Source organism: Rattus norvegicus, chromosome 18 (genome assembly GCF_036323735.1).
Source record: "Rattus norvegicus strain BN/NHsdMcwi chromosome 18, GRCr8, whole genome shotgun sequence".
NCBI lineage: Eukaryota > Metazoa > Chordata > Mammalia > Rodentia > Muridae > Rattus > Rattus norvegicus.
This window is the reverse complement of record NC_086036.1, coordinates 22,301,537-22,445,715: the sequence shown is the minus strand read 5'-3', so window position 1 is coordinate 22,445,715 and position 144,179 is coordinate 22,301,537. Positions and strand designations below refer to the sequence as shown.

General features: G+C 40.3%; 3 long non-coding RNA genes and 1 pseudogene across 4 annotated transcripts; 3 read left to right on the top strand and 1 right to left on the bottom strand.

Annotated features, from left to right (window-relative positions):
- Positions 1-60,462: 60,462 nt before the first annotated feature.
- On the top strand, positions 60,463-112,054 carry LOC120098153 (uncharacterized). 2 transcript variants are annotated; one of them, XR_010059793.1, is made up of 6 exons: positions 60,463-60,717; positions 82,791-83,027; positions 85,349-93,832; positions 95,040-96,733; positions 99,799-99,968; positions 111,804-112,054. It is a non-coding gene; the product is annotated as an uncharacterized LOC120098153 (long non-coding RNA). The 2 variants fall into 2 exon arrangements; XR_010059794.1 differs by lacking the exon at positions 111,804-112,054 and having other exon boundaries at positions 99,799-103,003.
- Positions 70,421-71,155, top strand: LOC134482979 (uncharacterized). The gene is made up of 2 exons (XR_010059760.1): positions 70,421-70,844; positions 70,987-71,155. It is a non-coding gene; the product is annotated as an uncharacterized LOC134482979 (long non-coding RNA).
- A 3,035-nt stretch (positions 112,055-115,089) lies between the features above and the next one.
- On the top strand, positions 115,090-121,071 carry LOC134483004 (uncharacterized). Its single transcript, XR_010059792.1, has 3 exons — positions 115,090-116,976; positions 119,061-119,147; positions 119,690-121,071. It is a non-coding gene; the product is annotated as an uncharacterized LOC134483004 (long non-coding RNA).
- Positions 116,636-116,749, bottom strand: LOC120098402 (small nucleolar RNA SNORA17; annotated as a pseudogene).
- Positions 121,072-144,179: the final 23,108 nt, after the last annotated feature.

Here is a 144,179-nt window from a genome sequence, read left to right as displayed (position 1 = left end):
CAGACTGGTAAAACCATTCTGGAAATCAGTCTGGAGGTTCCTCAGAAAATTGGACATTGAACTGCCTGAGGATCCAGCTATACCTCTCTTGGGCATATACCCAAAAGATGCCTCAACATATAAAAAAGACACGTGCTCCACTATGTTCATCGCAGCCTTATTTATAATAGCCAGAAACTGGAAAGAACCCAGATGCCCTTCAACAGAGGAATGGATACAGAAAATGTGGTACATCTACACAATGGAATATTACTCAGCTATCAAAAACAACGAGTTTATGAAATTCGTAGGCAAATGGTTGGAACTGGAAAATATCATCCTGAGTGAGCTAACCCAATCACAGAAAGACATACATGGTATGCACTCATTGATAAGTGGCTATTAGTCCAAATGCTTGAATTACCCTAGATCCCTAGAACAAACGAAACTCAAGACGGATGATCAAAATGTGAATGCTTCACTCCTTCTTTAAATGAGGAAAAAGAATACCCTTGGCAGGGAAGGGAGAGGCAAAGATTAAAACAGAGACTGAAGGAACACCCATTCAGAGCCTGCCCCACATGTGGCCCATACATATACTGCCACCCAATTAGACAATATGGATGAAGCAAAGAAGTGCAGACCGACAGGAGCCGGATGTAGATCGCTCCTGAGAGACACAGCCAGAATACAGCAAATACAGAGGCGAATGCCAGCAGCAAATCACTGAACTGAGAATAGGTCCCCTGTTGAAGGAATCAGAGAAAGAACTGGAAGAGCTTGAAGGGGTTCGAGACCCCATATGTACAACAATGCCAAGCAACCAGAGCTTTCAGGGACTAAGCCACTACCTAAATACTATACATGGACTGACCCTGGACTCTGACCTCATAGGTAGCAATGAATATCCTAGTAAGAGCACCAGTGGAAGGGGAAGCCCTGGGTCCTGCTAAGACTGAACCCCCAGTGAACTAGACTGTGGGGGGGAGGGCGGCAATGGCGGGAGGGTTGGGAGGGGAACACCCATAAAGAAGGGGAGGAGGGAGGGGGATGTTTGCCCAGAAACCGGGAAAGGGAATAACACTCGAAATGTATATAAGAAATACTCAAGTTAATAAAAAAATAAAATAAAAAAAAGACATAGTCTCTCTTGCAGATGATGGTAATTACCAAGAGATCCACAATTGGATATTGTGCAGAGTGAGAGGCTTTGGAACAGTCAGGCCTAAATTGGAAACCTTCATCAAATCCCTCCCCTCAGGATTCAGGAAGCCATGTGGAAGAAGAGGCAACAAGACTTTAAGAGCCAGAGGGAGAAGATGACTCCAAAGAAATATTTTTCAGACACAACAAGACTGATACACATATATCCTCACAGATAGTGTGATACCAAGAACAAGAACTGTACATATTCAAACTGGAAAATAATTTCGGCATGGAGAAGAGGAAGTGGAAACAAAGTCCAACTCCTAATCAGTCTAGAAGCTGTTTGTACAAGATAGGGAAGAGAAAGTCAGTTTTCTTCAATGAACTGTCACTGTGTATACCAAACATATTCCAAGACAATCCCAGGAGTACTTGGCTATCACAAAACACTCTCTCTCTCTCTCTCTCTCTTTCTCTCTCTCTCTCTCATACACACACACACACACACACACACATACACATACACACACACACTCACACTCTTGCTTCCTCTCTTCCTTCTCTTCCTTCTCTCCCTCCCTCCTTTTTTGCCTCTTCTTCCTGTTCCCCCTGTGGATGTGTATACTTCTATGTGTGTGTTTGTATGTGCATGTGTGTAGATTGGTTTGGGTATTTTTGCATATTGATTTTTGTTTAGTTTGCCTATTTTTCTCCCCATCTTCTGTTTGTTTGTTGTTGTTTTCCTGTTGAGAGAGAAAGAGAAAAAGAACATGATGTGGGTAGGTAGCGAGATAGAAATGATCTGGGAGGAATTAGAGGACAGCAAAGAATATCAACATGTGTATTTAAAAAGCCTTCCCATGTTAAGATGCATGCCCTCAACATAAAAGTCTTCTGAAAAAAATTTCTTTTTCTTTTACATCTATGTTTCAAAGAGAAAGAAAAATTTGCAAAGAGGGAAAGTTTGGTGATCAGGATGAATGAATGAATGAATGCATGAATGAGGCCGGGAGCAGAGCCTAGGCTCTGGATCCATAGCCACAAAGTCCACACCACAGTTGTAGCTTGACTCCCAGGTATTCTGACACATCCAGGAGCACAGGTGAGACCCCAAACTCTGCTCCCATAACTGGTGTACCAGGAATCCTGTGATCCCTGGATGTAGATTCCTCCCTCAGCCAGAGACCTATGCACCTTCCAGTTTCCACCTCTCCAAGAGCAGAGGCTCTGGATCCACACCCACACAGCAGAAGCTTACCTCCCTGGGTACTCTGACACACAGGATCACAGGATCAGGCTCACAAGAAGGACAGGCTCCAGTCAGAGACAGAGAGATCAGATAACACCAAAGATAACCAGATGGCCAGAGGAAAGCTCAAGAACATAAGCAACAGAAGTCAATTTGTCTTGACAGCATTAGAACCCAGTTCTCCCACCACAGCAAGTCCTGGATACCACAATACACCTATAAAGCAAGATTCAGATATAAATTCTCATTTCATGAAGATGATGGAGGATTTAAAGAAATACAGAAGAATGAAAGTAAATAAGCATATGCCCTTAAAGAGAAAACACAAAAATCCTTTACAGAAATAGAGGAGAACACAATCAAACAGGTGAAGGAATTAAATAAAACTGTCAAGGATCTAAAATTGGAAATAGAAACTCAATAAAGGAAACACAAAGGGAGATGGCCCTGGAGATAGAAAACCTAAGAAAATGTACAGGAGTCACAGATGCAAGCATCACCACCAAAATACAAGAAATGGAAGAAGTACTCAGAGGTAGAAGACACCACAGAAGACATCGACACAATAGTCAAGGAAATACAAAAAGGGAAAAGGTCCTATCTCACAACATTCAAGAAATCCAGCACACAATAAAAAGACCAAACCTGAGAATAATAGGTATAGAAGAGAGTGAAGATTCCCAAATTAAAGGGCCAGTAAATATCTTCAACAAAATTATAGAAGAAATCTTCCTTAGCCTAAAGAAAGAAATGCCCATAAACATACAAGAAGGTTACAGAACACTGAACAGATGGGACCAGAAATTAAATTCCTCTTGTCACATAATAATTAAAACATGAAATGCAAAGGACAAAGAAAGAGTATTGAAAACAGTAAGGGAAAAAGTCAAGTAACCTATAGAGGCAGATAAAAACACCAAATTCCAGAACAAAGACTCTAAAACCCTGGGCAGATGTCATATAAACCCTAAGTGAACAAAACTATCAGTCTAGGCTTCTATACCCAGCAAAACACACAATTACCATAGATGGAGAAACCAAGATATTCCAAGATAAAACCACATTTAATAATATCTTTCCACTAATCCAGCCCTACAGAGAGTATAAAGGAAAACGTCCAACACAAACTGGGAAACTACACACAAAAAAAAAACAAGAAATTAATTTTTCACAACAAACACAAAAGAAAAACACGCAAACATAATTCTACTTCTAACAACAAAAGTAACAGCAACCAACAATCATTGATCTCAAATATCTCTCAACAACAATGGACTCAATTCCCCAATAAAAAGACATAGGGTAACAGACTGGATATATAAAGAGAATCCAGCATTTTACAGCTTACAGAAAAAACATCTCATTGACAAAGACAGATATTACCACAAAGTAAAAGGCTGGGAAATATTTTCCAAGAAACAAGCCGGAGTAGCCATTCTAATATTCAACATAATAGATTTTCAATCAACAGTTATCAAAAAAGAAAAAGACAGGGAAGGACACTACATACAAAGAAAAAAATCAACCAAGATGAACTTTCAATTCTGAAGATCTATGCCCTAAATTCAAGTGCACCCACACTTGTAAAAGAAATGTAACAAAAGCTCAAGCACACATTGAACCTCACACAATAATAGTAGGAGACTTCAACATCCCACTCCCATCAATAGACAGATAACGGAAACAGAAACTAAACAGAGACATAGAGAAACTAACAGAAGTTATGAATCAAAAGGATTGAACAAATATCTATAGAACATTTCATCCTAAAACAAAAGATTATACCTTCTTCTCAGCACCTCATGGTACCTTCTCCAAAACTGACCACATAATCTGTCACAAACGGCCCTCAACAGATAAAAGAAGATTGAAATAATTCCATGCATCCTATCAGATCACCATGAACTAAGGCTGGTCTTCAATAACAACAAATACAACAAAAGCTCACATATACATGGAAGGTGAACAACATTCTGTACAATGATCACTGTGTCAAGGAAGAAATAAAGAAAAAAATTAAAGATCTTTTAGAATTTAATGAAAATGAAGGCACAAAATACCCAAAACAATGGGACACAATGAAAGCAGTGCTGGGAGGAAAGCTCGTAGCTCTGAGTGCCTCTGAAAAGAAACTGGAGAGAATGTACACTAGCAGCTTGACAGCACACCTAAAAGCTCTAGAACAAAAGAAGCAAATGCACCCAAGAGGAGTAGATGGTAAGAAATAATCAAACTCAAGGCTGAAATAAACAAAGTAGAAACAAAGACAACTATACAAAGAATCAACAAAACTAGGAGCTTGTTCTTTGAGAAAATCAGCAAGATAGATAAACCCTTAACCAGAAAACCAGAGGGCACAGAGTGTATCCAAATTAACAAAACCAGGAACAAAAAGGGAAATATAACAACAGAATCTGAGGAAATTCAAAAAAATCATTAAATCCTACTAAAAAGGCTATATCCAACACAACTGGAAAACTTGGATGAAATGAATTATTTTCTAGACAGGTATCAGGAACCAAAGTTAAATCATGATCAAATAAACCATCTAAACAGCATCATAAGCCTCGAGGAAATAGAAGCAGTCCTTTGAAACCTGCCAACCAAAAAAAGTCCAGAACCAGATAGGTTTAGTGCAGAATTCAATCAGACTTTCAAAGAAGATCCAATTCCAATATTTCTCAAATTATTCCACAAAATAGAAACAGAAGGAACACTACCAAATTCCTTCTATGAAGCTACAATTACGCTTATACCTAAACCACACAAAGACCCAACAAAGAAAGTAAAACTTCAGACGAATTTCCCTTATGAATATGCAGAAAATACTCAAATCCATCATTTTAATCCACTATATAAACAAACTCAAAAGAAAAAAAACACATGATCATCTCATTAGATGCTGAGAAAGCATTTGACAAAATTCAACACTCCTTCATGTTAAAAATCATGAAAAGATGAAAAATTCAAGGCCCATTCCTAAACATGGTAAAAGTAATATACAGCAAACCAGTAGCCAACATCAAACTAAATGGAGAGAAACTTTTAGCAAGCCCACTAAGATCAGGGACTAGACAAGGCTGCCACTCTCTTCCTACTCATTCAATATATACCTGAAGTCATAACCAGACCAATCAGACAAAAAAGGACGTCAAAAGGAAACAAATTTGAAAGGAAGAAGTCAAAATATCACTATTTGCAGATGATGTGATAGTATAATTAAGTGACCCCAAAAGTTCCACCAGAGAACTATTAAGCCTGATAAACAACTTCATCAAAGTAACAGGATAAAAAATTAACTCAAACAAATCACTAGCCTTTACCTACTCAAAGGATAAACAGGGGAGAAAGCAATTAGGGAAATGACAGCCTTCACAATAGTCACAAATGATATAAAATATCTCAATATGACTCAAACCAAGCAAGTGAAAGATCTGTATGACAAGAACTTCAAGTCTCAGAAGAAGGAAATTGAAGAAGATCTCAGAAGATGGAAAGATCTCCTATGCTCATGGATTGACAGAATTAATATTGCAAAAATGGCCATCTTGCCAAAAGCAATCTATAGATTCAATGCAATCCCCATCAAAATTCCAACTCAATTCTTCATAGAGTTAGAACAATTTGCAAATTCATTTGGAATAGTAAAAAAACCTAAGATAGCGAAAACTATACTCAACAATAAAAGAACTTCTGGGGGAATCACCATCCCTGACCTCAAGCAGTATTACAGAACAATAATGATAAACAGAGTATGGTACTGGTACCCAGACAAGCAGGTAGATCAGTGAAATAGAATTGAAGACCCAAAAATGAACCCCCACACCTATGGTCACTTGATTTTTGACAAAGGAGCTAAAACCATCCAGTGGGGAAAAGATAGCATTTTCAACAAATGGTGCTGGTACAAAAGGAGGTCAACATGTAGCAGAATGCAAAGTGACCCATTCCTATTGCTCTGTGCAAAGCTCAAGCCCAAGTGGATAAAAGATCTCCACATCAAAGATACACTCAAACGAATGGAAGAAAAAGTGGGGAAGAGCCTTGAACTGAGCACATGGGCACTGGGGAAAATGTCCTGAACAGAACTCAAATGGCTTATGCTCTAAGATCCAGAATTGACAAATGGGACCTCATAAAATTACAAAGCTTCTGTGAGGTAAAGGACATTGTCATTAGGACAAAACGGCAACCAACAGATTGGGAAAGATCTTTACCAATCCTACAACAGATAGAGGACTAATATCCAATATACAAAAAGAACTCAAGAAGTTAGACTCCAGAGAATCAAATAACCGTATTAAAAATGGGGTACAGAGCTAAACAAAATATTCTCAACTGAGGAATATCAAATGACTGAAGAAATGTTCAACATCCTTAGTCATCAGGGAACTACAAATCAAAACAACCCTGAGATTTCACCTCACACCAGTGAGAATGGCTAAGATAAAAAACTCAGGTAAAAATAAATGCTGGTGATGATGTGGAGAAAGAGGAACACTCCTCCATTGTTGGTGGGGTTGCAAACTGGTACAACCACTCTGGAAATCAGTCTAGAGGTTCCTCAGAAATTGAATATAGGACTTCCTGAGGACCCAGCTATACCACTCCTGGGTATATACCCAAAAGATGCTCCAACATATAACAAGGACACATGCTCCACTATGTTCATAGAAGCCTTATTTACAAAAGCCAGAAGCTGGAAAGAACCAAGATGTCCTTCAACAGAGTAATGGAAACAAAAAATGTGGTACATTTACACAATGCAGTATTATTCATGAAACAATGACTTCATGAAATTCATAGACAAATGGATAGAACTAAAAAATATCATCCTGAGGGAGGTATCCCAATCACAAAAAATTACACATGGTATGTACTCACTGTTAAGTGAATATTAGCCCAAAAGCTCAGATTTTCCAAGATACAATCCACAGACCACATGAAGTTTAAGAGGAAGGATGACCAAAGTGTGGATGCTTCAGTCCTTCTTAAAAGGGGGAACAAAAATATCCATAGGAGGAGATATGGAGACAAGGTTTGAAGCAGAGACTGAAGGAAAAGCCAGAGTCTGCTCCAAGTGGGTATCCAGCCCACATACATACAACCACCAAACCCAGACAATACTGCTGATGCCAAGAAGTGCATGCTGACAGGGGCCTGACATAGCTGGCTCCTGAGAGGCTCTGACAGAGCACGACAAATACAAAAGCAAATGTTAGCAGCCAGCCATTGAACTGAGAACAGGGTCACCACTGGAGTAGTTAGAGAAAGGATTGAAGGAGCTGAAGGGGCTTGCAACCTCATAAGAACAACAAACCAACCAACCAGATCTTTCAGGAACTAAACCATCACCCAAACAGTACACATGGAGAGACCCATGGCTCCAGCTGCATATGTAGCAGAGGATGGCCTTGTTGGGCACCAATGGCAGGGAAGGCCCTTGGTCCTGTAAAGGCTTCATGCCCAATGTTAGGACAGGGAGGTGAGAGTGGGTGGGTGGGTCAGGGAGCATCCCCATAGAAGCAGGGTAAGGGGGATGGCATAGGATTTTCAGAGGGGAAACTGGGAAAGGGGATAATATTTGTGATATAAATAAATATAATATGCAACTAAAAAAACACTTCGTAAAACTTACACCTGTAAATGGACGGAACTAGAAAATATAATCCTGAATGAGTTAACACTGTTACCTACCCTTCACAAAATTTTAACACAGAATTGCTCCTGTTTAAAGGAAATGCGGGACAAGGAGTGGAGCACAGACTGAGGGAGAGGCTGTCAAGGAACTGTCCCACCTGAGGGTCCATCCCACATGCAGCCACCAAACCCAGACACTTTCTGATGCTGAGAAGTGCTCACTGACAGGAATCTAATGTAGATGTCTCCTGAGAAGTTCTGTCAGAGTCTTATGGATGCAGATGTGGATGCTTGCTGGCAAATATCGAACTGAGCCCAGGAACCCAATGTAGGAGTTGGGGGAAGGACTGAAGGAACTGAAGATGTTTGCAACACCCTGGGAGGAACAACCATATCAACCAACCAGATCCCCCAGAGCTCGCAGGGACTAAACCACCAAACCAATGAATACATATGGAGGGACCCATGGCTCCAGAGTATATGTGGCAGAGGATGGCCTTGTCTGGAATCAGTGGGAGAGGACACCTTGGGTCCTGTGAAGGCTTGACGCTCCAGCCTAGTGGAATGATAGGGGGTGGGGCAGGAGTGGATGGATGGGTCGAGGAGCACCCTCATGCAGGCAGGGGAAGGGGAGTGGAATGGGGAGTTTTCAGGGGGTGGGGAGACTTGAAGATGGGATAACATTTGAAATGTAAATAAACAAAATAAACAAAATAAGTAAATAAGCAAATAACTGTAGAAAATAACAATACAAATGTGATGAACATTCTACAAATCCTATCTTTGGTCCTCTGTGGTGCAAAAGCCCTTAGGAATAGAGGAACCTCTTACTTCAAAATGCTGCTGCTTTAACAAAGAAGCTTGACATGTTTCTAACTGTGCCTTTTCTGTTCTTTGTTCTTGATGCTCAACGTAGGTGTGCAGTTGAATAGATTTGCTGTTCAAGACAAGAACTAAGAATATTGCCGTCCAAAGATACCCACGGATGCCCCACCTCAGGAACTCTGAGCCTATCCTAGATTAGCAGGACACATTGAGACTTGTGTGGCATCATCTCTTTTCCTCCAAAGAAAACAATCCTTTAAGGATATATAGTGCACTCACTCAAGGTGTGAATACAGGACAGAAGACATGGAAGTAAAAGAAATACCCAGCTACGATCAAGAGTTTAATGTAATCACAGAAACTAATCTAAACTAATTAGAAAAAATTGGGGAAGCACCAAGTCATAGATGCTAAGGCCTGTGGAGAATTGCATTGTCGTCAGAATTGAGTCTGCACCCAGCAGGCCACAGGTCACCTCACCTCAGGCAAGGCACTGAGCATCTCATCTTAGCATGTTCACATGTGTGGTCTTTTACAGTGGCAAGAGTTGCATTCAAGATTAAAAGGATCGTGTGGTTGTTAAGTAGGGATGACACACCATTCCTTCTTACCCCCTGGAAATAGTTATAATTAGCATGCAAAATGATTGATATAGCAGAGTGTTGAGTTACAGATACTTGTGAAGAATCTGAAGATGCCGTAAGAAGCTTGGGATGGTTACCATTTAAACAGAGCAATTCCTCTAGGTCTCAGGAAGAGAAGTGAGTGACTTGAGCTATTATTCCCAACTCATTCGCAGAAAGTCTGTGTGAACTTACTTCCACACTGCCCTGTCAGCTAAGTTATCACACGATTTGGGGCCTGATATTTGAGTTTACCTGCATCCAAATTACAGTCATTACTTAATAAAACAGACCTATTCTGCAATCCCATTATTTAAAATGCCACCAAAATGTCACTACTAATCTTTCTAGCTCTGAATCTAAGAAATAGGAAACCAACAAAGAAAAACAAGGAAGGGAGGGAAGAAGGATGGACTGATTTATGCTAAGTCAGGAGAAAACATTGAAGGGCCTTGCGTGTGGGGTGCGATCTTTCTTGTACAAGGAATCATCTCATAGGACTATTCTGAGATACCCAAAAAGGTATCAAAATAGGGGAAAAAAGAAGAAAGTCATCGAGGGGGTGGGATTTATAAAGATAGCTTGGCTGTATTTATTTCTCTAATTTTCTTTGAAAAATACTTAGTTCAGAAAATTACTTGCACATGGGAGCCTGCTCTTAAATCCACTTTCATCCCATGATGACAGTTTATTCTACTTTAAGAAAGAAAGCATGGATGCACAGTATAAATACTGAGAGCGCACGCTGTCCCCTGCTGTCATCCAGGAGTTAATTTGTTCACAGCTCACCCCTCTGCAGCATCTGATTGCCTCAATTACCAACTCGCAGTGACCCCTGATCAGAGATGTTCTTCATTAACTTCTGTCTGAAGTAACTTGCTAGCAAGCCCCTCCCTCTCATCAATCATGTTGAGCTAGCTCTCTTTTCAAAGGCATTCCTGCAGTGGAAACTCATTCAAGTGTCAAAGCAGGCTTTTAATTGCAAAGTTAATTTTCATTCTGGTTGACTGGAAACATCCAAGCATTAAATTTGATTCCCCTGTGTTACAAAATGTAAAAGTCGATAATGTTCTATAAATTATAGAGAAACACCCACATGAGAGATAAGATACAGTACATTAGAGTACCCTCTAGTCAGTCAGAGCAGATTCTAGAAAGAAATCAAAGTATATGTCAGGGCCGACCATCACAGGATCCCTGAATTATCCTTAAGTGGGTGGCATAAGTTCTAGAAGCTTCTCTGTTTCCCAAGATAAGAAGGAAAATCTCATGGATTTTTATTAGATTGAAAGAGTACAGTCGACAAACTATGTAGTGTATAGAAAGGAAAGCCCATGCCAGTGCCACATCCTTGGTGTGAACAATCCCAGGAGGCTTTTATCTTTGTGCAAAAAGAAAAAAAAAAAAAAAACAATAAACCACCTTTCCTAGGAAAGGTGGGCAGGTAGGCATGCAGGGTAAAATGGGTCTAGGGAAATAACTGAAGAACAGAAGACAGACAGACAGATATATGATAGATAGCTACAGACAGACAGACAAATAGATGTTCCTCCATAGAAGCAAATCCCTCATTCAGAAACAAGAAGAAAGCTATACCAATCCCATCTTATCCTACTATATTGTTCAGTCTACTTTCATAACCCCACCTCTCACCCAGGCCTACAGTAATAGGAAGATCAATACAATATACGATGTCAGGAAAAGTCACTGTTTCAGAACTTTACTTATTAAAGCCTCAGACTATGCAACCATTTTCCCTCTTTTTTGCCCCTTCTAGTTTCCTAAGTGTCTCACGCCTCAGATTATGAAGATACGTGTGGTATCTTCAGCTCCAATACCCAGACTACCCTATGCCTCCCTTTTCTCCCGGGCAAATATGTGTGTTATAAGCTTCCATTCAGCTTTATGACTAGAAATCATTACTGACATTTGTCTACACCTGCACACTGAAGTTGGACCAAATGTCCCTCCTTCAGGTACCTTCCTTGTGGCAATGTTAGTTTCATGAAATCTCTATTTTTGAAGCCACTGGCTCCAGGAGGAACAGGCTGGGATCAAGGACTGACACCAGTCTGTAGCATGTGGAAATGTAATAAGCCAAACCAGGATGTGTTATGTTTTCCTGAGTTGCGCAAAGTTGCCTGGTGGGGTAATAAATGCCTTGTGTGGGAGGATAGAGTTTTGTATTATCAGAGTAGACTTCAAGACCGCATTTTCTGTGGGCCATGTTGTTGATGACATTAAACAAGGGGAGCCTGAGAAAAGCAGATGATTGTCTTCCCTAGAATTAAAATCTGTACAGATAAAATAAGGGTATATACACTATGTACCACTGAAGCTATAAAGCAAGCAGGAAGTATTAGTTAAAAACACAGATAAACATCTTACTAAGAAAGATGGATTTCTAAACATATCAGTTCTGAGAGTCAGCTGAGAAAGGAGTTTAGGACCTATGGGAACAATCAGGAAAATGAAAGCCTGGGGCAAGGAGTCCACAGAGATGATATATACCCAGGATGTATGGAAGAACACTTCCGGTCAGGCATAGTTATCCTACCGTTTGAGTAAGGCAAAGGGAAATGAGTGTGATCCAAGAAGGAAAAAAACAGATGCACAGACACACTTACAAACATTTCTTCAAAGAACAAACAGATTGAAGAACATAACTTAACCCACGTATAAGAAGAAACTATATTACATCAACCAGCGTGTTGGCTCAGAATAAATATCACTAGATTTCATATGGATTTTTAGATCGGAAACTTGATGTTGCAATTGCTGCTTAATAAGCGTAAAACAGCCACTGCTTCTGAAGACCAGGTGTGAGTTTCGACTTCTTTCACTGAGAGAAACGACCACTAAGTCTGGCTATTCTCAATTCAGTGACGACACTCGTGTGTTCTGATCACTCCAAACTTTAAAAAAAAGAAAACATGGCCACTCAATATTTTCAACAGCAACCTCCTTGGGTAAGTGTTAGTCTCCAATGTGTACATATGGTACTGGGCAGTAATCTGTTCAGATCATACAATAGGATTGGAACTGAATTCTTTGTCCTTTAGATCAGTCTTTCTCATGAGATGTGGACTGTCTTTCAGGTGAGTATCTTGAGACAAACAGGAGTAAAGAGAATGTCCCAGAAATACCCAAGAAGAACCATGAAACCTATACTCTGCTCGTTGCTAGAACTGTAATTTGCTATAACTCCCCAGTGACAAAGAACTGTGGCCATCTGATGGGTGGCCCTTAAAACTAACAAAGTTTTAAATACAAACAGATGAGATACTGTTTTATTTTTTTTCCATCCAGAGCAGAGAGGCCAGTTGTGGGTGCAAATAAGCCGCCTGTGTTTGATTCTTTCAGAATAGAAAGTTCCTTTTCCCTTCCTTGCTTAAAATTCTTAAGGTCCCTTTCCCACTTCCCAATTAACTGCTAACCAACATTATTTCGACATGATTTATTTGCCTTTCTTTAGTGACAACTGTCTGGGCTGACAGCTGAGCAATCTGTTCCTGGTGCTGGTTCTGTGACTCTGGGCAGATGACATCATTCTCTGTCTCTGAATCCTTAGCAAGAAGCAGGGAGGTACTAGAGAGGTGCCTGGGGTGACCACCAGCAAAGTACTTGGATGCCATACAGCATCTGAACAATGCAGCCATGTTGAGCATGCAACATGATAGCCCATGTGTGTCATGTGAATCTGTGTGTGTACATGTGTGCCTGCCTATGTGTTTGTGTGTGTATGGGTACATGTGTGGAACAAGCCAGTAGGCATGGACCTCCATGAATGTTGATAGCTGCTATGGGTGGAAGGCTTGTTGTATAATAATGTACATATTTCTACATTCCTCCTTCAAGGAATGTCCTATTGGTTAACATTAATGTCTCCGTGATAATCAGACACAGTACAGGTTCAGGAGGTGAAGGTGTGGCTAATGTCTCAGCAAAATGGTAAATGTTGGGGCATTCAGGATAGTCCTTAAAGGGTGGAAAAGAACTCAAAAAAGCATGAGATCAAAAATATATGATTTCTCAACTGTGCAAAGTGTAAGGATTCAATACGAACTGTATGAGGGGCTTCACAAATCTAATGGAACAAAAGAAGTTGTGCTATGAGTCAACTTGTCAGGAAAATGCTAACGAAGGAGATGAAGAAATTTAGGGAGAGGTGATTGCAGAAAATCCCACCCAGCTAAGTTTTTCCGTCTATTCCTTCAAGGGCAGTCAGGGTCGACCTGGGACCAGAGCAAGGTTAGGCCCAGGCATGGTAGAGATGGTAATTTCAGGGTAGGGTCGCACCCAGCTAACTTATTGTCTGTACTTCCCAGAGGCAGGCAGGTCTCTGAATTCTTTTGCAGTGTTAAAAAAAACGATCTTGTGAGAGGAGAGGGAGTGACTGGGAGTTGGGCAGTGAGTGGGATGTAAAGTGAATAAGTAAAATGATTTAATTAAATTTAAAAAATGTGCTTGCTGTCTCCTAAGAATCAAGGGGCTGGGTCACAGGATGCTGATTCATAGGATAATCAAAAGGGAACCTGGAGTAAATGACTGGATTGATCTGCAAAATAAAAGACAGGGCTTATGATCTACAAGATAGGAGCTATCCTAACCCCTGTTAGTCCACATCTTTTAAGGTGCAAAAACTGGTTGCCTAGCCAAGCATTCTTTTGCCCCAACTACTTACTCTTGGTGTTAATGATGCGAAATCTTGAAAGAAACATCAAGTAAGAGAAAAGGTCATGTTTGGAAGCACTTATGACTTGAGCTATCCCCTGCTGGGGCTGCTAGAGAGGCGCTTCAGCTCCTCAAGGAAACTTTGATACTAGGAGTAAAATGGATTTTTGCCTCCCTTCATCCCTCCCTCTCTTTCTTCTACTGTCCTTCCTTACCTCCCTCCCTTCTGTCCTGTCTTCTTTTTATAAAAATTAATTTTTTATAAACTAAAAAAATTGATTAATTTAAAAATAATTTATTTATAAAATTAATTTGACAATTGTTAGCCTTACTCATCCTCATAACCTTCTTTATCTACTTTTCATTCCTATATAAAATAAAAGTACTCTCCCCTCCCCAAGTTTGCATGCCACTTTGAGGTCTTTTGTTTCTCTTTTGCTTTGTGATGTACTGAGTTTAATGAGGGCTTCTAGGCCAACTGACCTTAATTCACTCCTTCCTTCCTTCCTTCCTTCCTTCCTTCCTTCCTTCCTTCCTCCCTTCCTCCCTTCCTCCCTTCTTCTCTTCCTTCTTTCCCTTTTCCTCTTCTCTCTTCCCTCTGTTTTTCTTTCTTTCTCTCTCTCTCTTTCTCCTCCACTCTTCCCTTTCAGCACATTTCCTTGTAGGACATTGCTCTACATCCACTCCTCATTTTCTCACTCTGTAAGAGTCAGAGGAGCAAGTGATGATGCGACCTTTATTATAACTTCATCATGAAGACTGACAGGAGCCCTCCTGTGTATCAAATCCCAGGTCCCTTAGTCTACTCCAATTTTAGACTAGACCTCATACTACCACCCTGCATGCTGCGTGACACCTTTCCTCTCCAGAGAAAACATGACTTTGTTTGAATAACATTCATACTTTGTGTTGACTATAGCTGATTATTCTGTTAGGCAAGCTGAGCTTAAACACTGGGGATATGCTTCTGTTGTGTCACATTTACAGATTCCATTTGAGCAAAGCTGACGTTTCTAAAGTTTGGGGAAAAAACTCGCTAGACTCTTTCTAAGAAACCAATTATGATAAAGAATAAATGTTCCTGTTATAAACAGTTCACACTTCAGGTACACATAAATTTCTTTCTCCCCTTATAAATGGGTATAAACAAGGCATGTGTTTCTCTAAACAGTTCCCATATGTGCTGATGGTTTGGGGAAAAACTGTGAATTCAGAGATCATAGAGAGTTTTAACAGGCTTTTGTGGTTCTTCCTACTCCCCCACTTATACACAAGTACTTATAGGGCTCTGTAAGCAAAAAGGTCAAGCCATGGGCAGAGCTGTCGCATTTTGAGTAGAACAGTTTCATACATGTTGATTTGAGGAAGAAACAAAATACACTAAATTCTTTTTGTAATGTTCATAGTCACTAACCATTTTTTTCCACATTAGCAGAACCTGCTCCAATATTGACAAAATGTGAATAAAAGTTCTCAAGAAATCCCATTCTGGATGAACCTGGAATCTTCAGAGGGGTACAGTGGCAACAACCATCTTAGCACCCTGTGTGGGACAGCTGTACTATGCCAATTTAGACTTTAAAACAGATGAAGTACAACACCTGCTCTTGAAGTTGGACAGAAGGTGTCAGCTCAGCCTTAACAATGAGTATGTGGTTTCCCTGAAGACCTCGTCACCAAACCAACCTTTGCTTTATTTTTCTACAGAGGGAGAAGACTGCATTATATTATTTTAAGGAGTCATTTGAATGTTAAGATATATGACCTCTTGGGTTATATCAGCTTCTAAAATGTATTCTGTTGGTAATCAGTGTAAAATGTTTAAATCTAAAATAAACACGAATGTTCATGTTTCTACTACTATAAGGCGTTTGGATTACAGGGAACTGTCAATAATTGATGGGTGTCTAACTTCTCATTCAAGGAGTTGGAAACTTTGTTGGGGAAGGATGCTGTGCTATCATTTCGCTCTAACTTTCCCCCATCATGTATGGTAGACAAGGACATGAAAGTAAAAGCATATTCCCACATAAGCGGGCTGTGTGTTTTATACAGAAGATAATCACTGCAGAATGTATGGGCAAAAAACACAGGAACAGAGAAGAGTAGGCGTGTGTTCCTTTGAGGCAACTTTCCATCAGATTTGAGTGTGAATGGGTCGAGAAGAACACAAAACAAAATTCATGAGTTGGTGAGAAGAGAAAAACAGATAATGGATAAAAAAGAAAGGGTTGATAGTGGCATAGAGGAATGATGGGGTACACAGAGTTTACACTGGACTTTAGCATCAATATGGCACAGCACCCTTGGGGCAGGGACAAAGGTTAGGTTTAGGTGGATGCCAGTACTAAGGTGAAGGAGACTAAATTTCATAAGGGTTTGCCTTTGAGGGGGTTCTGTTGAATGTTTTCTAGGAAAATGGTTTTGTTGTTGTTGTTGTCTTGTTAGAAAGGACGACAAAAGGAGCTGTTCACTATGCACTATGCATTATGGGGTTTTATACTGCACAGAACGCCACTACCAAGAACTAATGGCATCAGCTAGCACCATGCTGTGGCATTCCATTTGACAAAATGATATGTTGTTATTAAGCAGTGAGGAATATTGACTTCTCTGTGTGTTTCCTGCTTGCTCAATTTCTCTGGTTGCAGCAACAATGTATATGTTAAACACAGAAAAGACACAGGTTTACCTCTGGTCCTCAATAACAAGGAACTTGCTTTCTGTCTTGGGAATAATCAAATCCCCTTACATTCTTCTTGATTCTAGACTTTCAAAAGAGAGTTTTATTGGGGTTATTTTTTCTTGCTGTTCCTCCCCATAGAAAAATTTAATACATGGGACAGTTCCTCAGATAAATTACCAGACATGCTCTGGAAGTCCTACAACACAGAGGCATGCTAGACTTAGTAACGACCACATATTTTCCTTGAAAGTTGCACCACTAACCCATCCTTCAGTTTCTCCCTCTCTAAAAGAAGAATGCTATACTATGTTATTGTAAAGCTTTACCTCCTCCTTAATTTATTATTCTTGCAGTTGAAAACATAGTTTAGTAATTAAGAGCACTCACTTGGTGTACTTGCAGAGGACCCTGGTTCAGTTATCAGAATCCACATGGCCAGGCCATCCAATGCCTTCTCCTAACATCTATGCACAGCAGGCATTCAGGAGGCGCACATATACACATGCAGTTCGACACCCCTTGGCATATAATGAAGATAAATATTTTAAAATGATAGTATTCTTATTACTTTAAATGATACCTTTGAATTCAATACATGTTTTCTTCACGTCCACTGTATATCAGGCACTGCTCTCACATTGCAGAAAAAGACAAATGAAAAACAAAGGTCCTGTTCCTTGGAAAGTTGTCTTTTTATTGTTAGAGACTGACAGAAGGTAAAACAAATACCTATATACCATGCTGAATGCTGCAAGAGCTGCAGTGGGAAATTAAGCAGCTTGAACAGAAGGAAGTCCATGACTGTGGAGACAGGCGTGAGTGGAAAGGAACAGGCTCACTGATTTTGATTAGTCAGGAAGCCCCCAGTGATAAGTTTACTTTGTAGTAGATATTAGGATGAACTGTGGAAGTAGACCATCCAGACATCTAGGAGAAGACCAGCTAGAAAAAAGAAGAGCAAGTGAAAGAGCTGAAGCAGAAGTTTGCTTGAAATAGAATTGAAGTTCGTCCCCATGTGGCCTTCTGCCTTAGTCAGCATAGATGTCAGCAGAATCCCAACGGACTTAAAACATTTCAGAAAATAACTCTCCCAAAAATCACAGAAGGTCCTCAGGAAGGTCTCAGAGTCTGAGAGCAGAAAGAATAGGCAATATGTCTTAGGAGTATATATTAGGCATAGTTATCCCGGGAATAAGCCATAACTTTTTCGTGCTTTTGGAAAACAGTATTCTGATGTATTTTGCATATTTTCCTTAAAATGAAGATGAAACTTGGGCAATTACATTCGGAAGGAAGCAAAGAGCAAACTCTGCCATGTGAAGGTGCAAATAGCTCTTGCCTAAATGAACGCTTGTAATTACAGCTACAAAATCACCTTGTAGACGCTTAATAGTTTAATAAGATTTTTAATGAGGCTCTTTGAAAATGAGAAACCCTGCTGTATAAAATGGTCCTATAAAATGTTAGGCAGCTGTGCAGTGCTGTGTGGCGCTGTGCTGTGCCCTCAAACAGATCACAAAGCCCTTCCACACCTTGTAACATGAAGTAGAGATTTAGCTGATGGTAGGATTTTGGTTACACTTGCCTGCAAATATTCTTAGGGAGACTTCAAATTCCTTCTCAAAATTCCCATAAATGGGGTTGATGACTCCCAGGAGAAGAAACTCAAAATAATATCTTTCTAATTACATTGCTAATTCTCCCATATGAATTCCTTTATTTATTACACTAATTAATTTACTTGACCTTCTTTTTAGAGTCTGTGAGCATTGCCAGTAGGAATGGGATACAGAGAACACTTCATCTCTTTTCTGGGGACACATTCTCTCTACTCTGATTTAAAATCACCTATATCAAGGGAAGCAGGAAGTTGAGGGGGATGTGCAAACCAGAGGCTGGAAGGGTTTAGAAAGAAGATCAATAGTTGCCGCCATAAGTCAGAAAGACTCCTTGGAAGTGGCTGTATATTCTATAATCCCTGAAGTAGGTTCTAAAGTGGAAATCTCTGGTTTCTTTAGTGACTCATTTGTGTCATGTGATATTTTTCTGGAAACTGTCTTATGAATGATGATTTTACTGAAGCAGACTTATAGGAGGAAGTTTTGTTGGTGTTTTCCTGAAAGCAGCCTGGGAAAAGGGCAGGTGACGTTTTGCTAGAGCAGATGCTTGAGAGAACACGTGATGTATGGAAAGGGTATAAATATAATCCATCAGACAATGAATGATGCTGGGTGGTATTCGTTTTCCTCACCACTCTCTGCTGGTCATTGTTGGGCTTTGCTGACACCGGTCTTCACTGATGATAATATTGGTTTGACTTGCCATTATTCGCTGGTCATCATTTTCCTTGATTTCATAAAAAGAAATGCACCAAAAAACTCATGGAGGTGTTCTGGTAACTTCTGGTCACTTCTACAGATGCAGGGCAATTGGCAGAGCCTCTCAGCTTCTTCTATATTGGCCTGCCATTACTGATTCCTGTGAATTAAGCTGCTGATATCATGATAATACTGATTGGATTTGCTCCAAAGAATTATTTCTAAACAGATCCACATCCACCTTTGTTCTATTAACCGTTTTTCTTTCTGGTGTGGTAGGTGGTGGGCTAGAAAGGGGGTTAAAACATTTAAGAACCTTTATTCAAAGAAGGTTTTGAAAAATCAAAGCTTACAAAGTCCAGTCATGAAAACTGGGCATTAACTTCATGATAGTGAAGGAAAGTTGGAAGGATGTGGTAGGGAGGGAAAACATGGATAGACTCCCTAAAACGAGTCACTTTGTTTTTCATGGGGGAAAATGACAGAGATAAAAAGCCTTTTCAGCAACAAACATTTGGGCGAGAAGATAAGAAAAATGGGAAGACATAGGAGCTCTCCTATAGATGTCATACAGGTGAGGGCTGGTGCAGGATAGAACGAGGCCTGTCATTGGACGAGAAGGAAGGATGGGCAGGAGAAAAGTGTGAGGGATAGAGGAGGAGACTGGAATGGAGGAGACTGGAAGAGAAGCCGCAAAGAGAACACGGAGGCTGACGTTAAGATTCTACTCTATGTATTTGCATGTTGGTATGGATATTCTTAAAGAATGGATGTGTATAGGGCTTTGTATGTTTAGGTAGGCGATATATATCTTATCACTTGGATCAGAGGTTATTGTGTTGTGTGTTCTTTCATGTAACAATTTATGTTTAAGAGAGTGTGTGGCAGCTAGAGACACTAAGCTGCCATGGAATTGGGATGTGTGTCTCTCCCAAGATATCTACGAGATATCTTGGGGCACTGTGGTGCCGAACCTAGTGGGGGTAAAAGACAGCCCTTTTTTATAATGTTACAGTAACACTCTCCCAAGCCCCTACTCCTTACCCACATCTCCAGATTTCCATATGTATATACTGTTGCTGTTGGATGTAACAATCTGTAAATGTCTATCTATACATTTGACCTAGATGTTAACTCTAAAGTTATTTCATTGATTTTTAGTCTGGGTGATGTAACCATTGATGACAGTGGAGTGTTGAAACCACCCATTGATATACTATCAGGAACTGTCTATCTGTCCTTTGTTCATTAGTGTCTGATGAAACTGGGCAGTCCAATAGTTGATGCATATACATTTATAATTGTTGTATCCTGATGAGTTGCTTGCTTTAATCATAGATAGTGGCCTCTTTATTTGTTACTAACTTTATTCTGTGGTGTGCTCTATCACAGTAACTATACAATCTTGTTCTTAGTTTTGTTTCTCATGGTCATTTGAATTTCACCTTTTTACACCCATTCTATGCGTGAGTTTTTTTCTGGAGGTAACAGAGCTGGATCTGTAGAAGTCTACAAACTGAGTCTCTGGACTATAGAAAATCAGCACTTAATGTTATATGATTGCAATATAAATGCCATGAAGTGTTACGGAAATGACTCTACCTTAGCCATCCCATTCCTGTAAAATGTAAATGGCTTATCTATCATTTTGTGCAAAATATTCTAGAAACAAAAACTGATTCTTGATTTTGGTTTTAATCATCAAGCTAGGTCATAATATGGGTCTCCATATTGATGAACAACATAAAAGAACCTTCATCATCTCTCTTCAATAAAAAATAAAGGCAGTGTTTCTTGAGTCCCTTCATCAGTGAATGATCTAGAAAAAGGTCATTGTATGTCATATCAAAGGCCAGAACTAGAACATCCCTTCCATTTTAAGCATAAAGTATTGATGATATATACAATGTAAAAATGTGCCTCACTGTCTCCTGTGTCATATTCTCCTCTGTGAGGAGGCAGGATATCAATCCACTGAAGTGTGAAATAATTTCAGAGCAAGGAAGAAAGCAGTATACAAGATTATTGCCCCATGGTGGTAACATTTTTTAAAAAAACTTTTATTTTTTAAGATTATGATATAATTACATTATCTCTCCCTTTCCACCCCTTCTTTGAAACCCTCTCATCTACCTCTTCTTGCTCTCTTTAAATTTTATGGACTCTTCTGTATTGTTATTTTACACACAAACACACACACACACACACACACACACACACACACACACACACACACACTCCTAAATGCATAAATATAACCTACATAGTCTGTATACTGTTACTTTTATGTATGTTTTCAAGGCTTATCAGTTGCTAACCAATTGAGTTACTTTTCTCTGGAAAAGAATACCTCTCCCACTCTCTGGATTCCTTAATTGCATGTCAATTTTTTTTATACAAAGGCTGAGGCCTTCTAGGTTTCTCCTGTCTACTTTAACAACCCCCAATGCAAGGTCTTAAGGAATGTGAAAGAGAGGGTAAAAGACTGTAAGAGCCAGAGGGTCAAGAGTTTGCTGTGACATAGTTCTCCTAGTCGTATCAGAAGCTACACTTATAAAGTCTCGCCAACATTGACTGTCTAAACACGAATTGAGCAAAGTCACCAGCAATAGATACTCTAAAGTATTAACATTTTATGTAACAAGTGAAACAGTTCATTAGCATCAGTATTTTTAGTTTATTCTTCTGCTTCTCAAAGAATGAGATGACACTATTGGTTCTAAAGTACAAACATTCTGCAACACTCCACATGTAAAATATAGTTCATTCATAGGACACACAGGAACATTGAGTAAATCCAGACAAACACTGAAGTACCATTGCATATATACAAGTATGTGAGATATTCATATCCTCTACGCATAATAAATAAATGGATAGGGAATATTTAATCCATAAATATTTGTAAATTATGTTTTAGTATGTCTGTGGACAGTTTTAAAATAGAAATTTAGTAGTATCTATGAAAATGATACAATATTTCACCTAAATTTAGCTCCTGAAAAATCTCTTGTACTGAGATGATTGTATATACACATAAAAGTGCATCTTTGTAAAATGTGCTGTATTACTACAACATACTATAGTTTGCCACAAGAAATTCTGTGGAAAAGCTCAATGGGTAAATCATATTTTGTCCATATATAGAATACTATAGAGGCTCTTGATTTTTGATCAACTGAAACCATTTTGATTTGTGCTTTATTGTTCCCATACTTTCTTGTGTTTCTTATTTTGCTTCTCTTCTGAGAAATCTGTTAGATTGACTAACTTCTTAATTTGGCTATTGTAGTTTTTTGGTTGAATGTTCTCATGTGTTTCCTTTCTTTACGTTCTATTTTTATTATGATTTTTTATTGTTTCCTGGTCTTCCAGTAATCTGGTTGTGTCCATGTCTTTTTTGCATTTTCTGATGAAGTATGTTTCTCTGGTGTTGCCTTTCTCAAAGATATTTCTAACATTTCTATTGTCTCAGGGTTGTCGTCTATTTATTGATTAGCTTCCTGCACTCAAATTATGTTTGATTCATAGTGTAAATGTTTTACTATTGCAGATTTTAAATACCATGTGAAAGAGTTCTAGAGCTTTTAAATTCCACTTTATATATATCTTAGTGTGACAGATACTTTATCAGGGAGAGGAGAGAGGTATAGGTCAATACTGCCAGGCCAGTATATGTGACCCTCTTTACTACTCATCCTCTGTTCATCATTCCTGCTGGGTAGAAGATTTTTTTCCATTTCAGTATGAACCTTTACTGACATCTTAGAAAAGTTAAAAGTATTCATTATTATTCCCCATGATGTTTCTCCATGATGAAAACAAGGCCAAAGGCAGAAGTAGAGGTGGCCACATTACTTCTGGATATAGTGACAGATTGGGCTTTCTTCTAACCCTTCTTAAATACTATTCTTCCACTGTCTTCCTGAAGCTGGGCTAAAGTGATCAGGTCTTTATTGGCCTGTCTCAGTGAGTACTCATTGGTGTTTCTCCTTTGTCAGAATCTCAAGAACTCTATCTAAAACATACTCCCTTACTGTTCTGTGTATTCCAAATTTCTGATAAGTCTCACTTGCCTTTATTTTCCCTTGATATATAATTGTTCAAGGTTTTGAGTTTTTGTTTAGAAATAATAGTAACATATTCTGCGTATCCTGTTCTTTCAAGTGTGGAAGGCCTTTTATGATTGACTTTTAAATTAATGAAAATATAGTTTATCTTCACAAAGATCATATTTTGATCTTCATCCCTTCCTCCTCTTCTCCAAATCTATTCCTTCAGCTTCATCCTCAGCTCTGTAGCAGACCACCTACGGTGACAACCCCTTTCTGTATGCCACCATCTGGAATGGCACAGATCTGCCACCAAACTTCCTTCCTCCCAATCTCATTATTCTAGCCCCCAATTCCAGCAGGCAGGCCCTGGGACCCTCAGACCATGTCTGACAGGGAAACGGGTAGATAAGATTCAAATACTCACTCTCCCTCCTACCCTCCACAACCAATACTCAGATCTGACCCCTAATTCTGTAGCAGATCACATGCTACTGCTCCCCCCTCATATCTGTCCCCATCTCCAGCCGATCTTGAAGATCTTCTCTAATCCTAATCTAATCTCTAATTCTTCCTTATTTATCCTGTTATGCCAGCCCCCAACCCTAGCAGGATTGCCTAGAAACCTGTCAGCCAAGTCTGCCAGAGAAGAGAGTAGACCAGCGAAGTACGTAGATAAACTTTAGATCTTCACTCTCCCTCCAACCTCCGTATCCTATTTCCTAGTCACATCCCCAGGTACTTAGAATCTCCTCTCTTTCTGCCTCCCAATCCCAGTGGAATGACTATCCATCCTCCCTCAAGTGGATCCCCAACTCCCCCAACACCCATCCCCATTTCTAAGTGTCACTTCCAAATACACAGAAACACATTTTACCCAGAACCCCCAATAACCACACCTAGAAGGATCACAGAACTCCCTACTAAGCAGCACATAGCCATAGCATACTCTTAAAAATCAGAGAGGAAAAAGAAACTAAGGGGAAAAAATCCAGCCACTCAATGAGGACAAGCCTATATATCAATATATCCCAAACCCAGAAGCCTAGACACAAGACTTAAAAACAACCAATAACAACTAGGATAGCATGTCTTCTCTAGAGGCTAGCAACCCTACCACAGGAAGTCCTGGGTATTGTAACATTCCTGAAGCACAAGAGAAACACTTTAAAACAGCCTTTGTAATGAGATAGAGGCCCTTAAAGAAGTCCACAAAAATACAAGAAGTAGTAGGAAATGAATAAAACATTTCAATAACTGAAAGTAGAAATATAATCAATAAAGAATCCCCAAATGAGAGAAATCTGGAAATTAAAATTTAGGCACTCAAACAGGAACCTCAGAGGCAACCTGCCCAACAGAATTTAAGAGACAGGAGGTAGGAGAGAGGGTAGGGAGACTGGAATGAAAGAATCAAGAGGGGAGAAGAGGGGGGATGGGAAATGAGATACAGGAAGAGACAGTTAAAATTAAGGGCCATTTGAGGGGGTTTAAGAAAATATAATATAGTAGAAGCTTCATAAATATATACATATGTAGAGATGATATAAATGAAATTGTCAAATATTGGACAAGACATAACACCAACTGGTCATCTCTTGTCACAAAATGAACGTCCAGTGCTGGAAATGTGCTATTTCTGACTGAGTTGTTGACCAAAGAGCTTCCATGAGAACCCACAAACAACACAGGCTGATGTCAAGACTATAACTGGTTCTCCATATAAAAATAACAAAGCTTCATTGCTGAAGATGACACCTAAACAACTCATTGAACATGGAGAAATAGAGCTGATGCCTACATAGAGCTTTTACTCCAACTTGCCAACATCTATGAAACAGAAAGGTCCTGGGCATCGTTATGAAAGGTAAAGGTAAACATCAACTCCGCCCTAACCCTGTGATCTACAATGGTGTCCCGCTGCAAGATATGTTAGTGAAATAGAGACACAAAGTGAAGGGGAATAGTCAACCAATATTTGACTTGATTTAGGCCCTTCTCCACAAGTTGGAACCCACATACCCGACACTGCTTGATTGACCAAGAACCTGAGACTAGATACCACAGTGACCTCAGGTCTAAAGAAGACAAAAGTACATAGCGATAAATTGATTCCTACTGACATTCTGCTACACTCATGGATGAGTTCCTTGCTCAGACATCATCAGAGAAGCTTCCCCCCTGCAGCAGATGGACACAAGTACAGAGACACACAGACAGATATGCAGAGAATGAGAGACTTTGTAACACTTAGATCTAGATAATATCACTATCAAATCCTGACCCTCAAGGCTCAGATAACACTGAAAAGAGGCGAGAAAAAGAGTATAAGATCCAGAGAGGAAATCAAGGCCCTCCAAACCAACACAATCAATGCAGCTATGAACTTAGAGACTAAGGCAACATGCACAGTGCCTGCACAAGCCTGCACCAGAAGGAGTCCCAGAGCTGAAAGTGGACATATGTCCCATCCTTAACCCAGAAACTATCTCCAACTGATAACAATTTACAAACAAAAATATTTGTTTTTCCAAGGGAGTCTCACCGGGGAAACAAACTACTCTGAAGGGTTGGCTGCCTAACCAACAGTAGAAGATCGACAGGAAATGAACTCAAAGGTATCCTTGGAGATTCCTTGTCTCATAATGTCACGTCAGGGCGTTTGTTTTATATTTACTTTTTTATCTTATTTTTTATTTTATTTTATTTATGCATTTCTCTCTCTTTAGCCTAAAGGTCCTTTGTGTATATATAATGGCTTCCAGTTTAATATTTTTATGGGCTTTCTGTGTGTGTGAATGAGTGGGTCTCTGCATTTACTTCTGCTTCTTGTGCTTTTTCTTGGGATCTTTTCCTTCTGTCTGTTTTTCCCTAGTGTAACTTGTGTGGTTAGGTTTAACTTATTCCATTAGTATGCCTTAGAAACCTGTTTGCTTTCTACTGAGAGACAAAAAGGGGATAGAGCTGGATGGGAGGGAGGGTGGGGAAGAAATGGGAGGAGTGGAAGGAGAAGAACCTGTAATCAGTATGTACTTAGAGAAGAAAAATCTATTATCAATAAAAGGCAAAAAGACTTTAGTTCTAAATCCTAGACAGTGAAGGTTATATTGTACACTAACACTGATAAGCTATGGCTGAGGAGGCAGATACCATGTGCAGGGTCATCCTTTTATCTGAACATTCGTCATTAATATAGAAAAGACCAGGGAAATGAGAGTGATATAAAATTGAAAATTTCATCATTTGATGAATGGTTGCAACCTATATCTGTTAAACTGTTAACCCTGTGGTAGAATTGCTTTGTTCTTTCTAAATCTGAATGTCTTACAGCTGATTGAGTTCTAAGTCCCATGAAAGGGGCTTGATGATTCTATGACTTTATAGAGAGCTGGGAGCTGAAAATATTTACATAGCTTCTCCTTTGGTTCCTCCACAATGCCATGATTGTTTGAAGATTGCCAGAGACTCTGCAAATGAAGATGAAAATATCAACACCGGTCAAGACACTTACCCAAACCCACCCAGAGTTAGAATTTAGAACTCTCGCTAAAAGTCACAGTCTCTGTGACCATGCTGTGCTGTCTTCCCGCTTCTGAGAAATCAAAAATTGCGGAATTCAGAATCTGTTAAAAACACTCTGCTATAGCAGAAAGAGCCTTTCTTGAGAGCTATGGCCTGACAGCTTACAGTGAAGAGATCCTTCAGTACTTTGTTCACAAGAAAGTTTGACGAACCACACACTTCTGTTCTTTGCATCTCAGCATTTAAGCATTTGAAATGTAGGCTTTCATTTTTCCTTGTCTGTCTTCATTTTATAATTTGAGAACTGAGTTTCTCCAAATGTGGGTGACAAGCACTAGAGAGCTTTTCACTACCAAGAAGTTGGAGCAAATGGTTGAAATTTTATACTGTCTTCCCATTCGAGATCTACAGATATCACATAAAAGCATCTCTATTCTCCTTGTTTGTGCTCCTTATTAATAATAATAATGATAATAATGATGACATTATTTAAGGCAGAGTAACCTTGGATGGTTCAGATGTGTGTGCATGCACATGTGCAGATATACATGGGTTTGTGTGTACTTATATGTGTACATGTATATCTGCAGTGTACATGTGAATATGGTTCAGAGAGGTAAATTTGGTGTCATACAAAATTGAATTTGAATTCTCTTCATCTTTTAATTTTTAGGGTCTGACTCTTCTCTCCATTTGTTGAAATGAAGAATATTCTGCAGCTTCTCTCACAGGCCTGTTGCGTCATGGGAAAGGTGGTGTTTTTATATCTAGAACAATATCTAACACAAAATACTATGTTATGATAACATCAACATATTTCCCTTTCGCATTTCTGGAAGCACTGAGGTAAGAAAGCATCCTGTAGACATGCCCTATAATCACAAAATCTGACTGAACAGCACTTGGTTATTACAACAGTAAGCAGAGCAAGTAGTTCCAGAAAAAGATATATTGGGCACCCTATGAAGTTGTCATCTGAGAGAAGTTGTTCAAATTCTCTAGAACACAGGAGAAAATGGTTTATATATGAAACATCCCATTCAGAGCCACTGGCCACAGGTATTGAGCATATGAAATATTGTAAATCAGCTAAAAAACTGGATTCTAATTTAGTTTTGCTTTTCCTAAATTAAAGTTGTGTAGTCAGCTGTAGAGTGGCCTCATTGATTCACTTTTCTTTGGGAAAGGAGGTTTAAAAGGGGGAGGAGTCTCATAGCCCAGGCTAGCCTTAAATTCACTGAGTAGCTCAAGCTCATATCTCCTAGCATAGCCTCTTGAGTTCTGGGATTGCAATTGTATACCTCCACCTGAATTCTAGTTGACTTTGTAAAGACTCTTGGAAAATTAAAACCTTGCTGAATTTAGTGTCCTCTTGAAGCCTTTCTAGGAGTTTTAGAGCTTTTCCAAAAGGGACCACATCTTTGGATGCTACATCTAGATCCTATTTTTTTTCCAACGTCTCATGGTACTCACATTCCAGAAAGATTCATAACTTTCTGTCCCTCTTTCCTCCCTTGCAGAACGTTATTTAGGTTGGTGACACCACATTGAATGGGAGATGGGTTGAGTTACTTGACCAGCTCGCCTGAGAGCTATGCAAACTTACATCCTTCAATGCAGCCACAGGACACATGCCAGCTGGTGTTTGTAGCTTCTACAAGCATCATCTCAAAGGCCACAGAGCAGTGACATTCTATGTCACTGTATGAGGAAGAAAGTACTTATGGTAAAGTAATAAGAGAATGAACATAAAGGAAGGTGTGGGGGAGACCTGTTAAGAAAACAAGATGGGGGGTTGGGGATTTAGCTCAGTGGTAGAGCGCTTGCCTAGGAAGCGCAAGGCCCTGGGTTCGGTCCCCAGCTCCGAAAAAAAAGAACCAAAAAAAAAAAAAAAAAAAAAAAAAGAAAACAAGATGGGGGCAAAACTATTTCTTATGTAAGGCACCTTGAACCTTTCAAAGGCATGAACCACAGCATTCCAATATCTTGTTTTTTTGTTTATTTGTTTGTTTTCCTTTTTTATTGGATATTTTCTTTACTTACATTTCAAATGTTATCCCCTTTCCTGGTTTTCCCTCTGGAGTCTCCCATCCCTTTCCCCCTCCCCCTGCCTCTATGAGAGTGTTCCCCCACTCAGCCACCCATTCCCTCCCATCTCCCCACCTTGGCTTTCCCCTACATGGGGGTCACAGGACCAAGGGCTTCTCCTCTCATTGATGCCCTCTGCTACGTATGTGGCTGGAGCCATGGGTCCCTTCAGGTGTACTCTTTGGTTGGTGGTTTAGACTCTCGGACTTCTCGGGGGGGGGGTATGGATGGTTAATATTGTTGTTCTTCTCATGGAGTTGAAAACCCCTTCAGATCCTTCAGACCTTTCTCAACTTCTCCATTAGGAACCCTGTTCTCAGTTCAATGGTTGACTACAAGTACCTGCCTCTGTATTTGTCAGGCTCGGGCAGAGACTCTCAGGAGACAGCTATATCGAGCTCCTGTCAGCGTGAATTTCTTGGCATCCATAATAATTTCTGGGTTTGGTGACAGTATGTGGGATGGATTCCCCAATGGGGCTATTTCTGGATGACCTTTCCCTCAGTCTCTGTTCCACACTTTATCTCCCACTTCTAAGAAGATCTGAAGCATCCACATTTTGGTCATCCTTCTTAAGCTTCATGTGGTATTTGGATTGGATCTTGGGTATTCCAAGCTTTTGGACTAATATCCACTCATCAATGAGTGCATACCATGTGTGTTCTTTTGTGATTGAGTTACCTCCCTCAAGGACATTTTCTAGTTCCATACATTTGCCTAAGAATTTCATGATTAATAGCTGAGTAGTACTCCATTGTGTAAATGTATCACATTTTCTATATCCATTCCTCTGTTGAAGGACATCCTGGATATTATAAATAAGCCTACTATGAACATAGTGAAGCTTGTGTCCTTGTTATATGTTGGAGCATCTTTTGGGTATATGCCCAGAGGTGGTAGAGCTGGATCATCAGGTAGTACTAGGCCCAATTCTCTGAGGAACCTCCAGCCTGATTTCTAAAGTGCTTGTACCAGCTTGCAATCCCACAGACATTGGAGGAGTGTTCCTCTTTCTCCACATCATCACCAGCATCTATTGTTACCTGAGTTTTTGATCTTAGTCATTCTGACTGGTGTGAGGTGGAATCTCAGGGTTGTTTTGATTTGCATTTCCCTGACGACTAAGAATGTTGAACATTTCTTTAGGTGCTTCTCAGTCATTCAAAATTTCTCAGTTGGGAATTCTTTATTTAGTTCTGTATCCCATTTTTAATAGGGTTATTTGATTCTCTGGAGTCTAACTTCCTGAGTTCTTTGTGTATACTAGATATTAGTCCTTTACTAGATGTAGGTTTGGTAAAGATATTTTCCCAATCTGTTGGTTGCCGTTTTGTCCTATTGACAGTGTCCTTTGCCTTACAGAAGCTTTGCAATTTTATGAAGTCCCATTTGTCAATTCTTGATCTTAGAGCATAAGCCATTGGTGTTCTGTTCAGGAAATTTTCCTGTGTGACTATGTGTTCATGGCTTTTCCCCACTTTCTTTTCTATTAGTTTCAGTGTATCTGGTTTTATGTGGAGGTCCTTGATCCACTTGGACTTGAGTTTTTTATAGGGCAATAAGAATGGAACAATTTGCATTCTTCTACATATTGACCTCCAATTGAACCAGCACCATTTGTTGAAAATGCTGTGTTTGTTTGTTTGTTTGTTTGTTTTTTCCTACTGGATGGTTTTGGCTCCTTTGTCAAACATCAAGTGACCATAGGTGTGTGGGTTCATTTCTGGGTCTTTAATTCTATTCCACTGCTCTATCTGCCTGTCTCTGTACCAATACCATATAGTTTTTATCACTGTTGCTCTGTAATACAGCTTGAGGTTGGGGATCATGATTTCCCCAGCAGTTTTTTTATTGTTGAGAATAGTTTTTGCTATCCTTGGTTTTTTTGTTTTCCAAATGAATTTGCTAATTGCTCTTTAAAATGCTGAAGAATTGAGTTGGAATTTTGATGGGCATTGCATTGAGTCTATAGATTGCTTTTGGCAAAATGGCCATTTTTACTACACTAATCCTGCCAATCCATGAGCATGGGAGATCTTTCCATCTTCTGAGATCTTCTTCAATTTCTTTCTCCAGAGATTTGAAGTCTTGTTATACAAATCGTTTACTTGCTTGGCTAGAATCACACCAAGGTAGTTTATATTGTTTGTGACTATTGTGAAGGCTGTTGTTTCCCTAATTTCCTTCTCAACCTATTATCCTTTGAGTAGAGGAAAGCTACTGATTTGTTTGAGTTAATTTTATATCCAGCCATTTTACTGAATTTGTTTATCAGGTTTAGGAGTTCTCTGGTGAGATTTTTGAGGTCACTTAAGTATACTATCATATCATCTGCAAATAGTGATACTTTGACTTCTTCCCTTCCAATTTGTATCCCTTTGACCTCTTGTTGTTGTCTAATTGCTCTGGCCAGAACTTCAAGTACTATAATTGAATAGCTAGGGAAAGAGTGGGCGACCTTGTCTAGTCCCTGATTTTAGTGGGATTGCTTCCAGTTCCAGGATCCAGGCATATAGGATCCCTGCCTAGCTAGATGAGGGGTCCAGTCTGAACTTGTTCCCTGAGCAGACCTTGGGTACTAGTCCCCCACACATTCCCATAACACCCAGAGGAAGCCAGTCATCCAAGTGCTGTAACATGCCTAGGATTCAATGTCTTGTTTAACTCTTTAGTTTGTGTCCTGCTTTAAGGTTTGAAATGTGAGACACAAAGATATTTCTGACAGATTTTGTGAACTCTAGACTCTGCCTGCCCTTCACTCAATTCCAGTCATGAATGCATTGTGAGGGCTTGGAGAAGAGGATAGATATGAGGGAACATGTGTAGCCAAACTTTTGGCTACTTTCTGGCTTCTTCCACTTTTATTCCCTGCTTTTACTTCCTCTCTTTCAATCCCTTAACACTTAATAGAAAAGAAAGGAGAGGAGAAAGACAGACAGAGAGAGGCATGGGAGGATTGATTCCCAAATAAAGTCAGGGGTTGAAAAGAACGTGATGATAGAGTTAAATTACTTCCCGTTGATTAGGAGTATTGAGTTCCTTGGGGCCAGTTTGATTTTTGCAGTCAGGATATCTGATTTCTACAATAAACCACAAACAACAGCATCCAACCACCAACCAGGTAACTAGCAGCTTTACCCTTTGGGGTTCTATCATTTATATATTCTCTGAAAAGTACCCAAAACTCCAAACATCACACACTCACAGAAACCATCTGCAGCTGGCAAAATCACACCCTGCTAGAGCACAAGGCAAATCACAGTCAGCTGCTCTAGACAATGTAAAGCAGCCCTACATCCCAAACAGGGATTAAAATGAGACCATATTCTCATAATATTTCTGTGGTATTATTTTATGAAAGCAAAATTCTCAATATAAACATGGACTGAAGTCAAGCTGGCTATCCTCGTCACTGGTCATAGTCCTTGATGAGTGTCTTCTGGCATGATATGAGCAATCTGGCTAATTCTTTGTATTGTGCCTGCTGTTTACTGTAGAACAGTTAATGGAACAGATAAAATTGGAAAAAATGGTGGAAACATGCAGTATTAAGTTCACAAAAGAGAGAGGTAACGTTAATGTAGAGATTCTGTCACTTCTCAAGGTCTCTGTGCTTTCTGGTGATAGTTCAGGGAGCTGATTATAGAATTTAGTGCAGGATCTCTCCATCATGCCCTAGACAGGCAAGATCAGTCAGTCAGAAAATAACCCCCAGCCACTGATGCCAGGGAAGGCCCATACCATAGTCTCCTACCCTGCCAGGGGAGGATATGGTTAGGATACTGTTGTCACTGATGTATGTAATTGATGTCACCAATCATATTTAGCAGTCAAGATTACTGACTTGTAGTGGATGCTGGAAAACATGGTGCTTCAGCAACAGCTCAAAAAAAAAAAAAAAAAAAAAAAAAAAAAAAAAAAAAACAGAAACTTTACAACAGTAACCTCTGTGTCTGTCCTAACAAAGGGAAAGTAACACTTATACATGATGTACAACACATACTGAAATACAGATAGCAATCCAGAAAGAAGGGTGGCTGTCATGTTAGTCTGTCATTAAGAGAGTAGAACATATCTTTAAGATAGGCTTGTAAATGGTTTTCCTATGAGAAAAAAAATAAAAACAAAACAAAAAAAATCAAACCTAGATCTGTTAGGGGCACTGAATTAAGTAACCAGCATGCTACTGGGGATTGCCAGTCCACACACGCAAAAAAATAGCCATTAGGAAATCTCCAGGGAGTGGCCAGCTTACTTCCTAAAACATTTGCTACACATGAATCTAACCTCACAAGATTGCAGAAAACAACAGGAGGGCACTGAGACCCAGTGATAGTCTAAATAAGATGTGAAAATATAAATTTTCTCCTTGTGTAAAAAGCCCTTTTAGATCCATGGCCCCATTACATGAACACTGCTATCCTCGGCATTCTGACATCTCTGTCAGTTGGATGAATACACAATGGTTAGCTTTTAAACCCTGTTTAACATCATGGGAAAGTGAGAAGAGATAAAGGAGGTTTAAGGCAGGAGCTAGGAAAGCCAACTGTCACAAAGAAGTAGACAATGGTGGATAGGGATGTTGATAGAAATATTAAAAATTTGTTTTAGCATTTCCTACATGGAAAAATCAAGAACATTTAATATCATATTGACCCAATTATTGCATTTCTTGCCTGCCATTTAGATTTTGTGCCTGCCTTCCATTTTTTCTAACAAAAGTAGATAAAAATATGAAATTGATAGGAACTGTCTATAGTGGAAGATTTCTCTAGAAGGATTCTCAATATCTGTGACTTCCCAGTGACTTCAGATATTCCCACATATTTTTACTGATAGGAGCAAAGCATTTGTTTTTAGATGAGTCACTCTAATAAACTTCTTATTCCTATCCTCAAAAACCCACATACCATAATTTTAAAGAAGAGGTGTGGGTTTTGAAACAAACACAGGCACTTCAGATTTGTATCCTGCATTCTGTTATTAAGGTCCTGAAAGTGGGATTAACTTTCATAGAATCACAAAGCCTAACTTTCTGCTTAACATGATTCCCCCTAGGTCTAATTAATTCACCATTGCTGAAGGTAATTGTTCTTTTGAGTATGTATGAAAGTTCTTCTTGTTTTGTAACTGCTAAAAAAAATGTTCAGAGAACATATAATAATTCAACAAATACATTACATCCTTATCCTCTTTGAATTTTAATCTAGAGAGATTTAAATGAAGATGGAGAAGATCTTTGATCAAAGTAATCTAAAATTGAGATCTAGAGTTCCATCAATGGGGTAGTTTAGGACTTACTGGATTCAGTTAGGAAATGGTGGAATCTTAGAGGTGGTAGGAAACTATCAGTGGTTACCTAGTTGGTGGGAAAATATCAGTGAGGCAGGTTTGTTCTGGGGGTGGGGGGCAAAGAAAAAACTTTTTCCTTCTTTGCTTCAGATTAGATGAGGATTTTGAGATCTAATATTACCTAATGAAAGCCATTAGTTTTTGCCCCAAGCCAGAGTTCCAGGCTGGGGTGGGGGTTCACTGTGGATTCTCCTGAAGAAGTATGCAACCGCTAAGGATTGAAAAGGATAGTAATAATTCGTTTGAGTTAATTTTGTATCCAACCACTTTGCTGAAATTGTTTTTCAGCTGTAAGACTTCTTGAGTAGAATTTTTGGGGGTGGCTTATGTATTCTGTCATATCATCCACAAATAGTGATACCTACTTCGTCCTTTCCAGTTTGTATCCTCTTGATCTCCTTTGGTTGTCTAATTGCTCTATCTAGAGCACTATAAATAGGGTACTATAAATATAGAGTATTATAAATAGGGAGCAAGTGGGCTGCCTTGTCTTGTCACTGATTTTACTGTGATTGCTTCAAGTTTCTCTCCATTTAATTTGATGTTGGCTGTTGGCTTACTGTATATTACCTTTAGTATGTTTTGGTATGTGCCATGAATCCCTAATCTCTCCAAGACTTTTGACATGAAGTGGTGTAGCCTTTGATTATACAAATAATATAAAATATCTTTGTGTAACTCTAACGAATCAAGTGAAAGATCTGTATCAGAAGAACTTCAAGTCCCTGAAGAATGAAATCGAAGAAGACTTCAAAACATGGAAAGATCTCTCATGCTCATGGATTAGTAGGATTAACATAGCAAAAATTGCCATCTTACCAAAAGTAATCTACAGATTCAATGCAATTCCCATCAAAATTCTGACACAATTCTTCACGGACGTGGAAAGAGCAATTCTCAACATGTGGAAAAGCAAAAAATCAAGGAGAGCCAAAACAACTCTCAACAATAAAAGAACTTCTGGGGGAATCACCATCCCTGACCTCAAGTTGTACTACTAAGCAATAGTGATAAAATAAACAAACAAACAAAAAAAATCCTGTTTGGTATTGGATACAGATGGGTTGATCAATAGAACAGAATTGAAGGCCCAGAAATAAACCCACATTCCTATGGACACTTGATCTTTGACAAAGAAGTCAAAACCACACATTGGGGAAAAAGAATGCATCTTCTTTTTTTTTTTTTTTTGGTTCTTTTTTTTTTTTTTTTTTTTTCGGAGCTGGGGACCGAACCCAGGGCCTTGCGCTTCCTAGGTAAGCGCTCTACCACTGAGCTAAATCCCCAGCCCCAACAATGCATCTTCTACAAATGGTGCTGGTCCAACTGGCAGCCTACCTGTAGAAGAATACAAATTGATCCATACCTATCATCTTGTATAAAACTCAAGTCCAATAGATCAAGGACCTCAACATAAAACCAGATACATTGAATTTAATAGGAGAGAAAGTAGGAACAAGTTTCTAACACATCAGCCCAGGGAGAAATTTTCTGAACAGAACACCAATGACTCAGTCTCTAAGACCAATGGTTAACAAATGAGGCTTCATGAAACTGCAGAGCTTCTGTAAGGCCAAGGACACAATCAATAGGACAAAATAGCAACCTACAGATTGGGAAAAGGTCTTCACTAACCCTACATCCTATAGAGGACTAATAACCAAAATATAAAAAGAACACAAAAACCTAGACTCAAAACAAACAAACAGGCTGCCGCCACAGAGAGCCCGTGGGCAGCACCCCGCGAGCGAACTTGAGCCTCGGGACCACAGGTAAGACCAACCTTTCTGCTGCAAGAAAGCTGCCTGGTGAAATCGGGACACAGAGGCAGAATTTCTCTAGGACCGGGCACGTCCTGTGTTTACTGGAAGTCCCACAACCGCGGATCCCGGCCCGCAGCAGCTCTCTGCTCCCAGACCCTGTGGGAAAGAGACCTCACCACCTGGTCAGGTGGGCACTCCTAAGGCTGCAGAGCGGAAGAGACCACCAACACTGCCCACCCCTGCCCAAATCCCTGGCCCAAGAGGAAACTGTATAAGGCCTCTGGGCTCCCGTGGGGGAGGGCCCAGGAGCGGCAGGACACCTGCCTGAGACACCGCCGGAACCTGAAGGAAACAGACCGGATAAACAGTTCTCTGCCCCCAAATCCCGTGGGAGGGAGAGCTAAACCCTCAGAGAGGCAGACACGCCTAGGAAACCAGAAGAGACTGCACTCTGCATACACATCTCGGACGCCAGAGGAAAACACCAAAGGCCATCTGGAACCCTGGTGCACTGAAGCTCCCGGAAGGGGCGGCGCAGGTATTCCTGGTTGCTGCTGCCACAGAGAGCCCGTGAGCAGCACCCCGCGAGCGAACTTGAGCCTTGGGACCACACGTAAGACCAACCTTTCTGCTGCAAGAAAGCTGCCTGGTGAACTTAAGACACAGGCCCACAGGAACAGCTGAAGACCTGTATAGAGGAAAACTACACGCCCGAAAGCAGAACACTCTGTCCCCATAACTGACTGAAAGAGAGGAAAACAGGTCTACAGCACTCCTGACACACAGGCTTATAGGACAGTCTAGCCACTGTCAGAAATAGCAGAACAAAGTAACACTAGAGATAATCTGATGGCGAGAGGCAAGCGCAGGAACCCAAGCAACAGAAACCAAGACTACATGGCATCATCGGAGCCCAATTCTCCCACCAAAACAAACATGGAATATCCAAACACACCAGAAAACCAAGATCTAGTTTCAAAATCATATTTGATCATGATGCTGGAGGACTTCAAAAAAGACATGAAGAACTCCCTTAGGGAAACACAGGAAAACATTAATAAACAAGTAGAAGCCTACAGAGAGGAATCGCAAAAATCCCTGAAAGAATCGCAAAAATCCCTGAAAGAATTCCAGGAAAACACAATCAAACAGTTGAAGGAACTAAAAATGGAAATAGAAGCAATCAAGAAAAAACACATGGAAACAACCCTGGATATAGAAAACCAAAAGAAGAGACAAGGAGCTGTAGATACAAGCCTCACCAACAGAATACAAGAGATAGAAGAGAGAATCTCAGGAGCAGAAGATTCCATAGAAATCATTGACTCAACTGTCAAAGATAATGTAAAGCGGAAAAAGCTACTGGTCCAAAACATACAGGAAATCCAGGACTCAATGAGAAGATCAAACCTAAGGATAATAGGTATAGAAGAGAGTGAAGACTCCCAGCTCAAAGGACCAGTAAATATCTTCAACAAAATCATAGAAGAAAACTTCCCTAACCTAAAAAAAGAGATACCCATAGGCATACAAGAAGCCTACAGAACTCCAAATAGATTGGACCAGAAAAGAAACACCTCCCGTCACATAATAGTCAAAACACCAAACGCACAAAATAAAGAAAGAATATTAACAGCAGTAAGGGAAAAAGGTCAAGTAACATATAAGGGCAGACCTATCAGAATCACACCAGACTTCTCGCCAGAAACTATGAAGGCCAGAAGATCCTGGACTGATGTCATACAGACCCTAAGAGAACACAAATGCCAGACCAGGTTACTGTATCCTGCAAAACTCTCAATTAACATAGATGGAGAAACCAAGATATTCCATGACAAAACCAAATTTACACAATAACTTTCTACAAATCCAGCACTACAAAGGATAATAAGTGGTAAAGCCCAACATAAGGAGGCAAGCTATACCCTAGAAGAAGCAAGAAACTAATCGTCTTGGCAACAAAACAAAGAGAATGAAAGCACACAAACATAACCTCACATCCAAATATGAATATAATGGAAAGCAATAATCACTATTCCTTAATATCTCTCAACATCAATGGCCTCAACTCCCCAATAAAAAGACATAGATTAACAAACTGGATACGCAACGAGGACCCGGCATTCTGCTGCCTACAGGAAACACACCTCAGAGACAAACACAGACATTACCTCAGAGTGAAAGGCTGGAAAACAATTTTCCAAGCAAATGGTCAGAAGAAGCAAGCTGGAGTAGCCATTCTAATATCAAATAAAATCAATTTTCAACTAAAAGTCATCAAAAAAGATAAGGAAGGACACTGCATATTCATCAAAGGAAAAATTCACCAAGATGAACTCTCAATCCTAAATATCTATGCCCCAAATACAAGGGCACCTACATATGTAAAAGAAACCTTACTAAAGCTCAAAACACACATTGCACCTCACACAATAATAGTGGGAGATTTCAACACCCCACTCTCATCAATGGACAGATCATGGAAACAGAAATTAAACAGAGATGTAGACAGACTAAGAGAAGTCATGAGCCAAATGGACTTAACGGATATTTATAGAACATTCTATCCTAAAGCAAAAGGATATACCTTCTTCTCAGCTCCTCATGGTACTTTCTCCAAAATTGACCATATAATTGTTCAAAAAACGGGCCTCAACAGGTACAGAAAGATAGAAATAATCCCATGCATGCTATCAGACCACCACGGCCTAAAACTGCTCTTCAATAACAATCAAGGAAGAATGCCCACATATACTTGGAAATTGAACAATGCTCTACTCAATGATAACCTGGTCAAGGAAGAAATAAAGAAAGAAATTAAAAACTTTTTAGAATTTAATGAAAATGAAGGTACAACATACCCAAACTTATGGGACACAATGAAAGATGTGCTAAGAGGAAAACTCATAGCGCTGAGTGCCTGCAGAAAGAAACAGGAAAGAGCATATGTCAGCAGCTTGACAGCACACCTAAAAGCTCTAGAACAAAAAGAAGCAAATTCACCCAGGAGGAGTAGAAGGGAGGAAATAATCAAACTCAGAGCTGAAATCAACCAAGTAGAAACAAAAAGGACCATAGAAAGAATCAACAGAACCAAAAGTTGGTTCTTTGAGAAAATCAACAAGATACATAAACCCTTAGCCAGACTAACAAGAGGACACAGAGAGGGCATCCAAATTAACAAAATCAGAAATGAAAAGGGAGACATAACAACAGATTCAGAGGAAATTCAAAAAATCATCAGATCTTACTATAAAAACCTATATTCAACAAAACTTGAAAATCTTCAGGAAATGGACAATTTCCTAGACAGATACCAGGTACCGAAGTTAAATCAGGAACAGATAAACCAGTTAAACAACCCCATAACTCCTAAGGAAATAGAAGCAGTCATTAAAGATCTCCCAACCAAAAAGAGCCCAGGTCCAGACGGGTTTAGTGCAGAATTCTATCAAACCTTCATAGAAGACCTCATACGAATATTATCCAAACTATTCCACAAAATTGAAACAGATGGATCACTACCAAATACCTTCTACGAAGCCACAATTACTCTTATACCTAAACCACTCAAAGACACAACAAAGAAAGAGAACTTCAGACCAATTTCCCTTATGAATATCGACGCAAAAATACTCAAAAAAATTCTGGCAAACCGAATCCAAGAGCACATCAAAACAATCATCCACCATGACCAGGTAGGCTTCATCCCAGGCATGCAGGGATGGTTTAATATACGGAAAACCATCAACGTGATCCATTATATAAACAAACTGAAAGAACAAAACCACATGATCATTTCATTAGATGCTGAGAAAGCATTTGACAAAATTCAACACCCCTTCATGATAAAAGTCCTGGAAAGAATAGGAATTCAAGGCCCATACCTGAACATAGTAAAAGCCATATACAGCAAACCAGTTGCTAACATTAAACTAAATGGAGAGAAACTTGAAGCAATCCCACTAAAATCAGGGACTAGACAAGGCTGCCCACTCTCTCCCTACTTATTCAATATAGTTCTTGAAGTTCTAGCCAGAGCAATCAGACAACAAAAGGAGGTCAAGGGGATACAGATCAGAAAAGAAGAAGTCAAAATATCACTGTTTGCAGATGATATGATAGTATATTTAAGTGATCCCAAAAGTTCCACCAGAGAACTACTAAAGCTGATAAACAACTTCAGCAAAGTGGCTGGGTATAAAATTAACTCAAATAAATCAGTTGCCTTCCTCTATACAAAAAAGAAACAAGCCGAGAAAGAAATTAGGGAAACGACACCCTTCATAATAGACCCAAATAATATAAAGTACCTCGGTGTGACTTTAACCAAGCAAGTAAAAGATCTGTACAATAAGAACTTCAAGACACTGAAGAAGGAAATTGAAGAAGACCTCAGAAGATGGAAAGATCTCCCATGCTCATGGATTGGCAGGATTAATATAGTAAAAATGGCCATTTTACCAAAAGCGATCTACAGATTCAATGCAATCCCCATCAAAATACCAATCCAATTCTTCAAAGAGTTAGACAGAACAATTTGCAAATTCATCTGGAATAACAAAAAACCCAGGATAGCTAAAGCTATCCTCAACAATAAAAGGACTTCAGGGGGAATCACTATCCCTGAACTCAAGCAGTATTACAGAGCAATAGTGATAAAAACTGCATGGTATTGGTACAGAGACAGACAGATAGACCAATGGAATAGAATTGAAGATCCAGAAATGAACCCACATACCTATGGTCACTTGATTTTTGAGAAAGGAGCCAAAACCATCCAATGGAAAAAAGATAGGATTTTCAGCAAATGGTGCTGGTTCAACTGGAGGTCAACATGTAGAAGAATGCAGATCGATCCATGCTTATCACCCTGTACAAAGCTTAAGTCCAAGTGGATCAAGGACCTCCACATCAAACCATACACACTCAAACTAATAGAAGAAAAAACTAGGGAAGCATCTGGAACACATGGGCACTGGAAAAAATTTCCTGAACAAAACACCAATGGCTTATGCTCTAAGATCAAGAATCGACAAATGGGATCTCATAAAACTGCAAAGCTTCTGTAAGGCAAAGGACACTGTGGTTAGGACAAAACGGCAACCAACAGATTGGGAAAAGATCTTTACCAATCCTACAACAGATAGAGGGCTTATATCCAAAATATACAAAGAACTCAAGAAGTTAGACCGCAGGGAAACAAATAACCCTATTAAAAAATGGGGCTCAGAGCTAAACAAAGAATTCACAGCTGAGGAATGCCGAATGGCTGAGAAACACCTAAAGAAATGTTCAACATCTTTAGTCATAAGGGAAATGCAAATCAAAACAACCCTGAGATTTCACCTCACACCAGTGAGAATGGCTAAGATCAAAAACTCAGGTGACAGCAGATGCTGGCGAGGATGTGGAGAAAGAGGAACACTCCTCCATTGTTGGTGGGGTTGCAAACTGGTACAACCATTCTGGAAATCAGTCTGGAGGATCCTCAGAAAATTGGACATTGAACTGCCTGAGGATCCAGCTATACCTCTCTTGGGCATATACCCAAAAGATGCCCCAACATATAAAAAAGACACGTGCTCCACTATGTTCATTGCAGCCTTATTTATAATAGCCAGAAGCTGGAAAGAACCCAGATGCCCTTCAACAGAGGAATGGATACAGAAAATGTGGTACATCTACACAATGGAATATTACTCAGCTATCAAAAACAACGACTTTATGAAATTCGTAGGCAAATGGCTGGAACTGGAAAATATCATCCTGAGTGAGCTAACCCAAACACAGAAAGACATACATGGTATGCACTCACTGATAAGTGGCTATTAGCCCAAATGCTTGAATTACCCTAAATGCCTAGAACAAATGAAACTCAAGACAGATGATCAAAATGTGAATGGTTCACTCCTTCTTTAAAAGGGGAACAAGAATACCCTTGGCAGGGAAGAGAGAGGCAAAGATTAAAACAGAGACTGAAGGAACACCCATTCAGAGTCTGCCCCACATGTGGCCCATGCATATACAGCCATCCAATTATACAAGATGGATGAAGCAAAGAAGTGCAGACCGACAGGAGCCGGATGTAGATCGCTCCTGAGAGACACAGCCAGAATACAGCAAATACAGAGGCGAATACCAGCAGCAAACCACTGAACTGAGAATAGGATCCCCGTTGAAGGAATCAGAGAAAGAACTGGAAGAGCTTGAAGGGGCTCGAGACCCCATATGTACAACAATGCCAAGCAACCAGAGCTTCCAGGGACTAAGCCACTACCTAAAGACTATACATGGACTGACCCTGGACTCTGACCTCATAGGTAGCAATGAATATCCTAGTAAGAGCACCAGTGGAAGGGGAAGCCCTGGGTCCTGCTAAGACTGAACCCCCAGTGAACTAGACTGTTGGGGGGAGGGGGACAATGGGGGGAGGGTGGGGAGGGGAACACCGATAAGAAAGGGGAGGGGGGAGGGGGATATTTGCCCGGAAACTGGGAAAGGGAATAACACTCGAAATGTATATAAGAAATACTCAAGTTAATAATAAAAAAAAATACTCAAGTTAATAAAAACAAACAAACAAACAAACAAACATATAAGTCAATTTAAAAATAATGTACACAGCTAAACAGAGAATATTCAAGAGGAATATCAAATGACTGAGAAGAACTTAAAAGAAATGTTCATCATTCTTAGTCATCAGGGAAACGCAAATTAAAACCATCCTGAGATTCTACCTTATGCCAGTCAGAATGGCTACATATAGTACATGCTAGAGAGGATATGGAGAAAGAGGAACACACATACACACACACACACACACACACACACACACACACACACACACACACACACACACATTGCTGATGGAATTGAAAACTGGTACAACCATTCCAGAACTCAAGCTGGAGGTTCCTCAGAAAATTGGAAATAGTTTTACCTGAAGACCCAGCTATCTCACTCCTGGGCATATACCCAAAAGATGGCCCAATATGTAACAAGGACCCATGCTTCACTATGTTCATAACAGTCTTATTTATAATAGCCAGAAGCTGGAAAAAATCCAGATGTCCCTCAACTGAAGAATAGATACAGAAAATGTGGTTCATTTACACAGAGGAATAAAATTCAGCTAGGCTGAGGACATCATGAATTTTGCAGACAAATGGATGGAACTAGAAAATACCATTCTGAGAGAAGTAACACAGACCCAAAAGGACATATATCGTTTGTACTCACTGATAAGTGGGCTTTAGCCAAAAAAGTACAGAATACTCAAGATACAACTCATAGACCATATGAAGTTTAACAAGAATGAAGGCCCAAATGCAGATGCTTCAATCCTACTTAGAAGGGGGAACAAAACAATCATGTGAGGTGGGGAGAGGGAAGGAACTGGGTGAGAGAGGGGAGGAAGTGGGAAAAAGGGGGGTCGGGATCAGATATTAGGGGGTGAAACAGAAGACCAGAGGGCCAGGAGAATAATTGGAAACATGAAACTGCAGGGATTGGGGGTCGGGGGATGACTAGAAAGTCCCAGAGTCCTGGGATGTAAGAATCTTAGCTGAAATTCCCAACAGTGGGGAAATGGAACCTGAGATCACCTCCAGTAGATAGACAGAGACCCCAGTAGAGGGATAGGCCCACCTATTCATCTTCAAGATTTTTGACCCAGAATTGTTCCAGTTTAAGGGAAATGCAGGGACAAAAATGGAACAGAGACTGAAGGAAAGACCATCCAGTGACTGGTCCAACTTGGGATATTTCCATGACACCAAACCATGACACTATTACTGCTGTCATGTTGTGCTTGCAGACAGAAACCTAGCATGGCTGTCCTCTGAGAGGCTCTACCAGCAGCTGACTAAGACAGATGCAGATATTTACAGCCAACCACTGAACCGAGGTCTGGGACTTCTGTGGAAGAGTTAGGGGAAGGATTGAAGGAGTTGAAAGGGATGGCAACCCCATTAAGAAGAACAACAGTATCAACAAAAGCAGACCCCTTAAAACTCCCAGAGAGTATGCCACCAACCAAAGAACATACATGGGCTGGTATGTGGTCTTGAATATAGATAGCAGAGGACTGCCTTATCTGGCCTCAGTGGAAGAGAATGCATCTAATTTGATAGAGACTTGATGCCCAGGTGCCCAGGGAAGGGGGATGCTGGGGGAAAGGGGTGGTCTGAGGTGGAGGGATGAGGGAACACTCAGAGGCAAGGGAAGGGGGAATAGAGTGAAGAACTCTGGGAGAGGGACTGGGAAGGGGGTAACATTTGAAATGTAAAGAAATACAATAATTTAATAAAAATAAATGAAAGAGAAAGAAAAGAATAGTACTATGCTCCAGATTCTGGCCCCGCATGTTTCTTTTAAACTGTTTATAAAACATTAAGTGTTCTCTGCAGTCATTTGTCAAGCTATGGGCAAAGCTTGTCACCACACCAAGCAAAACACACAAAGGAAGTGTGGCCATCTGCAGACAGTAGGCTGCCCAGCAACCCAGCAGCACAGAAGAATGGAACAGTGACCACTGCCTATACTAGGTGATTACAATCTCAGAAGATCAATGTCATCAAACCAACCTTGCAACCAAGAGGTCAGTACTGTGAAGTGGAAAATTGGACATGGTGACTCTCATCTATAATACCAATGCTTGAGGGCTTGAGAAAAGAGAATTATGAGTTAAAGGGCAGCCCTTGCTACAAACAGAGTTCAAACATGGATACAGGAGCCTTGTCTCAAAAAAACAAAACAAAAGAGACCAACAGAAGGAAATACTGCTTTAACTTTCACAGGCTCACTAGATCTATAAAGTATCATAACCAGACAGTAACAAGCAGGACAATGAAGTTTGAAACATCTAACTTAGATGGCACTTGTCCACCTTAGGGCTGAAACTGTCTAGGAAACAGTCAATTCCCTTGACTATCCAGCCCCTCTTGGCACATCTCCAGGATGTTATCAAATCCAGTAATGAAAAACCAACAGTAAGACCAGGGGCATGGAGCCCACTTTATCTCCAGACTGAGGTATAAAGTATCAATACTTATGTTTCTGTAACAAGATGATGTGTAGGTTATACAACTAATACTTGCCTATATTTAAGTTAGCCTGATTTTAAAGGATACAAGAAAATAAGTTTAGTCAGTGCTTACTATTAAAGAATTCGTCTATGGAAAAAGTAAGACTAAATAAGACATGGTTTTTGTTTTTTGTTTTTAAAAAAGGTTTACTTGCTTTTTGTTTTTTGTTTTTTGTTTTTATTTACTTACTTTTTGTTTACAGTAAATACTTTGTGAATCCAGAGGTTACGGGATCATTTAAATTGGGGTGATAGAGGTCAGGGGAAAATAAGTATCAATGTTATTTCTCTTGTGCAGAGCTTGGATGACATTCTTAACATGTGATGCTATGATTCAGTAGCTCTGATATTTTTTGCCACTAATTCAACACTGCTTATTTTTCTGACCAGTGGTAATTGGGGAGTCTACTGTAGGGAGCCATATTGGATTTGGGCCTGGCCGTTTTGTGACTGTATAGCTCAAAATGGCTACATGACTCTTGGCCACACATACTCCTCTAAGAGCCTCTCCCATGAATTTACGCCACAGGAAGATAACATTCACAGGATGCTTCAGCCTAAGCAAAAATCAGTTATCTCCTCAGTCAACACCCGGTGTCTCTACCGCCTGACCTCTTTGCCTCCTGCTATCACTGCCTATACCCTCGCCCCTCCATCCTTCGTGTTTCACAAAGGACACTCCCCCTACCTGAAAGGCCTTAAAAGTTGTAACGTTCATCCCAATAAACAAGACCTTGACAATAGAATCTTGCTTGATCTCCTTCTTCTCTTCACCCCCATTTGGCCCACAGGTAGAAAGCTGGACCCTGAATAACTGGGTCCCCGCTGGCAGGGACAGTCTACAGAATGGGAACATGAGGAGAGAACAGGTGAACATCACAAGGTTTACATTATGGGGGTAACAGTGTTATTGGGGCAATTTGTTACCCATTTATTCTCAATAAAATTTGGAAACAAGTATATGCAAACAGTGACCTAGTTTGCTCATTTAAATGAATTCACTAATTTAAAATGAATTGTGACCAGTTCTTAGAAGTGGCTTATATTATCCCAGTATGTTGGATATTAATTCTGCACAAAGCTGACTATATATTTAGTTTAGAATAAAAGTAATAAAAGCAAACACATGAACTACAGAATATGTCAGAATAAAAGAAAATGGGAAGAGATTCAATTACGCATACTTTGTAAATGTTAACTGTTTCTAAAATCCATTCGTACAGTTTAATGTTTAAAAAGAAGGAAAAGAAACAGTTTAATGATGTCACTTGTCAAGGAACTGATAAAATGAGATAGAGTAGAGAAAAAATAAATAAAATTTCCATTCCTTTTAGCCCACCAAAGCAAAACAAAATGCTTAATTGGGTGTCATAACGGAATGTTTCACTGTTTTACTGCCCAGTAAATAAAAGCTGTTTTCAAGTCAGATAATTAGGTGTCAAAGAATGCTGTATCTGTTTGCATACCAGGGAGAAAAACACCAACAAAGACTTTCTCTCCCCAAAGATCCTTCTATGCACAGGGAAATGACCTCTAGAAAGTTCTGTGAACCGTGCCACAGAAATAAGGGCAGCAATGTGTTCATGAATTCCTTTGTAAGAGTCATTATTTTTCCTCTGTATGCCAGGAAAAGTCACAGCAGGCAGCAACTCAGAAGAAAAAAGCTTGGTCATTTCCTATCAACCCTCAAGTGTGAATTTCTGTATGTGACGTTCATCAGAGCCAATGTTTCACTGCAACCCACCCATCCCGGGAATGATGCAAGGGATGCTTGCTAATCTGACTTATCCCCTGCTGTCACTCAGAGGAGAAGAGCATCTGTCAGCAGTAGGTGCTACAACTGAAGAAGCTAGCAGTATCAGTACTAGTATATGAAAACCTGTCATTCTGAAATCTCCATTTTATTTGCATAGTTGAGCTTACAAGGCACAGCTTAACATGAAGGGCTGTGGTTCGGATATTTGTTTCTCTCCTTGCTTTATAGTAAAGAGAGGTAAACATACATGAACATATACATACATCTCTGTTTACCTCACTTTACTATAAGTGAAGAATAAAACCCATTTTAAGTGTTGGATGCAATCACTAGGTGGTAGACTCAGAACAAACAAGGATGTTTTACTATGTGCACTGGGGTCATGACCTCTGAGGGTGGTATCCAGGAAGAAAATATTGCCTTCTAATCTGTGGAGAGCGGGTGTAGCGGCAATCCCAAGATGGCGCCCGGGACTAGCACCTGAAAGTAAGCCACGCCTCATCGTGAGAGCTGTGCAGGCGCACCATGACGATAGATCAGGCCATGTGACGTGGACCTATGGACGGAAGTTACACAGACTGGACGGTTGAGGTGGAGTTGAGGGAGGCTGTAAGGGAGTGCGCTTGGGGGTTGGAGAGATTGTTGCTGCTTGCATGCTAAAAGGTTCCTGAATAAACTGCTTTGAGAAGAACGTCGTGGTGTCGCCCCTTTCCTGCTGGTCAGGGTTGGAAGCGACACTAATCTACTCTGCGGACACCCCTGGAAGAGAAGACCTCCTGAATGGTAGCCATGAAGCTAGCCCTTTCCCCAGGATTCAGCCTACTGTGAAGCCGTAGAGACCAGTCACTCACACCCATGGTTGATCTGCTCCATTTTAGAAAGAGCCTGAGGAGGAATAGTAAGGACAACATGAACTTCTATCTGGGAAGAAAGAATATGCTATGATAAAAACCAGTGTCACTGACACAGCTCAGGATCTGCCTGTCTTCATGAGGGCCAAGGTTTTCCCTTCAGGATACATTTGCCTTGTGATTTCAGCATACATGTTGGTACAGTTTCTTATTGTGTCCTCCAAACAATCCAATGGCATCCTCCCCAGTGACCAGGAGGCCACACGGTCCAAGTCTAAGCCCCTTGAAGATTCATGGGGAGAAGACCAGTCAGAACTGGAGTTTACTTGCTAACCCCTAATCCAAAATTTGACTGTATCTAGAAACCGTTCCTTCTCAGGGAGGGGGTGGGGAACACTGAAGAGACTAGCATTCGCTATCTGTCCCAGCTTCAGGTTAAATCTCTTTCAAAGACTATTTTATCCACTAAAAAGGGAGAAAAGTTTATAAAGTGTTAATTAGGGCTTTAAATGTCATAATTTTAGATAGTTGATTAATAGCCAGTGGCCAGTTTGTTAGTGTAGTAGCTGCAGGCGGCTCCATCTGGGATGTACAATTAGCCAGCCAGTCATTAAATCCTGGTGATGACTAATTATCCCCGGATTAAAAGCTTAAATATAAATAAAATGGGATGGAAACTCTTTAAAGTAATGGGTTAATGTGCTCGGTCTTGCTATGACGTACTGTACATATCATTCTTATGAAGTGTTTCTCCAGAGGAACTGTCCGTGTTGCAGAAGGGCTACAGGTCTATACACAGCAGATCTGTGATCTGCCTCATGCTAGCTATCGTTTTATTTTATTGTTTGAATTCCCCTTAGCTAAGGCTCTTTAAGCCACATGTTTTTGCATCTTTGGGAGGTCATTCTTGTTTGCACTGTTGCTTTGCTGGTAGTGTTTAGGGTTTGGTTATTTATTTATTTATTTTTCTTTTCTGTACATTTTGCCCTTTAAAGCTGCCTTCCTTTCTTGGCTAGCTCCAGCATGGCACATACCCAGACATCTTTGTTCATTATCAATATCATTACTGTCAAGTGGTATTGACTCTGCATAAGCTTTGTCTGTGGCAGTCTCCACGGAGCAAGACATTACTTTAGGAGTGATTTTTATTATTTCAGACTGATTTTAGGTCCCGTCACATAAACGTGAATTTATATGTCCCCTTTGATCTGCAAAGTATAAGTGAGGTGAAAGGACTTAGGATTATATTAACCTCATTTTTTTAAACAAAAAGCCAAGGCAAGGAGAGGTCATATGAACTGCCTGAGGGCACCCAGCACATTCCTATTCAAGTCAGCGTCGAGAATCCATGTGTAGGATGAAGCCACCGGCTCCCCTGCCGTGCTGTCAGAAACACTTAAACTTGGATGACTCCTGATTCCTTCGTGGCAGTGGCCGTGAGAGTAGAAAGTAGGTTTTCAACTTGACAACCTCTGAAGTTTCCAGATTTGGACCTCTTAAATCAGAGGTCTTCATAGTGATAACTCACAAGACTGTTTAATTAAAATCTATAATAGATCTCGGCCGTGCAGAAGCAATGCTTTAAGGTGACCTGACACATCTCTGAGAAGCAGAAGCATGACTTTCTGTGCTGGGTGCAGGGGCTAGGCTAGGGTCAGACAACTGTATTTCTGTTAACAGATATCAATCTATGGAGGTGGACATAGAATAAATTTATGTAATAGCTATGGTGGAAATGACTAAAATTGTACCTCACTTTAAATTCTGGAGGGCTTCTAGAAGTTGAGACATCAAAAATTGTTTCTTAACACCCAGTGGCAGTCCCTTTTCACAACAGGGTTTTGGTGACAATCTTCACAACCTTTTTCACCTCCTTTCTTTCTCCATGGGAGAATTCTCCCCAGAGAAAACTAAAGCTAAGAGCCCTTTAGCTGCCTTAAAAGGGAAATTGGATCATTCAAATGAATTCCCTGTTTCCTTCAAAGATTCTGCATACTCCCTAGAGTCTACTCCTTCTTTGTGACAAGTGTATGTGCTTACAAACATACACAGTCTTTTTTCTTATTTCTTTTTTTTTTTTTACTGGATTGTGGACAGTGGATCCTTTACCTAATATTTAGACAGGTTAACGAAGTAAGTGCTAAATGAGGAAGCTAATCATTTTCAGTTTCCAAGCAATTGAGACACTTTCTTGCCACATCTGAGAAATAAACTTAGGTTCTTTGAATTAGCCAATCTAGGGCATGTCACTACAGCCGATTACAAATGATTAAGCATTTGTAAATTTCAAAGCTAATATTCTCTTGTTTTTTTCAATGTCCCTACAAACAGCCTCTGAGTATGTGTGAATGTTGTAGGGTAAGTCCAGCCAGCTGGTCCCTATTATGTCTTTTCCTAACGTGACAAAATCCCCTTACACCTTTCTGCTTCTATTCTGTACTCTGATCCTCAATAGAGCCACTTGACCATGAGTCCTGATTCCTTGTGTTCTTTTCACCTGCTTGGCTGAACCACTCACTGGGCATCCAGAATGTCAGCCACAGTGGCTGCCTTCTGAGACCTAAACATAACAATGGCTGTTGCTTTTGCCTGAATCTCTCACCTGCCTCTACCTCTGACTGCTCAAAATTGATATCTGGGGACAGAGAGCAGAGAGTGACACAGATGTGTTCTTCTCTTTGCTGATGTGGAGGGAACCCAGCAAAGAGGGTTAATAATACTGATTGAACCTTCAAAACAGGAAAATACACCCTTTACATTGTAACTTTGTTTAACTAAGAGGCTTGTTAAGTGACTGGCTATCAGGTCATTCTGATTGTCTGTAACCTAAACATATATTTTTTGAAGTTTCTACCTTAGAACAAAACTAAAATATAATTAGATTGAATCTGAATTTTAAAAATTGAAAGCTATTTTTGTTATTATCAACCTCATTGTTTTGATTCTTTGTTATGATTTTAGACTCCCGGTTATAAATAGTCTTGCCTAGTGAGATGGGAAGGCTCTGACGTCATGTCATGGAATGTAGGTAGTGAAAAACAAAAATAAATGACAAACAGAGAATGTAGTTTAGACACCAGAGAGATGATGGAGGCAGCATACTAAAGCCTTTCAGTTTTTACCAAAAATTGAATTAAAGAAACAGCCATAGAAACTGAAATTTCAATAGCCACCAGTCAAATAAAAAGATATGAACTGTGCTCATAAGACAAAGAAAACCATAAGGAGCTGTCATGAGCACACAGTCAACGAACAAACACCCAGAGTAGATGTTGTAAAGAAAAAGCTGTGTTCGCCTGAGCACTCTCATTTATTTCTGGTGGGAAGGAAAGTATAATTCTAATTCCAAGATTCCAAAGTCGATCCACCAAAACACTTACAGACATGTAAGCAAGGCATTACCATATACACCATGGTAAGAGCAATGACCTGAGATCCAGGTAAACATTTCCAACTTGATGACTAATCAAAGACACTGTGGTGCAGCCACAGTACAGACTACAGTGCTGCTATAGAAAGGACTGACAACTACGTATGCATATTATTATGGAGGGATAGTGACATCCAAGAAATAGATTAATATGAAAATGTGCCTGTACAACCATATACTATACAACATATCTATAATCTATATGTATATCTGTAATATACAAACATACATATCTATAATGCCTAGTTTTGACACCATTTCAATTTCATATTTTATTGGTTACTTATAAAAGGGGAAGAGTCCTTGGTTGAACATACTGAGAAAGAAATCAACTTTTTAGATATACCTTGGTAATTTTTATTTTATGATTGAAATATACAAATTTTCCCTCTTAATACAAAAATTATGTTTAAAAACTAATCCTTAAATCACAAATGAATGAAGCAGAGTGTCTATCTAGTGGTGTAGCGGTATAGGGCTAAATATTCAACCCAACCTATCCTGTAGCATCTTCACCTTGTACCCACCTAGGGATCCATCTGATAGGTGAAACTACCATAAAATCCGAAGTTAAACTATTTATAGGAATCTTATTCTTACCCTGAGATTATTAGTATAATATAGGATGACGCTAGGAATGCTATGGAAAAGGTAACAGGGCAGGTGGGCAATTGGAAAAAAGTATTTATAAACCTCAGTACTCTCAGATTTGAAATGCCACACTTTGAAATTGTAAAAACTATTGTAAAGACATTGTGAAAATACCACCATATACACCCCTCTCCCCCCAAAGCTAAAATAAACAATTTACATTCTTCTAGTGCATGTTTTGGTTTCTAGAATGTCACACTAAATAGACCTAATAATCTTAGAAAAGATGTCAATTTTAATTCTGAAGCAAGAAGCGTTTTGTCACTAAAATTCAAGTAACAACTAAGATCAAAAGGGTATTGCAAAAAGCAACCAGCTAATAAACCCATCACTGTCACTGTACCTAAGAGGACACAAAGAATAACCAATTCCAAATGGATAAAAAGTAGTATTCCAAGCAAGAAGGACCAAGGAGGAAGCAGGTGTGGTTATGTCAATATCCAACAAAAGAGATTTCAAAATCAATCAGAGGAGATAGGGAAGGACAATACACACATGCTAATGGAAAAAATCTAAGCCCTGTTCTGTTTTGTGAAGGCCCAAAGATACCTACAAAACTTTGTACATTAAACACAAGTTACCTAAAAAAAAAAATCTACCCAAAAGTGGCTGTTGTATAGAGGTGAGAAATGCTTGACTCCCCACCTATATCATGTAGAAAAGTCAAATATACTCCTTCAGAGTCATTCTGAGAGCTGTGTTACATAATGGCATTTATATAAGGTGCTCACATGGTAACATGTAGTCAACATTCAGTCAGTAGCAATTAATAAAAGATGAACAGATGTTTCTGGAAATATGCAATGAAAAAGTTTTACACACAAATGCACACGCACACACGCACACACACGCACACACACGCACACACACACAACTGTGCACACACACTCAGTTGAGTGCCTACATATATTGAGAGGGAGAAAGAGTGGGCTGTGTACTACATCAACCAAGCAAAATTTAACTCGTCTGCCTGGCAGAGATCTGGATAGAACTTGACTATCTTCTGTAACTTACAATTTGGCATTTATAAGCCTTCACTTTTACTATACTTGACAAAAGTTAAAAATGCAACAAGGCTTATTTAAATGCCATGACTAATTAAGTAGTTCAATTTTCTGATATAAAATAGTAAACAAGGCATATGCCAAGTATGGGAATGAATGAATATATACACCTGGGAAGATACCTTTATTATGTTACTTACTTTCTTATGAATTACTAGGTGTGCTGACCTGTGTTTCATACATGCTAGTTCTTGTGCTGCATTGCTAGAAGTACTATAAGAAATGTAAGTTAGGGATAGAGAGATAGCTCAGCAGTTAAGCACATTGGCTGCTCTTCTAGAGGTTCTGAGTTCAATTCCCAGCAACCATCATGGTGGCTTACAACCATCTGTAATGAGATCTGGTGCCTTCTTGTATGTCTGAAGACAAGTACAGTGCACTCATATAAATAAAAATTAAAAAAAAAATAAATGTAAGTTAAATGACCTCTACAAAGTAAGACCCCAGGGGCTTTACTGTTACTTATGAGAGCTCAGACTTACATAAGGCCTCATTCTGCAGCCCCTGATAATTAGTGCCCAGGATGTACCCCATCATGATCCATCCCTATAGTTTTTGGTCACTGTCTTTTGATTGATTTATAAATGGAATAACTGCAGAGTATAAAGTATACCCACATTTGTTCCTTATAAAGATGGTCATATATCTCCAATATCAGAAATTCCAGTCCTGTTGCATCTCAAAGAAAGAGACCTCATCAGTAATCTAGACAAGAGGGTGGTTCCTCTAAAGTTTCAAGGCATGTGTTTGGCAAAATGAGGATAGGATCCAGGCCTCCCATCTATGTTGTATACTGCCTTTTCTACTAGCTAAAGCTCCCCTCAATCAGTAGTATCACAACACAGCCCTGGTTCACCAAGTAACAGTCAGGGTAAGGACAGCATGCTTTATCTCCTAGAACCCTCCTCACCACTCCAGGACTGTGCCCAATCCACAGTGTTAGTGAGGGACTAAGGAAGGACTACAGAGGTAAGTTGGAGTTTTGTGAGATAAGTTGGTGTTTTGTGACCCCTTATTTATATACAAAACCACATACATTGGGAAGAAAACAAACCTAGATGGGAAATGTTGGCTTTGAAAAGTTGGCTGTGATTTTACAAAATAATCAATATTGTCACTACAGGCTATGACTTGACTATGTAAAGAACAAGAGTTTCTGTCCAGAATGCATTGTGACCTTTCAATGGACCTTCCCTGTTTTCATATTGTATCATATATGATAGCTTACTATGTCAACCTAAATGAAGCAGAAACTATACTTTTCTTTTTTACCTCCTGGAAACTTCTATACAATTCTTGATATCAAATAAGGAGCAGATTGGTACTCAAGTCTCTGATCCAGATCTGGGCCAAGTACAGACAGGTACCTATAGATTAGTCAGAGCTACTTTCTGATCCTAGTCAAATCTTTCAACTGTGACTCTGAAAGACTTACAGTAGAGTAAGAAGTAAGCAGGCTATATATGCTGATGCCCAATCAAAATGACAGAGAATACTCAGACAAGGACCAATCCTGTCGATGCCCGCACTGACACAGCACCGAGAATTGGGCGAAAGCCTGCGGGATTAAAGAAACACACACACAGGTTATTCGTGTTAAGCGAGAAAAAGAAGGGAAAGAGTCCTGTAGTTTATTCACCAAAATATATACCCCAAGTTGACCAGGTAGAAAAATTCTGGGAAGCACAGTGGGAAACCCCGGCTTGAGACTTCGGTAGCAAAAGACCAACTACGTGCCCTGAATTTTCTAGGGAGAAATCCCGGAAGACCAGCCTAAATCTCAAAAACTAAAGACTGGGAGGACAAGAGACAGGAACGAACTGCCCCTCACCCGGGTGTGTCAGTCCTGGGCCAGACTGCTCCTTAGTTAGGAGCAAAAGGCTTCCACATGCATCAGCAGGGCTCAGCAGGAGTCAAAGCCTGCAAGAGACCCAGAAGGGTCTGACCAGGGGGGTGAAACATTGCAGGGGACCCAGGAGGCTCTGACATAATCCCTTCCACCTTCCCATCTCTCCAGAATTTCTCTTTTAGCCCCAAAGATGCTCACTCTGTAAATTCTACAAAGAATTTGTCCTTAGCAACACCTTGCCATGAGCCAAGAAGTGACCTAAGTGGCTAATGATGCTAGAACAAAAGACTTGAGTAGAGCTGGCCCAGTCCTTGCCCAAATCTCTCATAAACCTGCATGCCTGCCAAGGCATAGTTCTGCCCCTGCCCTCGTGGGCTAGCTCCACCAGGCAAAGGTTCATATTGGTTCTGCACCTTAATGAGAAGCAGGGAAGTAGTAGAAGGCCATTTTCTGTACCTGCTTACAAACACATCTACAAAGATCTGGATGTGGTCAAACCAGGATCAGAACAATCAGAACATGTAGATGCTGTTAGGATATGAATGAAATTGAACCATGTTCTCAATATATCTTTATAAAAAGCATTCTTTTATCTGATTTCCAATCACATTCTCAAGTGATTCACAGACCTGTGGAGGGGAAGAAGGGGGTCATTATTTCCTTTCTTTTGAAACACCAAAGGACATGTTGATGAACCTGGCATGGTCTACTGCTTCAGTAATAACTGGCTGTTGATTCTCTTATCTGTACAAGGAAATGTAATCAAAATGACAGTAACTATCCCCACAATTCCAGGTTTGAGAAAGTCTTACCATTTTCACTTCTCTGTGGCTTCTTAGAAAATCAATGATGATAAATACATGCCCTATTTTGTTTTGTTGAGGTTATAATTACAATATTCTTCCAATCTACTTCCTCTGTCCTAGCCTTTCCATAAAACACTCTCCACTGTCCTTCAAATTCATGGCCTCTTTTTTCACCATTATCATCGTATGCATATATGTACACACACACATATTCCTAAATATAACCTGTCGAGTCTATATAATGCTATTTGTATGTATATATGTAGGGCTGATTGGCACAGAACCACCAATTGGTATGTTCCTCCCTAGGAAAGAGCACTTCTCCTGCTCCCAGGTTTCCTCAGTTGCCTATGGTTGTGTAGGGTTGAAGTTTCATGGGCTCTTCATCTCCCAGTTTGGTATGCCCATTGGTATCCTCTTGGTTCAGCTCACAATTGGCCATTAATGTTGGTGAGACTTTATGACTGTAGCTCCTGGTGTTAGCAGGAGACACAATCTCACCAGAAGCTCTGTGATCCTCTGGCTCTTAGGATCTTTCTACCCCCTCTTTGGATATGTTCCCTGAGCTTCAAGTGTGGGAGTACCCTGTAGATAAATCTATTGGGACTAGGATCTACAACTCTGGATTCTGATTGCTCTTAGCTTTCTGTAGTGATCTCCATCTGTTTCAAAGAAAATGTCCTTGATGAAAGGGAAAGCTAGGCCTATCTGTGAGTAGAAGGGCAAATGTTTACAGGCAAATGGTTGTTAGGGAATTATGCGACTTGGTATATTAGAGGTTATAGATTTTCCTCCAATAAATATGATTTTACTAGCACTGAGTCATCAGCTAGATTCCAGTACCACACATTGTTTCTCTCTTGACTGACAAGTCCTTAAATCCAGTTAGAGAACGGTTGGCTACCACCAAGGTATTTACACCACTACTGTAGCCATAAGGCTATTTATTCTGTTCTTACCACTAGAAAAGTAAAGGGGCACAGCTTTCTCATATCAAATATTCCCAGAATCTATATAATGGTTGTGGTGGTTTGAACGGAAACGGGCCCCATAGGTTCACAGAGAATGACACTATTAGGAGTTATGGGTTTGTTGGAGTAGATGTATAGATGTAGCCTTGTTGGAAGAACTGTGTTATGGGGAGGGAGGTGGGCTTTGAGGTTTCAGAAGCTCAAGCCAGGCCCAGTGTCACCCCCTCTTCCTGCTACCTGCAATCTGCATGTAGAACTGTGAGCTACCTCTCCAGCACCATGTTTGCCTGGGTGCCACCATACTTCCTGCCGTGAAGATAATGGACTAAGTCTCTGAACATAAGCCAGCCCCAATTGAATGTTTTCCTTTTGAAGACTTGCCATAGTCATGATGTCTCTTCCCAGCTATAGAAATTCTAAGTGGTATACTGGATAATACAAAAAGAATGCTGTAGGGCTTGAGAGATGGCTTAGTGGTTAAGAGTACTGACTGCTCTTTCAGAGGTCCTGAGTACAAAACGAATACACCATTGTAATTGACAAAGGCCAATATACTAGACCAGTTAGCTAAGGAGGGAGAGCGAACTCTGTATGAGGAATCAGAGGTCAAGATAGAATGCAGAGATGGGAAATTTAGGCAGAAAGGCTGAGAGAGCATTCTAAACACAGAGCATAGCTTGAGTAAAGATGTGGTAAAAAGGTTTTAGCATTAGTGTTATATAAGGCCACTTAGCTGCAAAGATCAAAACTGGTCAGATTTTTCTTACATGTGTTTGCAGGAAAATTCAAACATGAAACAGTTGATGTAATAATAATGTATTGGATCAAAACCCTAACAAATGATACTACAACTGAATCTCTCCTTTCTCTCTCATATACACATACATAAATTCATATTCACATATGTTAATATATAAATATACTTATAAGCACATATATATGTGTGCGATCTCACATTTAAGAGACTGGGCATAATAAGACAGGCTGAGTGGAACTAAGAATTCCTATAGAGCAACATAGACAATTGATTGTTTCTAGGTCAATCATCAAATGAGGATTTGGAGTCCCTTCAGGTCGATGTAATTCTCTCATTAAGATGATGGAAATAACCAGCCCACGAAGCGGTCAATATGGCTATTCCATCCATCTTAATGACCCAGTCAGATCAACTCAGGATATGTTCAACACCAGAGGGGAAACTCATATGAGAACATAGCAGCAGAGTTGTTGAGCTCCCCTGTTTAAACATAAGTAGGACACAGAAAAGTCACCCTTTGCAAACCACATTACTGAGATTTTACTTCACAAAAGCAGGAAGAGGACTGAGCAATTACGAGAGCACACACAAAAAGTAGGAATGAACAGAAAACACTGGAAAGATCCTTGGTCCAGTTGGTAATGCTAGCTCACTGATGCATGGAAAGGTGGGGCTGGAGAAAGGCTCAGTGAAGGGCTTATTGAAAAGCAAAGGAACCTGAGCTTTGTCCCCAGAACCCAGGTAAAAAGCCATGAGGTCATGAAATTGAAAGAGAGCAGATGAGAATGGAGGGAGTAAGACAGAAGGGTATGAAGGGAATAACAGGAAGGGAGAAATGTCGTCATTATATTATAATCTCAAAAAGAAAAAAAATGCCACAGGTGGCAATACAAGCTTGCAATCCCAGACTGCGGAGGCAGGGACAGGGAATCGGTGGTGTTCACTGGTGAAATAACTGAGCTTAACTGGTGAGCCCAGGTTCCAGTGCCTTGGTCTCAAAAACTCAAGGCAGACAGCTCCTGGGGAATAACAATTGAGGTTGATCAATGGCTTCTGAATGTGCACACTCATACACACACACACACACACACACACACACACACACATGCACATACACGCATGCAATTCATATGCATGCACACACATGTGCACAAGGAAAGAAGGAAGACAGAAAGAAGGAAGGTCTGAGGAGTTACAAGGCAGGGGAAAGCTTCAAGACTGGTAGCACAGGAAGGTCAAGTCAATGGTTAGTCGGTGACCAAATCAGGCCCTTACGACTGACTCAAGAAAATGAATTTCATCAAGGATTAACTCTGATGACAGTATCCCCAATGGAAGTCATAGTTGCTTCAAGAACAATAATGGTCTGCTGACAAGAGGAGACAGCAATAACCATGAAAGATTGATGGTGAAAAATGATGAAGCAGAAGTCCAGGGCAGTTTCTGGTAGTGAATATGAAGTGGGAATTAGGGGAAACCAGACTGGTGAAGCCTTGCTAATGCGGGATGACTGGAAATACTTAAAGAAAAAAGCAGAGAACAGCCCTGGGGACAGTCCATCAGGGAAAGGATGTGTTCTGATTCTGTTGTAAAGAGGCAGAAGTCGGCTTGACACAGAGCAAGAGATAAGAGGCCTTTCCGCGCTGGGGCTCTCACAGCCACAAGGAACTAGGCCAAAAGCTCAGTGTCACCATACAAGTTAGAGACACGGAAGAACAGACATAGACACAATCCTGACTGCAATGTTTTTACAACAAAACACCCAGTGCAGGGGCCTGGATGCTTCAGGAAGTAAAGCTGATTGTCTTGTTTGTTTTTAAATATCCTTCCCACTTTGAGCATGTGTGTCTCACGAAGTACAGAGGAGCTTCTCAATGCCCTGATGTGACAGAGCCAAGTACAGCCTCTCATTGGAACTATAAAATGAATAAAGCTCTGGTTTAATTACTGGGTCGAGGAGGCTAGGGAAAGTTCAAAGATTTGGGATCTGCTTCTTCCTCATGTCTTGGCCACTTCCCTTTCCTGATGCCTCGTCTCCATACTAACTCACATCACATTTTTTTTTCCCACCAGCTCCCAATTTCCATTAAACATGCCTAAACTGTTCCCCCCTCCTTGAATGCCTTCTCCTCTCAGTGGAAATCCAACTGAATAGTTAGAACTGCAACGTGTAAACTAGGTCCTAGGCTACATTATAAACAGTCACAACCGACAAGATTTCAGTCATGTAGAAAAGGTCCTTCTTCTCCTTCGTTGTAAGATGCCCGTGTAGCAACTCACTGGTCCAAACCTTCTTACAATCTGGCAGCTACCTTCCTTTCTAATTAGCATCTCAAGGTCTGTCTGGCAGAAAAAGGGCAATGTCCTTCCTGGGCATTAAAAGCTTAGGTCAGGAAGGGAGGTAACACCGGTGGTCACAGCCCATTACCATCACCGGAACCACAGGATCCACTTAGCTGGAATAGCCACCCGGAAGCCTCATTCCTCAAACTTAAGACCCACCTTCAGACCTTAGCCCTTAGCATGCATCCCGGCATCCTCGTCATTTACATGCTCCCAGAGGTCCCTCTGCCCTTCCCCTTTCCCTTCCCTTTCCTTTCTCCTTCCTTTTCCCCTTCCCCTCCCCACCAGCTTTCAACTTCTCCAGTGGTAACTGATAACTTCATTGCTAGTAAGCTCTCAGACTTGACAGAGCGGCTGCTGTGCCCTACCCTGATTTGAAAGCACTCTGAGCACTCCTGATTTGAAAGACAACGATCAAGCCTGTTTATGCATTAAAATCTCCTCAGAGAGCTTAAAAAGCATGCCTGCTGAGGATACAGCCTAGAGGTTCTCATTTCCTTCACAGTGCCTTCTCTACAGACTCGTGTGTGTGTGTGTGTGTGTGTGTGTGTGTGTGTGTGTGTGTGTGTGTGTGTGTGTGTGTCGGGGGCCGGTATCGAAGGACACATGCTACAAGTAAGAGACCAAGTTCAGTATCACACAGTGATGTAGTGGCACTTCAGAATCAAACACTAAATGTCCCAATCGCCAGTACTCTTATTTCCCTTAAAGGGCACAAATAAGGAACGGTATTTCAAGGCTGTACTTTTCTCATCCTTTTGCCCAAAAAATAGATCTGCTTCTTTCCTGGGAGACCAGGCTAGCAGTACAGCAAGGACTTGCTTTGGAGAAGACAAGTGACGGTACTTCTAATTTCAGTTCAACACACTAAGACCAAACTGAAGGTGCCACGTGGGAGAAAATGCCTGGAAGCCCTCCCTCTTCCTCCCATCCTCCATCTCAAAAGCCTTGTTTGCATTCTCTAGTCCCTCGGGGGAGGAGGCCTCCACCCTGAAGAAGGATCCCTTCGAAAACAAAGGAAAAGATTATAAACAGAGCACTGCCAGGTGTCCCTGGTCCCTGACAACTCCCAGGCTGCCTTAAGGCAGTTCAAGAGAAATGTCATTTTTAAAATAAGCAAAGAAGAGAGAAAGCTCAACTCCCCAGCTCTGGGGCTTTGAGTGCTGGGCCCGCTCTCATCCATCGCACAAAGTGTTCGGCTCCCAGACATGGAATTTTACTGAATTCATCAACTGTAGGTAAAAATAAATAAATAAGAGTTGATCTTCCATCCTTTTCAGATTTATGCTGATTTCACAGCCATCAGATACACAGGCCCTGCTCTAAAGGCCTCGGGCCTGACATCTTGGTGAACGGCTGAGAAACAGCTCCATCTGCTGGCCAGAGAGCCCAAGTGAGTGGAAATTTCCAACTGTTTTTCAGCCTCTGCAAGAGAGCAAGAGGTTTGGTTGATATTCCCTGCAAGTCGTTCAGTTCGTTTCACCAAATCGCCTACAAATTCTGACATGGAATTGGGCTGTGTCTTATGCATATACATGGACATGTTTTCTGATTGCTTTTTGTGGCTCCTGACATTTCTTGAAGTTTTTAGATTCGGTAACCATGTGTCAAATTTATAGCAGGAACCTTGGCTCCTGTTATTATCCTGTTACATAAGTATCGGAAGAGGAAAAAAAACCTCAGAAGAGATCGAGGGGGAGGGACCTGGAGAAATTCTCATTCTGGCTGCCTAGGGTCTGGGGTTTTGATTTCGGTGCTTAGACATGGGAATCCACTGTGTTGGGAGTTGTTTTCATCCTAGTTAGAGAAATACATAAGAGAAGCACCATAAAGAACGATAAGAAAGAGGAATCCGCTAGGTTTTGATAAGGCTGGAGTATATAAGTGATGGTTCAAGCGAAAGGATATTCCAGAACGTGTGTTCCTCCCACTTCCTGTGAAGAAGCATCCCCGGAGATACCGCTATACTTTCTATTCCCTACTGCTTCAGTTAAAGAGGCCCTCGGGACAGTTTTCCCCCCTTGGATCTGAGGCTGGAAATGTGGAAAACGGGAAATGAGCAAGAGTACAGCAGGCACCAATTATTAGTGGCGGGCTGTCCAGGGACTGTCCTCCTTGCTTTGCTAGTCAACAAAGACTCACTGTAAAAACAAGAAGAGGACTCACTCGGGATGGGAATGAGGTGCCCAATGTAGCATGTTCCTTCGACAGATAGGATTAACTATTACTCCTTCTCAGGACAGATTCTCTGGGAAAAATAATAACCTCTTGATTTCCAAGCAGTCAGAGTGAAAAGAAAACATGAAAATAATTGCAGATGGCAAATCCGGGTTCCTGTAAGACAGGTAAATCTGCTGGAGGTCCTGCAGTCCACAAGAGGCATGAGTGAGTCCTCAATCGTGCAGGCAGAATTTCTCGAGATAACCTGGTTCTTGTCACAGAACAGGATAAGGCACCTGCCATAAGGAAGTTCTTTCCACAGATTGCTGTGACAAGTACCACTCTTCTTTCTATCATGCCATCGCCTTCTATAGCAGAGCCAACAGTTTGTTTTAGTGACTCACACTGCTCACGCTGAATGGACAACTCTGATGGTGTTCACTAGAGTCACTGGCTGGATGGGACAGTGGACGTAACGAAAGATGCCAGAGACAGAATTCTTGGCCTTGTATTAAAGATCCGGGGAGGGGTCTAAGAGGAATGCATGTATCTCCTTGGCAAGTAGAAATATAATAGGTTTTATGAGTTGACTGGAGATGGGTGGTAGTGAAAACAGGAGAGAGATCAGGTTATGGGGTAGAGAAGGAGAGGGTATGGAGAGAAATGATTGGAATTGGAGGCCATTGGAGAGGATGTGTTGTGGAAATCTAATGCAGTAGAGACTCCCAGGACTCTATGAGGGTTACCCTAATGAGGACTCATAGTCATGGAGGATTCAGAGCCTGAACTGCCCATCCTTCACAACCAGGCATGACTTCCATTGGTGGGACTGAGACACCAAGCAAGCCTCAAAACCTTTGGTCTATCATCTAACCCACCTGCAAGATGCGATGAGCAATGGAGTTACAGAACTTGTGAGCCAAACAGTGACTGGTTTAATTCGAGGCTCAGGTCACAAGAGGGAACCCATGCTGGGCACTGTCCAGATGGCTAGGAAGCAAAGGCTGCATAGTCCACACACCCAGGATAGGAAAAAAGAAAATAATAAAATGATTTATAATGATATTCTGTTATAGTCATAGACTAGCACCTACCAATTCTTTGACAGAGACATTTCCTCAGGAGCTAATGGGAGAAAATATGGAAACCCACAGCCATACATTAGGTGGAGCTTAGGAACCGCCTCAGATGAGAAGAGGAAGAATTATTGAAGCCAGAGGGGTCAAGGACACAAAGTCAACTAAGTAGATGTCATAGAGGCTCACAGGGACTGAAGTAGCAATCATGGAGCCTTCATGGGTCTGTATACTTTTATGGTTGTTATCTTGGTGTCTTTGTTGGACTCTTAACAGTGGGAGTTGAGGTGTCTGACTCTTTTGTCTGCTCTTAGGACCCTTCTCCTCTTACTGGGTTGCCACACCCAACTTTGACATGAAGTTTTGTGCCTAGTCTTATTGTATCTAGTTTTGACATTTTGAGTTGATATCCCTGAGAGGCCCACTCATTTCTGAAGTGAAACAGGAGGAGCAGATCTAGTGGAGGTTGGATGAAGGGGGGTTGGGAGGTGTGGAGGGAGAGGAAACTGCAGTTAAAATGTATTGAAAAACAAAAATAAAAATTAGTGGAAAACTGCAAAACATAAAAACAGCCCGGAAAACTAATAAACTTCTTGTGGCACCAGTAATAGGAATAAAATGAGGCAACTTAGTCATTTTTTTAAAGTGTGTGACCCAAGTAAATCAGTCAAATGAGCTGCACAGGCCAGATGTTGGCACTGAGTGTCTTCGTCACTGCCTACCAGCTGCTAGCCCTGACTGTGGGGGAACGTCTTGAGACTTGACAATTAGAGCACTGCCTTTTCTAGAACAATGTCTTGGTCCTAGTCATCAAACCACTCTACACTCCCACACACTTTGTTTCAGTGGTTAGCCATTTTCCTCTTCCTCAGCTGCTCTTTGAGAGTGTCCCTTCATCTGCCCTTCCTGGGAATCTGTGGGCCGGCTAGTTACTTGCAACCCTGAGGGAAGGTCCTGGTGATTGATGCTATTGCAGTCATAATTTCTCTGGAGTCTGTTTCTAATATTTGAGGTTAACATGCCCAAACCGAAACAAAACACTTTTCTCATGTTATACAATGGAAGTGATTTGATACTGGCTTTAGCACAGTTTTTGAACAACATGCTTAAAAATGACATGTTGTCTCTCAATATGACTCTAAACTATAAAATTTTCTAAAATGGAATTAATAGGCTGTCCTTGAGTGTTTCAAGACTTAATTCTGTTTGGAGCTAACAGGGTCCTGAGTCTGATGCTTCTAATTGATGGTTTAGTTTAACAAGCTGACCCTAATATCTTGGCTTTGAAATTTTAACAGGAGACAGCAGCAGCATCTGCCCCTGTGTACATTTTAAACAGAGCTGACTCTGCAATAGGCTATTTCAGTCAGTCTTAAATTCTGGTCTGACTCTGTGATGGAGTGTGTACATGAAAGCTATTTTATGCCCCTATCGTTTTGGAGGCGTTTTTTCCCCTTCACTCTGAAAAAGGTTAATGTGCATGTCCTCACCTTTTGGTCTTAGGATGCCCAAGGTTCTGGGACTTTATGAGTTCCAGATAAAGTTGTAGGAGCCATCCCCTGCAATATCAGTGTGATTTGTGTGCCATTAATAGCCCTGTTGTTTCATGAACCTCAATTTCCTTCAAAGTAGGAGAGTATCAAACCCATCGTTTCGTATTGAAAAGGAAGATAAACTCCATCCCGCTTTGGGCTTTGGAACTGCTGTCATTGATGCTGACTTCAGAGTCGTAGTTCACTTGGTCACCAGCTCCCAGGAGCTGAGGTGATAGAGTTTATAACAGATGTGTCACAGGTCACATGCTGTTCGTCACAGCAGCTCTTTCACCAATAACAGCAAGAAACACAATATTATGGACACGGTATTAAAGTCTCAAGAGTGAATACATTTATCGGCAACTAAGAGGCTACTCGACAGAGACAGAGACAGAGTGAGAGACAGACAGACACACACAGAGTGAGAGAGAGAAAGAGAGGAGAGGTGCGGGGAGAGAATCTGGATCAGTATTCCTAATAGAATTTTATTTGTATTGCCACTTCCAAAAACAATGTTAACGATGACAACAACAACACAACAGACCAAATTCGTGGAGAAAAAGAGTTGCTTTGCTTCAAAGAGTGATAAAGTTAGAGTTTCTCAAAAGCTTTACTCCTCCTTCAGGTTAGTACCAAAAAGAGCCACAACGACAGAGAAACTTAAAAAAACAAAACAACAACAAAAAGAAAACAAAAAAACTCCCAGTGTTTAAAGTCAGCTCAAATGAGTAAATCTTAATATGGTTGATAAAATTCAAAGGTGATACTGTTGTTGTTGTTGTTTTTAAAGCATGGACTTAGATAGCTTAGAATGGCCTCAAAGTTGCTATATAACCTGTGATAACCTTGAACTTCTGATCCACATCTTGATTTTCATCTCTGCTTCCAAACTTAGTCTTCATGTGGTGCTAGGGACTGAACCTAGGGCTTTATGCATCCTAGACAAGTACTTTACAAACATTCCTACCCCACCATGAGGTAGGGTAGGAATTTTAATTGATAAATAGCTTGCCCTTATTAAACCAGTGCTGAAAGCATTGATTTGCAAAATAAGCCTGAACCAACACCTCGTTTTGGACAAATTATCCACATCAATTAACTCCTCTACCTGGGGTCTACGAGCATCTTGATTGAACCCTAATTAATTAAGCAACCCTCGGTTCTGTGAAAGGTTTACCACACACAAATGATATGTTGGCCTTGCTGGCTCTGTCCCAACATGGCACTAACTGCTCAGTCAAGAATCTGAAGTCTGATCTTTTTTGGTACAAGCTCATTGATGCTCCATATTCTCTGCTCTGGGGATCAACCCTTTCATGGAGGGATTTCCAGAAGGAAAAACTCTGAGACTAAGGTGAGAAATATCCAATACTATTTAGCAGTGAATGTGAAATTATAATAAAACTAAGGTGAACGTCAGAAAATAGATGTCTGTAGGCAGTTTAGTTTCGATCAGATTATTAAAGTGTCCTAAATAAATTCCCAGTCTCTCGTCACCCAATTCAAATGCAGGCTCTTTTATAGTCACTTGGGAAACCTTTTTTCATAAAGAATTTCATCAAACACAATCAAAGGTGACACATATCCCTTCTAATAGCTTAAATATTAAGTTATGGTCTTCACTCACAAGTACTGCTCAAGTTTAATGCTTACTTATATTTTGCCTCAAGCCTGTCTTATATTTCTAGACATTTTCTATCAGTTTTATTGAAATATAGATTATATATGAGAAAATTTGTTTTCTTATAAATATGGAGCCGTGTGTCTGTCATCCAACCATTTAGGACATTTTTATTGTTCAAAATGAAATCTTGTATCTGGAACTAACTCCCATTCACTCTGTATCCATGAACAGCCACGAATTGACTTCCCTGCTAGGTAGATGTGTCTTTTCCTGTAATACCACATGCATACAACCATATAATACATTGTCTTTGCAGTTTGGTTTCTTTCACTTAGCATAATTTTTTGAGATTCATATACCTTATACACTGAATCATTGTTCATTTAAACTACTAAATAACATGCTTCTATGTAGATATACCATATTTGGGTTATGCATTCATAAGTTGACGGACATTTTGTTTCTACTTTGGACTCTTGTTTGGAAGAGTCCAAAGTATATATATGTTCACATCTTTGTAGAAGCCTGTTTTCATGGGCAGGGTAGCTAGGAATAGAATTACATTCATGTCTATTCTCTGAAGCAATTGTCTTCATTGTCTGTATTTCCAGTGTAAGGCATGGCAGTTCTTAGATTTTAAGATCATAAAAGGTAATTTTTTTTTCAAGACACAGTTGCTCTGTGTAGCCCTGGCTAACCTGAAACTGACTCTGTAGATCAGGCTGTTCTCAAATAGAGAGCCACCTTCCTCTGCCTCCCAAGTGCTGGGATTTAAAGCATGTATCACCACCATCTGGCTGGGTAGTTAGTTTTAGTATACTTTTTAAAATATTCTGTTAAAATACTGCTCATCAAGAACCACTTCCAAGTGCACGTATTTCTTTTCTCCCTTTACATTTGACAGAGAGGAAGCAGGTGTACTTTAACCCAAAGTCTTCAAGGTGCTTTATTTATAGGACTAAGAAAATACAAGAAGGAAGATAGGAAATGAAATATTAAATCAGGAAGTCCAATATATAAGCTAATTAATGGTTTCTTACGAATGTGGCTTGAAAGTTGCCCATGGCTGGGTTCGAAGTTAACATGGAGAATTCATTTTCTAAATTCATAGGCACATACTACATGTGATAAAACGTCTGGGCATTTTGCTCATTTTGTATTTTAGAGAAACCTGCATTCTGGACAAGAATCGTGAGTTGTTTAAAAAGAACTAAAAAGCAATCCACTTCAACTGCTGTAGCCAGCCTGGCCATCTGAGGATGTACACTGACTGCTGAGTGGCTGACAGAGAACATCTACCCTCCTGCATCAGTCACAGAAGCTCCTCTACATGAACACTGCACCTGCTGTGCTCCCCAGTGCATCTGCTGTGCTCCCAATGCATTCGCTGTACTTTCACTGCATCTGCTGTGTTCCCACTGCATCCACCATGCTCCCACTGCACCTGTCATGCTCCCTGTGTATCTACTGTGTTCCCTGTCTCTGTGTGTTGCCAGCCCTCTGACCTTTCCTGATGTGTCTATCTGTTCTTCCCTTAATGCCAACTTTGTTGTTATTTATCTCATATCCCAAGATTCATTCAAAAGCCACCCCTTCTAGATTGTTTCTAATTCGCAGATCCCATTGCCTGCTTACACATGATTTTTAGATGAATATGTGCACACTTAATGTGCCCTTTACTTTGCAAATGGCAAAGCTGAAATTTACAGTATCTATGTGAGTGATAAATTCAACATTCAAATCCATGCCTCCTGACTCCACAGTTTGGTGCTGCCTTTAGAAGGGCATTGTCTCTCTCCTCACCTCTTGACTTACTTTGCTCTCATGTAAAATTGCCTTGAGTTCTGCTGAGAAGTTTGTGATCCTTGCTTATAGGTTGTAAGAGCACAGAGAGAAAGGGTTTGCATTTATTCATTTCTGCATTCCAGAAGAACCTAGCCCTAGCATTGAATACCATACAGATCCAATAAAAATGTGCCCAATGGGTAAAAGTGTATGATCAATAGAATACCAAGTAGCTCCCTCTGGGACTTCTTCTCTGAAAGCACTCACTTGCTTCTGAAGAGGTGATGCCAAAGTTCAAAACAAATGGCTTTCTCTCTCCCTTAATTAAAACTGTCATTGATTTGAAATTTTTCCTTTCAAACACAGAACAAAATTAAATTTCAATAGAGGTCTGCCCAAATTACCATCATTGCAAAAGTGAAGAGCTTGACATTTCTGAAACTATGACAGATATCTATTGCTACTCAAGCCAACAAAATCCAGTTCTGTTGATCTTAAAAAAGAAAAAAAAGAAAGAAAGAAAGAAAGAAAGGAAGGAAGGAAGGAAGAAAGGTAGGAAGAAAGAAAGGAAGAAAGAAAGAAAGAAAGAAAGAAAGAAAGAAAGAGAGAAAGAAAGAAAGGTCAATGTCCGTGTCAGCAAATGACCTTCTGCACATAACAAATTCTTGTTTACCACAGGGTATCAACAACTGTCCTACTGCATAGCTGATCCCAATTCCCAAAGCTGATAGTGTCAGCAACCATCATACTATACACAGCTAGGCCTGAAGCCAGTCAGTCTTGTGACTCCAGGCCTTCACTATGTCTGTTCTGGAGCCCTCTACTCGAAGTCATGTGGAAATCCAGGCCTCTCTAAGGTCCATTTCCACCTCTTTTGTCATCTGGCTGGCTTTGGGCAAGTCACTTAGCTATCCTGTGCATGAAAAGAGGAATGCAGTATTTCAGAAAGGATTTCAAGTCACTCTGATTAAATATGTTGTCTAATGTGCCAGGTATCATTTCGTAAATATGTGGGGGTAGCAAGAGGAGTGCCTCACTCAATCATCCCCAGCCTCATTTGCACCCTAGTCTCTCTTGGCTCTCCCAGCCCCAGGCAGGCTCTTAGCCAAGTGAAAAGGATGGAGCTAAGCAGAAGATAAATAGCCTGGGCTCAAAGCTCTTCTGCAGAAAGGAATAATTGAAACATTCCGCTGCAGTCACCCACACACCCTCACCCACACTCACACACTCTTCCACACACACAGTTTCCTAGAACATGTGATTACTTCCAGATCATTGTAACATTTTTAATTGAGGAATATAATTGAATCATGCTGGATGGTGTGCATTAAAGGCAAGGACCTTGAGACTGTCAGTGAATAGGCTAGCCTAGTATCATCCACTGTGGAGGACAACCAGCCATTATTAGATTATGGCGACTGTTGCTAGGGTACCTCTAAGGAATGCAGCTAATGCATCTCAGTGAAAAGCAGATAACCATCTTTTGTAGAAAACTCAAGAGAGAATGAACAGGCTAGTTCACTAGTGTCCTCTGCTATAGCAAAATAAATGTGACACTTATACATACCTAACAGTGATTATTCTAAAATGACTAAGTTAGTACAACTAACTGAAAAAAAATAATTGATTTTTTTTTCTTCTTCATCCTTTGTCAGGGTAGTAGTAAGTTCAAGAGTAGATAAAGTAGAAAACTTTCAATCAGAAACTTGTGAAAATATGCAAGATACTGTAAACTCAGGTTCCAAGATTTGATCAATAATCTCTTATGAAGCTCATAAATATGTATGTAACTAGATGCGCAGTCTTCAGTTAAAGAGTTCAGGCATGACAGACTATAAAAGATGGGCACGAAACAAATTTTACTCATTAAACTAAGGAAAACATTTACTTGTCATCAGTGGGTTAATACAGGAAGTTAACTATATTTCAAGTCTCTTCTGATATGTTTATATATGGAAACACGTTTGTATTTTACAGTGGACATTTCAGAAAGGTAATTTCATCCTTCCCCATGGATTAGTATATTACAGATTCCACAACACTGGCCATTGAATGAGGGTCCCTATTGCTTGCGTGCCTTTCTTCACTACCAATTGAAATGCAGTTCTTTCTCTGTGCTGCTACTTCGAGCTTCTGTTTGCTGAGTGTGCCACTGGTGCATATTCTTTCTTCTTCTGATCCAAACTCTGCCACGTCCACACCTCCCATAACCACTCTTTCCCATGGGCCTGAGGGATCAATGCTCTGGAATCTACCACAATTCATACATCAGCACTGTGCCTCTTATAGAAACTCAAAAAGGATGGAATAAAGGAAGGAAAAAAAAAAGAGGGAACCGGGGAGAAGACAGGGTAAAGTAAGAAAAGAAGGAGAGCATGAAAGAAAAACAAACCCAGTCAGCTAGCTTTGTATCAATTCTCATTGACAAAACTCTTTTGTAATAGGGGAGAATTTATTTTGGGAATCATAACAGAATTGAGGAATTATCTAATGAGGATCATTATAGCTAGTGTGTGTGTGTGTGTGTGTGTGTGTGTGTGTGTGTGTGTGCTCGTGTATGGGTCATTTATGTAACCAATTTCCTTTTAAATGCTATATGCCTCTGGTTCCTATACTCTAAGCCAATCCAATGTCTAAATGGAATGAGTGTGTGTTTGTATTTGAATTCATGCAGGAGTATATGAGCATATGCAGTGTGGTGTTTCATTTAGTGGTGAGAGACGGAAAGGAGAAAGTAGAAGGACAGTTTAACAGGCCTTGACTGCATAACAGTAGAATTTTAAACAACAGTGCTATAACAGACTACTGCTTCCTAGTGCTGTGACTGGGGTTTTAAGGTGATGAGAACCCTGGATGATGAGAATACCATTGAGAACACAGCATTCTGAGAAAGAATGTGGGCAATGTACAGGTTCTAGACATGACCTGAATAGATGCAGAGAATTTACTACTTAGTGAGACACTGAGAGCAGTGGAGAGCCCAGGCCTGAGAGGTACCTTTCCTGGATCTGAGGTGTCTGCTACAGCAAGTCCTTGGTGAAGCTATAAAAGATCCAGGAATATGTTCCTTAAGGAAAGGTGGAATTCCATCCATAACAAAGGACAAGATAAGAGGAGCTTGAATCTTATGACAGAGAAGAAAACAGAGTTGAAATGCATACATGATTTGACACTGTGAGAGGTGACTTTTCTAAATCCACCATCTCTTATTCTTTGCTCTGTTGTTATTCACTTTAACTAAAGATTTTACAAAATAACAACCTAAGACTATGTTGCTTCAGAAGAAAGTGTTAAGATAGACCCTGCTCTCCATGTTTCCCCAGGAAAGCTACAGAGATAGTGGAGCATCCACATTCAAAAAAAGATCTACAGCCAAGTTGAGCAAGTGCTGAGGAACAACCTAACAAGCTTGTAGAGATGCTAAGAATTAAGAAGGGCCAGCTTCAGTGTCCTGCTTAGGAATGAGCTAAATAAAATGTACTGGATTTGAAAGCCTCCACTATTTACTAAAGAAACAAGTCTGTGGAATGTTCTAGAGAAGCAACAGGCATTAACATCACTGGGCCCAAAGCAACTTTCCTCTGTCTTTGTAAAGGAAGTTGTCCTTTACTTTCATTACATTTTTATGTTGTCTAGGTCTGCTATCACACTACAACTAGAGAGGTGAGTCAGGAAATGTTAAGGGTCCATGATTCACCAAAGAATGATACCTGTGACTCAAATAGTATGCAAAAAGCAAAGAGCGTTTAAATCTGCAGAAGTCCAGCATGCTCGGGTCTACCATCTTCCAAGATAGAGATGCCCAAGTGAGCTCCCAGGCCCAACTTAAAGCACATGGGAGAATTCTGGGGAGGGGTAGGTGACCTCTATCTTAATCACTGGCTCTATCTCTAGGGACATTCCAGAACCATTGCTGGGGTGTGGGGGTGCTGGAAACTGTTGCTGAGGTAGTCTGGAAACAGCTGCTGATCCATTGTCCTTGCCTTAGGCCAGGTAGTGGGGCCTGGACTTGTCTGGACCTGCTCAGTTCTTGGAAACAGAGATTTAGGCCTAGTCTCCAGAGCTGCCAATTTGAAGCCTGTCATGGAGTCAGCCTAGCCTATTTCATAGACTATGCAGTCCACAAATGTGAAATGTGAACAATCTTTTCTTTAACTAACTAGCTAACTAACTGAATAAGTGAATAAACAAACAAACAAACAATAAATAAAAGTGTGCTGACTCTGTGGGAACCAAGCAGACAAAATTATGTCAGAAAGCATCAAGTAACTGGGACTTCCTGATAAGCTTGAGATTGGGGAGTTTCACAAGCATTTGCGGAGTAAACACCCTAATCCAGGAAGTGTCCCAACTACAGTAAAGGTGGGACCTTCCATCCCCCTTTCTGCATACCAGAGATGTCTCCCCACCAAGGGCCCCCAATGAATTCAAAGGACAATAGGCCCCACCAATGAGAAATAACCAACTCATGCTGTAACCTAAAGCCTATACCCTGAAAAAGTATAAAAAGTGGGTGCCTTTGTTCTTCAGGGTTGCCTCTGCCCTGATTGAGGAACAACCCCAGTGCCCTGGATCAATAAACCTCTTGCTTATTGCATCAATCTCTGTCTCTGTGTCTCTGTGAGTCGGACGTCCCATACATAGGCATTGGGGGCTTCTCCAGTCTTACAACTCTTGGTACATAAACAACAAGGGGGCTAGGAATATAGCTTAGCTCTTAGGTGGCTTGCCTAGAATGCTTGAAGCCCTGGGTTTGATCTCCAGTACCAAATAAACTGGGCATGGTGCCACATATTTTTAATCCTAGAACTCTGGAGGTAGAGACAGGAGGATCAGAAGTTCAAGGTAAGACTCTGACTCAAAAACAATGGAAGAACAGACAAAAGACTCTGCTTGAGATAGCTTACTGATTGTGACAGCTCTCTCTTGCTAGAAAAATTCTAAAAGCTTTAGCTAATAGATTTGCCAACCAATGTTAGAAAAGGTGCAATAAAAAAAAAATCTTGGATTTCTTGTATTTTCTAACTAAAGTCAGAAATTCTGCTAAAAAATAAATTACACAAGAGATATGTTTGCTCTCCAAGCAGTTCTCTCTGGGTTCCTAGCTCTTTCAGACCAAAGCCCAGTCTTTTATTTACATATCAACTCAGTTATTTACTCCAGGTTCCCTTTTGATTATCCCATGAATCAGCATTTTATGACCTTAGCTCCTAGATTCTTTTCTAAGGGTAGCAAGTTCACTTTTTTAACATTGCAAATGAATTCTGAGATCTGCCTGCCTTTGTAAGAATAGACAATAACCTAGATAGATGGGGTCTGGCTCTGAGATCATCATTCTTGCTATACCTGGGCCTAAACTACCTCTGTCCCAGGCTGACCTTGAACTCAGGAATCTGCTTGCCTTTGTAAGCACAAGCAATAAACTTAGCTGGGTAGGATCTAGACCTGCATTCACCACTCTCCACATTGCTTTTTCTTCTTCTGTAATATCTTTCTGTTCTTTTAGGTCTATGAAGCCACTTATATATTTCATACTCTTATTTTTGCATAGTTGAGAAATTATATATTCTTTTTTTTTCTCTTTTTTTTTTTTTTTTGGAGCTGGGGACTGTACCCAGGGCCTTGCGCTTGCTAGGCAAACACTCTATCACTGAGCTAAATCCCCAAACCCGAAATTATATATTCTTGAACTCGTGTTTTCAGAGTCTTTCCCATAGTCTTAAGGGCCATTCTAAAGGTCACAGCTTTTGTCATCTTGCTAAGGACATTAGACACACTTTTACCTCCCAGATTAAGTTGTCCTTGAATAGCTTGGAGTCATTAACCTTAGCAGAGAGGACATTCCCCCAAAGGACGAACATAAAGTAAAATATGCAAACAAGCCTCATACCCAGCAACTGTCAACACTCATGGAAGGCCATTCCCTTGCTGGCTCTGATCCAGTGGCACTATCCCTTTTGAGAAGTCATGCAACACTAGACACAAGAATACAAAAGCTTTGTATTTAGAATACTATACCTCATATGCTTTTTGGCCAAATCACTGGTATTGCTAGGTCCAAGTTTCTTAATCTATAAAATGAAACTAGAGAATACATCACCTAAAGACACAGTATGGGAAGACCCAAATGTGATCATGGAGATGTATTTGGATAACTGAGAAGTTCTAAATTCAAGGATGGATTTTTTAGTTGAAGAAACTATATGAAAAACTAAGTGACTCACTGTGTTTAGGATAAATGAGGTTGTTCACGTGCTCCAATATAACCCTGGTGGTGATTGTCTTACAAGGTTGATTATCTACAGACACTTATAACTCAGAATTCACTTCTCCCCAGAAATAGAAATATCAAGAAATTTTGCTGATCTCTGATTTTATCCTCTGGGTTCTGCCTATCGTCTGTGTCCTTCCTCTCAATGGACCTTGTTCTGGACTATTCTCTCATCAGTGCCTGGTCACCCTCTGTACTTGAAGAATTATTGCTGTGCCTCAGAAACCAGTCCATGTTGTTGGATAAGAAGCCTAACCCTGCCCCACATGACGCCTTGCAATCCACCCAATGTCCATTCTGCATTCCTGTTATTATACTATGTACTTACTGTGTGCCATTATTAATTGGGCATTTTTTTTGTTTTGTTTTGTTTTGTTTTGTTTTTTTATTAACTTGAGTATTTCTTATTTACATTTTGAGTATTATTCCCTTTCCCGGTTTACGGGCCAACATCCCCCTGACCCCTCCCCCTCCCCTTCTTTATGGGTGTTCCCCTCCCCATCCTCCCCCCATTGCCGCCCTCCCCCCAACAATCATGTTCACTGGGGGTTCAGTCTTAGCAGGACCCAGGGCTTCCCCTTACACTGGTGATCTTACTAGGATATTCAATGCTACCTATGAGGTCAGAGTCCAGGGTCAGTCCATGTATAGTCTTTAGGTGGTGGCTTAGTCCCTGGAAGCTCTGGTTGCTTGGCATTGTTGTTCATATGGGGTCTCGAGCCCCTTCAAGCTCTTCCAGTTCTTTCTCTGATTCCTTCAACGGGGGTCCCGTTCTCAGTTCAGTGGTTTGCTGCTGGCATTTGCCTCTGTATTTGCTGTATTCTGGCTGTGTCTCTCAGGAGAGATCTATATTCGGCTCCTGTCTGCCTGCACTTCTTTGCTTCATCCATCTTGTCTAATTGGGTGGCTGTATATGTATGGACCACATTGGGGCAGGCTCTGAATGGGTGTTCCTTCTGTGTCTGTTTTAATCTTTGCCTCTCTCTTCCCTGCCAAGGGTATTCTTGTTCCCCTTTTAAAGAAGGAGTGAAGCATTCACATTGTGATCATCCGTCTTGAGTTTCATTTGTTCTAGGCATCTAGGGTAATTCAAGCATTTGGGCTAATAGCCACTTATCAATGAGTGCATACCATGTGTGTTTTTCTGTGATTGGGTTAGCTCACTCAGGATGATATTTTCCAGTTCCAACCATTTGCCTACGAATTTCATAAAGTCATTGTTTTTGATAGCTGAGTAATATTCCATTGTGTAGATGTACCACGTTTTCTGTATCCATTCCTCTGTTGAAGGGCATCTGGGTTCTTTCCAGCTTCTGGCTATTATAAATAAGGCTGCTATGAACATAGTGGAGCACGTGTCTTTTTTATATGTTGGGGCATCTTGTGGGTATATGCCCAAGAGAGGTATAGCTGGATCCTCAGGCAGTTCAATGTCCAATTTTCTGAGGAACATCCAGACTGATTTCCAGAATGGTTGTACCAGTCTGCAATCCCACCAACAATGGAGGAGTGTTCCTCTTTCTCCGCATCCTCGCCAGCATCTGCTGTCACCTGAGTTTTTGATCTTAGCCATTCTCACTGGTGTGAGGTGAAATCTCAGGGTTGTTTTGATTTGCATTTCCCTTATGACTAAAGATGTTGAACATTTCTTTAGGTGTTTCTCAGCCATTCGGCATTCCTCAGCTGTGAATTCTTTAGCTCTGAACCCCATTTTTAATAGGGTTATTTGTCTCCCTGCAGTCTAACTTCTTGAGTTCTTTGTATATTTTGGATATAAGGCCTCTATCTGTTGTAGGATTGGTAAAGATCTTTTCCCAATCTGTTGGTTGCCGTTTTGTCCTAACCACTGTGTCCTTTGCCTTACAGAAGCTCTGCAGTTTTATGAGATCCCATTTGTCGATTCTTGATCTTAGAGCATAAGCCATTGGTGTTTTGTTCAGGAAATTTTTTCCAGTGCCCATGTGTTCGAGATGATGATTGGGCATGGTTTCATACAACCTAAACTAGTTTCTGGGTCTCAAACAAATAGTTTCTATTTCCTAAGAAAACACCAATGCCAGGAAACTTTCAGAGGAATCATTGTCCTCATTTTATGAGGCAGAATACTGCAGACTAGAGAGGAACTCATGGTATTCAAAGAAAATTCAAATTACTGCAAAGCCTCACCCAATTCTGCAAGGCTGCCAGAGCCTTCACTTCACTGTCATTCAAGTGTGCTATGCATTGTCACATTCCACAGTTACACATTTCATAGGTCGGAAATGTTCTTTAAAATATTTATTAATAGGCCAGCCACTTGCACACTTTATTCCTTTTATTCTCCCATTTTATAAGCCTATCCTCCATCTGTCCACCCTTCCTGGTTCATGGTGCTAGTCATTTCATTTCTTTACACTGCATAAACAGAATTTCAAAACGAAATTACAAATTGTATGGGTCATTCAATCTGTCATGATTTACTGAGGACAAGTGAACTGACCTAAGAGGCAGTTCACTGCCATAGACCTTAGAATTTAGCTGAGGAAGAAAAGGATACCTTTGGCTGTCCAAACAAGGACAGGGCAGCCATGTAGACCAGAAGAACTAATTCCTAAGGGTGGTGCAAATTAAGCACAGTAACTAAGAAACCAAAGAAAATGCCCTGTCCTTGGTCTCAAGAGCAACTTGTTTATAGTTGAGTGTTCCACAATGAACGTGAAAGAAATTGTGTGTTAGGTATCTTTCTTGTTAGAAGGTTCACAGATTTCTATGATGATTGAAAGAGTATGAATGAAAAATGGAGAAATAGAGATGGCTCTCCTGCCATATACACCCACATCTAGCCACATCCTCCACAAAAGCCAAGGGAGTCATTTCACTTAAAGTTTATATCCACTAAAATCCTGGTGTGAGGCCATTCCTAGACCAGCCATATTTAGAGGTGGTTTAAGTCACTACCGTGGACATGATTAGACCCAAGATACCTTGAGAGAGACTGTGGTGAAGCTTTAATTGAAACCCAATTTCCAACATTTGTTTGTGTCCACAGAAGTCCCTCCATTTGATAGGACAGGGACCTTTAGGAAGGCAGAGATGCAGTCATGACTGGGAACTGTATTCAAGGTTCTAAACTTCATCCTGTCATCTAGGTTATGAAGCTACAATGTTCAAGAACAAATAAGAGACTATATTCACTTTCACAGTTCACTGAAATGATCTATGATTTATAGATATTTCAGCATATAGAATATGAGCCTCTATTTTCATGCTAACTGACATGCTGCAAAACCTAGAGGTGAACCCAGCCTTTTATGATCAAGGATATCTTTGATTTGGTGTAGAAATACCTCATGTCTGTAGAACTAACTACACCAGCCCCAGTCATGGTTAAATATGGCTTGTGAGATTGAGTGGAATGATGTAATTTTCCAAGAACAGTGAAACTCTTCTACCTTATATTAAAATCCTTATGAGATATAGAAAAATTCTTGGAAAACAAATCCAAGAAAGTTGGTTATCACCTTGTGCACAGACAGATATCTCTTGGCAGAATAATCAAGAAATGTGGTTTCCTGTATCCCAGTCCCTGATCATTATCATAAACCATGAGGTCCATTATGTTACCTTACTCCTACAAGTTCCTTTCCTTTTCATGAACCATCCAAGTGTAAATATAAACTATTATTATCATTTTAAGTAGAATTAAGAGCCTGGCTCATATTTGATAAAAATAACACCTAAACACAGTATAAACTATTCATATTACACATAATCATTCAATGAAAGAATAAAATGAAAAAGTGCTAAAGACTGTTATTGTGGGAAGACACAACCCTGAGAACTTTTGTCCTAATTTGATCTCTATCAGTTTACATGGAATAAACTTGAGTCCCAGAGAATGTTCCAAAAGAAGAACTTAAAATTGATAATACTTACCAATGGGAGGAGGGGGGGCTAGGATTAATTTTCAAAACTCAGTGCAAAGCTCTTTTTAATTTTAAAAACAAAAGGTCATCCCAAAATAATTCATGGGCCACTAAGAACTGCGTCAAGCAGATTAGAGATAGATAGCTTTTCAACATATATACCTTTACTATTTTAACTTCTCTGACACTGGACATGAAAACGTTTCCCAGATTACTCATTTCACTCTCATGTTTATAAATAGCTTTTCATTTCCTTTTATAGAGTTGGACTTTTCTTATTCTGACCTAGATCTCATACACTTGAATTCAGAATCAAGTAGTGATGACAGTTTGAATATCAGTGTCAGGCTTTTTTCTGTAATTATAAGAATTAAGGAAAATATCTAATGATAATCATTCTTAAAGCCATGCAATAAAAATAAGATGCTTAAAAACTATTTAAATTGAAAGTAGTTAGATTCCATTAATAGTTTAAGTGTAATAAATCTACATAAGCATGTACATATACACACAAATACACATACGCACCTTAAAGACGAATACCTAATTACCAAAGGTTGCAGAGTCATGGTCTAAGCACCTAATAACATCCAGAATAGGCACAAAGATGGATCATGTTAGACTTTCCCGGAAGGACAGAAACTAGATGTGCGCAGGGGGTGGGTGAGAGTGAGGATGGTTTTTAAATACAAGAAAACACATGCGTAATAAAAAACCATGACTGAAAATATAAAATTGGAGCCATCAGTGTCCAAAAAAGAAAGGGATATGTGTAGGATGGGAAAGTGAGAGACGAGAACAAAATGAACCAGAAAATGAGCTTTGGGTTTGAAGGAATCATTTAAACAGAATTTGTGATGAGAATGTTCTTTAATAGATTTGGAGAAGAACAAATCTATTAAATCTATTAGGCCCACTTTCCAGGTATAACTCTCATTATGGGTGACTGTACTTAGGTTTTTCCCAACATGTCACTGCCAGAGTCAAAATGAAAAAATATGTCATCTAGCATGGCCCCCTCGCCTCAGTGACAGGAAACCCTGTTCTAACCTAGCTTAAACATTATTTGTACTTCCTGACCATAACACTGGCCCCCAGTCACTTAGGTGGACACATGACCCCATCCAGACCTTATTATAGTGTTTTTTTAAACTCCACCATGAGGCAATTGCCAGTTCCCCAGGTTTTTCCACAACTGAAGGGTTTCTCAGGCTATGTGACCTTCATCTTTAAAACTGGAAAGAAGAAGAAGAGGTAGCTTCTGGTTACTACCTGGAAAAGTGCAAGTCCTCAAATGATTTACTCTCTCTGCCTGAATCACCAGGCTGGGTTTCTCTCATTATTAAGTACAGGGATTCTGGTAGGTACATTGCCTATTTCAGTTACTTTGTTCTCTGCTACAAAATGCCTAACCAAAGAGATTAGGAAGTTTATTTTGGCTTGCATCATGATGAAAAAGACACCCTGGCAAGAGCATGAGGCCATATTCCATCTACAGTTCAGAAGCAGAAAATAATAAACATTCCTGTTCAGCTCATGCTCTCCTTTTCATTCAGTCAGGAACTCTGGACCATCGATGATGCTTCTCATAATTAATTAAGGTAGATCTTTTCTCCTCAGTCTTAACTAGATAACCCCTCACAGACATGCTCAATGGCCTTGTCTCCTAGGTGATTCTAGATACTGTCAAGTTGACAAAATTGACCATTGCATGGGCTCATAGAAAATGCTGAATAAGCCTCAGCTGTCAGAATGACAATCGTGAGCTTTATGATAGTATACCCAGGGTCTTGACTTCCTTTGGTTTAGATGAACAGAGAGCATATCCAGAAACCATTTGATCCGGGTGGCCAGAAGTTCCTTCAAAGCCCATAGAAAGCTCAAGAGCAGAAGAACCACACACCAGACAGGTCTGGGTTTAGTCATGCTAATTGGGGCTTGGGATGTAGATCAGTTGGTCAAATACTTGACTAGTATGCACAAAGCCCTGATCCCAATCCCGGGACAACATAAACAAAGCATGGTGGAGCTCACTTGTAATCCCAGAACTTGGGAGGTAGTGGTAGGGAAATTTAGAGTTCAAGGGCAGTGTTGGTCAATCAATGACTATTCTCTGCTCTCTTAGTGTAGTGACATATCTGTGACTATGATCTGACTGCCAGTGAAGGGCCTGGATGCACACGCTAGGAAACTGTTCATGACAATGAGTGTGGTTTATCAAAACAGATTTTTTAAAAATTGTGTATAGAAAAATACTATGCTGGACACTGTCCTATAAGTGAATTGCCTTTTTAAAAAACTATGTTATTCATGACAAACATTAAGTAAAAATATACCAGCTATACAGCTTTTACAGATAAAAGTTCGTCTGTCAAAAGGCAGTGAGTGATTATTTTTCAAATGATTTTGACATATGGCAGTTCCTCCTGAGGTAAAAAGCCAGAAGATTTTATTAAAATATTTTTAAATAGTCAACTTTTCAGTTGATAAAACCAACTGTAGTAAATTATACTATAGTGTGGTGTTCCAATATGCTTCGTCCAGGGAGTGGCACAATTAGAAGGTGTGGCTGTGGTGGAGGAAGTGTGTCACTGTGGGGGAAGGCTTTGAGAGAGCTTCCTCCTAGCTGCCTAAGGAGGCCAGTCTTCTGATTCTGTTTGGAATAAGATATAGAACTTTCAGCTCCTTCTCCAGCACCGTGCCTGCCCGAACGCTGACATACTTCCTGCCTTAATGGTAATGAACTGAACTGCTGAACCTGTAAGCCAGCCCCAATTAAATGTTGTTCTTGGTCATGGTGTCTCTTCCCAGCCACAGAAACTCTATCAAGGAAAAGGTGGTTTCACTTCCCTCTCCCTGTAGGCAAAGGTATGTCTTCACACATTCAGGGGGTATTTGTTGCTGTTGTTTTTTAACTTTTTGTAGGTTTTCTGGGGACTTTTGTTTTCTGTTTTGTTTTATTTTGCCTGAGATTCTCTAAGGATGTGTGGGAAAGGTACCTTAGATTATGAAGATGGAATTAGGAAAACACAGGGCTTGCCAGCTGACAGTTGTTCAGGAGCTTGGATGAGTCAAGAGGAAATGAGGATTTACATATTTTAAGAATGCAGTAAATTTTACCAGTAAATTTTACTGCCTTTACCAGTTCAGAGTGGTCTAGCAGGGGAAAAACTGTGGGATTTAAATAATAAAGTGTCCCTCACAATTCCAAAGTTTGAGAAGCCCTCACTGTGTCTGATGAGGACAACTTCATAGCTGGCCGTAGAGTTTCTGATGTTTTACACATGGCAGAAAGAAGACAGACAGGGCCAGCACTAATTTTCTCCTCATACAGCTCTTCTACACATTTGTGATAGAGAGGGGAGATGCTGTGTAAAATCTTCAAAACTCCAGAGCTACTCTTGGCTATATGTGATACCCCCAAATCTCTTTAAACATGCATTATTTCAAATTTTGTAAGCAAAGAACTTCAGTGTTGAATTGCTTGTCTTCACATAAATGAAAACTGGAAAATGTAGAAATGACAGGATCTTATAATGTCTTTGTTGGGTGCTTCTAGTCTCTCAAAGGCACAAGCCTGCATGTTTTGGAACAGTGTACACTTGGCATCAACATTAGATCCTGTGAGATAAACATAGTGAGGTATTTATATACTAGGAATCACAGCCATTTTGTGAAGTGGTAAATAAACAATAAATTAAGTGGGTTGCCGTCCAAATTTATGTTCCGATAATTAGGTAAACCATCCAGGTCTCCATACTTTATGCAAGCCTTTCCACTTGACTGTATATCAATTTCAAGGTCACCTCAGTTTCCTTTGCACCTTAGAGATGGTCCCCAAAATGTGAAAGTGGTTTCTTAGTCTCTCGTCTATGTTTGTCCTCCTTATGATACACGAATCATTAAATATCTCATTATTTGAGTGGGATATACAGTAGCAATTTTAAATGAATAAAAAAGGAGTCATTTTTAAAAATAATTACTATCATTAGTTCTTTTATTGGGGAATAAGAGAGAGAGAGAGATAAATATATTGAGAATCAATAGAAGCCTTGGCCCACAGTCTCTAAGCCTTATTTATCTGGGAGTTGTTTATCTCCCTGAGCCCTCACTCAGAGGAAAGAATAATAATTATTGCTTAATTATAGCAGAAGTGAATTTTATCTCCTAGTTCTAAAACAAAATGACTCATAGCTTTTTTTAAACAAAGAAAATATTTTTTAAGAGCTAAAAGATTGGCATAATTTCTATGTTACAAGAAGCTAAGACCATTTGATTTTTCCAGAGTGGGTCATGTCCTCACCTTTAAGAAATGTCACCAAAGGACTCATCTCTCTCCAGGGACTGTTCAAGTTTCCTATCCTGTTGCTGTGATAAAAATCCCTAACCAAAGTAACTCAAGGAAGAGTAGGTTCATTGGATTCACAATTTCAAGCTGCAGTCTATCCCTGAGGTGACGTCAAGATTTCATGAATTTGAAGCATCTAGCCACATTACCTCTACAGTCAAGTCCAGGGAGCAGTGAACTGTGTGCTAGTGTTCAGCAGTTACATAGTCCAGGATCCCTTGCCACTTATAGCATGGTGGTCTTACGATCTCAATTAAGGCAATCAAGATAATGCTAACAGACCATCCAAGGCCCAACTTCTATCTTGACCATGCCAAGTTGATAGTCATTACTAAACCATCACAGGGTCCATCCTTCTGCTACTCACGACTGTGTAAGCCCAGTAGAAATACCTCCAGAGGAACTATCCTTTCAGTCTGGGCTATGCCTTACTTGGTTCCACTCATTTTTAGAGCACCAGAGCCCACCTCCACCCAAGGCATATCTGTATCTATAGTAGATCTCTATGATAATGTAAGCAGATAACTTGGGTTTTGTTCACTCATTTAGAAACTTGGTACTTAGTCCGATAAACTGTCTCATCTCAATTTCTTACCTCCACAGGTCTCTCAGCTCCACTAGATCTTCAAGTTACTGCCTCTCTGAACCTTCATCAGAAAAATTGTGTCAGTCCCTCCTCTGCCCTGCCCCTGCAGCCGTATGAGGAAATCCTGGTGACATCACCTTGCTCACTTGTTAGGACAAGAACCAGAAATAAGTACAGATCCATGGAAGACCTTTCCTCAGTTTGCTATTTCCCGACTGTCAGTCCCCTTATACGGAAGATAATTACATTGTCCTGTAAGTGTATCCTTTGTCATTTGAAATGTATTCATTCATTGAGTCAATGAGTTCTTCCTCAGTCAGCCTTTCTGGAAGGGGTGCAAGAGCATTTTGGGGGTGATAAAAAAGAATGGGTAGATCGAGACCTCACACAGGACTTTACAGATTTGTCCTTCTTGAACTCCATTACAAGCAGAGAGAACTCTGTTTCTGTGTATGTGGAGAAAGGCAGGAGGGTGTTAATATTATAGTACCAGAAAGTACAACAGTATCAACATCCTCCACAACAAAACACCTGACATCACCTTCGGGATGTTAGTGTAGTTCCAAAGCTGCAGGCGAATAGTAAGGCAAATAAACCTCGTTCTAATTTTGAATACCAAGACAAAAGGAAATGTTCTTGGGAAAGGCAGGATGTCAAACAGCTTTAATGTGAATTAATTTAATCAGATAAATGTGTGCCCATTAGAGACTGTGACAGACTGGAGAAATGCCTTGCAAGCATCATGACATGAGCTTCACCTCTAGAAGCAGCCTCTGCACCCCCTACCCCACCCCCAGAATTAAAAATCAGACAGTTGCAGTGGTGTAGAATTGTAATCCTACTACTGGGGAGACAAAGACTGGTGGTAGTAGATCCTGGGACTCAGTGGTCCCAAGATCAATGAAGGAGACACTCTAAAAAAATTAAAATTAAAAAATGGTAGGCAGAACCTGAGGAACAACACCTAATTTTCTTGCAGGCATCCATGTATTTGCCCAAATACACACACACACACACACACACACACACACACACACACACACACACACACACACACACACAGAGAGAGAGAGAGAGAGAGAGAGAGAGAGAGAGAGAGAATAATGAAAAATAATAGAAATAAGGGTGTGACATAGGTAGATGTCGGTACAGACACATATATACATGCATGTGCTGACATTCACACAGAAGCACTAGGGATCTACTCTGGATGAATAAATTGCCGTCTCTCCAAAAATGAACAAAATAGCTCTCGTCCAATGCATGCCTGGTTCCTTAGCTGTTGTGTATACATGAATTAAACTCCTTGATAGCTAAGCCCTTCTTCCTAGAAAACCAGAAGCTGTTTATAACACTTGTTATCTGTGGCAAGTCTAATTTTAACAGCATTTTCCCAAGAGAATACAAAAATAAATAAATAAATAGAAGAAGACTGCTTCATTTTTTTTCCTTGACCCACTTTAACACACTCTGCCCCAGTTAACATTTCCCTTCCTTTGCATTCTTCCTCTCGTATGCTATCAAAGATGCTGGGCTATAGAAAGCAAACTGATTGTTTTCTGCCTTCTGTACTGAAAGAGAGTACAGAAACCTCACCATATCCATCCACCATGCCTCTCTGCATAGACCTGCTGAAGAGGATGTTTGTCTTACGGAAAATTCAGAAGACTCAGTACACAAAATCTCAAATCCCCCTCTCAACTACCTTCTTAGAGGATCCACATCTCTATCTGATGAGGCCTGACTTTACTAGATACCATCTCAAAAGACTCATGTAGCTGCTGTATGTTCTACCCCTTTCCCTACTGAACATGAAAGATAGGCTGGGCTGGTGGTACTGTTCCTGTCTGTGATGCTTGGCTGAAGTGAACAGCTTTGGTTACAGAACTAAGAGGTGAATCAGGCTCTGTAACCCCTTGGTCTTTTCCCAGCCCTCCGTGTATCTGCTTCCTGTGGACTTTTTCCCCTTTCCCTCTGCACACTGAGACTTCAGACCTGGAGCAGACAATGACTAGATCCAATAAACCAAATTTAAGCATTTTCCAAAGGTATTTGGGTACAGAAGGATGGTGCCAATGCAGCCTAGACTGCTCTTGAGTGCAAGGGTAATGAAACTAATTGTGTCCTCTGCGTGAACTTTTAGGGAGAATTCACTATTTACCATGTTCTGTCTGATGCATAATTAAACTTTCATATGATTGAAATAAGATCAATCTTGGGAAGGACATGTGAAGAGAACAATGACTTACAGAACTAACCAAGTCTGTCAATCAAAGAAGCTGCAATAGTACACCACTTAGCAATAAAACGCCTAAGGTCCTATTAGGAAAGTCCCAAGTATCCTGGGCCCCTTGAGTGCTCCCGTGATCTGCTGTCAGTCTTGAGTTTGTATCTGTACTATGGCTTTGTTGCTATATTAAGGTTTTTATGCTAATTTTCAATTTGTGTGCGCCTTTATTTCAATTATTTTATTAATATTTCAAACAACTCTAAAACCCCAGTCTATACATGGACTAGCTTTAACAAAAACATCCTCTCAATTAATTTTAGCTGCTTCCTTTTTGTTTGGGAGCAGGCATTTTCCCACACTTCTCTACGGTCCTGAGGTTTTCCTGAGGCTGAGTTCCCTGTTTGCAGCCTGTAACTCAGATCTACTTAATGCTACAACAAAGAGAGGTGAAAGCTGCGTCGTGCTGAACAATCAGAAGAAAGAAAGCCAGGATATCGTATTTAGGAGAAAAATCAAAGAAAAATTGTGTAAGTTCTTACAAAGTTTGGAAATGATCCTAATAAAAAACTGCACTGCTTAAATATAGAACAAAGACGTGAAAACCTCCTGCCAGCCCTGGAGAGATCAACTCTCTAAGCTCATGAAAGCTGCAGTACCCCACGATCCCAGAGTCAACACAGCGAGATGCCCATTTTATTGTTCCAGATGTCCTTTTCTGAGAATATACATATTTTGATAGAATATGTACTAAATATTATCACAAGACTTGAATTATAAAACTAATTGTTTATTCTTTTTTGTTTCTTGAGATAAGAGCCTCGGGGGACAGTGGAAGTAAGGACAATTTTATTCTGAGGCAGCACCCAACCTACAACACAGTTCTCAGGTGTGGAAGATCTAAGACATTTTTATTGTCTCCCTGAAAAGCTCTCCTGATCTCCTTTGGCCCCACCCTATTCACTTCTATGATGGCTGCCTGTCCCATCTGTGAATCTTGGAAGTTAGGCTGCTCTGCCTGAGAAGCCAACACTAAGTTGTGATCTGATTGTCAGCAAGCCGTTTGAGATATGTTATCAGAAACAGTAGCTATGAAAAAGGAAGGTAGATCCAGGCGTAGATGTTCATATCTGTAACCCCAGCACTTGGGAGGCGGACAAGGCACATAGATGAGCACCTGGATGGGACAATGAAGATTTACATAAACAAAGAAGCAAATATATACATATACATATGCATATATATACATATACATACACACACATATATATATACATATACATACACACACATATATATGCATATATATATATATATATGTATATATATATATATATACTTTCAACTGACTCTTCATCCAATCCCCAGAGAAGTTTGAATTCCGGACAACTGGGCAGTGATGTACTAAATTGGAAGAAAGGGCCTCTTGGTCCCCTCCACATGGAGTAGAGAGTAGGAAGGTACCCTAAAGCAAGAAGATTCTTCAGCAGTGGGCAGTTTCTCCCAAGACATCTGTGTGTGTATGTTAGTAGGAACCTGGAGTCACTGGATCTGGGTAGGTGTTTTTCTTCGTAATAAATGGAAATACAGAACCCATTCTACTTGCAAACTTTCAAGTGGTTCCTGTATTACAAGCTACATACATAGGACAATGAGCTATGAATGCCTTAAGGAGATAAGTTAACTAAGTAACATTATTTTTATAGCATAATGGTGTGGGAAGGGGGGTTAAAGTCCTTGCCTCCCTATGCAGATATCGGCTATGTCATCTCAGAAAAAGGATAGAGAAAACAAAATGGGACAAAAGTGGAACTTTCACTGGAAGGGCCTGCAGCAGCAGCAGACATATATTTTCCAGATGCATCCCACTGGTCAAATGTCACCAAAACAATTTCCAAGCCAGCCTGCCCTCATCAGTTCTCAGGGCTCTTGATTACAAATTTATGAGATGCCTTCCCCAGACAGCCCCGGGAAACCTTTGCCCCAGCCATCCCTTTGGCCCCACAGCATTTCTCACTGGGAACATTAGAAGCTTGCCATCAACCCAAATAAACAACTCCTCTCATGAATAGACTCAATGAAGGACCCATAAATCATATCTGTCAAAAACATCAGTGGCATTGCAGAAGACAGAAATCAATTCAAAATTCATCAGCTCACCTGACAAGAGCTTAATCTCCTATTGTTTAATAAGAACGGTGGCACCTTCGGTAGAATAGAGACCTGCGAGAGCTCATCTTAGTGTCTGGTGACAGGACTGTTCAATTTTATGGCTTAATCTGGCCTTCATACCATTCCCAGTCTGCGGGCAGAACCCCTTGCTCCAGCTTAGGATCAAGTTGCTGGTGGAAAGAGGACTCCCTCTGAAGCTGCCGTCATATTTCATAGCTGTTTGTGCTATGGGTGGGTGGTTTGTACTATTTCAGTTTAAGAGGATGCAGAGTTTGCCACAGAACTGCTATACTCTATGCGTACAGCGAGCTGAGGTTTACACATAGATGCACAGTCATCAAAAACACTCCTGTAGTGCAGAGGTCAGCGGGGCATGCCCCTATTCCACAGCCCATGAAGTAGCAGCTTCTGGCAGAATGCATTTTCCTGTAAGGCTGTTCATTTTAATCAGATTCCAAGTGCATATTAATCTTCAGGGTCAGAATTGATAAGGGTATGGAGCTAGGCAAAGACAAGCAGAAGAGACAGGCAAAATCTGTTTTGACATTGAACACGTTGTAGCCTCCTGAACACATGAAAAGGCCAAACCCTTTATTCCAGTGACAAAGGAGTTACACAATGTGGCAGACATTGGCATGGCCCAGTGAGTCTCCTGATGTCCTCTCAGGTCATCTGCACACCCCTCTGTTCCTTCTCTCCCTTCTGCTCCCTAGAGTGGCTAACCTTCGTGACCATCTCCTTCCTGTGCAGAAGCTCCTGAGAGAACTGCCTTCGGCTCCCATCAGTATAGCCCATCACTGCTTCCAGATTCCCCACTCTCTGTACCTAAGGACACTTAATACCACTCACTGACTTTTGTTTGCTTTGCTTTTCATTTTTTTGTTTTGCCATTGTAATCATTTTTTTACGACAAAAGAACACTTAATCACTGATTTTAAGTCTCACTCCACAAGATTTTCATACCTGGTACCATTATCAGGCCAATAAACTGTGTCTAGACAGGTCATGCTCCCTAGATGAGAACCCAACCTACTAAGTGGGCATTTGTTATGACAACTACTAATGACTTATCATTATTAACTCTCATTTCTTACCATAGAAGCTTTGATTTGCAATAGACAGTAATGAACATAGAGGCCTACAACTAGCCAAGGCATGAAGAGTTAAAAGAGTGTTTAACTCTAAATGAGATATTTATATCATACCTATTTCTTCCAAAGCATAATAACCATTGTGAAGAGAGGCTAGAAAGAGTGAAAGGGCCAGAAGGTGGATGGCTATGAGGAAGCAGCGTCCTTCAAACCCAACTGGGCAGCTGAACATATGAACTCACAATTGTGACTGTTTGCATAAGGCTTGGTAACACTCAAGCTGAATCAAGTGGGAAGAAGCAGAGGGGCTGGGGTGCACATGAATCCCATCCCTAGCTGCAGAGAGCTGGCAATGGAACTTGTGAGGAGAGCATAGTCTTATGTGCACCTGCTGAGTCTACTTACAAACCAGTAATAATCAAAGAAAAAGAGGTGTCAGCTAGACCACTTAGAATACGCAGGATCTAGTCTTGGAAGCTAAGCATGGTCATTCCTGGTTAGTATGTGGGTGTGAGAAATCCAAGAAAACAGACAGAAAGAGGAATCACATCCTCACACTGAAAGACTAGAAGCTTCGATTTGAGTAATGAGTCTTTATTTTTGTTGTGATGAGAAGGGTTTATTTCAGCTTACAACTCTCTGTCACTGAGGAAACTCATCGTGTCAAGGCAGGAAGACGGGAGGCAGGGACTGAGCAAAGACCATGCAGGGGTGCTGCTTATTATCTTCCTTCCAACCACTATGCAGCTTGCTTTCCTTTTGATTTTTTACTTTTCATTGTTTGAGGTTATAATGACATTCCTTTCTCCCCCTTTCTCCCACATACCCCTTCTCACTCCCCTTCAGGTTTATGGCCTCTTCCTTAATTATTATTACTATTCCTAACTTTAATGTTACTTTTGTGTCTATTTTCAGGGCTAACCATTTAGCAATGGCTCTTCCTTTTAAACAACACAGAAAACAGAAAAAAAGTAAAGCTTAAATCTAACTCCTTTACCATGCCAATCACATCAGTTAATAAAGTTCTTTTGTGTGATTGGTTTTAAGGTACAGAAGATCCAAAACATCCACTCAGACACTCTGAGCTGCACTCCCAGTCCTATCTTAGTTGTGTTTATTTTTTCTTTATAGTATAGGATGTACTTCCTCCCTTTTGATGCTCTGTCTCTAGATAGCTGTTATAGTAAAGGACCGCGGATTTGCTCATTTAATGAGAGCCATCCAGCATCTCACAGGTCTGTACCTTAGAGTCAGTATTTCATTCTTAACAAAGCCCAAACCAAAGCATGTGTAGTTAGAATCCTTGTAAGAGTCTCTATGAATGAGTCCTCTGCAAGTTAAACAAGAGTTAGCAGAATTCCAGCCACACTGCAGAACTGAGACACATGCCTTAGAGCTCTGTTAGCCACTTCAATGTCCTGCTCAGACTATTTGGCTAGTTGTGTTTATTCTTCATCTTCTTTTTTTTTTCTTCTTTTTTTCTTGGATATTTTTTATTTATTTACATTTCAAATGTTCTCCCCTTTCCCAGTTTCCCATCCATAAGCCTCCTATCCCACCCTCCCTCCCCCCCCCATCTATGAGGGTGTTCTCCCAACCCAACCACCCACCCTTTCCAGCCTCCCCACTCTGACATTCCCCAACACTTGGGGGTTGAGCCTTGGCAGGACCAAGGGCTTCTCCTCCCATTGGTGTCCAACAAGGCCATCCTCTGCTGTATATGTAGGTGGTCTGTCCATGTGTACTCTTTGGATGGTGCTTTGGTACCTGGGAGCTCAGGTTGTTTGGTATTGTTGTTCTTATGGGGATGCAAACCCCTTCAGCTCCTTCAGTCCTTTCCCTAACTCCTCTAATAGGGACGCTGTTCTCAGTTCAGTGGCTGGCTGCTAGCATTTGCCTCTGTATTTGTCATGCTGTGGCAGAGCCTCTCAGGAGACAGCTATATCAGGCTCCTGTCAGCATGCACTTCTTGGCATCAGCCATATTGTCCGGGTTTGGTGGCTGTATGTATATGGGCTGGATCGCCAGGGTGGGGCAGTCTCTGAATGACCATTCCTTCAGTCTCTGCATCAAATTTTGTCTCCGTATTTCCTCCTATAAATATTTTTGTTCCCCCTTCTAAAAAGGACTGAAGCACTGCACTTTGGTCATCCTTCTTTTTGAGCTTCATATGGTCTGTGGATTGTATCTTGGCTACTCTGAGTTTTTGGGCTAATATCCATTTACCGTGTGTGTGTGTGTGTGTGTGTGTGTGTGTGTGTGTGTGTGTGTGAGAGAGAGAGAGAGAGAGAGAGAGAGAGAGAGAGAGAGAGAGAGAGAGAGAGAGAGGCTTACCTCACTCAGGATGATATTTTCTAGTTCCATCCATTTGCCAATGAATTTCATGAAGTCATTGTTGCTAATAGCTGAGTAGTACTCCATTGTGTGGGTGTCAGCTCTCTCATGCTTGTCATTTCCCTGCCCTGATCTTATTCCAAATTTACATGGTCTCAACAGAGAAAAGTATACATTTTAAAAGACAGTTAATTCCACTGGACCTATTCAACTAACCGAGGGTAACTAGCTCTTTTAAATTCAACTAAGTCATTATTTACTTCAGCAGCAAGGTTTTAAAATGGCAGCACCTAGGTGAATATTCAATTTAGTAATTAGGAAATAAGAATTGTGGGATTCTTTATTTTGAATTCTGCCTAAAATATTTAAGGAAAATAGGTTTGGGGGTCACCTGGTATTTGTAGAGAGGAACATGAGAAATATTTAGGTAAAAATTTATGGGAGTAACATAAGATAAACTTAACTCAAGACAACATTAGCCCACTGTTTCTAGAAATGCCCAGGAATTATTATAGTGTCATAAGTATTCATTCTATTTCCATAAATGATCTACTAAATCATTAATTGTGCTCCCAGAATTCCTTGCTTTTACTATCTTTGCCAGGCTTGGATGTAAGGCAATCTAGTGCTAAAACTCTCATCCAGTTCATTGTTTTCTATATTCACTCTACTAGACAAGTTTGTATTATTATGATACAATACCAAAGGTGGGATACTCTACAAAGAGAGGAGGTTGATTTTGGTTTGTGATTCTGAGTGTTATCACACTGAAAGAGTTCAAAGTCACATGAGGCACTATGTACCTAACAGCAAGACGTGTTTGTGTGCATCCACACAGTCTCTTTTCCTTACATAGTGTTGCTGCTTCTAACCTACAAGACTCCCAACCTGAAGCCTTTCTCTAATCCTGAAGTCCTGTTCTCTAAACAGCAGAGTTGGTTAAGCTCCCATACTCTTGGAACCTCAGTGAATATTCATTTTCAATCCATGAGGCCTTGGAGTCTTTGAATCTGTACCGATACTGTAGCATGTATCACTTATCCCTGTAGTCTTAGATTTTTCAAAACCTACTTTTAAGAAGGGTTATTAAATACGTTAACATCCCTTCTATCCTTCCACCCACTAGAAGCAGTGGAAAGGAAAGGTTAATAGAGCAGAGGAGGATGTGGGCCTGTTTAGAAGTATTTCTTTGGAGCAAACCCAGTTTGTATTGCCAGAATATAAGCAGTTTAGTTCACATGAATCAGCAGCAGCAACTCAATCCACTTGCAAATGCCATTCGCAGATAAGCAAAGTCTGGTCTCACAAACCTCCTTCACAAATCAGCAACAGCAGATTGATCCAGAAGAAACCGCAAGGCTCTGCCAATTGTCCTCAGTCCGCAAAAGTGGCAAGAAATCTCCGAAACAACACCTGAGGCTTTGTGGTGTGTTTCTCTCTTTGAAGTCATGACAAGTGATGACCAGCAAGGAATACCTTGCAGCACCATCCACTGTCCCCTGGACTATGCTTATATCCTTTCCAAACATAACATGTTCTCTCCAGCATTTACTCCAGCAAAACATCACATGCCCTTTTCCCAGGCTGCCTCTAGAAGAACACCACATGTCTCTTCTTAGCAAAACACCCTCTCATGAGCCTGCTGCAACCAAAGCATCCTCTCATAAGACAGAAAATCGTCCCATGACACAACTGAGTTTCCAAAGAAACCACAAATTTCCACTTCAAATCCCTGTTATCATACTATATATTATTTAAGCTCTGAGAATCATTCAGAAACAACCACAATACCCCCTAGCACAGCCCTCTCCCATCTGGCACAGTATGGCTGGCCATGCTGTGACTTCCATGCCAGGCAGCCTTCTAGCTTGCTTAAGGACACTTCACTGAGGTGAAAATATTCACTTCTGAAGGTGGCGATCTCATTATAGGACAGCTATTCCTCAATGGCTTCTAGAGCTTAATCTTTAGATTAGACAAACATAATTGTTACCAGGATAACTACCTGCAGAGGTTTGGATAAGGACTATCAAGTTTCTTCTGTCTTACATTTTCTAGGTTAATTTTCTAAATTTGAAGTCATTTACTAAGATGATATTGCCTGGCCTGGATCCATCTTTGAAATTGGCTACTAAGATCTATCCTTTTCTATCACAGTCCATGTAGAGTTTTAATCAACATGACTTTGGATGTGATCTGCAGCGTGAGCTGCCATTAAACTACAAATCACTGCCCCACCCCAGGCTATGTGCCCACTGAGGTTACAAGAAGTCTCTAATCTCCTTTTCTTAATAACATCATGCCCTAGTTGGTTATTAAACCTTATTTGTTCATCACCCCAATAGACATGCATGTACACAGGCTAATTAGAGCATCTAAGGAACAAGGAAGCCACGTCACACAGATTTCCCATTTCTTACAAATTCATTAGTCTTAGCCATCCTTTCTGGTTGTTGATATAAATTAATACTTGAATTTCTAAGCTGTAGAAGAACCCACAAGGAAACAGTTGACACAGCCAGGCATCTTGTTCCTGAACTGCAGCTTTCTTCTCAAACTATTTACTGACACTGCCTAAATAATGACTTTACTTAATTGGATATTTTTGCCTAAAGGAAATAATAATTCAAATAGGGCTATTTTAAATAGATCAGAAAATCTCCACACATAAGCTGAAGCTGTTCCTTGTTACCTTTTCTATTGAAACTTCCTTTGTGAGTTTCCATTACAATTCTGCTTTCTATAGTCTTTAAGGAAATAAGACACCAAAACTTTCTCTTTCTGCTCATCCCAAGAACATTCCATTTGGGGGGGGGGGGGTTATCATTAAACCTACATTTTTTTTAAAGACTCACGTCCAAAACCCTCAATGATTTTCACTCCCTTTGAACTGTTTCCCCTTCTGCCTTCACCAAAGGCACTTTCTTTCTCTTGTTCTTACCATGAATCCTGACCTGTCCTCCCTGTTCAATGACAGCTCTGTTGTCATCTCCTAGGAGCCCCCTCCTGGCTGTCAGTCATCAGTACTTTACTTGCTGCCATGTCACAGGAAAGAGCTGATGAGCCTCCTTCCAAAGGCAAAACAGCATCAGCAACAACAACAACAACAACAAATAATAATAATAATAATAATAATAATAATAATAATGGTGATGAGGATGATGAGGATGATGAAGAAGAAGAGGAAGAGGAAGAGGAAGAAGAATAGAGCTGAGGCATCTCCAGAGCATGTTAGGTGGGTTCTATCAGCTGGCAGGAAACTGTGCACTTAACTGGGGTGTCTGTAGTAAATAGATATAGCATGAAATTTGGGAAAATCAAATTTTTAGTTGTACTTCTATATTTCTTTTCATTTTATTCATAAAAATAATAATTACAAGGCTGAGAGAATCAGGAGAGATGTGTATAGTCCTGATACACAGACTGGCATTTGGATCTCTGTGAGTTGGTTGTTCATTGGTACTGCTGGTAGTGTCTGTAGTTCTTGGGATTGCTCTAGTGTTTTCTCCTATATGCCTCCACTAACTTAGTTCCCTGCCTGGTCCTCTGTCGATATTTAATTTAGGGCCAGGGTCTCAATAAGTTTCCTAGGTTAACCTTGAACTCACTCTAGCCTAGTCATTGAACTTCTGATTGTCTGCCTGAGCTTCTTAAGGAATTGCAATCCCAGATCTATGGATGGTTTAACGCTCATCCTAATTATCACAAGTAGTGGAAAAATAATTGCAGGATGATGTCATCTTAGTCAGGTGTCCTGATTTCCTGCACAATTGCTTCTCATCTCAGAACACCTTCAGTTCAGATAGCATGCCATGCTTTTCCTCTATAATTGTCTACCCTGCAAAGGTACAGACAGAGCAAATTAAATCAAGACCAACCCATGCAATCCTCAAATGTTCTTCACAACTCAAACAATGGAGACTAGGGTGAGAGAAGAGGAAGTGCTATGGTTCTGGAAGGCTGGGTGATGATCTTGCAGTAGGCAGGTCCTGGAAGGCTATCAAGTACTTATAAGAGACAGGTTCTGGGAGGCTGTACCATGTACTCCCAGGAAGCGGTTTCTGAAAGGCTGTGTGATATACTTACAGTAGGCAGATCCATGGTAATGGTCTCTACCACATTGTCCAAGTGTTCTTCAGTTCACAGAGCTTAACTGTACTTACAACAAGGCCTGAAAGTTGTGAGCTAATCTACAGATGACCAAACAGACCATCAAGCTGTTTGGCAAGGGAAATGTAGAAATAAGAAACTCCATCTCTTCCTTTCTTCTCCTGGGTGTGTAGGAGGTGGAGGCAGAGATTAGAAGTTGCATGGCTCTACAATATGGGGAGCAGGCAGGGTGGTAGACCAATTCATTAGAGCAGTCCAGTACTCAAAACCAGAGAAAGGAAGCCACACGTAGTACTCTGTAAAGCAAAAATGTATGTTTCTTTGTCTTCTAGGCACAATGACTGGAGATTGTCCACCTCCATGAGATGTACCCATGACTATCCTAAGTACAGAACTGAGAGGACACAGTCTTAATCCTGTCTCTCACCTCAGTGAGACAGCACCTATGGTTATCTTATTCAGGCACAGAGCTGAAAAAAGAAGGACATAATGTGACCATTTAAAGAAACTTAGCTATGCCACTGTGAGCAGTTATATGTGGTCTTGAAATAGGTATATCATAGAAGCACATTGTTTAAATTAAGTATTCACATTAAAAAGCAACATCGATTAGAAACATTATATGCATGAACTCAAAAGTGGTTATGAGAGTATGCATAAGACCCACACAAGGTCAAACCAGACAAAGTTCTAGCATTGGTAGTAAGTGGTTCATGAAGTCTCATTCACCCACCCATAGTTGAGAGGCTATTGACACTTAATGCTTACTGGGGAAGGGGAAATATGTTTTCTTCGAGAATTTGGTCCTGACAAATTAGCCATAGTCCAGAAAATGATTCCACATCCAAGCACATATAGACAGCACTACATGGCTCAACGGTTGCTGTTGTTCACTTGCTTGCTTGCTTCTTGTAAAGAATATGAAGTTGAGGGGATAAAGTGTGGGGAGATAGAGAAGGGAATGGCAGTGAGTGAAGGGAGGTTAGATTTGATTAAAACATTTGATTATTAAATTGTCAAAAAAGAAAGAACAAAAGCAAAACCATGAGTAGGTTCTCCATGCTCCAGTAGATGGCCTCACTCTCATGCACATATGGGCCACTTTCTTCTCATAACTGAATAAATAAAGCTCTTCACATGGAAGTCGAACAATGCTATGCCACACCCCTCAGGGTTTCTCAGCTTCTCCTAGGTACTAGAAAAGGCAGTGCATTTTCAAGAAAGGGATAATCAGTGCCAATGACTGAGGGAATCTGAGGGAGGCAGGTTGCTCTCAGATTCATACCTTACCAAAGAGATAACTCTGAACTTTTTCTGAAACCACAGAATCTTCATCTTTATTTTCCACAATAAGACACTAGTGTTCTAAGATTTTTATTCTTTCAAAATTGTGTCTTTCTTACCAAATTCCCAAATCATTTGATCGCAGATGTTGCATTTACCTTTTAATTTGAAGTACTGAAATATCCAATTCGTTTTCTCCCTGGTCAGCCCAGTATATAGACCAGGGCTAGCAGATGAGCACATCATATACCATTCTGGGCTCCTTTGTTGCACACAGAAATGAAGAGGTGATCGCATATTGGCTTCAATCTATATTGATCTCAGAGGAATACACATAAAGCACAGTTTCCTTTTTAATAATGCTCTAAAATAAACCTTGAAACATTTACAATTCTCCTTTAAGGTGGGTTCAGGAAGAAGGGCTCGATGAAGCTAGTCAATTTCACCATGTGATCTTACTTTAATTTAAAAAGAGTCACATACCCTCCCTAAGGCATGTGAGGAATTATTCCACAAGATGTCTAGTGTTAAAAGAAAACTACTGATGCTATTACTCTGTCCAAAGCAGAGAGGTGCCTATCGAAACCTATTGAAAACTTCCGTCAGAGCTGAAGGGGCTTGCAACACCATAAAAACAACAATACCAATCAACCAGAGCTCCCAGGGACCAAACCACTATCCAAAAAGTTCGCACGGCTCCAGCTGCATATGTAGCAGAGGATGACCTTGTTGATCACCAATGGTAGGAGAAGTCCTTGGTCCTGCCAAGGCTCAACCCCCCAGTGTTGGGGAATGTCGGGGTGGGGAGGTGGAAAGAGGTGGGTGGTTGATTTGGGAGAGCACCCTCATAGAAGCAGGAAGAGTGGAGATGGGATAGGGAGTTTGTGGATGGGAAATCAGGAAAGGGGATAACATTTGAAATGTAAATAAAATAATATCCCCAAAAAGAACATATAGCAATACAACAACAAAACAACAATCTAAATAATAAAAAAAGAAGAAGAAAAACCTTCCTGCAGCCTTCTACTTATTTCCTCCACAAGACTCAAGAGGTAAACAAACAACCTGGAACAATATACCAAGTCACTTGTCCTACTCAGTGACTTTGTTCCTATGTGACAGAAAGAAACATTTCTGACAGCAATCTTGATGTCCCTAAAACAATTTGTGCTGTTGTTGTTTAAGATATTGCTTGTTGATGTTTATCTAAATGAAAATAAATTGGAAGAACAGAGGTGGCCAGTGACCCAGTTGAGCACCTCAGAAGGAATAATAAGCAGACCTGGGTAATGTGGCCCAGGCATTACGACTGTGCTGCTGGATATCAGGCTGCAACATGAAAAGCAGCCTTCAGATAGATTTCTTTTTGCTGGAGCCAAGAAAAGGTTGGCAAGCTGTAATAACAGTGTTGGTTCACTCCAGTAAACCAGTCATGATTCATTTTAAAGCCAAGATTAAGACAAAACTGGAGGAAAAAACCCATGAAGATAGAAAATTGGCACATAACTTCTTTTCTCCCAGGAACTGGGATAGAGGGCTGGTTAAGAGTTGACTAGGAGGTCAAGAGCAAATTGATGGCTGATGTTCTCTTAGGAATAGTGCAGCATGCAGTCCAGTCTTTGAGACCAAATACTGATCATACTTTTATTTATTTAACACAGTAATATTTTGGGGGGCATTTAATGACATAGTCTTCTTAGCTATCTCAGGTTGGCCTTGTGATCTTTGACCCCCTGTCTCTGCCTCTCGAGTATTGAGGTTACAAGTACACATCACTATCCAGATCTAAGGTACTCACATAAGAGAGTGCTTTCCTATTCTATAATGCTCAATGATCTTTGAAACATCTCATAAATTTATGTATAGAGGAATTCCACAGCTATCATAATTTAAAAAAAACATTGTAAATAAATGTTGAAATTGCTTCTAAATAGTTCAAACTGGTCATTTCAGTGTTTAACTAGTTTAACAAAAATATTAGATGCAATTTCCCTCCTGTGAGGAGATTATAACTTAGCTGGAAATCAAGGGTCGACAAATATAACAAAGAATGTGAAGATGCCCTTCACAGGCTACATGAGATGCTGCATGTCTGCAATTCTTCCCAGTGGACATTCTCATCCTAGATCCCAGGTAGACATTTTCATCCTAGATCCCAGGTGGGCATTCTCATCCTAGATCTCTGGCTTTATTATTATTCCATATCTGTTTTTCAATATATCAAAGTATAACAGCAAATATGTCTCAGGAAAAATTACCCCAAATTTGGAAATAAGAATAAATGGATTGCAGAGCCTCCAGACATTATTCTGGAGCACTGTTATATAGGTGCTCCCAGAGAAGAGCTAAGTCTCTTAGACAATGGCTCTGCATTGCAATGTCTGGTATATGCATGATAACTTGTAGGCTACTGTCCAACAGAAGTGCAAATAATATGTCTGGTATAGACATGAAATACAAAATTGAGCCATGATGTGCTAGGATGTTCTCTTAAACCTAGCAAACCTACACACTTGGCTTCTTTCTTACCAGTACTACTACCCTAAAGTTTTTCTCACAATTCAATTAAGTAACTACTGGTATATATTCTCTTTTTAGGAGTCATTCTTCAACTTTTGTGAAATATAAAATTATAGATGAATTTGTCTTGTTACTATTGTGTTGTTTATAAGATGAAATAATTAGAAATGAATCCACTATCTGTTAATCAGTAAATAAATAATAGGACACAGGTACATGCCATGCAGCTATTTAAAATAATGATAATCATACTAAATTATTACCATTAATCTAATAACGATAAAAGCTTCTTTAAGAACAAACAGCATACATGCTTTAATATACTTCTGACATAATTACATCAGTATATTTCTATTTTATACTATAGAACACTATCTGGAAACACATTCACCCTGGCTGTTACCCTTGGTTCTTTTCCTGTTGCTAGGAGAAAATAACCCAACTAAAACAACTTAAGGGAGAAAGATTGTTTGGCTCACAATTTCATGTTACAATCCATTATTTTGAGGAAATTGAGGGGACACAAACTTGAAGTGGTGAATCACATGACACCGTATCAAAAGCAGAGAGTAATGAATTAATAGTGAACTAGTGCCTAGCTGGTCTTCTTCATTCCTATATCTACGTGTGGCATAGCCAATACTGTTGAGAAAAATTACGCGTGGCCTTGTTGGAGGAGTTGTATCACTGGAGGTGAGCTTTGAGACTTCAAAAACCTATCTCAGGCCCTATCTGAATCTTTCTCTGTGCTTCCTTAAAATCAGGAAGTCAACTTTTCAGCTACTGCTCCAGCATCCTGCTTACCTGCCTGTTGCCACATTGCCTGACATGATGGCCAGGGACTACACTTCGGAAACTCTAAGCTAGCCCCAAACTAAATACTGTCTTTTAAAAGATGCCTTGCTCTTGGTGTTTCATCATAGAAATAGTAATACTAAGAGAGCTTAGTTGATAATTTAATGAGCATAGTGAAATTTTAATTTTTTTGCATTTTTAGTGGTAGATTGAAAAATATGAATGTGGTAAATTTTTAGTATTTCACAGTCAAATACATGTGGTATTTAGCAGTAGCCACTACTGCTGAGCAAATGAAAATTCTAGAACCAGAAATCACTAAGAGTGTGTGTGTGTGTGTCTGTGTGTGTGTGTGTATGTGTGTGTGTGGTGTGTGTGTGTGTGGTGTGTGTATGTATGTGTGTGTGTGGTTGTGTGTGTGTGTGGTGTGTGGTGTGTGTGGTGTGTGTGCTCATTATGCAAAAATTAACATATTTAATTTTTTCATTCCAGCCCTTAAACTGGAAGCCACCTATGCATCAGTGAACAAGAGAATGGACACAGAAATTTACACAGATAGACCCTGAAATATTACACTTCAAAGAGAAAAGACTCATCATAAACATATGCAAACATATGCAAAAATTTTGCTCACAGTAGCAGAATGACCAAAACAACTGTTTGTAAGTTAATATGTTCTATATTATTGTACTTATACAAAGGATCAACGTGAGCTAGCTCAAGTTCGTGCTCTCAGAAGTCAGTGTGTATTAGAGGAAATGTTCAAAAATATAAAAATATTTGAAAGCATGTAATACTATGTTTCTTGATGTATGTAGCAGTTACAAGGATATATTAACTTGTGAAAATGTTCTAAGTTGAAGACTTAGACCATCAAGGCTTAAGCTTCAACTGTACAATACAAACAAGATTCTACTTATACCAGGTGAAGTTCAAAGTGAGTGCCACTCCTAAGACCTCTGAGATCCGCCCAGCATTAGACTCTGTTCAAACCATATTTGTGTAGCTCCTGGAAGGCTGCATGCTTCTCTTCCCCAGTTCATTACTACTGTTGGTAACTTTAAATAGGACCAACATAGCATAGTCATAAAACCACTAACTGGAAAAAAGTTTGCCCTGATTTAAATGCATGCTATGCCACTTCCTAGCTCCGTCCTGAGAGCAATTTACGAACCATTCTGTGACTGCTTTCTATCTGCAAAGTAAGAAGAGTAATAGAGCTCCTTATCGATTCTCCTCAACAGTTGCCTTTATGCCTATGTGAACTGTTAGAGGAGAAGTCATTATTCTACACTTGTCTGTCATTCAGACACATCTTCCCTCACAGTTCATTCTCCTGAGCTGAATTAATTTATATGCATTAGGTTACAAGGAACGCTCTAAAAAATGTCATAGACAGGATAACTTCAACAACAGAAATGTATTGACTCTCAAGAAGCACAGAAATAATGAGAACAAGGAATCTTGTGGTGCCCAGTCCCAAGGACACATCTACAACACAACTCCTGCACTGAAGGCTCATGACTCATCGTGGAAGGCAGTCAGGGATATTGGAAGAGCCACAGGAACAAGAAACCTGCTGTGAGATATGTCTTCAGAAAAACTACGTCCACGATATCCCATCTACCGGGCTAAATTAGGTCTGAACCAGGATGCTACCAACATACATTCTAACATAGAATGGGAAATTTCACAGGGCCTCCACCTTTAGTTTTCTCAACTACAGGCAACTAAAGGATGCTGGATAAAGAGGGAAAAGTCTTCCCCAGGGAAGCTTAATACAAATACAATGTGGTCATTTTCAAAATCATAGAATACATACAGATAATCTTATGTAAACTCAGCAGGTTGTATTTATATATTTGTTAATAAAGCAGAAGAGGATATGAGTTTGAGGTTGAGAAAGGGAGCAACAGAAGGCCCATGGGAGTGGTTAGAGGGTGGAAATGGGAGGGGAAAAATGCTGTGATCATATTTAAATTAAAAAAGGAAGAAACAGCAATGAGTCAAGTTCACAGAATTGCCAGGGATGGCATCATCAAGACCCCTCTCCTTGTCTGGTTCTCTTCCCCTTGACTGTCTATCTTCCAGTCTCTGTCTTTCACAAACACATCAGTCATTTTGACTAGTGTCTACTCCAATGAGGTCATTTAACCTTGGTTGTCTTTTTATAGATTCTCTTTCCAAGCACAGTAACACTTTGATGCATTGGTAGTTACCATTTAAATATATGAAGTGGGTGAAAAGGGGAACTTCAGCCCATGATAGATACTTATCTCCCTGTCCCTCTCACAGGACCTGTCATCTTCCAGAAGAGTGGGTGTGTCTTATTGTCTGGGCTATGTAAGCTCCCAGGGAGTTATCTGCACATAGGAGATGCTTAATAAATAAGAACTACAAAGGGAAGGAAGTTCAAACAAACAGGATCGTGGCAGCAAAAGACATCACTTCTTAAAAGGACCAATGATCTAAGGAAGTCAGGAAAGCTTTATTCAATTAAGTAAATGATCATAGTTGAAAGCAGAAGTTGATAGATGATGTGCAATGACCCAGTTGGGGCTGACATAGATCTTATTGTAAGTCTGTATCACTCACTGCAAAGTGAAGTTTGTCTTCAATACCAGTCCCTAACCATGAATTACACAGCACATCTTGTTTCTGAGCCTTTTAGGATATACATTCCTTCCTGAGCTTCAATTTAATTGCATTTTAATAGACAATTAATTCACTTACAAAAATAGCAGTATAGTTAGGTTCTTTCCTTCCTGTCTCTATTATGCCTATCTGGTGTCATTCACATCCAAGTTTTGTTTCAGAAACTTAACATGTAGTAAAAAGCAGACCCTCTATCCAGACAAGCTTAGCATCACACTTGAAACATCACCCACAGACACATGAACAGGACCAGTGCGAGACTACAAATAGTTTTTCTGCTTGGATGAGTACATCAGAGGGAACAGACCGTGCAAATGAGGGCAGTGACCGAGTCAATCTAGGTGGCTTTTGTCATATGCGGGGGACATACACACTCTCTGTAATGTGAAACATCGCAGAAGGAGAAGCTCTGATAAGCAATTCCAGGTCATGCAAAGCAAACCTGACCCTCTAGGGACCCAGCTCTTGAAGGGACCTTAGGTCAAGATTTGTTTTCCTTAAGCCTGAAATTAGTACCTTGGTCTGGGATGAGAAATGTGTTTGTCAATCATCCAATCCACCCAGAGAGAACTTTGAAACTCATATAGTCTAACAGAATCTTTTCAGTGATGGATAAAACAAAAACAATTTCAAACCAAACCAAAAAGAAAAAAAATCAAAGATCCTCTATGCCTAGAAAAGACAAATGTTGGTAACCTGACCTCCATGGCCTTCCTATTAACACACTTGACAGCCCAGCATCTGAATTTAAACTCTAAACTGCCAGCTTCTTTGTCTTAGATAATCTCTTGTTTCTTTATCTTTCTGTAACATTGCCCTTAGAAAGGTAAGAAAAAGAAACATTTGAACTACTAATCAAGTGAAGCAGCAAGGCTCTTATTATATTCTATAATGTTTTTCATCCAGTATTTAATATGAAAACTGTATTTTCAGAATTATAACATGGTTTGCCAATATATGACTTCCAAAGAGAACTGTTACAAGTCGTTGCTATGCAATTTCTTTTAAATCTGATGTCAAGAAACTGTAGGCTCACCCCCGACTTGTCTCTGCTTGCTTTGACTGGTCAATAGGCTACTTCCCCTGCACTCTCAAGACAACTGGTCTGGACAATAGGAAAGGTCAGAAATTATGTAACATCAAGGTGAAGGGAGGGGATATTCATAACCCCTATTTGGGAGAAAGAGACTGCATCTCAACATTACATGAAGAAGCTGAAGTTCAGTTATTGTGAGAATGGGCCAGGCCAAGAACCCAAGTATTTGACTACAACGTGAAAGATCTTTCCACCACATCTCTCTGTGCAGATGGCCTTTCTTCTATACTACAATGACACAAATCACTGGACCTAGTAGATTTGAAAAGGAGGCTATGGTTCTGACCCCTAAGTCTAGATTGTCCCCATAACAGATATTATGGGTAGCAGTAAGTACCAGTCAGTTCTCCCAGTCTCTCAGGACATGCAGCTATCTCTACCAATCCCTAATTTTACAAATGATGACACTTAGACTTAAGGACATTCAGAAATATACACAAAATTAGAATATTAGTGCCTTTATCTGCTGTTTCAAACCCAAGACCAAACCATGAATTTGGTTTCTTAGTTTGATTGCCTCCTCAAAGGGAAATCAGAAGCACGGAGCTCTTTGTGAGCTGTTACGTGCAGATATCAAGAACTCAAAACAGAGGCCAGGCCTTTAAAACTGCATTTTATTTAGAGAACAGAGAGAAGACAATGGATTAACCATCTAAAACCCTTCTACCTAATCTTTACCCAGCAGATTGCATGGGGAAAAAATAGGAACAAAGGCTCTCGGTCATTTTAAAGCTCAGTCTCCCCTCTGCTCGGGTAGCAAGCCACATCCCGGAGACATGTATTGCCTTTTCCTGTCTTGTTACCATCCTCTCATATCCTGCCTTTATCCTATGGTGTCTGGGTTGAGGCAAGACTTGACATGTTGAGGCTATCCATGTGTTGTTAACTACCAACATTGTATCCTTCCAGAGGCACCTGGGTTGAGAGGGATTTCACTCAGAGTAAACAAATCCTTAATGGTGTATGTGTGTTGCTAGGCTACAGACCACACATATATATTGATGCCTTTTTACAATATGCAGTACCAGTATGTCATTGTACTATAGGATATAAAGTGTCCCTTCCATGCCCCTTGACCTGTGCCCCATCAACTCTTCCCCCCTGTGGTTGTTTCCAATTTCATTTTCAACAAATGTATTTCTCATTCGTACATAGACCAACTTGGGCTCGCCCACACCTCTTTTCTATCTTAATTCTTTATCTGCCCCCTTTGCTTCTTCATTCTGTTTCATGATGCTTCACCCACAGCACAGAGACAAATAGTCAGGCTTGGGTTTGTAGGACTCGGACAAGGGAGACCCGAGTGTTGAGAAGTGTTCACATATGGGATGAACACTGCCTTAGCCGCATACAGGCTGGTTGCTATGGAGCCATATTGTTTGGGATCCTAAAGCCGGGCCCCATGTGGAAGATGCTGTTTTTATCAGACTCCTTTACGAAGCAATAGGGATTCAGTTGATTCATTAATTGCCCACATACCTGAAAACATTGGATGAATAAGGTAGGGTGTCTGTGAGTTATTTATACCTTATGGGAGGGCAATTTAATTAAATTGCTCTTCTTCTAACATGTACTTGAGCTCAGTCTCAGGAGGAGTTTAATGCCTGTAACTAGAAATGTAAGAAAGTAATTTTGAAAGGTGGGCAGTTGTGCAAAGGGCAGACGTGCCCTGGGGAGCTGCATTGAGAGGCTGTAGCAATGGGAGAGCATTGGACCCTGGGAGGCAAAATCCAGAGAAAAGATGAGAAAGGGAGAGGGTGTGACAGAAGATGGAGAAGAGGGTGGGAGGGAGACAGGCAGGCAAAGCCCACACCTGTCAGGTCCCCCCATTTCCAACAGTCATATCTGAGAGGTGTGTGTGTGTGTGTGTGTGTGTGTGTGTGTGTGTGTGTGTGTGTGTGTGTGTTGGTTTAGAGGTTGTGGGAACCTGAAAATTTTAAAGCTTCCTGCTGGATAAAGTCTGTCAGGCACTTTACCCTCCCACAAAGTAAACAGAAAGGTTTATGAGGAGGAGGAGATGCAATATACTGCCAAGGAAGACCTCACTGCCAGACACCCGCACTCCCAAGTCACTCCCCAGCTGCCAACTGTGAAAGGAGGATTTTAAATTGCGATTTGACTTTCCTGGCCTCCTGCGATTTTATTAACCCCCTGTAGCAACGGTGTCCATTTGTGAGCCATTCTATTTTATTGGAAGGAGCATGTAACTATACTGTGGCCCACAGGCAGGGACTAGACACTAAAAGAATACCTCTGAAACTTTGCTGATTGGCAAACATGATCATTCTAGGAGGGAAGCTGGGTCATATTTCTTCCCTGCTTATTATTTTGGTAGTTTCCAGTTCCCTAGAAAGTCAGAGCTATAGTTCTTTGTATGCTCATAAGTTCATCGTTCCAGATATATCTACACCCTCATAAGAGAAAATGCTCTCCCTTCTTTTCCTTCTTCTTCCTAGAAGTATCAGGCTGTCCATGGAGCCTCAGGTGGAGTGAGAACAGTATAAGCCCCAAGTTGCTAACCAACTGGGCATGTTTCCTGGCCCCTCAGTTCCTTGATCTTCTGGAATATGGAAGGAATGATAGCACTTTCCTATTAGAATGTGATAGTTTCTAACATTATAACAGAGTTCCCCTGAGGTAATGATGAATATTAAACAGTAGAGTTTGATGAATTAAGAATAATCTTTAGTCCAGACTCTGATGGCTTAACATGAGACATTATCACCTCCTCTTTGTCACGCTGGATACCAAGTACATGATTGTCAACATAGCACCACTGGACCAGGCATGCATCTGATCTCTGTTACCTTCAAAAAGGTTTGCCCTCTTTTCTTTCAATTGGATCGTTTATGTATTTACATTTCAAGTGTTACTCCCTTTCCTGGTCTCTTCCTCTCCCATCCCCCCTTTCCCTGCTTCTATGATGATGCTCCCACTCCCACCCACCCACTTCCACCTCAACACCCTGGCATTCCACTATACTGGGCAAAAGAACCTTCACAGGACCAAGGGCTTCTCCTCCTATTGATGCCAGACAATGCCATCCTCTGCTACATATGCAGGTGGAGCCATGAGTCCCCTCCATATGCACTCTTTGGTTGTCGGTTTAGTCCCTTGGAGCTCTGGGGGGGTCTGGTTGGTTGATACTGTTGTTCTTCCCATGGGGTTGCAAACCACTCCAGATCCTTCAGTCCTTTCTTTAACTCCTCCATTGGGGTTCCAGTGCACAATCTGATGGTTGGCCTCAAGCATCCTCATCTGTATCAGTAACGTTCTGGCAGAGCCTCTCAGGAGACATCCATATCAGGTTCCTGTCAGCAAGCACTTCTTGGCACCAGCAATAGTGACTGGATTTGGTGACTGCATATGGGATGGGTTCCCAGGTGGGGCAGTCTCTGAATGGCCTTTCCGTCAGTCTCTGCTCCACTCATTGTCCCTGTATTTCCTCTCATGAATATGTTGTTCCCCCTTCTAAGAAGGACTGGAGCATCCACATTTTGGTCTTCCTTCTTCTTGAGCTTCATATGGTATGTGAATTGTATCTTGGGTGTTCCAAGCTTTAGGGTTAATATCCACTTATCAGTGAGTGCATACATGTGTACTTTGTGCTCATGCTGTGCTTTGATCCTAAAAGGACTGGACTTGAAATGAGCTAATGATTTTTAGACTCCTGAAAACACAGGTTTCATGTCTACTATGGCTCTAATTTTTAGTCAAGTGTCAGTCCCCTGCACATGTGTTCAAAAAGTATTTATAATATAAAGGAGACAGCTTTAGAAAGTAAATACAGCAAAAACTCCATGAAAGGGCACATACTTTAGACTATAGGGGCAACATACACTGGATCTGGTGGGTGAGTTTATTTAAACACACACACACACACACACACACACACACACACACACACACACACACACACAATTGGGAGTGTAGTGTAGTGGGCCTGGGAGAAGTTCATTAGGGGGAATAAGATCAAAACACATTGTACCAAAATTTCAAAAACCTTATTGATAGACGATGTGATTCATCCTTTAGAGGATATAAATCCTTTTAAGACTTTGACACACATTACCAAATTATTGCAAAATAGCTACATCATGCCTTGTAGCAGCTGTGTGTTAGACAGGTGTTAAATGGCCAGGTGTTAAAAAGTTCTAAATTCTAGGGAATTAGCCGAGTCCTTCATTCCTCTCCAAGCTCAATCGCATGCTGTCTGCATGTAATATGTAGTTATTCAAATCATTGTCAACTTATGGATTAAGAACTAGTTATCTCCGTGTAAGCTTTACAATATTTTATTTATTAATAATTTAGCTTTATTCTGTGTGGTATCTATCTAAATCCTTATGTGAGAGTATGTTTGATGGGACAGATAGCAATGATGCAGACAACCACATTAAAAAATTATATGGTTAAGATGCTCACAGATTTCCTGGGAAATTTTTATTTTATTTTATTTTTTTTTATTATCTTGAGTATTTCTTATATACATTTCAAGTGTTATTCCCTTTCCCGGTTTCCGGACAGACATCACCCTCCCCCCTCCCCTTCCTTGTGGGTGTTCCCCTCCCAAACCTCCCCCCATTGCCACCCTCCCCGCATAGTCTAGTTCACTGGGGGTTCAGTCTTAGCAGGACCCAGGGCTTCCCCTTCCACTGGTGCTCTTACTAGGATATTCATTGCTACCTATGGGGACAGAGTCCAGGGTCAGTCCATGTATAGTCTTTAGGTAGTGGCTTAGTCCCTGGAAGCTCTGGTTGCTTGACATTGTTGTACTTTTGGGGTCTCGAGCCCCTTCAAGCTCTTCCAGTTCTTTCTCTGATTCCTTCAACGGGGGACCTATTCTCATTTCAGTGGTTTGCTGCTGGCATTCGCCTCTGTATTTGCTGTATTCTGGCTGTATCTCTCAGGAGCGATCTACATCCGGCTCCTGTTGGTCTGCACTTCTTTGCTTCGCCCATCTTGTCTAATTGGGTGGCTGTATATGTATGGGCCACCTGTGGGGCAGGCTCTGAATGGGTGTTCCTTCAGTCTCTGTTTTAATCTTTGCCTCTCCCTTCCCTGCCAAGGGTATTCTTTTTCCTCATTTAAAGAAGGAGTGAAGCATTCACATTTTGATCATCCGTCTTGAGTTTCCTTTGTTCTAGGGATCTAGGGTAATTCAAGCATTTGGGCTAATAGCCACTTATCAATGAGTGCATACCATGTATGTCTTTCTGTGAGTGGGTTAGCTCACTCAGGATGATATTTTCCAGTTCCAACCATTTGCCTACGAATTTCATAAACTCGTTGTTTTTGATAGCTGAGTAATATTCCATTGTGTAGATGTACCACATTTTCTGTATCCATTCCTCTGTTGAAGAGCATCTGGGTTCTTTCCAGTTTCTGGCTATTATAAATAAGGCTGCGATGAACATAGTGGAGCACGTGTCTCTTTTATATGTTGAGGCATCTTTTGGGTATATGCCCAAGAGAGGTATGGCTGGATCCTCAGGCAGTTCAATGTTCCTGGGAAATTTTTATTTCCATCATTATCTGTCTCATGGGTATTTTGTCACATAAAATTGGTTATTTCCTATGTCTCATAACGCACCCTTTCTGCCTTTTTCAGGGCTCAACTCCAGTGCCTCCACTCACCTAAGCTGCGCTATCTGTGACTCTTTTTTTTCCCTCCTATTGCTTTTTCTACTTCGTGGCCTCCTTGAGAATGAGGTTAGAGCTGTTATTCTCTGACATCTCTGTTCTCCAGTGTCATATGTGGTGACCTCTGTAGAAGGCCCTTGCCGATTGGAAGATTCAATTCATTCAGCTTCACTCAAAGGAGTTCAGATTTGATGAAGGAAAGTAGTCACTCCACAGCAAGCTCACAAGATGCCAGCCACCCCTTTTGCAAGCCATGTTATTTGACAGGCTAACAGTAATTCAACATTATATACACTTGATGAACACAAATCAAACAGTTTTGGATTTCTGTTACCTGTGATCATGAGCTAGGGGAGGAAAAAGGGTAACATCTCATTCTTTGGGGCCCATGACTCCCTTAGGCCTACCCATTTAAGCATTTCAGAATGGAGCATAGGGCAAAAAGCTGTCCAAATCAATACTTGTACTGAATCAATGTCTTTTAAGTGTTAGCTTATGATCAGAGCAAAGAGACGTTAATTAGACTTGATTTTGCCTAGTATATTTAATAGTGACGTTGGGACTGGGGTTGGTTTTCTGAGATTAATTTGAGGGGCACAGGAAAAGTTAAGACCAAAGGCTCTGGAGTTTGACTGCCCTCCACACACATCCTCAGAGCACAGGATGGATTCAAGGCCACGTCTGAGATGCAAAGGTCACAGCAACTCCTAGCATGCTGAGAACTCTACCTAAACTCTAGATTATAATAAATCCACAAAAATAAGCTGTGGAGATCTACACGCAACAAAGAATATAAGTTTCTCGTCTATAGTATCTAGAATTATTACAATGATTGAACTTTCAGCCTAATAGTTGGCTCTTCAATCATCAATTATTTCCGTCAATGAAACAGCCATGAGGCAGGTAGAAGAAGAAGTTACTATTACAGAATTTAAAGGCACATTAGAAGATAGATTCACAACAAGATAAGATCCAGTTATTTAAACTTCAAAGAGCACAAAGACATAGTTGTTCGGCTCACCTCTGCTCTGCTGTTCACACGAGACCTTGTATTGACTCTGTCTTCTGCCTCATTCCCCTGTTTAATTGCAATCTCTTAAATTTAAGATCTCTTGCCTTTTACAAACCTGGCCTCTTAGTCTTATCTTAAAAGTAAAATCATCCTGCCCATTGTCTCTTAGCAGACATTTCTATAAACAAAAGGCGGTAACAACTGTTCTCCTGTAATTTGTCATCTAGGATCACTGGAAACAAGTAGAAGAGTCTTACAGGGATAAGACAATGCCTAGGTGACCATTGTGTGGCAAGCTTGAGGCATCCAAAGGGCTCGTGTTAAGTCTCTGTGGTTTTCTTGAGGTGTCTTTCAGAAAAAGGAAGGCCCTGGTCTTTCTGAGAGTTCTACAGAGAGATGAGCAGACATGGGTTGGTTGGGGAAAAAAACATCAGTGCAATTGTCATGCTGTTTTCATATGAGTAAAGTAAGAGCAACAATTATAAAATTACCTCAGTCTTATCAAGGAGCTTGGTTGACATTGTTATAGTCTGCCTTCACAGCAAAGAAGATTCTCAGTGGTGAGAAACTTATACTCTAAAATGCTGAAGTATCTTCCTAAACCTAGAGTGTCCTGCATGTGTCTAGTACAATACTCAGGCACACACACACAAACATAAAATAAATAAATATATATTTCTCAAAACCAGTGCCATCCATCATTCTCCATGGCTTCTTCATTTGCTACACCATGCACACAGGACAATGTTGCCAACACTGTGTGATAGAATTAAATCAATCATTACAGCGTAACCAAGAACATGTGAGCAGGTACTGTTACTCTTTGTGCTCATATACTGGGGTAGTTCAGTTCCTTAAAATGACCATCATTTGCTGAGAACAAGCCACCAGGTTATCTGAAAACAGAGATGAACAAAGCAAGCGCTATTTTATTCCATGCACATTCTCACAGATATTAAGGACTGTAAAACTCTTAATTCAGCAGATTTTATTATACTGAACCGAATCCTCCATACACATCCATTCAACAATTAATTAGCATAGGAGAATCTACCATGTGTCTGAGCCTACACTAGGGATAAAGCACTAAAGCAGATATGTCCTTTGCCCCCATTCCTATACAGAAAACCAACGAAAAATCAATTTCTCATATTTTTAAGCTATGCAGGAAAATCACAGTGGCATTTAATTTACCTTGCATGCCCCTTTAATATTAAAGTGCATTACATATTCATGTAATTGTTTGCCCTTTATGTTAAAAGGTACAGCTAAGTTCATTTCCCTCTTAGTAGTTATAAATATGTCTTGTTTTCCTGGGAAGCAAGAAATTAAATGGTTGAGCTCTGTGCACTCTGCAAATTCACCTCCCAAATTATCAGATGCCATAAAATTTCTGTTCCACCCTGTTTCACTGATTTCTTCCTTAGGAAAAAGTGGGAAATTAGATTTTATGGAATTGAACTACCTTAATAGTTAAAAAGCATTTGGAGTTGACCTACCATATTCTTGCAGCTAGCATTCCCACACAAGTCATAAGTTGTAAACAGCATTTATTACTTAGGTCATGCGCAAAGTCAGAGAGTAGTACTTTAAGTAGTTAAAGATGAAAACTTGTGCAGGAAAAGGGTTCTATCTGACTTTGAGGTGAGACTTTGCTACAGCAGTAATAGATTAGCTTCTTGTTTCTCACATCAGACTGCAAGCAGCTAAGAACGGGATGCAGAGGGAAAAGGCTGCATATAGGCACACATATGTTAAGAGAAAGCAAGATGCTAATTATCTCACACTGACAATGTTAACAGGCAAGGAGCGGCTACTGTATAAGATCTGGACTTTGGGTCCTTCTCAACAAGTTGTGAGGTAGCAGCACCGGGTGAAACCTACAGTAAACTAAAAGGGTTACCTAAAAAGATTTTTATTCTTGAAACAAATTAGCAGCAGGGTGTCCACTGGAAGGAACCATTTGGAAGAAACTAAGTAACTACTTGCCAAGAACCCATAAGACAGTCAAACTTTGGGGTTGGATTTCTCAGTTAGAACAGCATCTACATCTTCCCACTCAAGTATTAGCAGAACCCATTTCTCTCACAGTGTGGCCTTGCTTGGATGTGACATTGAGAACCCTTTCTCTACAAACCACATGTTCTCCACACAAGAGAGGCTTTTGGTGCAATGGAAACATCAAGAGGAAAAAAAACAAGCTAAGTCTGGACCACTCAGAAAAAATGGAAAAAGGTATATTATTACTTGTGTATATCTTAAGTTTGATTACACCATTCATTCCCCTTATAACTCTTTCTTCTCTTTCACAGTCCATTTACTACTTTTCTCTAGGTCCTACACACACACACACACATGCACACACACACACACACGCACACACGCACACATGCATGCACACACGGTCACACGCACGTGCACATGCACATACACCTAAGTGGGAGTGCTTATACACATACCTATTTAAATCTACATTCCTGTATAGTATAAACCATATTTACCTTATTTAACTAAATAATATCCAGTTCTATCCAGTATTTTGAAAATATGAGGAGACCTGTGTGTGTGTGTGTGTGTGTGTGTGTGTGTGCATGTGTTTTTATTTATCTGTTGATGAACATCTACCTTTCTTAGCAATGATGATTAGTGTAACGATAAATTTGACTGGAAAGAACCTAAATATACTGACTTCAAATCTTTTAGGTATATATCTAAGAATAATGTCTTATAGAAAATTTTAATCCCTATTCAGGGTTTCTATCCATCCTTAATCATTTAGTTTCTGGGTAAAAGACGTGTACAACCTTTATTGTTTATAATAAGCCTTAAACAGCAAAAGAACTGGGCAGATATCTACCCTCTAAGCTATTAGAATCGACTTTCATATTGATAACCCCGAGTTATTACTTACTATTTACTGTTTCATCTGAGCTGCTCTTAACTCTGGTTGGCCAGCCCTTAGGGCCATGCTTTCTTGACTCCTAACCCACAAAGTCCTTCAATTCCTTCTTTACCTTGCCTCTCTCCTGGTTTCTTAATAGCATTACAATCCACAGCAAAAGACCAAACCTCACTCGTAGCGTGGCTGTGTGGTATGACAAATCTAATTTTATTTTGTTGAGGGACTTCCACACTGATTTCCATAATAGTCATGCCAGTTTATTCTCCCACCAACAGTAAATAAGTGTGTCCCCTGTTCATCGTGTACTGGTTAGTTTTTATTGTCAATTTGATATTGAGCCACCTTGGATGAGAAGCCTCAGTATAGGGACTGCCTTGATCAGATTGGTCTGTGGTCACATTAGTAAGGCAGTGTCTTAATGGATGATTGATGCGAGCCCTCTGTGGGAAGCACCATATCAGGTTCAGTTGACAGTGTAAGCCTGGTACAGCCTTGGCCTCCTCTGAACCACACCTTCTTTGTGCTGACTCTGGGGAAACACTTCTCAAACGATTTTGCTTCAATGATGCTGGTCTCTTTTAAATCACAACTGATTCTTCACTTCAACTGACTCCTGTCAACTGTCCCAATGTAGCAAAGATTTCACTTTCATGTTTCTGGTCTCATGTTAATTACAGACAATTTTTCATAACCAGCGGACTGGAAATACAAATTCCGAATTCAAAACACCACATAAACAGTACCTATTAAGAGTCTTTGCTTCCCTCCAAAACTTCACCACCCAGGCCACCATCATCAGCATTCTCTCTTCCAAGCTTTCAGGAATCTTTAAACATTCCCATTTTCCTAACTCACACAACTGCCCATTAAACACAGAGCAGTCAATGGCTTTCTTAGACCAAAGTTCCAAAATCCTTCCGTAATGGAAATATCTATCATGGAAATATCCCACAATCCTGGTATCAATTTCTGTCTTAGGGTTTCAGAATCAACTTGGGTGTGTGCAGGACAGGGGCTGTATTTCATTTTACACTGTCAGTTGACAGTGCTTCACTAAGGAAAGTCAGGGCAGGAGCTCAAACAGGGTCGGAACACAAGCAAAGGCCACAAAGCGATGACGCTTGCTTGATTATTCAGTCTGTTTATTACACACCTGAGGACCACCTGCCCAGGTTGACATCACCCACATTAGGCTAAGCCTTCCCATATTAATCCCTAATTAGGAAAATATTCCTAGAGACGTGTCTACAGGCCAGTTTTTTGGTGTCATTTTCTCAACTGTGGGTTTCTCTTCTCAGATAGAACTAGCTTGGGTCAAGTTGGCAAAACAAACAAACAAACAAAAAACAAATAAAAAAATCAATACAACCAGGACATCCCATGTTGTTTTTAGTCATGGTTTCTATTTATTACTACAACAGAGAAAAAGTACCTAAGTATCTTTGCCAGTGTCTGCTGTCCTTTGTGTCTGCTGTTGACAGACATTCTGTAAAACAGAATTTGAAAGCAAGTTGATTCTTTCTCTGCTGGCTAAGAAAGCTATCTGTGCATATTTTCAAATATTTATTGGTTATTTGTATATCTTTCTTCAGGAACTGCCTATTCATCCCATTAGGTCATTTATAAGTTGGATGATTTGGTTTGAGGTTATTTAATTTTTGTGGTTCTCTATATACTCTAAATATTAATTCCTTGTTGGGTGCACAATTGACAAAAGGTATTTTGTTGTTGTTGTTGTTGTCTGATTCTTTTCTTTCTTTCTTTCTTTAACTTTTCCTGGTTCCTTGTGAACTTCACATCAAGCATCCCGATCTCACTCATCTTCCCCTACCCTCACACCTGTTCTCCACCCTTGCAACCTTTCCTTCAACAGAGAAAAGAAAAACTTGTTGTGGACGTTGTTGCGTATAGAGTGTGCCCCACAGTAAGCCCTTTTGTCCACACTTCTTTGCTTTAATATGCTCATTTCAGTGACTCTTTGGTGTCGTATGAGGCCTCTGGCTTCTGCTACTCCATCAATGCTGGAAACTCATTGGGACTCCTCTCGTTATTGCCCTGTGTCACAGAGATCCTATAGTTTTGAATGTGAGACTGTCCGTTTTACGGAGACCAACAGTTCATCAATGGAGAAGACGGAAAGGTATGCAAATTCAAAGTCCTGGATCTTGGCCTGAGAGGTATCTGAACTGATCCAGCCACTGGATCTCTAGCTCTGTCTACTCACAACCCCTGCAACCACAACAAGCTCTACCGTGCTGCCCAGGCAAGGTACAGAGCCCATTCGTGTTGCCGCTGGTGAGGGACATGGCCCGTTCTCTCACTCTGAAGAACCTAGGTCCCACCCTCTCAGCTGCCGTATGTGTTAAGGATCAGTGGAGTGGAGGAGGGCATTCTCCCTCATCTGCACCACTGTACAGTAGACAAGAACAGGGCATATTTTCCTGTACCTATGCCCTTTGGACCAGTTCTACTGTGCTGCCCAGGTGAACTTCAGGGTCCATACTGGATGCTGCATCTTTTGAGGGCAGGATCAGTTCTGCTCTCGTGGCCCCAGCGCCAGGCCTCCTGCTTGCTGCCTGCTACAGTGGGGAGAGGAGAGGGGGGCATCCTTCCCTTGTGCATGCCACTGCCTGGAGCTGAGTATTGGGGCCAACTCTCTCATGCTCATAACCTCAGGGCCAGCTCACCTGCAACTTCCGGAATTTGCAGCCCTACTCTCTTGAATACTGCTGCTGGCTAGGGGTGACTCAGCTCTCTTTCTCACATGTTTCCAGGCTTGTCTCTTCCTTGATGCTCAGGGAGCCAGTTCTGCATAGCCCTCAGACATGAACATGGCTCCAGCAGGCAGCTCAGACAAGAGACTTCCACCTGGCCTTTGATGGTAACAGGCCCCCGGTGCTGTAGTGCATTGACCCAGACATGGCCCCCCAGTGGCAGCCCAGGCCAAGACCTCACCACACATGGTCCCAGGTGACATCACCATCCTGAGCTACTCACATCAAGATGTTCCTCACTACCGTTAAGTCTCCAGTTCTACCTCTCTTCATTGTGCCCACATCCTTCTGTTTCTTACTTCTCTTCCATTTTTGCACCACTTACTTGATCTTCTTAGTGGTGCCTGGGATCTCTGGATGTCTGGGGTAGTCTCAGGAGTGGTCCCAGGAGTGGTCTCAGGAGTGCTATCCCCTGCTAGTGCATTACAGCAGGGGTCATCTGCTCCTTCCCGCAGGCCTATGTGATGCCCAACTCATCTCAGGATACTTCCCTGTCCAGGACCCATGGCACTTGTCTAGTGGTCTTCTTGGGCTCCCTTCTCACCCAGGCCAGCCACAGTGGCCCTGTGTGAGTGAGGGTCATCTGTCTCAGGATCACACCCACCCAGGGCCTGCAGTCCCAGATGGGGCTCTTCTTGTCCCCTGCTCATTCCCACCCTGTGAGTCAATCTAGGAGTACGTGGAACTAAACTGGTAGCCATCGTAGGCCTTTTTTCAGGGAGTGTTAGGCTAGTAATCATTCAGATGGTCATGCCTGATGTAATTATTAAACCTCAAATAGGGTTTTCTACCCTGCCTTTGATCAGTTCCCAGATAAAAGGCATACAACTTTTATATTTATAATAAGCCTTAATCAGCATTAGAGCTGGGCAGTTATCTGCTCTCTGTGCTATTAGAATCCATTTCCCCATCATTAACCTCATTTTATAATTTGTCGTGCTCCATCTGGGAAGCTCTTAACTCCAACTAGCCAGGCCTCGTGGCTATGTTTTCATGATTCACCTACCCTATGACAGCTTCCTCCTTTCTCCACCTTCTTCTCCATTTCCATGGTTCTCCTTGGGCTCCAATAACAGGGAAACTCAAACCCTCCATACTGTGCCCAGCTAGTGGCTGTTGGCATCTTTATTTAACCAAAAGTGGACAACTTGGGGGGTGGGCAAAATTATATAGCCTTATTTGTTTGTGTATATGCAGATTCTCTCATCTCTGGAGGCAACCAGACCTTGGGGGTCAGTTAATACTACAATGCAAGCAAAAGACCAAACTTCAACACATGTCAGAGCACTGAGCATAGATCTAGCTTCTGTCTGCCACCTCCACATGTGACACAACAGCCATATCTGCAACTATAGGGGAGTGATTATTTACACTTCTGTGCAAAAGTTTTTAATTTCATGCAGTTTCATTTGACAATTCCAATGTTTATTTCATATGCTACTTTCCAGAAATCCCTTGTATATGCTCATGTTTTATTTATGGTTTACTTTAGCAGAGTCCAAGTTTCTCGTATTAGTTAGAGGTGTTCCATCTGTTTTGAATTGGATTTCGCGAAGGATGAGAGATGGACGTCTGGCTTCATGTCTCTGTGAGTAAAATATTTTTTTTTTGCAATTTGTTCGAAGAGGCTATCTTTTCAAAGTTTGATGTCTACATGCATCTGAAATTATTTCTGACTCCTCAATTGGGTTTCATTGGTCTGCATGTCTGATTTTTGTTTGTTTTTGCTAATACCACGTAGCTTGGTTTCTAATGCTCTGTAGCACAATTTGAGATTACACATTGTGATGCCTCTAGCCTTATACTCACTGCTTCAAACTCCTTTGGTTATTGGGGATCTTTTGTGCTTCCATATGGTCTTAAAATTATTTTTTCTAGTTCCACAAAGTATGTCTTTGGAACTTAGAGGGAGATTGACTCTATAGATAATTTTTGGCAACATAACATTTTTATAATATTAATTCTGACAACCCTTGGCCATGGAGGAATCTTCAGTCTACTATTGCCTTCTTTAGTTTCTTCCCAAAAGGTGTAATGCACCCCCAGACCTTAGCACAACTGATGCCATATTAGAGGTAACATTCTATTCAGCACATAAGCCCCAACCCCTAGTCAAATGGAGGCAAAGACCTAATCCATCAGAGACCTCCCCCATAGTTCCAGGAAAATGCCTAAATGCACTAACCTTTTGGCTTCTGTAACTTTGCTTCTTGATAAGTAAAATGAGACAACCTGGATGTGTGTGTGTGTGTGTGTGTGTGTGTGTGTGTGTGTGTGTGTGTCTTTAAGAATGGTATGTGGTGAGTGCTGCCGGGCTACCTTCAGAGCAAAGGTAAGTTGGTAAGTTTTAGTTGTCTAGAAAAATCTTAATTGATTAGTAGGGGTCAAAAATAAGGGAAGATGAGAAAGAGAGAGAGAGAGAGAGAGAGAGAGAGAGAGAGAGAGAGAGAGAGAGAGAGAGGAGAAAAAGAAGAAAGAAAGAGAGGGAGGAAGAGGGGGAGGAAGAAAGATAGGAAGGGAGGGAGGAAGAAAGGGAGGGAGGAAGGAAGGGAGGAAGGAAGAAAGGGAGGGAGGGAGGAAGGAAGGAAGGAAGGTTAGTTTTCTTTTTCCTGCACAAATGCTTCTGAAAAACAAAACCATTTGTAAGTCCAGGCCCTGTAGTTGACGGTATATTCAAACATGTTCCATGAGCTGTGTGCTCTAAGGCAAGTTATTTGTCCTTTCTTCTCATTTTCTTCTGTAAAACTAAGGCATTAACTACACAGCACTCCCTGGAACAGAGGAAGAGCAACACACTTAGTGACTTGAAACATTTGGAAGTGAGTAGCAGAGTCAGTGTGTAGGCTTACACACTTCACTTATGAAAGGAGATTTTAAACACACTGTTACCTTTGAAATATTACTAAAGCTAATTCCAGTCCCAATGTTTTCTCTCTTTGAAAGTTACATTGTAAACAGAAGAAACAGTTTTTGAAAAGAAAAATAGCATGGTGTCGTGGTGGGTGACTTAATCTTGTACTCGGAAACTGGAAGTACAAGGATCTAAGGTTAAAGGTCACCACAGACCTGTTTAAAACCATCCAGATCAAATTAACTGAATTTCTAGAGGAGGAAAATTGAATGAGAGGCATGATATTACTTCTGTGTACTTATGTCAAGAAGGCTACCTCTTCTGTTTATGTTCTTATTTTTCAAAAGAAATTAGGAAGTGGAAATTTTCAAAGGAAAATGGGACTTTTATTTCACACTATTTTCCCTCTGTCAGTATTAAAAAGATAAGACAAATTCAGTAAACACACATGCGTTGACTGCATTTAACAAAGGCAGGAGTCAGAACTCTGTGCCACCCTTTCCTGGGCAGTAAGCTCCTCCTTTGACACTGGGCTTTAAGTTTTCCCTTCCACAGCATGGAGTTCCTTATTTCTGTGGGATTCAATGTTTTAGCACTCCACTTTCAATCTGGCTGCGTCAAGATATAAAAACCAATGGAGTGACAAAACTCAGTGCGGATTCTGTGTCAGCAAGTCTTGGCTACGTGAGAGCGGGGCCTTTGTGCTGGATAAAACAGGCCTTCCACACTGCCACTCTGTAGCCTCAGGCAATTTCATTTAAGGCATCTGGAGCTTTCATTCTCAGCTGACAGAAATAAGGATTAAAGTTTTCTTTTGTCAGAAATCCTGAAGATTAGAAGGACATGCTAAGAGCCTGGAGTCACACTCCAGCACCGTGTGTGGCCTGAAGGATGCAGCGCCTGGAAGGGTCTGTCATTGCTAAGGAACAGTAAGATGCACACACATCCTTTGACACATACATTCTGCTTCTAGACATGTATCCTATAGCAAGATAGACGTTAAAAGACGTTCGTTGCAACCTTAAATATAACAACAATAACAAAAATAATTAAACTGAGGACAGGAAGAAAATGCTAAGAAAAATTATGCAAAGGCAATGGTAAGAAATTTTAAAACATGCTAAGTAAAAATAAATTAAATTAAATTTGCCAGGTTGGATGTTTAACCCATTTACAAGTAAACAGAACATTAAGAATATAAGTACATATGTGTAAATATAAATAAAATTGTTAGTAACTACTGCTGATGGGAGAAAAATAAGAATAATATCAGCATGAATTACATACACTCTGCAACCTTTACATTTTCATTATAAAGATAGATTATTTGCATACTAAATAAAGTATACAGAATGCCTCCTATATAATGGATAATAAATGTTTGCTTGTACTTATGTATCCTGTGCATAGAGTTAAATTTTTATTGTAGTTTTCCTGTTTTCTGTATCAGCACAACTTCTTGCACACTTTTAGGAAACAAATATTGTTCCAAGACCATGACTCACATCCCATCAGAAGGCTCTTCCAGAGACCTTCAGCCCTGGCAATTCCTTTATGACCTGCAGTAAAGGTCTCCCGGACCAGAACTAAGGAATAAATAGAGGTTAGTGCAAACACATAAAATCAAGGCAAGGGAGTCTCCCACACCTCTGTTTACACTGCCATTTGTCTCCCTGTTAAAATGCAATAAAGACCATAAAATGAAATAGGCTGTGAAGAATGAAAGATCCCTTATTCATAAAAAATGGTTCAAATGAGAAAAGTCCTTTAATGGAGATGAGACAGCTACCAGGCCAGGGAGTGGGACAGAGACACATAAAACCTTTAAGACAATTCATTAACCACAAATTATTGCAGGCAACTGAACTCAAGGTCTGTTTCCCTAAAACATGCGTGTATTCCAACTATCAAAGGGATAGATGGTCTCCATGTATCTGCTGCAAAGAAAGAAGAAAAAGCTGGTTCTTTGGATTTGGGATCTTCCCAACTGGTCAGTGAGTCGTCAGAAGAAACATGACCTTCAGTGGAAATGAGGAGGACATTAGAGGGCAGGATCAGAGCCAACCCACTCATACTTCTGACCACTTTCCAGAACTGGAGCTGAAAAAAAATGATCCCTGGCATCATTGACCAGACTGGAAGAATTGTCCTTTGCCCTAATTCTTGCACCATTTAAATCTACATCTCTCAAGGTGTGCCTGCAGTAGACCTCCAGCAAGCCTCCGTACCTAACTTCACACAGGTTCTCTTTATTCCTGTCAGCATCTGTCTCTCAGTAAGACACAAGTGAGCTGGTCCATGTTCTTACTACTGCCATCTCTTAGAGTTACCTGTCAGCTTTGTGACTGACCAGCCTGCTCCAGAGACACCTCAGCTTATCCCTTCTAGACAAGTCTAGGGGTTCTGGATGCATTTGCTCTCTCTGCTGTTCAGGATGGCTGCAGACCTAAAGCAATGACTTAAAGCCTTCATTCTTGAAATGTAACATAAGTTAGACAGGTTCTTCTTGACGGAGTAACATGCCTGTGACTTTGACCTGAGGTAAAGAAGACAGATATAAATGAAGGCAGTGACATCAGGGCTTTCATGACACTTTTCAGTGTCTTCTGGGCCTAAGGAAGAAATCAACACCTTTAAGTAAAAGCAGGCTTAAGTGCTTGGTGCACTTTTATTTATTATGATTTATTTTTTAATAAAAAATAAAGATGCTCTAAAACTTACCAACTTAGAGTGTAAATTTATATACATATACACACATACACATATATACATACATATATAGGTACATGTATACATATGTACGTGTATGTATACATGTATGCACACACACGCGCGCGCACACACACACACACACACACACACACACACACACACACACACACACACATATATGCATGCAGGAAGCCACAGAGCTAATCCAAAGCCTTTAACTGGACCATGAGTAATGGCGGTTGTGGTGTACTACCAGCGACTACCAGTGTATTTAATGGTGTTGAGTAACACATCTCAAAATGGTTCCTATGAAAAATTTTATGTTACATACTTTTTATAGTAACATTTTAAGCTGGTGTTTCAACTAAATTTTTTTCACTAGTTAACATCTCAAGAAGTATTGTTCATTGATTTGCATTTTGTCCTGGTTCTTTCAAGACAGGGGTTGTCTGAGTAGCTAAAGATATCCTAAATTCACTCTGTAGACTAGGCTGACCTTGAACTCACAAAATCCTCCTGCCTTTGGCTCCCTAGTTCTAGGATTAATGGCATACCAGTCATTGGATTTTAATAGACCCTGAAGCTCTGTGTTCTCCATATAATAGATTATAAATACTCTTCTTTCTTCTCTGTATTCATCCTTATTGCCTACAAAGTTTTTCATGTATTTACATGGATTACATATGTATTTACATGTACAAATATTTTACATGTAAAACTATCACAATAATGATCTTTTTTTTAATATTCCCAATCCATATGATTAGAATTCTTGAGCAATAGAACACAGATAGCTTTTAGAACCCAAGAGAACCAAAACTTTTTGGATATTTTGCAAGGCATTTCAAAATATGTTTTGATGCTTATGGCTCCAGTTTTGAGGAGTAGTAGTCTATATGTACTATGAACTTATATACAAGCTATACAATTTTGTACCACAAACTATTCCTATTGATTTATTTCAGAAATACACCTACCAAATGTGAAATATACTGGCATTTACATATATTTCTAAGTCCAAAGAAATGAGGGAAGCATTGAAATGACTTTGTTTTGCAATCTTGAATAAATTTAAGAATCTGGTCATTGATTCTAATTGCTGCTAAAAAAGAGGCAACCAGCCAGTGTCTCACATTGGAAAACTCACTGACATTTACCAAGTCCCTTTGCCTCGTGTACTGGTCACTTTTCTTACTAGCCATGGTTCAAAAATAAGTTAAGAAAGGAAGAGTTTATTATGCCTTCCAATTCTAGAAGAAACAGTTCACAATAACAGGAAAGGTGAAATGGCAGAATCATGAGGCCACTTACACAATGTTTCCACACCCTAGAAGCAAAGAGAACAGCAAGTCAGACTGGAGAAGAAATCTCTCAGGCCAACCCACTGACCTAGTCAGTCCTCTAGTTAGTCCCACCTCTAAGTCTACCTCCAGCTGAAGGCCAAGCATTCAAATGCATGAGCGTGTAGAAGATATTTCATTTTAAAACCCAGTACCTGGATTTTATTAAACTGCTTGACCCAATACTAATCTATAAGGAAAGTATAAATATAAAAATAGTTTCAAAATTTGTTGAGTACCTCAAAGATACAGCTTACAAAATCTAGACTCTAAAGAATTATAGACAAATGCCTAGTTTCCTTCAATACTATATGTATTAATATTACAGAATAATTGCTCAATCTCCTTCAACAATGCAAGCATTAAAATTTTCAGATTTGATGGATTCAAATTGCTTCCAAGCTATATAACATTTATAAGACAACTGAAAATCACAACAATATTTTTGCTTATGACAATGCAATTGTTATTTTTAACATGTATTTTGGGAACATACATTGGAAATGTTTCCAAATTAAATAGTATGGCTTCTGAGATTTGCTTCATAAGAATTCTTTTTTATTATTATTATTAACTTGAGTATTTCTTATATACATTTTGAGTGTTATTCCCTTTCCCGGTTTCCGGACAAACATCCTCCTCCCCCCTCCCCTTCCCTATGGGTGTTCCACCCCCCCACCCTCCCCCCATTGCCGCCCTCCCCCCAACAATCATGTTCACTGGGGGTTCAGTCTTAGCAGGACCCAGGGCTTCCCCTTCCACTGGTGCTCTTACTAGGATATTCATTGCTACCTATGAGGTCAGAGTCCAGGGTCAGTCCATGTATAGTCTTTAGGTAGTGACTTAGTCCCTGGAAGCTCTGGTTGCTTGGCATTGTTGTTCATAAGGGGTCTCGAGCCCCTTCAAGCTCTTCCACTTCTTTCTCTGATTCCTTCAACGGGGGACCTATTCTCATTTCAGTGGTTTGCTGCTGGCATTCGCCTCTGTATTTGCTGTATTCTGGCTGTATCTCTCAGGAGCGATCTACATCCGGCTCCTGTCGGTCTGCACTTCTTTGCTTCGCCCATCTTGTCTAATTGGGTGGCTGTATATGAATGGGCCACATGTGGGGCAGGCTCTGAATGGGTGTTCCTTCAGTCTCTGTTTTAATCTTTGCCTCTCTCTTCCCTGCCAAGGGTATTCTTGTTCCCCTTTTAAAGAAGGAGTGAAGCATTCACATTTTGATCATCCGTCTTGAGTTTCATTTGTTCTAGGCATCTAGGGTAATTCAAGCATTTGGGCTAATAGCCACTTATCAATGAGTGCATACCATGTATGTCCTTCTGTGATTGGGTTAGCTCACTCAGGATGATATTTTCCAGTTCCAACCATTTAGCCACGACTTTCATAAAGTCATTGTTTTTGATAGCTGAGTAATATTCCATTGTGTAGATGTACCACATTTTCTGTATCCATTCCTCTGTTGAAGGGCATCTGGGTTCTTTCCAGCTTCTGGCTATTATAAATAAGGCTGCAATGAACATAGTGAAGCACGTGTCTTTTTTATATGTTGGGGCATCTTTTGGGTATATGCCCAAGAGAGGTATAGCTGGATCCTCAGGCAGTTCAATGTCCAATTTTCTGAGGAACCTCCAGACTGATTTCCAGAATGGTTGTACCAGTCTGCAACCCCACCAACAATGGAGGAGTGTTCCTCTTTCTCCGCATCCTTGCCAGCATTTGCTGGCACCTGAGGCTTTGATCTTAGCCATTCTCACTGACATGAGGTGAAATCTCAGGGTTGTTTTGATTTGCATTTCCCTTATGACTAAAGATGTTGAACATTTCTTTAGGTGTTTCTCAGCCATTCAGCATTCCTCAGCTGTGAATTGTTTGTTTAGCTCTGAACCCCATTTTTAATAGGGTTATTTGTCTCCCTGCGGTCTAACTTCTTGAGTTCTTTGTATATTTTGGATATAAGGCCTCTATCTGTTGTAGGATTGGTAAAGATCTTTTCCCAATCTGTTGGTTGCCGTTTTGTCCTAACCACAGTGTCCTTTGCCTTACAGAAGCTTTGCAGTTTTATGAGATCCCATTTGTCGATTCTTGATCTTAGAGCATAAGCCATTGGTGTTTTGTTCAGGAAATTTTTTCCAATGCCCATGTGTTCCAGATGCTTCCCTAGTTTTTCTTCTATTAGTTTGAGTGTGTCTGCTTTGATGTGGAGGTCCTTGATCCACTTGGACTTAAGCTTTGTACAGGGTGATAAGCATGGATCGATCTGCATTCTTCTACATGTTGACCTCCAGTTGAACCAGCACCATTTGCTGAAAATGCTATCTTTTTTCCATTGGATGGTTTTGGCTCCTTTGTCAAAAATCAAGTGCCCATAGGTGTGTGGGTTCATTTCTGGGTCTTCAATTCTATTCCATTGGTCTATTTGTCTGTCTCTGTACCAATATCATGCAGTTTTTATCACTATTGCTCTGTAATACTGCTTGAGTTCAGGGATAGTGATTCCCCCTGAAGTCCTTTTATTGTTGAGGATAGTTTTAACTATCCTGGGTTTTTTGTTATTCCAGATGAATTTGCAAATTGTTCTGTCTAACTCTTTGAAGAATTGGATTGGTATTTTGATGGGGATTGCATTGAATCTGTAGATTGCTTTTGGTAAAATGGCCATTTTTACTATATTAATCCTGCCAATCGATGAGCATGGGAGATCTTTCCATTTTCTGAGGTCTTCTTCAATTTCTTTCTTCAGTGTCTTGAAGTTCTTATTGTAGAAACCTTTTACTTGCTTGGTTAAAGTTACACCGAGGTACTTTATATTATATGGGTCTATTATGAAGGGTGTCATTTCCCTAATTTCTTTCTCGGCTTGTTTCTCTTTTGTGTAGAGGAAAGCTACCGATTTATTTGAGTTAATTTTATACCCAGCCACTTTGCTGAAGTTGTTTATCAGCTTTAGCAGTTCTCTGGTGGAACTTTTTGGATCACTTAAATATACTATCATATCATCTGCAAATAGTGATATTTTGACTTCTTCTTTTCCGATCTGTATCCCCTTGATCTCCTTTTGTTGTCTGATTGCTCTGGCTAGAACTTCAAGAACTATATTGAATAAGTAGGGAGAGAGTGGGCAGCCTTGTCTAGTCCCTGATTTTAGTGGGATTGCTTCAAGTTTCTCTCCATTTAGTTTAATGTTAGCAACTGGTTTGCTGTATATGGCTTTTACTATGTTTAGGTATCGGCCTTGAATACCTATTCTTTCCAGGACTTTTATCATGAAGGGGTGTTGAATTTTGTCAAATGCTTTCTCAGCATCTAATGAAATGATCATGTGGTTCTGTTCTTTCAGTTTGTTTATATGATGGATCACGTTGATGGTTTTCCTTATATTAAACCATCCCTGCATGCCTGGGATGAAGCCTACTTGATCATGGTGGATGATTGTTTTGATGTGCTCTTGAATTCGGTTTGCCAGAATTTTATTGAGTATTTTTGCGTCAATATTCATAAGGGAAATTGGTCTGAAGTTCTCTTTCTTTGTTGGGTCTTTGTGTGGTTTAGGTATAAGAGTAATTGTGGCTTCATAGAAGGAATTCGGTAGGGCTCCATCTGTTTCAGTTTTGTGGAATAGTTTGGATAATATTGGTATAAGGTCTTCTATGAAGGTTTGATAGAATTCTGCACTAAACCCGTCTGGACCTGGGCTCTTTTTGGTTGGGAGACCTTTAATGACTGCTTCTATTTCCTTAGGAGTTATGGGATTGTTTAACTGGTTTATCTGTTCCTGATTTAACTTCGATACCTGGTATCTGTCTAGGAAATTGTCCATTTCCTGAAAATTTTCAAGTTTTGTTGAATATAGGTTTTTATAGTAAGATCTGATGATTTTTTGAATTTCCTCTGAATCTGTAGTTATGTCTCCCTTTTCATTTCTGATTTTGTTAATTTGGACGCACTCTCTGTGTCCTCTTGTTAGTCTGGCTAAGGGTTTATCTATCTTGTTGATTTTCTCAAAGAACCAACTTTTGGTTCTGTTGATTCTTTCTATGGTCCTTTTTGTTTCTACTTGGTTGATTTCAGCTCTGAGTTTGATTATTTCCTGCCTTCTACTCCTCCTGGGCGTATTTGCTTCTTTTTGTTCTAGAGCTTTGAGGTGTGCTGTCAAGCTGCTGACATATGCTCTTTCCTGTTTCTTTCTGCAGGCACTCAGCGTTATGAGTTTTCCTCTTAGCACAGCTTTCATTGTGTTCCATAAGTTTGGGTAGGTTGTACCTTCATTTTCATTAAATTCTAAAAAGTCTTTAATTTCTTTCTTTATTTCTTCCTTGACCAGGTTATCATTGAGTAGAGCATTGTTCAATTTCCACGTATATGTGGGCATTCTTCCCTTATTGTTATTGAAGACCAGTTTTAGGCCCTGGTGGTCTGATAGCACGCATGGGATTATTTCTATCTTTCTGTACCTGTTGAGGCCTGTTTTTTGACCAATTATATGGTCAATTTTGGAGAAAGTACCATGAGGAGCTGAGAAGAAGGTATATCCTTTTGCTTTAGGATAGAATGTTCTATAAATATCTGTTAAGTCCATTTGACTCATGACTTCTCTTAGTCTGTCTACGTCTCTGTTTAATTTCTGTTTCCATGATCTGTCCATTGATGAGAGTGGGGTGTTGAAATCTCCCACTATTATTGTGTGAGGTGCAATGTGTGTTTTGAGCTTTAGTAAGGTTTCTTTTATGTATGTAGGTGCCCTTGTATTTGGGGCATAGATATTTAGGATTGAGAGTTCATCTTGGTGGATTTTTCCTTTGATGAATATGAAGTGTCCTTCCTTATCTTTTTTGATGAATTTTAGTTGAAAATTGATTTTATTTGATATTAGAATGGCTACTCCAGCTTGCTTCTTCCGACCATTTGCTTGGAAAGTTGTTTTCCAGCCTTTCACTCTGAGGTAGTGCCTGTCTTTGTCTCTGAGGTGTGTTTCCTGTAGGCAGCAGAATGCAGGGTCCTTGTTGCGTATCCAGTTTGTTAATCTATGTCTTTTTATTGGGGAGTTGAGGCCATTGATGTTGAGAGATATTAAGGAATAGTGATTATTGCTTCCTGTTATATTCATATTTGGATGTGAGGTTATGTTTGTGTGCTTTTCTTCTCTTTGTTTTGTTGCCAAGATGATTAGTTTCTTGCTTCTTCTAGGGTATAGCTTGCCTCCTTATGTTGGGCTTTACCATTTATTATCCTTTGTAGTGCTGGATTTGTGTAAATTTGGTTTTGTCATGGAATATCTTGGTTTCTCCATCTATGTTAATTGAGAGTTTTGCAGGATACAGTAACCTGGGCTGGCATTTGTGTTCTCTTAGGGTCTGTATGACATCAGTCCAGGATCTTCTGGCCTTCATAGTTTCTGGTGAAAAGTCTCGTGTGATTCTGATAGGTCTGCCTTTATATGTTACTTGACCTTTTTCCCTTACTGCTTTTAATATCCTTTCTTTATTTTGTGCGTTTGGTGTTTTGACTATTATGTGACTGGAGGTGTTTCTTTTCTGGTCCAATCTATTTGGAGTTCTGTAGGCTTCTTGTATGCCTATGGGTATCTCTTCTTTTAGGTTAGGGAAGTTTTCTTCTATGATTTTGTTGAAGATATTTACTGGTCCTTTGAGCTGGGAGTCTTCACTCTCTTCTATACCTATTATCCTTAGGTTTGATCTTCTCATTGAGTCCTGGATATCCTGTATCTTTTGGATCAGTAGCTTTTTCCGCTTTACATTATCTTTGACAGTTGAGTCGATGATTTCTATGGAATCTTCTGCTCCTGAGATTCTCCCTTCCATCTCTTGTATTCTGTTGGTGAAGCTCGTATCTACAGCTCCTTGTCTCTTCTTTTGGTTTTCTATATCCAGGGTTGTTTCCATGTGTTCTTTCTTGATTGCTTCTATTTCCATTTTTAATTCCTTCAACTGTTTGATTGTGTTTTCCTGGAATTCTTTCAGGGATTTTTGTGACTCCTCTCTATGGCCTTCTACTTGTTTATTTATGATCTCCTGGAATTCTTTCAGGGATTTTTGTGACTCCTGTCTATGGGCTTCTACTTGTTTATTTATGATTTCCTGGAATTCTTTCGGGGATTTTTGCGAGTCCTCTCTGTAGGCTTCTACTTGTTCTCTAAGGGAGTTCTTCACGTCTTTCTTGAAGTCCTCCAGCATCATGATCAAATATGATTTTGAAACTAGATCTTGCTTTTCTGGTGTGTTTGGATATTCCATGTTTGATTTGATGGTAGAATTGGGCTCCAATGGTGCCATGTAGTCTTGGTTTCTGTTGCTTGGGTTCCTGCGCTTGCCTCTTGCCATCAGATTATCTCTAATGTTACTTTGTTCTGCTATTTCTGACTGTGGCTAGACAGTCTATAAGCCTGTGTGTCAGGAGTACTGTAGACCTGTTTTCCTGTTTTCTTTCAGCCAGTTATGGGGACAGAGTGTTCTGCTTTCGGTCGTGTAGTTTTTCCTATCTACAGGTCTTCAGCTGTTCCTGTGGGCCTGTGTCTTGAGTTCACCAGGCAGGTCAGTTGCAGCAGAAAAGTTGGTCTTACCTGTGGTCCTGAGGCTCAAGTTCGCTTGCGGGATGCTGCCCTCGAGCTCTCTGCGGTGGCAGCAACCAGGACGATCTGCACTGCCGTTTCCGGGAGCTTCAGTGCACCAGGGTTCCAGATGCCGTTTGGTGTTTTCCTCTGGCATCCGAGATGTGTGCAGAGTGCATTCTCTTCTGGTTTCCCAGGCATGTCTGCCTCTCTGAAGGTTTAGCTCTCCCTCCCACGGGATTTGGGTGCAGAGAACTGTTTATCCGGTCTGTTCCTTCAGGTCCTGGCGGTGTCTCAGGGACAGGGGTCCTGCCACTCCTGGGCCCTCCCCCACGGGAACCCAGAGGTCTTATACAGTTTCCTCTTGGGCCAGGGATTTGGGCAGGGGTGGGCAGTGTTGGTGGTCTCTTCCGCTCTGCAGCCTCAGGAGTGCCCTTCTGACCAGGTGGTCAGGTCTCTCTCCCACGGGGTCTGGGAGCAGAGAGCTTCTGCGGGCCGGTATCCGCGGGTATCTCATAAGAATTCTTGATAAGGATAAGCTCAGAGGTAGGTAGAGGTATTCTTGAAGCTGTATTGGTCTGTGGTGTGCAATTTCTAAAGCTGAATTTGATGGACAGAGTGTGTTTCATTATTATTTTTATGTTTGCATCCTTTTGTGATTATATGGGTTGTTCTCCACTGTAGCTTGGTTTACAATGAAACTGCGTTAGAAGGTGGTAGGGCCTTCAAACCACAGTTGACCCATGAACTGATTGCTTTATTCATGGTAATGAGTTAGCTGTTGCTTCAGTGGAATGGAGCTGTTTTCTTCTCTTCCAATTTGAGGTTACTGTCTTCCCACCAGAAAACCCTAAGAAGCCAAGTGGCTGCTGACGTAGTCACAACATTCTTAGAATTCCGAGCTAAAGCAATGCTATTTCTTAATAGATTTCTCAGTCTTGAACAGCAACAAAAAAACCTAAGACATTACACAAAATTGAAATGTTCATACCATTTCATTGAGAGAAATAGTTTTTTATAGACAAGTTAATAGTTGTTTATTAAGAGAGGAACATTTAGAGAGTCTATGTTTTTATTTGGCGGTAAGTTTCACATTGCTTTATTCATTCCAGGTTTAGAAAATATACAAGATCTGATTCACAGTTGACACAATTTTCTAATCAGGTGTTCTGATTTGACATCACCTTGTATATAAATGCAAGAAGTAATATTTCTCTGACCACCTTCCTTGAATTGTAAAGGTATGATATCCAGAATACATATAGGTTGATGGCAAGTGGTTTTCATGATCGGGGGAAGCTGAGATCTAGAAAATAACCAATTTTACAACTAGATTTGCAAATTATTAATATTCCATATTGTAAAAGTACCTTCCTACATAAAGTCAGAATGTAAAATGTGTAAATTGTGAATAGAATTATGCGATAATAAGAACAAGCAGCATAGACGACAACAGGGAAGCCCAGTGAATCTCACAGACTATCCTCATCAGTCATACAATATTTATGGGTAGGAAACATAACATACTTAAGGGTTTAAAAAGTAAAATACGGGTTGGGGATTTAGCTCAGTGGTAGAGCGCTTGCCTATCAAGCGCAAGGCCCTGGGTTCGGTCTCCAGCGCCGAAAAAAAGAAAAGAAAAAAAAAGTAAAATATGCAGTTTTTTTTCCAAGATGAACAAACACACACACACACACACACACACACACACACACACACACACACGAGAAAAAGCGAATGAAAGAGAACAAGAGAAAGAGATGAAGAGAAGGAAGGGGGAGAAAGAGAAGAGAAGGGAGAGAGAGGGAGGGAGGGAGAGAGGAAGGGAAGAAGGAAGAGAGAGAGAAAATATTAAGATAAAATATTCACATAGCACCCTTCCTGCACCCATCTTCCCTGCCTGCTGAGTCCTCTGCGGCCTGCCCACTGCCCTGAACAGGCTTCTATCTTCGCCTGATCCTGCAACCTCCCCACCACCTTCATCAGACCTACAGATTCATAAAGATGTAGACCTGCTGATACAGAATCTTACAGCCCAGAGGCATACCATACCAGGATCACTGAGGTTAGTCACCCTTCCAATACCTACTACAATAAGAACATTCAGGGACTAAAGCCATCTAGATGTCCAAAGGCCCACAAAAGAACACAATATGTCAATATTATACCTTCAGAGCAGTTATCCTGCACCATCAAGCCACAACTGAAAGACAAGAAAATGACCTTAAATTCAATCTTATAAAGATGATAGAGGACTTTGAAAAATAAATGAATAATTATATACAGGAGAATATAATTAAACAGGTGAAGGAAAAAATAAAACCTAAAAATGGAAATAAGAACAATGAAGAAAGCACAAACTGAGGAGGTCCTAAAAATAGGAACCCTAGGGAAGAGAACAGGAACAACAGGTTGGTTTATAATGAAACTGTGTTAGAAGGCGGTAGGGCCTTCAAACCACAGTTGATATATGAACTGATTACTTTATTCATGGTAATGAGTTAGTTGTTGCTTGAGCAACAGAATACAGGAGAAGATACAATAGAACAAATTGGTACATCAGTCAAAGAAAATGGTAAATCTAAAATATTACTGACACAAAACATCTAGGAAATCGTGGATACCATGAAAATACCTAATCTAAGAATAATAGGAATAGAAGAAGGTAGAGAGTTCCAGCTTCAAGGATTTTAAAATATTCTCAACAAATTCATAGAAGAAAACTCTCCCAACCTAAAGAAAGAGATATATCTAAATATACAAGCTTGCAGAACACCAGTTAGAATGGACCAGAGAAGAAAATCCTCCCACCATATAATAATCAAAACACAAAATCTACAGAACAAAGAAAGAATATTAAAAGTGGCAAGGGAAAAAGTTTAGGTAACATTCAAAGGCAAATCTATTAGAATTACACCTGACTTCTCAACACAGACTGAAAAAGCTAGAAGGGTCTGGACAGATATCTTGCAACCTCTAAAAAACCACAAGTGCCAATCTAGACTACTACACCCAAAACTCTCAATGACCATAGATGAAGAAAACAAGGTGTTTCAAGTCAAATCCAAATTTAAAAATATCTATGCATAAATCCAGTCCTGAAGAAAATACATAAAGGAAAACTCAAAGCCAAGAATGATAGCTATATCCAAGAAAACACAGGAAATAAGTAATTCTATACCAGCAAAAACAGGGGAAGCACACACAAACACACATGCACACCAATAACACCAACATCAACATAATGGGAATTAATGATCATTGGTCATTAATATCTCTCAATATCGATGGACTCAATTCACCAATAAAAAGACACAGACTAACAGAATAAATGCAAAAATAGGATTCAATACAATAAAGACAACAAAACCAAGAGCTGGTTCTTTGAGAAAATCAATAAGATAGACAAACTCTTAGCCAAACTAACCAAAAGAGAGAAAGACAGTATTCAAATAAACAAAATCAGAAATAAAAAGGGAGACATAACAACAGATACTAAAAATATTCAAAGAATCATTAGGTCTTACTTCAAAGACTGTATTCCACAAAATTGGAAAATGTTAATGAAATGGTTTCTAGGCAGAAACCATTTACCAAAGTTAAGTCAAGACCAGGTAAACTATATAAACAGTCTTATAATCCTTAAAGAAATAGAAGTCTATTTCTAAAAGTCTCCCAACCAACAAAAGCCCAGAGACAGATAGCTTTATTGCATAATTCTACAAAAGTTTCAGAGAAGAGCTAATACAAATGCTCTCAAACTATTCCACAAAATAGAAGCATAAGAAACATAGCCAAACTCATCCTATGAAGGCACAGTTCAACCTGGTACCTAAACCAAACAAACACTCAATAAAGAGACTTTCAGAACAATTTCTCTTATAAACATTGGTACAAAAATACTTAAAACTTGCAAACTGAATCCAGGAACACTTAAACATCATTTACCACGTTCAAGTAGGCTTCATCTCAGGGTTGAAGGGGTGGTTCAACATATGAAAACCCATTAATGTAATCCACTATGTAAACAAACTGAGGAAAATCACATCATCATCTCATTAGATGCTGAAATTTTTTTGACAAAATCAAACACCCTACAGCTTAAAGAGACCAAGGACACGGGCACATACTTAAACACAATAAAAGCAATATGCAGAAAACCAAGGGCTAACATCAAATTAAATAGGGGGAAACTTAAAGCAATTCCACAAAAATCAGGGACAAGTCAAATCTGCCCACTCTCTCCTAGCTATGCAAAAATAATATTTGAAATCAAAGTTAGAGCAATAAGACAATGAAAAAAGACCAAGGGGATACAAATTGGAAAAGAAGAAGTTAAAGTATAGCTATTCACAGACGGCAAAATAGTACTTATAAGCAATCCCAAAATTCTATCAGAGAATTCTTCTACAGAGAATATCCTCAGCAAAGTGACTAGATAAAAAAAAAACAAAAGAATAAGTAGCCTTTGTTTATATAAATTATAAATGGGTCTAGAAAGAAATTAGAGAAACAATATTGTTTATAATAGACACAAATAATATAAAATATCTTAGTATAACTCAAACCAAGCAAGTCAAAGACCTATATGGCAAAAAGTTCAAATTATTGCGGAAAGAAATTGTAGAATATATCAGAAGATTGAAGGTTCTTCCATGATCATGAATCAGTAAGAATAACATAGTGAAAATGACAATCTTACCAAAAATACTCTACAGATTCAATGTAATTCTCATCAAAATCCTAACACAACTCTTTGAAGACCCTGAAAGATCAATTCTCATCTTTGTACAGGATAGCTAAAACAATCCAGCCTGAATAATAGAACTTCTAGACATATCACCATCCCTGACCTCAAGCTGTATTACAGAGAAAGAATGATAAAAACTGCATGGTATTGGTACTGAAACAGGCTCATTGATCAATGGAATCCAACTGAAGACCTTGAAATAAACCTACACACCTATAGACACTTTGACCAGAAGGCAAAACCATACAATGAAATAAAAGGAAACATCTTCAACAAATGGTGTTGGTCTAACTGGATGTCTCTTGGTAGAAGAATACAAATAGTTTGATATCTATCACCCTGCACAAAATTCAAGTCCAAGTGGATGACACAGTTCAAAGTAAAACCACATATACTAAATCTCATAGGACAGAAAATGGGAAATGACCTGGAACTCACTGGTACAGGAGACAAGTTCCTGAACAGAACACCAGTGGCTTGCGCTTTAAGATCAACAATTAATAAACAGGACTTCATGAAACTGAAAAGCCTCTGTAAGGCAAAGGACATGGTCAATAGGATAAAATGGCAGCCTAGAGATTAGGAAAAGATCTTCACCATCCCTACATCTGACAGAGAGATAATATCTAAAATTTACAAAACAAAAAAAAAAAACCTCAAAAACTTAGACACCAACAACCCAAATAACCCAATTAAAAATGAGGTACAGAGCTAAACAGAGAATTCTCAGAGGAGAAATCTCAAATGGCTGAGAAGCACTTAAAGAAATGTTAACATCCTTAGTCATCAGGGAAATGCAAATTAAAATGACCTTGAGAGTTCATCTTACACCAATCAGAATGGCTAAGAGGAAAAACTCAAGTGCTGGCAGGGAAGTGGAACAAGGGCAGCGCTCCTCCATTGCTGACAGGAATACAAACGTGTACAACCACTTTGAAAAGCAATTTGTCAATTTCTCAGTAAACTGAGAATGGTTCTAACTGAAGACACAGGTATAGGACTCTTGGGCATGTACCCAGAAAAGTCCCACTATACCACAGGGATACTTGCTCAACCATGTTCCTGATAGCTTTATTTGTAGCCCAGGCTGGAATCGAACTCGTGATCCTCCTGCCTCTGCCTCCTTCAGAAAATCCTACCAGCATGCGCCACCACAGCCGGCGATAGCTTTATTTGCAATAGCCAGAAAGTAGAAACGACCTAGATGATGTTCAACTGAAGAATGGATAAAGAAAATGTGGTACGTCTAAAAAATGGAATATTATTCAGCCATTAAAAACAAAAGCATAGTGAATATTGCTACCAGTGGATGGAAGTTGAGAATATTATCCTGGGTGAGATAGCATAGACTCAAAAGAGCGTACATGCTATGTACTGAACTCACTTATGAGTGGATATTAGCCATAAAGTACAGGACACTCACGTTCCACTCCACAGACCTAAAGGAGCTAAACAAGAGGCAAGGATGCTTGAATCTCACTTAGAAGAGGAGTTAAAATAGTCACAGGAGGTGGAGGGATTGGGGGAACTGGTTGGGAGGGTAGACAGGGAGGGGAATGAGGGAGTTCAGGATCAGTTGTGAGGAGAGGAGGATAAAGGGCCAAATGGCCATAATAATGGGTGGAAATCTGCAGCTGGTGTGTGTAGGGAGACACATCTTGATGATGTGCCAGAGGCCTGTGAAGGGGGAGGCTCCCAGGAATCAATGAGGGTAACCTTGGCTGAGACTCACAGCAGTGGGGATATGGAACCTGAGGCCACCTCCTGTAGCCAGGCAGGAACCTTATTGGAGCAATAAGGACACTAACCACCCATCAAACTTTCCATCCAAAATTTACGCTGTCTGTAAGAAATTCAGGGACTGAGGATGGAACAGAGACGGAAGGAACGGTCAATCAATAACCAGGACAACCTAAGAGCCAATTCCAAACACTCTGTTATACTTACAGACAGGAGCCTGGCATGATTGTTCTCTGAGAGGCTCTACCCAGCAGCTGACTAAAACAGATGCAGAAACCCACAGCCAAACAGTGGCTGGAGCTCAAGGAGTCTTTTGTACGAGTTGAGGGAAGGACTGGGGGCCCCAAAGGGAATAGAAACTCCACAGGAAGACCAACAGAGTCAACTAAATTGGCCCCTTGGGGACTCTCACAGACTGAACCTCCAACCAAAGATCATACCTGGGCTGGGACTAGGCCCCAGCATATATACAGATGGGCAGCTTGTTCTTCATGTGTGTCCCTCAACACCTGGAGTTGGCATTATCCCCAACACCACTGCTTGTCTGTAAAATACACTCCCCAAACTGGGTTGCCTTGTCTGGCCTCAGTAGAGGATGTGTCTCTAGCCCTGCAGAGACACGATGTGCCAGAGTAGGGAAATACCTAGGGGTGGGGAGGGTACAACCTCCCAAAGGAGAAGGGAAGTGGGTATGAGATAGGGACTGTGTGAGCATCTAGAGAGGCAGGATTTGGGAAATAAAGTTAATTAATTAATTAAAAATATTCACGTGGCATAAGAAGCTCAGCATCAACATTATATTACAAAACATTCAGTGCCTGTTATACAAAATGACATTTTGTTGATGTAAAAATATTGCTCTTCCAAGACACATATATTTACTGTAAATTTAATCAGCAGTTATTAATGTGTTACTATTATTGAGAAGCAGACTGTCATGGTTTGAATAGGCTTGTCCCAGTGAGTAGCACTATTAGGAGGTACGGCCCTGTCTGAGGAGGTATGACCTTGTTGGAGGAAGTGTGTCACTTTAGGGGTAGGCTTTCAGACCTTCCTCCTAGGTGCCTCGAAACAGGGGGCATTCAGATCAAGATGCAGAACTCTCAATTCCTTCTCCAGCACCATGTATGCCTATATGATAACAGGTCATATTGGTTTCAAAGGCATGAAGGAGTCATGGAGAGCAGGTGAGGCTTGGCACTGTGAGAGACCAGGGAAGACCACTGATGAAGGTGCAGCCTCAGTTGCTTTTGATAGTCCAGGACTAAAGGGGTCATGGAATGAAGTCAAGGCTTGACACCATGAAAACAGCCTAAGAAAGGATATTGGTAAAGCTTCATTGTATCCAAAGGCACCAGCAAATTAGAAACACCAGTACTATGGGATGGCCACTAAAACTAGCAGCAGCACTGGAGTGGAGTCAACTGGACCCTGGAGTGCTACAGAGGACAAAGCTAGAATTGTGACCCAAGCCCTTTGGAGGAGCTCAGAAGATCACATGTGGATCCCTGACACTGGAAAAAGAAACTGTAGAGTTGAATTTGCCTTGAAGACCCCAAGATGTTAGAGATGCCATAGCTGTGAGATACCTACCTAGGAATCTGCTGAAAGGGAACCAGCCCGATCAAAAGAATTGTATTGCAGTTATCAAAGCTGATGCAGAATTGGGAGTTTGACCAGCTGGTTTTTGATCCTGCTTTGGTTCAGTATTTCCTTACTATGAAGTTTTGGGATGGTACTGTATATCCTGTGATGTTAGAGTATGTGGTTTGCTTTTTGAATTTGATTTTATAGTAGATTGCAGTTAAGTGATAGGATGAATCTCAGAAGAGTCTTTGGACTGTTGATATTGTTGAGACTTCTATAGACTATGAAGACTTTAGAAGTTGGACTAAATGTATTTTTCATTATGCTATGGCTATGTGTGGCCCCCATAGTCTCATTTGTTTGAACAAGCCTATGAGGACAAGTGAGCACAATGTGGTGGCTTGAATATGCTTGGCCCAGGGAGTTGGCACTATTAGGAGGGATGGCCTTATTGAAGTAGATGCTGCATTGTTGGTAGAAGAGTGTCACTTTGGGGATGGGCTTTCAGACCCTCCCCCTAAATGTCTGCAAGCCAGGTGAAAACAAAATCCTACTTGCCTTCATATCAGAATACACCATTTTCTGTCTGCATGCTATTGTGTTTCCTACTATGATAATTGACTGAACTTCTGAATCTGTAAGCCAGCTGCAATGAAATGTTTGTCTTTATAAGAGTTGCCTTGGTCATGGTGTCTCTTCACAACAATGAAAACCCTAAGAAACCATCTAACACAAGAGAAGATTATATATTTATATATACATATGCATATACACATTACATATAGATACATATGAGCAAAGATTGTACTTGTAAAACCTGTCATCTTAAATTTCAAGCTAATCTATTAAATGAATCAGTAATGTCCTATGTAATATGTATGAAAAATATCTACCCTAGAATCAATGAGTTCCTCCTAGTCATAGTATAATCTAAGACTTTGTCTTTATAAAACACAAGGAAGGAGCTTCACAACTTTGGAGGAGAGGAGAGGTCAGCAAATTCTCTTTATACCTGTACTAAATGGGGTTTAACATCAATATCATCAAAAACTAAGATAAAAATAAAATAAATGTAGAACAAAACATGTGAGGACTGAAAACTGAACAAATATAAGAAACAAATTACAAAGTGTATATTTACAGAAAATTGCTTTTTTATCGACTAAGAACAATAACAGTGTATTACCAACTTTGCTGAGCCTAAACCCTATGCCCACCTCAGTGCACAGTGTAAGCTAGATCAATGACTTTACCTCCAGATATGATCACTTCCATTGAAAGCACAGGCCATGAACTCCACATGCATCCATGTTCATTGAGAACCTGTGCCAGTCTCAATGATAATTAAGGAGAAGGTGAGAAAGAGATGGGAGAGAAGAGAGAAAGGACGGGAAACAAATGAAGAGAAAGACAGGGAAGACGGTTAAGGTCTGGGAGGGAGAGGGAAAGAGAAGAAAGGAAAGGCAGGAAAAGAGGCAGGGTGAAAATAAAATCAGAATGTTCATTTGGAATTATTACATTTTTAAAAACTGTGTGGTTTTCAATCAGATAGTGCATAAGGAAAAGTTAAGGAAAGCAGGGAAATTGTAGTTCATGCGTAGGAAAAGAATGCTTACTATGACCGACCATTAAAAGGCCAAAATGCAGGTGGTGTTGAAATGAACATTTAAATGCAGTTCTCTGAAATCTGCTCATCAATTTAAAGACAGAAGTGACAGCCTTCATCCAACCAACAAGGGTTCTAATTAGAGAAACAGAATGTATAAAACAAAAAAGAATAAATCCAGAAGATGAACCCCCAACAGCAAATTTATGGTCACTAGAAAAGAAACTCAGTGATTCTGAAACTAGGAAAATAGAAAGTATAACATCTGAGGAACAGAATGAAAATAGATTAAAGAAATGTAAGCAGAGACTCACACGCTTGGCAGAAAACTCACATAGATGCTGAAGGAGTCTAGAGTGGGCTGTTCCAAATAGCTGCTATATCATATTGACTGATCTGAGCTGAAGACAGATATAGGATTGATTCAGTAACCTCTCATTCTACCTAAAGCAGATCATCAGGTTCCCTATGGGACAGGTGACACCTCTCTCACAGCATACCAGTAACTGGCTTAGTGGTATGTTGAAGGTACTAGACACTGTCTACCTTGGAAGACAATGGTGCTTGAGAGTCAACCCCATTTTACCCACTCAGATTTACATTTACTACTCACAGCTCCTTGGCTAGCAAGATTGTCCAGATTGCTTTCCTAGGACCTTGTCAGCAAATTGCTAGGGAATGGTGCAATGGCTACTGTCAGTTGTCAAGTTGACTCTATCTGGAATGAACTTCAATCCAGAAATGGAGGGCACACATGTGACCCAGACCTTGAGTCTGGAAGACCCAAGTTTTTGATCCAGATCTTGAGGTGGTATGTCACATGCTCTTAATCCAAATCAAAACACACCTTTAATCCAGATCGTGAGGTACACCTTTAAGCTCAGCCATACCTTCTGCTGGAGGCCTATGTAAAGACAATGGAAGAAGGAAGGCTTCGTTTCTTCTTCACCTGCTTGCACTTATTTGCTAGCACATCTATTGGAGCCTGCTTCCTCAGGATTCCAGCTTATACAGAAGACCAGCTGAAACACACAGCCTTGTAGGACTGAGCAGCTGCAAGATTCTTTTTTTTTTTTATTAACTTGAGTATTTCTTATATACATTTCGAGTGTTATTCCCTTTCCCGGTTTCCGGGCAAACATCCCCCTCCCCCCTCCCCTTCCTAATGGGTGTTCCCCTCCCAACCCTCCCCCCATTGCCGCCCTCCCCCCAACAGTCTAGTTCACTGGGGGTTCAGTCTTAGCAGGACCCAGGGCTTCCCCTTCCACTGGTGCTCTTACTAGGATATGCATTGCTACCTATGAAGTTGGAGCCCAGGGTCAGTCCATGTATAGTCTTTAGGTAGTGGCTTAGTCCCTGGAAGCTCTGGTTGCTTGGCATTGTTGTACATATGGGGTCTCAAGCCCCTTCAAGCTCTTCCAGTTCTTTCTCTGATTCCTTCAACGGGGGTCCTATTCTCAGTTCAGTGGTTTGCTGCTGCAAGATTCTTAAACTTCCCATTCACAGCTGGTTATTGTTGGGTTAGTTGGACTGTAGTCTATTAGTTGGACTGTAGTCTATAAGTCATTCCACTAAATTTATACACATGCATACACACACACACACACACACACACACACACACACACACACACACACATTCATTCCATAAGTTCTGTGACTCTAAAGTACCCTGACGACCTGACTAAAACAAATAGGTTGTTACTAATGCTGTATCTGTCCCTCCACAAATCTGAACACCAGTGTCTGTAACAGTAGGGATAGTTACTTGGGACCTTGGTGAGGGAAATTCTATTTAGTTCTCATTTCATAGTTTCAAGTGGCACATATATGGACCCATTACTCTGATCTCTACCTTAGTGTCCATAGTACCTTTTGTGTACCTACTTCCATTCTCCTATAAAGATACAGCACATAGACTTAAGGCCTAATTTAAACCAGGATAGGTCTTTTTCAAATTTCCCCAAAAGATAGAGCTGGGAGTTCTAATTCTAAAGTGATCTCTTTCTCAGTCTTTACTGCTTCTGATGAACATTCATTCACATTTAACCTTATTAGACTGGTAGACCATTACATTAGTATAATGACATACAGTCTAGCTGTTTGATGCCTATTCACTGAATAGTTGGTCATAGAAACAAGTAAATGAACAAGTTATGCTTGATAAGTATATTTCTCATTAAAACGAAGATAAATCATTTCTTGTATAAATAAATGATGATGTCAAATTATTGTCCCATGGTGAGAGAGAGTACAGGGCATTAATTCATTAAACTAATGATGTTCTACTTGGGTGGAGCTCATGTTCCAAGTAATTAGGTCCAATCTCAAATTCTGAGCACATGGATGTACTGGTGTCATGCTGTGTTATCTGTTGAAAGCAACTGTGCAAAGGCCAAAAAGAGCTTCTGTGAAACCTGTTGGGACTCAAGCATTCTCCTGCTTCCAGATTGTGAAGTGATTGCTTTGAGTTTCTGCTATTTCCCACAGTCATTACATTCTTTGTCACCAAATGGATTTATGTGAAGCCACACTCTGCACACATTACAATGTTTGTCAAGATAATGAAAGGTTGAAAATCTGAATTTCCAATACAGATGGTGAATTATGAAAGCTCATCTTACAACATTTCCTCATTGCATTCATTTACCCAATAGGTTTTCTCGTCCCTCCACTCAAAGACTATGTTGTTGCTAAGGAGAAGTCAGAAGGGTCAGCAGCGTAAAGATTAGAATATTGAAAAGGTCAGCATGACAAAGCCAGTTCTTTAATTCGCACCACATATTAGACATTAAAATTCTAGCTCCTCATTCTTATGACAAATGAGAATAAAAAATAGCGTAAAATTAATCAGCAAATGGTGGCAAATGGTTATTAATCTCTTTGAAATTCATTACAGTAACATTAATCATGAAAAAACTCTTTGAATGTGTAAGTAGCTTGTATATGGAGTTCCTTATAAATTCGGTGGTAATTTAGCATTTATTAATGTCCATTTACAAAGAAGTGTTATTAATCCACTTTTCTGTGCCAAAATCTCAAATACACAAATAACATAAACCCGATTTCTTCTATAGACATTACATTTTAATTGCAAGGTCAACATGCATGTTTAAAACAAAAAGTGTAACCAGACTTGGACTCAAAAGGTGATGCTTACCATCCTTCTTGTTCTCCAATATCATAGATCTGTTCTTTGCTGCAACTGTGGAAGACAGTGCTTGTAGGGGCCCCTTCTTCAGCATCAACTTCATTCACTGGAGACCCCACCTCTTGGTACTGATCCAGGGGCCCCCTATTCCTTTTATCCCCATTTATCTCCAAACTTATTCTTTGTTTTATGTCTACTGGTATAAACCTGATCTCCATAGTTTTTTTACTCATGGCTTCTCAACCCTTTTTTTCATCACAACTCCATTTTTTTCTGTCATCCAGTGACCTGGTGAGAGCACTTTCTACCAGGTACCCCACAACCTCTACACTTGCCTAGAATCCAGAGAGGGCAGCAGCAGCCAGTCCACCAAAGAAAGATGAGACTAGATATCATCACTTAGAAACACCTTAATCATTATAATTTCAGATGTCTAGACACCAGCACAAAACACAAACATTAATAGCCAAGACAATGCATCCAGCAGAACCCACTAACCCCACCAGAGTAGGCCCCAGGAAATTCAACATAGCTGAATCACAAGACAAGGATTTCAAAATAGCAATTATGAATGTATTCAAGGACCTTAAAAACACATAGATAAATCCCTTATGGAACTCTGTGACAATGTGAAGGAACAATAGAATGAAATATTGAGAGTGATTCAGGACAGTAAAGTAGTTTTTTTAAAAAGATACAGTAAAATAATCCAAACTGGAATATACTAAGAAATGAAATTTTTAAGATGTCTAAAATAACTGCAAAGGTAAGACTAGCCAACAGAGTACAAGATATGGAAAAGAGAATCACAAGTCTTGAAGACAAGGTAGAAGAAATGGTGTCTCAGTCAAAGAAATGTTAAATCTAGAAATGTTTAGGCATAAAGCATCCAGGAAATCTGGGAAAGTATGAACTCTGCAATTAAAAGGGATAGAGGAAGGAGAAGAAACCCAGGCCAAAGGTACAGAAAATATTTTTAACAAAGCCATGAGAGAAAAGTTCCCAAGTCTAGAGAAAGAGGTGCCTATGAAGTGTGTATAAGGTTCATACTGAAGACCAAATAGGCAGGACCAGAAAAGAAAGTCCCTGCAACGTAAGAATCAAAGCCCTCAATGAACAGAACAAGGGAAGGGTATTAGAAGGTCTGGAGGAAAAAGACCAAGTGGCACACAGAGGCAGACCTACTAGACTCACATGTGACGTGTCAGTGGAGAGTCTGAAAGGCACAAGAGTCAGGACAGATGTCCTAGAAACTCTGACAGCTGCCAGATGCCAGACCAGCCTACCACACCAAGCAAAACTATCAATCCCTGCTGACAAAGAAAGAATCATGTTTCACAATAAAACCAAACGTAAGCAAAACATGTCTACCAATCCAGCTCTACGGAAGGCACTAGAAGGAAGTTTCAGTCTTACAAGGTGATCTCACAACAATAATCAATAGAGGGACAAAGAAAAACAAACCATAACAACAAAATAACAGGAATCAATAACCACTGATAATTCTCGATGTTAATGGATCAATTTTTCAATAAAAAGATATACAATAACAGACTGGATTGAAAATCCAGATCCACGTGAAATAAATGTAGCTAGCTCGGTGACCTACATTTGGAAATGTACAAAGAGTGAGAAATATTGCAGTACTCAGTCCTAAACAGTATGTTTTTATCAAGCCCTCCCCTCAGTGCTCAGGGACCTATGCAGAGGAGGAGATTGGAAGTACCAGAGGTCACAAATGACTCCAATGAAACAGTGTCCTCCAGATACAACAGGACTGACACACGCATGAACTCACAGAGACTGGCAGCATGCACAGGGCCTGCACTGGTTCAAGTGTGGGGAGGAGAAGTGGATATGGTTTCCATCTCTAATCAAAAGGTTATCTCCAGGTGCTGTAGAGATGGCTCAGTGGTTAAGAGCACGGACTGCTCTCCCAGAGATCCTGAGTTCAAATCCCAGCAACCACATAGTGGCTCACAACCATCTGTAATGGGAATCACCCTTTTCTGGTGTGTCTGAAGACAGCTTACAGTGTGCTTGTATATGATAGATAATAAATAAATATCTTTAAAAAAGTTATCTCCAATGTTACCCATTTGCGGAGAAAAAATTAGTTTTCTCCAATAAAGTCTCACTGGAGTAGATGGTCAAAACAAAGCAAAATCAGTGTTATTTTTGTAGACTTGTTTCATATACATTTGGTATTCTTTGCCTTATTGGTTGTCTGTGTGGATATTTGGTTACTGATTTGGTAGTGTTCTCTGTTCTCTCTCTCTCTCTCTCTCTCTCTCTCTCTCTCTCTCTCGTGTGTGTGTGTGTGTGTGTGTGAGTGTATGTGTGTGCGTTTGTATTTTAAGTAGAGAGAGAAAGAACTGTTATGGGACTGGGTAAGAGAGAGGTGGGAAGAATCTGGGAGGGATATGGTAAGCAAAAAGTATGATCATTATATAAAAACATTTTTCTATTAAATATAATATTTTGAAA